We start from the raw sequence: 140,255 nt of genomic DNA on the forward strand, positions 1-140,255 counted from the left end.
TGTCTCCCAACAGATCGCCACAGTGTCCAAACCCGCGGGAGGAGCCCTGGCCACCGGGCGAGCTCCCGGAGCTTCAGAAACGAGATGACAGTTCCCTGCCGCCAAGTCGTTCTCACCGCACGAAGCCTCCAACGTGACCGTCGCTGGAGCGGACGGGCCCGAGGAGCTTCCCACTGGCCCCTGCAGGGAGGATGAGCGGCGTTTCTGTGAGAGAGAGCGAGCTGCTGCTGCGGGCGGCACCCGACACGTGCCCCGGAATCTTCTGGAAAAGGTCTGAAAGCATTGTTCCGCTGCTTGACCCATTGCAGAGTCGCTCCCCACCTTGCTGATGCCCTTGCACGTGCTCAGCCCCGAAAACCACCACCATCTGCGGGTCTGGAGCGGACTCGCCCAGGAGGCCCTAGGATCACGCCGACCGCCGCCTTCGCTCTGCGGACTCCGAGCCCGAGCACCGTCCAAGGGGCCGCTGTGCTCGTAGAACAGGTCCCCTGCAGGCCTAGGCCTGTTAGCAAGGGGGAGACCTGCACCTCCAAATGGCTGGAGTCTACTTTTACGAATCCGGAGTAATCTGGGGGGTTTGAGTGCCTACTCACTTCACATGGCGACCCTGGCTGGGGGGTGACCCCGGGGTGTGTTGTCATCGGGCACGGCGAGGCCCACACTCCAGCAGCCACTGCCACCGAGGGGACATTCGGTAACGTCTCGCCCCCGAGCCGGAGGCGTGTGCCCCAGCCCAGCGGGCCACCCGGGGAGTACCAGGGTCTGTCGGGAGCCAGAAGGGGCAGGAGGAAAACAAGAACAAAGCCTTTATTGTGGTTGTTGGGAGACGTCGGGCAAGCAGGGTGTGCAGCTGAACAGGCCGAGGTTGCAGCGGCAGCCTCTCGTGGTCCCGTACCCGGCGCTGCGCTGACGTGGGGCAGGGTCCTCGCACTGCGGGACCTTGTGATAAACAGCAGGCGGGGAGGGCTGAGGGCTCCGGGTTTGCTGGCTGGAATTCAAGGACACCACGCAGGGAGTCGCTCGCCATCTGTAGGAACCGGTTGTCACTCAGGGTCGTCCCTCCGGGTCACAGGCTCCAGGACCTCAGAGACTGTAAAGTACAGAGAAGAAACATGACCAGGACGACCCGCGCGATGGCTTGCCGCCGGGTCACACGCGCGTTCGCATGGAGCGTTTTGTGAGTAGCAGCCTGTGCCCGTGGGCTCTCGGGGCTCACTGCTGACGATGCTGCATTGGGTCAACAGGAAACCTGACGCTGTTCCTGCACGGACCTCACAAGGTGGCCCCGCATCTTTCCATCCCCGGTTCCCATGTTGCAGGCAGAGGGACAAGCACGCAGCTCTGCGGGGGAGGCAGCCCTGCCCTCGGGGAGCTCTCGGTTCTGCAGAGAAAACTGCCTCCATAGCACCCGAGGCTGCTGGTAAGAAGCACCTTTTCAACAAACCCATAGCACGTAGCGCATTTGGGAAAAAAGAGGGAGAAACGCGGCTTTGGGTCCAACGGACCAGGAAAAAAAAATTAAGAAAAAAGAAAAAAAAAAAAGGATTCTTTGGGGCCTTTATTCTCTTTGCTCCAGAGAGTTGGAGGCGGGGGACAGGGGGTCCCTCAGCGTCTGAATCCCAGGAACCGGCTGAGCAGGAGCAGGTCTGCAGCCACACCCCAAAGCACCGTGTTTGACCCCAGAGCTGGCCCTTCACCTCACAAAGCACAACGTGCTTATTAAATCTGTCTTATTTCACCAAATAACGCTCAGCTTTGTGTTTGTGTGCGTTTCGGTTTTATTTTGTATTTTTATTATTTTTTTTCTATTTTTTTATTATTATTTTTATTTATTGGAGTCCAGTTTGCCAACATATAGCATAACACCCAGTGCTCATCCTGTGAAGTGCCCCCCTCAGTGCCCGTCACCCCCACCCCCCGCCCACCTCCCCTTCCCCCACCCCTAGTTCGTTTCCCAGAGTCAGGAGTCTCTCATGATCTCTCACCCTCTCTGATATTTCCCACTCATTTTTCCTCCTTTCCCCTTTATTCCCTTTCACTATTTTTTATATTCCCCAAATGAATGAAACCATATAATGTTTGTCGTTTCATTTTTAAATGCTGTCTGTGACCTACACACCGAGTTTAGAACAAGTAATGGATTTTGACCTGAGACTTGAAAAATCTTTTCTAAAGGGAACACAACGCCCTCCAGAAGTCTCAACCAGAAGCCAGGATCCCACTGACAGTTCTTTTTTTTTTTTTTTTTTTTATTTTATTTATGATAGTCACACACACACACAGAAAGAGAGAGGCAGAGACACAGGCAGAGGGAGAAGCAGGCTCCATGCACCGGGAGCCCGATGTGGGATTCGATCCCGGGTCTCCAGGATCGCGCCCTGGGCCAAAGGCAGGCGCCAAACCGCTGCGCCACCCAGGGATCCCGACAGTTCTTTAAATTAAGTATGTTTACTGTTTTAATCAAGAATTCAGACAATATGGGGAGCCCCTGCTCCCCCCGGCTCATCCCGGCAGCTGGCGGCCCACACCCGGTGCGTGTGCACACTCACACTCACACTCACACTCACGCAGCAAGCGTGTAGGTCCTCCCTGACAACTTCAACACATGTACCTCCTGTCGACTCCGCACCCTTTCTCCTTTGTCCCTATTTTGCAATCTCCAGGGATCCCAGATTTGTAAGGGCCACAGAAGCCGGTCTCAAGCCCACCCCTACTCCGCCCCCACCCCTTCATCTCCCAGAGGCCAGTGCGTTTGTTCCGACCTGCAGGCCATATCCATGCTTATTTGTCCTCCTGGGGCCAAGAAGATGGAACGGAGTCACGGGGGTTCTCCGCTGACGGCGTCGAGTAGGCCTCACGACCTGTTGTCGGGCCCTTCCCAATTCCAGGGCAGGCGCAGCCTGGCCAGAGGGGCCCCCCGCAGACGGGCTTCGAGCCTCCGGCCGAGTGGCCAACGGAGAGCAGAGGGCTCAGGCCGCTAGGGACCCCACCTGCCTGCCGGCCGCCACCCCCTAGCTGCACTCATGCCTGGTGCCCCTCCCCCCCCTGCCCTGCTGGCCTCCCCCCAAGCCTCGCCTTCCTCCTCTGCCCCAGCTCCGCCTGCAAACTCCGCCCCTGACCTGAGGCCTCGGCCCCTCCCTCTGGCTTGGGTCAGGTCTGGGGTGCTTAGGAGAGCTCTGCACACAGGGCAGCTGCTCCTCAGTCGGCGCCGACGTCAGTGCAGGCCAAGTGCATCACCAGCCTTCGTGAAGGGGGTGCAGGGGGGGCTCGTCTTCCCGAAGATGCAGTTGGAGCGTCTTCATCAGGAGATGGGAGGATGGAAGAGGCCTCCCGAGTCACAACAAGAGCAGTCCCTGAGGAGGGCGGCCGTGCGCACGGGCACCCACAGGCCGCCCCGGAGCTCGCTCCCCAGCAGAAGCCCAGCTCCCAGGACGGAGCCCCCGACGGGGCCTGAGCGGCAGGGAGTGCTCCTGGACCAAGATGTCTACACAGCACAATTAGGAAAGGGCTCGGAATGAAATTAAACGGCAGCCCGGTTACACTTTAATCACCGCAGGCAGATCAGGACGCTGCTGTGGTCACAACAAAGGAACCTCTATCCATTGTCCTGTGGGGATTCGCATTGGGGACGCAGTGATGCTCCTGCCAGGCGCGCAGCGTCTCCGGAAAGTCACTGTGTCCTCCTCGGCGTCCGGGCGGGAGCTGAGGCGCAGAGCCCTGTGCAGGTGGCTCCTGTCCGGCCGGGCTGGAGGACAGAGGGGAGCGCAGAGCCGGCCCAGCAGGGGGGCGGGGGCGGGGGGAGCAGCCGGAGCCGGTGGCCCTGAGCTCGGGCAGGGCCAGCAACACCGCAAAGCAGAAGAGGAACAGCAAGCCCCCACATGAGGCCCAGCGCCCGCAGGGAAGGCGAAGGCCCTGACCGGCTCTCAGGGCTGGGGCAAGGGGACGCTTCCAAGGTTCTCCCATTGTCCTCGCTGTGCCCACTGGTGACTCGTGGCTGAGCGCACTGTCATTGCACGGACACTCATGCCCGCCCACAGCCGCCTGGCCTTGGACCAGAGAGGGTGCAGGTGGGGAAGGCGCTGCCCAAGGTGGCCACTGCCAGCATTCAGGGGGCTCCCGGAGGGCCGGGCGCGGGTCACTGAGCCCCTGGGGCGCCGCGGGGTCCCGCCTGCAGCAGGTGCCCGGTAACCGTGGAGGCAGGTGTCCCCTCCTACGGCGCCACCAACAGACGGGGGCGGGGACAGGGGGACAGATGGGGGAGCTGAGGTGGGCCAGGGGATGGCATGTAGGGCAGGGTGGCATGGGGGGGGCCATGGCAGTGGGGGGGACGGCGTGGGGGGCAGAGGCGGGGTGGCAGGTGGGGTGGACGGGGATGAGACGGCGGGGGGTCAGCACGGGCACCAACCACTGAGCAGCCTAAACTCCACTTACTGGGTATCCACAGCTCCCAGCGGTGCCAGGCCCGTCCCCCGCCCACCCCAGCCCCCTGCAACGCCCCTCGACCCCCCGCCCGCCCGTGAGAGCCCCCCTCCCCCTCTCTTCTCCCCCTCTCCCCTCCCCCGGTCCGCGGACTCTAAGCCGATGCCCCCACCAGGAGGTCAGTGTTCATGGGGCAGGAGCTCGGACCCGGCCGCAGGCCACGGCACACACCCCCACCGTGTGGACCCGGCTCTTGAGTGGCCAGGTCAGGTCCTTCTGCAGCAGCGCGCCCGGTGGAGTCGGGGGTGACCCCAAAATATGCCCCCACCCCCCGGCCCCCAGGCCCAAGGGAAGGGCCCTCCCTGCCGCAGCTTTCTGCCCAGGTTGGGGGCACCGCGAATGAATGGGCGGGCACAGCAGTCAACCCCCCCCACACACAGTCCACATACCTACCGGGCACTTTACCTGATTACATCATTGCTCCTCTTTTAGGGTTTAAGCAAGGACTGTTTCCTGCGCTCTGTGTGTAGGGGAGGCCGCGCACCTCGGCGAGCGCACAGCCCGGGCAGGGGGGCCCAGCCTGGGAGCCCCGGGCACCATGGCGGCTGTGCCTCCAAACAAGAACACGGACCGCCTCTCTCGGGGGCACCGACACGAGCCATGAACGACGAGGCCGCTCCCAGAGTGGGGCCTCAGGGTCCCTGCCCCACGGACACACGGCCCTTGGTCTCGGCGCGGGACAGGCCACCCGTAAGGTGACAACAGGAGGAAGGTCCCGCTTCACTGGGTAGAGCCCAGTGTCAGGCAGCAGCTGTGGCCCATTAGGGCCAGAGCCCTGGGGGGCGGCCTGCGGGACTGTCGGTGCGGCCAGCAGGGGCTGCCCCCAGGTCGAGGCCCTTCAGCCATCGCAGACCCCCGACAGCAGCCTGCTCCCGGGCAGCCACTCCCCAGGCGCCCGGGGCAGGGGGAGGTGCAGCGGAGGCGCAGCGGGCTGGTCCCTCGCAAGCCTCCGAGGGAGGAAGGGCTGACCCCGCGGCCCCGGGGCCCCTCTGACTCACGTTTTGTGGCTCAGGCTCCTGCTGCTTCCGGCGGCCCATCATCAGGCCCGTCACAAGGCCTAGGGACAGGATCCTGGCTCCTCCTCTCTGCCGGGGCCCCCGCCCGGGGACAGGTGCAGCTCCCTCCCTCAGTGATCAAGCCACACCTGAAACCATTCGGCAGAGTATGGGCTGCAGAGTGTTAACAGGCCAGGAGAGCCAGCACTACGACATCCGGGTGACAGCAGACAACAGGCCGTCTGACGCGCTGTTTAGCAGTGGCTTGTAATTCTGCGCACGAGGGCCGTCCTTCCGCCGTGCGGACTCTAATGAACTGTCACAAACGCATTGTTGAGGGGCTGATGGATCATGCCGGGGAGACGGGTAATCCAGCTCCCGCGGCCCGCGTCAGCCTGCGCTCAGGGCCCAGAGCCACGCACCCTGGAGACTCGCGCTGCAGTGGGGCGGCCTCCCTGCACCCGCCGCGGGGAGCACATCAGCGCCCGCAGAGGTCCCCGCTCCCAGGCCTTTCGGGTCCTGCGGTCCCAGCAGACGCGAGGGGCGCCTCAGAGGACGGTCCGCTGAGCTCTAAAGGACCAGAGCCCGAGGCAAAGGGGCAGACCCAGCGAGGTGGAAAGTAGCTGGGGTGGACGGCAGGGTCTGTGCGTGGTGGGGAGAAGCCGTGGGGTCGACGCTGAGCGTCACCAACAACAGTCCACCTGCCCCCCATCAAGCTGGAGCAAAAGCAGGTGCATTAAGGAAGGTTCTCTCCCCGTGTGAGCCCAGAAGGCGCCCGTCCTCGGTTCCACGTTAGTCGTGCTGTTCGACTCTATCCAACACCTGCTCAAAGATGACAGTCTGGGCTCCAGAGCAAGAGAACCAATGGGGGAGAGAGAGCCTTCTCTTAAGGACTTGGCTCATGTGATTTGCGGGGCTGGCAGGTTCTAGACCAATGGGGCAGGCCAGCACGTTGGAAATCCAGGTAGGAGGTGACGCTACAGTCTGGGCGCAAAATTACTTTCTTCTCAGGAAAGCTCGTTTTTTGTTTTTCTGTTTCTTAAGATTTTATTTTTATTTGTTCATGAGAAACAGAGAGAGAGAGAGAGAGAGAGAGGCAGAGACCCAGGCAGAGGGAGACGCAGGCTCCCTGCAGGGAGCCCGACGTGGGACTCGATCCCGGGACTCCAGGATCACGCCCTGGGCCGAAGGCGGCCCTAAACTGCTGCGCCACCCGGGCTGCCTGGAAAGCTCGGTTTTGGAGACTTAAAAGCCTTCAACCGATTGGACCAGCCTCTCCCAGCTCCCACATTATGGAAAATAATCTATTTCTCTCTCTCACGGTCAACCGATGGTAAATGTTGAGTCTACAAAATACTTCCAGGGCAACACCTAGACTGACACTTACCTAGACGACTGGACACCACGGCCTAACCTCATGGACACCAAAAATCACCTCCCTACCAAGGGGCATTGCCAACCAAACGAGCTCGTGCAACTACACGACACGTCACGGGAGAACTATTTAGGGGAACCCCAGCCGTCTGTGGCTCACGTACTCCGTTTCACTAAATGTGACACAGCAACAACTGTATCGCCTTTTTTTTCGTTTTTTTTACATATTATTTCTTAGGAAAGGAGCAACTGCTGATTAAATCTGGACACAATGCGATCTCCTGACGTGGTTTTTGTTTTATATTTGTCCGGGGAGCTGGTTGGGTTTATCTCGGCTGCGTCTGCTGCTACATGTTACTCTTTTACATATGTAGAAAGAAAAACAGCAGATAAATTGAGTGAGACACTCTCAGGACTGCTTCCCAGCTTCCCATTCAGAACGTAACGCTCCTGATTCACTTTTGGTTCCGAACTGGTGGTGTTCAGGTTTCCCCCACGATGCCCATCTGTGCGGTCCCAAGCTTGGCGGCCGCGACGGTTTTAAAGGAAACTATATGAGAACTAAAAAGAGATGTGGGAGCTCTTAAACAGGTTTTGCAATTATGTAGACCAACCGGCCTTGAGTCCCGCTTCGGGAAGGCTGCTGGCACAGGCCTGGCCCACGGCTCCCTACAGCGCGTGGCCCCCGCAGCTCAGAAAGGTCCATCGACACTGTCCCCTGGGTGGTCTCTAGGCCCCTGACACCAGCCTGCACGACCCTGCAGTCGAGGGGCTGGAGCTTCGGAACGCCGAATTAAGAATTCAGACAATATGGGGCAGCCCGGGTGGCTCCACGCTTTAGTGCCACCTTCAGCACAGGGCGTGACCCTGGGAGTCCCGGGATCGAGTCCCACGTCGGGCTCCCTGCAGGGAGCCTGCTTCTCCCTCTGCCTGGGTCTCTGCCTCTCTGCGTCCCCCACCCCTGCCCTTTCCTGCATGATCCAGAGAAGAGATGCAAGACCTGGACTTGACTCCTGGAAGTGGGATCTTGGGCAGGTGACTAGTTTCTCAGAGCTTCAACTCCCACATCTACAAAATCAAGATAATTAGGAGTGACCACGGCCTTATCCCCGTGATGGTTTGGAGAAGAGAGAAACAGAGACAGAGAGCGAGAGAGAGCGAGCGCAGGAACAGGGGGGAGGGGCAGAGGGAGAAGGAGAGGGAGAGCGAAAATCGTAAGCAGGCTCCGGACTCGGTGCGGAGCTCAGAGCATGACCGGACCTCACGACCTAAAATCACGACCTGAGCCGAAATCAACCCATGCTTAAGCGCCGAGCAAGGCGCCCAAGCACATCACCTGTATTAGCGACCGTTGTAAAGACTTGACTTGCCCTCACCACGGTTCCTGTGGTGATACAGACGCGGTCACCGCCGCCGCCGCCACCGCCGCGGTCACTGAAAGCTGTGGACGACCGTCATCACTGTCATTGTTCTCCTTTGGAAGCCACATCTGATGGCCGAGATAAGGCTTTCCTCGACCTAAGGACCAAGGGCTGGGAAACGGTTAGCGTCAGCCTCCTTCACCAGCGTTTAGTAGGTTCCCAGGTGCCTGGGACAAGGCTAGGCAGAGGGCAAGCAGAGAGCCTCCACCGTCCGGGCGATTAGGGTTTCACCGCAAGGTTGCACAGGAGCTAAATTCTGATGGGATCGCGCATCATAGGGCTCAGATGCGCTGGAAAATCCTGAACCGCGGAATCACAGAGCTCCAGTCTCCACTTTCCATCAAGAGATCTAGAACAATCCAGCACAACAACCAGGCCGGTCCAACCACCGGCCTGGAAGTGATGGCGGGCTCAGCTACGCGCCCGGGGACAAGCCCTCCTCCTTGCCCGGCTCGCTTGCTCCCGCCTCTCGCCCTGGTCCCTGGGCATCATCATCCCAACAGACGGCCTGGTCTGCACCCAAGCCCTTTCCTCAGGCCCTGATTTCAGGGAAAACCTAGACAAGGCAATGACTACAGTGTTCTGAATTTAGACTTCAACTTCAGAGAAGAGAGGGCTCGTGTCATTGGAATAAGTGAGTTGTCAGAGAAAAAGGAGAAGACACAGGCTCTACACACACTTTTGGGAGAAATCCTCATTTATAGGGCAGAAGAGGAAGGGATTGTGCCGGTCCCGACGATGCAGAGAATAAACCTTCCATGAGACGTGCCAGGGCTTTGGGTGCCTGACAGGTTGCTGTGGCTTCTCCGTCTACGGGGCTGGGGGGACAGCCCAAGCCGTCTGGCCCCTCTGGAGATTTGCATTTCATCCAAATAACTGACGTGGAAAACAAGGTCTGGACCCTAACCTGCTCCCTACTATTAAAAAAAAAAAACACAAAGCACATTTGTGCTACTGAGGATGCTCCCTCCCTCTTAAGCCAAGAGATAAAAACCAAAGGGGAAAATCCAAAGACTCAAAGGTCACCACGTACAAGCCCTTGACTCTAAGTCCATATAAGACTTGGTTCCCTGGCTTTCCCGCTCAGGCCTCCATCCCCCTCTCCTACCGCTTTTCACCCTCCAGACAGGTTTCCCCAGTACCAGTAAGTGGGGGGTGGGAGGGAGCAGAATGCGGAGTCACGTGGAATAAAGGTGCTCATCACTGTCTGATGCCACAGAGGCTGAGGGACGGGAGGCTGAGGAAGCGCCACAGTCTTTGGTGACCTTTAAGAACACAGGCCCAGAGGGCGTGAAGCTGAAGACCGCGTGAGGTGGGAGGACCAGAGGGAGCAGAGGGGGTAAACCCGGCAGCAGCGAGAAGGAACAGTGGCCAGCTGCAAGGCTGAACAGCACAGATGTTGCGGGGAAAAGGTCGGGAGCGCGTCAGACGCGGCCAGGATGGGCGAGGGGCTGCCAGGAGCATCCGCCGAGCTCCTGCCCACCTCCCCCAGCCCACCTGTGCTTCTGCATCCACACTATGCACCTGCATCACCCAGCGGTGTACTCAGCAGACACTGGGCAATGAGCAAATACGTGCACGATGAAATCAGAGGCAAGAAAGAGGAGGGATGAGGAATGGAGAACTTGACATACAAAAGAAGGGAAATGGGAGTTTCCACTGGATCGTCTCAACTTCCTCAGTTGAGTAAGAGAAAACTGTCATCTCAAAATGAGACAGATGGAGGAGGCGCTAGAGGGAGGATGCAGAGCTGCCTCGGAAGCCATGCGCTCAGCTGGGCCCTGGCGCCCCGGTGGGTCCAGCCCCGGGAGCCTGCGAGGACCGAGGGCCAGATGGGTCCTGGCATTGCAAGCAGTGCAGGGGGGGAGGGGCTCCGAAGGGCGGCTCCAGCCCTCACGGCACGCAGGCCACGCTGCTCGCTGTGACACTCCGTGCATGTGTGCGGAGGTGCGGGGTCGCAGGCACACCTGCTCCAGCAGCCCCAGGCCCGGTTGGCCAGAGGGCCCGCGGCCCCACCTGCAGCCGAGGAGCCGCCCGCTGCGGCAGGGGCACGGCAGGCCCAGCGTGGGCTCCTGGCAGGTGCTCGTCGGCAAAGGTTTCCCGCTGAGCAGCCCTCCAGCCCTGGCTGCACACTCGTCATCTGGAAACACTGGGTATGAACAAGCCCCATAAGAAGTCTATTTAGATTATTGCAAGAGATTCCCACGTTACTTTAGTCAGTGAAGGAAAAGGAAGAACCGTTGGAGCCTTTAAGTCTAATTTCAAATGTTGTAAATTTCTAAGTGGTTGTAAGAAAATGGTTCTAAAACCTTTATCGCCTACTTGTGTGCACAAAGTCTCCAGTCAATGGTGCCTATCAAGACTTCCAACAAATCATCAGCGAGTCCGGGGCAGAAATCGGAGCTATTTTAAGCACCAACACTGATATATGAAAGAAAAAAAAGGTATGCTCATGGAAACCCGTTCAATTTTCTCATCTTAAAATTTTTATGGATTTCCAGAATTCTTACACAAATTCATCACCTAATATATCTCTCTAGGACTCTGTATGTTACGATTCCTCATCAGCTCTCACATAGAAGGTAATGAGCGCTGTCACCACGTGCCACCTAGATGCCACCAGACGCCCTCCTGGCTGCCCGGCGCCGCTCAGACGTCACCTCCTATGGAAGCCACGACACAGGAGGCTTGGGGAACAAAACCAAAGAGGATGAGTAACAGCTGGCATGGGCGCCGTGGGCCAGGCCGGCCACCACGCTACGGTCCTGCAAAGCTCCCGCGTGAGGAGCGCGCACCGAGGAACCAGCACGCAGCACCCAGGAGGTTCGAGGTGCGGTTGCAGGTGGCCTGAGCCCACCCGGTGGGGCAAGTGCAGGGAATGGGGCTGCTCACCTACTGGGGGTTCCAATCCACCCCAGGTAAACACCCGCAGGCCGCGGCCGCCTCGGGATGCCCCGGAAGCATCCCTCCCTGAGACGTCACCATGCGTCACACACACGAAGCCCCTCCGTTGTTAGGTGGTCCCCTCGCCCTGGGCTCCAGTCACCTGAAATGTCACAGTATCCCCTGTTCTGTGACTGCAACCCGCCACACCGGCCTCAGACGTCATCCACTCGGGGCACCACGTCCAGGCCTGGAAAATCACAGTGTGGGGTATCACTGCACCAGGCAGTGGACTCAGGTTCAGGTCTGCTTGGGCCACCGACCGTCTTAGGGACCTCTGGCCCCCTGGGTCCCTCTGGCCTCAGGTTCCTCATTTGGGAAAGGGTTTTACTAGATGATCTTTAAGGTCCCTTCCAGCCTTGACATTTTCCATTTCTGAGGCAACCGATATCCCAAAGATTGGATTATTTTTTTTAAAGATTTTATTTATTTATTCATGACAGAGAGAGAGAGAGAGAAAGGCAGAGACACAGGCAGAGGGAGAAGCAGGCTCCATGCAGGGAGCCTGATGTGGGACTCTATCCCCGGACTGCAGGATCATACCCTGGGCTGAGGGCGGCGCTAAACCGCTGTGCCACCCGGGCTGCCCATCAAAGATTGAATTAAATGTTGATTCACACCGCTGGGTCAGCATCACTGGGATGCAACCCCCTTGACAGCAGCTCTTTCCCTGGTGCTGAGAACAAATGTGGGCACATGTAAGGACTCAGCAAGTACTGGATGGACAGATGGACAGATGCATGGGTGGATGGATGGTAGATGGATGGATGGATGGACGGATAGATGGACAGATGGATGGATGGATGGACAGATGGATGGACAAATGCATGGACAGATGGATGGATGGATGGATAGATGGACAGATGGATGGATGGGTGGACAGATGGACGATGGATGGATGCATGGATGGATGCATGGATGGATGGATGATGGACGGTAGTTGGATGGACAGATGGATGGAAGACAGGTGGACAAATGGATGGATGGATGGTTGATGGATGATGGATGGATGGATGGACAGATGTATGGATGGGTGGATAGACGGACAAATGGATGGATGGACGGATGATGGATGGATGGACAGATGGACGGATGGATGGACAGATGGACGAATGGATGGGTGCATGGATGGATGGATGGACAGAAGGATGGACAGATGGATACACTTCCTAGGAATATTTTCATGTCACAGTCTCTGTTTAAGACACTGTAAAGTTCATCCATTTGAAGAAAGCTCCAGTAGGGCAGCGGGAGTCAGCCCACCACAGCCTACGTGGCACATTCAATGTCAAAACCACACTGGGAGAAAATGTACTGAAAGTGGAGTTGTGAGAACACGCCCCTCAGAATTCCCAGGCCAGGGAGCCAGGGAAGCTGGATCCTCACGTGCCCAGTTTTGGAAGGTTTCCGGAAGGAAGGAGGACTTAAGACGCTGTTTGGAGGATGAGAGTCTGCTGGGTCGTGGAAAAGAGCGCGAGGCCTGTATTGGAGAAGCCGTAAGCGGCTGAACCGAGGTCCCGTCCTCGTGGTGAGTGGGGAGGACCCGCTCTGCACGCTCAACACTCGCTCGGTCTGACCCTCGGCCCCGTGAGCCCTGGTAAGAAGGGTGACGCCCAGGAGGCCAGAGAGCCTGAGGAGCCGCCCTCCTCCTCCCAGCCTCGCTGGGGGAGCCCTCCAGCCCCCGGGGTCAGCCCAGAGTGACCTGGGATGTCTGTCCACCTGTCTCGCCCCCCGCAGCTACCGCCTGCCTCCCCCTGGGTCACCTGTACTGTCACCAGGGCAAAGCCTTCAGACAATGAGCCCGGGCGCAGCCTTAGGACGCATCTTCCCAGGGCAGGTCGCCTGCCGCGCCACAGGTGCATCCCTTCCTGGGGGTGGAGGCCGGCGACCCCCGGCGGGTCTGGTCTGTTCACCTGCCTGCTCCCGGCCCTTGGCCCCGGGTGCCTGCAGGCACCTGCAGCTCCTTCTCCGTCCTCACCCGGGGCCTCCCTCCTACAGGTGCCACGGACTCTGCCTCCTGCCCTGTTCCAGCCCCGAGAGCCCCCATCCTCCATCCTCAAATCTCTCTGTGACCTCTGACCCCGCTCCCTGCATCGTATCCTTGCTCTCTGATCACAACTGCACACATTCTAAGGGCCCAGGAATGAGACCGTGAGCATCACTGGGGCCAGTGCTGCCCACCACTGCGGAGGCTCAAAACTAGCCAGTGGCCCTCCAGTTATAAGGGAAAAAAAAAACAGCTAAGGCGCTGACAAGGCCTGTACAACCAGGTCCTCGGTGACCTCTGGGAGTGGACGTCTGCTACTCGCCTTTGCTCAGCTGCTTCGCGCCGCCAGAGCCCCCTCGCCATGCCTCCAGCAGCCAGGCCTCCGTCACCTCGGAGCCTCCCCCGGGAGCCCTTCTCTCACACACGCACAGGGCAACCCCCTGTCCTCCGGGTCTTTGCCTCTTTGTGGCCTTCGCAGCGAGGGCCTCCTCCCCACTCCCTCCACGTCGCCATGGCCTCCCTCCCCATCGCTGCCCTGGCACCTGCCACCCCTCATCTCTTCCTTCCTTGCCCTATCACCTTCCTGGAGGCTTCGTATCTTCCTTTCTCACTTGTTTACAGCCCACATCCCCTCACTGATGAGCTCCAAGGTCTAACCACAACCTCGGTGCATCTAATTGTCCCCAGAACTCACTGGACACTCCATAAGCACCTGCGGGATTCTGCTATCCATTCAGAACCATCCCCCAAGCTCCTACGGCCAGGGCCACGGGGCCACAGAGCTCGGGAGGGCATCGCCCACGTGTGGCCTTGGGACGGGCTCGCGTGGCGGGAGAGGCCCTGGGCTCTGTTCCAGCAGGAAGCAGATGGAGGAAGGTCTCTGCCCTCGGGGGAGGACACCTGGCGGGGAGCCACCAAACCAAACCAATGACAGAGGCAAGGGTAGAAGACGAGCTCGCTGGCCACCTGGAAGGATGGTAGCACCACAGGGGACTGTGCACGTCCTCGGCCCCGACGCCTCCCCCTGAGGCCCAGAGGGCGGCTCTGCCATGGTGTCCCCCCCTCCCGTTGCGGCCCCAAGTCAGCCCGTCGGGGGCCGTCAGTCCATGGCCAGCCCCCAGCAAGAAGCTGGGTCCCCACGCGTCCCGCCAGCGAACCAGGAGCCGTGAAGAAGCCGGAGTCCGGGTCTGGTGGGAAGGATACGCGCCCCTCCCGAGGGCACCCCCTCTGGGCCCCCTCTCTTCTCTCTCCTCGGGGACACAGCTCGGAGCTGCAACGGAAGCAACCGAGGCCTTTCTCGGAGACCGACTTGGTCACTTAGTGGCGCAGGCACCGCAGGGCTGCCCTCCGAGGCCCTCGGGGCTCCCTTGCTGCACCCCGGCCGCCGGCACCCAGAGTCCCAGCCTGGAGGGCACGTGCCCCGAGCTCCCCGCACACCCCTGTATTCCGTTCACACCTCGGGAAGGCCAGGGGCAGAGGGTCCTGCGTACGGACAGGGCAGGGCCAGCTGCTGCTTGCTGCCCCACTCGGGCCAGGCCTTCCTGATCCGCAGTCCCCGCGGACAGCAGGCACCGGGCGTCGGGAGGAAGGACCCAGGCCCGGAGAGGGTAAGTGACCGGCAAGTCACACGGCCAGTACGTGTGCGGCACGTCTGGCCCCCGAGCCCGGCGGGTGCTTTCACTCCCGGGTCCCGTACTCCCTCAGAAGTGCGTCCTCGCCACGACTGCAGGTGTCGCCATCCCAGCCTTAGCAGCAGGCGGCCGCCGGGGCTCAGCCCACCTGCCTGCCCAGCACCGCCCCCGGACCCCAGGCCTCCCCCCCAGAGCCTGGAACACAAGCCCCGGCGCCTGGTTAACGGCTGGTGCGTGTCGCCCTTTGCAGCCGAGTGCTGACAGTGCCCGGAGCCGGCGGCCTCTGGTCCCTCGGGTGCTCCGGGGGTGCCCAGGACGGGACAGGCCCAGATGTCACTCAGAGCCCGCGATGGCCTTGTGCGGTGCCACTGCGCGCCCTGTCCTGCGGGTGTCCCCCCGCCACCCCCCAGCCGCGGGAGCCATCAGGGACACTCAGTGTGGGACCTTCAGGCCGGCGACAGCTTGATGGGCGGCACTAAAAAGCTCTGTAAAGATGGTGAAGATGCCGCATGCCTGCCTGCCTGAGTGCATCTCTTTATGTGTCTATAAACGTGATACCATCAAAGCAGAGCCTTGGGACCATCAATCTGCCCCCCGCCCGCAGGGAGCCGCGCACAGGTGACGGCTGGGCCGAGGTGGCCACACGGCCTGGGCCAGGGCTGCGGTGGTGGAAAAGAGGCTGGCAGGGGGCAAGAGGGAAGAGCCGACAGGTAGAGGGCAGGACGCACGGGCAGGGGCAGGGGAGCCTGTGGGGTGCCAAGGGGCCCCGGGCAAGGGAGACGCGGGGACCCGGGGAAGGCCAGGACACGGCGGGTGAGACCAGGAGGCGTGGGGGGCAGAGGCGGCAGGGAGCCCGGGAGGAGGGTGAGGAGAGCTCCCCCACCTTCACGGCCTCGCAGCCCGACACGTGGGACCCCGGGCTCCTCCGGGCGTGTGCACACGGGGCACGAGGGGCTGCGGCGTCAGGGCCGTCCCCAGAGCTCCGGACCCAGCCTCAGGCCCCGAGGACCAACCAGCGCCTCTGCAGCCCCAAACACTGTAGTGGGGGGCCAGCACCCGCGACCCCGTGATGCCTCCTGCGGCGCCAGCGCCCCTGAGCCCACGGCCCCGAGAGGTGCCCAAACGCCGGGCCTCCCCCCACCGCCCCGACCCAAGGGGAAGAGGAGCCGGGCGGGGCCGGAGGCAGCTTCGGGCTCCAGCTTCAGGCCTTGGGGCTTCGGGCCTCGGGGCTTCGGGCCTCAGGCTTCGGGCTTGGGTCTTTGGGCCTCGGGCCTCGGCAAAGAGCAGCAAGGGCCTCGGGGAGTACGCAGAGGTTAGGGAGCGGATCTCACCTGGGGGTTCAGAGGCTGCTCTGCTCTCACGGGGTCATCCCAGGACCGTGGAGCCGGCAGCTCCCAGCCCAAGCACAGCCGGGAAGCCCCCGACCCCGCTGTGGTGAGGCCGTGGAGACGCGGCTCCTTCCCAGGCCCACAGCCCGCGGCCCAGCTGGTCCCCATCACCGAAGGCCCGGCTGTGTTCTGTCCTCCCAGAGCCACCGGGATGGGTCAGAGGGAAATGTCCCGCCGCCCAGGAGGGAGGACACCCAAGAGGGCGGGCACCCAGGAGGGCGGCACCTAGGAGGGCTGGCACCCAGCAAGGCGGCACCCAGGAGGGCGGCACCCAGGAGGGAGGGCACCCAGGAGGACAGCACCCAGGAGGGCAGCACCCAGGAGGGCGGGCACACAGGAGGGAGAGCACCCAGGAGGGCGGCACCCAGGAGGACAGCACCCAGGAGGGCGGCACCCAGAAGGGCAGCACCCAGGAGGGCGGCACCCAGAAGGGCAGCACCCAGGAGGGCGGGCACCCAGCAGGGCCGGCGAGGACGGGCATGGCCGCTCTCCCTGAGGGCCTCACCTCCCCTGCAGCTCGGGGACATGACGGTGGGGCACCAGGCCTCCCGAGAGCACAGGGACGAAGGAGCGGCTCCACCCAGGCAGCCAAGGCGAGGGCCAGAGATGCCAGCGGCCCAGCCCTGCGGAGCGGAGCTTGGGGTCTGTGTCCCTCGGCTTCTCCCTTTGCTGAGACACTTCCTGGCGCCACCGAGCACACCTCGGCTCCCCGGGGGGCTGGGCGGGCCGGGTGGGGCGCAGCGGCTGGGGGGCCGGTCAGGAAGGTGGCGGGGTCGCCGCGGCCCGGGCTCAGGCCGGTGACAACGGAGCGTCAGAGCACACAGAAGGCTCCGGGTGCCCCCACCGCGGCTCCGGGTGCGCTCAGGCACTGGTCTCTACCCGGCCTGTCCCCGGGCACCTGCTCCTGCCGCCGAGGCCCGCACAGGTGTGTTGAGGAAGCACCGACCAGGGCTTGGGTGGGCTGTCGGGGGCCTCCTCCATGCGCAGACAAGGGCTGCACCCCCGCCCGGCCGTCCCACTCACAGACCACGGGGGTCTCCGCCGTCCACACTCAGGAGCAGCCCCAGAGGGGAGCGGGCCCTGCCTCATTCTCGGGGTGTCTACCGGGTGGCAGCACCGGTGCTAACACGATGGTCCTCAATCCATCAATACATGATCAGTACGCGTTCCATATTCGTGGAGCACCTGCTGTGTGCACGGCACCTTCTGTGCAACATGCACGAGCAGAGCACAGGGCACAGCCGACCCAAGACCCTTCACGCACCAAGCGGTCCCCACGAAGCACCCCTCTGGGCTTTGGGGTTCTGACCCGCCCATGCCTGATTCGGGCCCCTTTTCCTGCAGGGGCTTCAGTATTTTCCTACCAACGTAGGCGGGGGTCTTCAGATCATCTCTTCTGTGTTTTTGGTGGCTTTGACTTTTCCCATTACATTTGCCTTTTCATTGCCAAACACTTTGGATGCATAGAGTTTTTCTTTTTTAAAAAATATTTTATTTATTTATTCATGAGAGACACAGAGAGGCAGAGACACAGGCAGAGGGAGAAGCAGGCTCCACGCAGGGAGCGCGATGCAGGACTCGACCCGGGTCTCCAGGATCACGCCCTGGGCAGAAGGCAGGTGCCAAACCGCTGAGCCACACACACCCCCCCGCCCCGGGCTGCCCGAGTTTTTCAAGTGTAATCTAACCCGTTGTTACTTAACCTCATGACTTAGATGCCTATGGTACCGGTTCTCATTTAGAGGCAAGCATGAACTCAAATTTTCTTCAAGTTTCAATATGGTTTGATGTTCCCCTATTAACCCACGTCTCCTTTGATACATATTATCAAGTGAGAGTCTTAGCTGCTTACTTTTCCCAAAGAACAAGCCATCCCCCCTCCCCCCTCCCCCCTCCCCCCTCCCCACCCATCCCCCATGCTTCCCCACCCCTCCCCCCACCCCTCCCTTCACTTCTCCCCCACGCTCCTCCCCCGCCCTCCCCATCCTCCCCCTTGCCCCCTTCCCTTCCCCCACCGCTCCCCAGCCCTCCCCACGCCCCTTCCCCACTGCTCCCTGGGCTCCTCGACCCCTGGAGCTCCCAGAACCTCCGCTTCCACCTCCCCTGTCCCTGCTCCCTCCCAGGACTCTACCCTCTCCGGGGCACCTGCAGCCCTACCTCTGCCTGTGTCCCCAGTGCCTGGCTCGCAACAGGCATTCGGCAAAAGGCAGCTTCACACAGACAGACCCCAATTCTCCCGAGGTCCACGCGCCCAGGACCCAAGGCCGCCCCACGGTCACCTTAAAGGTGGGCGGGGGCGGGGGAAGGTCACCAACACCGAGAAGGACAGGGCTGCCAGGTAACGCCACTCCGCAGCGGGCACAGAGCCCACTTTGCCAGGAGACCCCTAAATTGTAGGTTCTACCTGCAGCGACCATATTTTCTAAACCAAAACCTAGAAAATCCAGATCAAAATTAAATGGCATATGGTGACAGAGTCCTGAAGTGCTACGATCAGTACAAGTCAGCACCCACAAACCCCGGACCTAGAGCTGTGGGAAAGCCTCTTGGGGGAGGCGAGTTGGCCTCATTACGCTGGAGGGTGTGATGCGGCACCAACACCAAGCACTAGTCAAGTACCTCGCAGGTTAACGTGCTGGCAGCGGCTTCTGGCTCCCAGGAGATCACAAAGGGCGAAACACTCAGCGTCCTGCTGCCCAGGGAGAAGAAATGGCCCTTCAGAGACAAGACGCTCCCTCAGACCCCATCTCAGGTGGCCCCACACCGTAGTTTGACCCCCTGAAGGACCAAGGAACATCGGTGCTATCCAAAGCCTGCAGATACTCCGTGATTTTGGGCAAATCACCTGAAGCCCCAGTTTCCAAATCTGCAGAATGGGTGCATTGGGTCAGTCAGTGGTTTGCAGCGTCTCCTAGAGCTCCCCAGAGGTGCTCAGAGGCCATAGGGGGGTTCCCCAAGCCCTGCACACACCCCACCTCACTCCCCGGGTCACAAGGCTTCCCCTCCCTGAAGCCCAAGCAGCAGCCTTTCTCCCTGCTTTAATTACTGGATCGTTTCATGCGGTTCTGTTTGTGAAGATCTAGTCCGCATGCCGCCGCACGGGAGGGGCCGAGGACCCTTCGGCTCTGGTTCCAGGCCTCGTGTCCTCGGGGAGCCTGGAGAACGGAGCAGCACTCGGCTACAGCCAGGGGTCCCCCCCACCCCATGAGGTGCTATCCTGGTGGGGGGACCAGATGGGAGCTAAAGTCTCCCCCACGGAGCCAGACCGCTGGGACACAGAGCCTTGGGCCCTATCCCCTCCACCTGCAGCCGCTGCCCTAACCTGTGCTTTGGCTTCTCTGACCTTTGGTCTCCTTTTTGTGAATCCACAGGAAAATGCGTCCCTGACAGCTTGACCTGAGGCAGGGTCGCACTGGGGGCCGCCTTCCCAGGCCAGGAAACAACCTTGCAACAACCCTGGCGGCTCCTAAGACGCTCTTAAGACGTAGCATTCCTTTGTTCAGAATTCTGGTTTGGGTGAGTTTCTTTACAGAAGCTTAATTGGGAAGAAAAGATAGGTCATGTTCCTGCACCGTTATTAAAAGCATCCGTCCCCCCTGCTGTGAGGAGCTGCTGGAGAGCTGGAGGGCCCCGAGGGGCGGGGAGTAGTGAGAGAGCTCCGCACGCAGCCAACCCTGCTTCCTGGGCCCTGCGGCTCCCGCTCCAGCTCCCGCTCCGAGCTGGGCCCCAAAGCTGGGCCCCAGGACCCCGAGACGTGGCAGGTGCAGAGGGGGGCAGGGAGGGCTACGAGCCCAGCAGCTTCCCTTCAGCCCTCGCCTCCCGTGGGGTGTGTGGGGTCCCTGAGATAAAGCCTCTCCTGCCCAGTGAGCCGGCGGGGGCGGGGGTGCCGGACCCGGTGCACCGAGTGCCCAACGCAGGTCAAGCCCAGCCTCCGGGGGCCTCCCGGTGGGTTCCCGCGCAGCACTTGCTTTCCCCCAGGCCCGGCACCCTGGGGTCCACCTCGGTCCCTGCACAGTCCCCTCCTGCAGGCCTGTTAGCCTGACCTCCTGGGCTCCGCGGTGCCAAGATCCCATGCCTGCCGGGCTCTTCGCCCACCCACCTCCACTTTGCGCGACCTTCGTGACCATCGGGCTGGCTCCCCTGCTGCTGGAACCTGCTCTGTGGGCTGCCCTGCACTGCCCCTCCCCTGATGCCAGCATCCCCAGATGTTCTTGCGCCCCGTAAACCCTCAGGTCTAGGCGGCTGCGTTCCAGAGTCTGCCCGGTTCCTTTTGAATATGGTCAACCCATCAGGTGCCTCAGTTAGCACGTGAGGACCGACGTCCTCTATCACCGCGATGCTAAACTGACTCTGCAGACCAATTCGCCGCAGAATTGCTAACAAGTCACTGGTTTAGACACAGCCGTCCGTGCACCCAGAGGCACTTGGGATCACCAGGGCTCTCAGACCCAGCTCACCTAGCCCGACGGCCGCAGTTCAGGCTAGAGAGACCCCAGCTCCACAGAGGGACGTGACCGCCCGCGTCGCCCAGCAAGTCACTGATAAAGGGCATGACAACCGTCCGGACGCCGCGGAGATGGACATGGAGGCAGGAGCAGGACGGGACGCAGGGCCGGAGGCCAAGGCTCGCGAGCAGGAAAGTGGAAAAGAAACGCTGAGCTAACGGTGAGCTCCGGGGCCCCGTCGAGGTCAGCATTGATAGACCTCGGGTCCCAGCGATACCGGGAAGGTCATGACAGGCATTTAGTCCACGGTGTTGCCCCCGGGCACCTCTGGGTGCTCACGGGCCCTCTCGCAAGCCCCCGGGCCTGTGAACACAGGAGGAGACCTGGGTCCCTGCGTTCCCGGATGCTCATGGACCGGAACGTGGGCAGCACAGCGAGTGCAGGAGAGAGAAGCCCTCCCCAGGGCGACCCCGCTGCCCACCGGGGCCCTGAGCCAGAGCTGCCCCCCCAGGGGCAAGGCGAGCATGGAGCTTGGCCGGGATCGCTGTGAGCCTCCTCTGTGTGTGTGCACACGTATGCGAGGGGCCCCAGGGCCACGTGCCCGACGGCCAAGTGGGCCCAAGCGGGGTGCAGGGCGGCTAGGGAATCGGGAGCCCCGCATGCGGAGGCAGCCAGCTCCGTCTGCAGCTTGCTCTCAAGAGCTAAATGACACGTAATTCAGTTAAAGGAGAAGGAAGCAAACCTCATCACAACAGTTGAAAACATGAAAACAACAAATAAACAGCTGCTTTGAGTCTGCGACAAGGAGGCCAATTTGATCTTCGCAGAAAGAAAAGTGCCATCTTGCATGTGCGTGTGAGCGTGCGTGTGCGTGTGCGTGTGTGTGCGGGGGCGGGGGGCCACAGGCAGCTGCAGCTGGGAGCAGAGCGCGGCGCTAACCGGTGCCTGGAACAGTCTGCGGGCCGGGAACCGCGGCGCTCGAGGCCCACGGAGGAGGCCCCCGGGGAAGCGCCCACCCGCCGCACCCCCACCTGGCTCGGCCGTCACTGACCTTCCTGCGGGCGAGCTGCCTGTCACGGAGCCGGGCGGCCCCGGGCCCAGGAGCAAGTCAGAGTCTCCCAGGCACCCCCCACCCCCCAAGTCCACGTGCACGGGAGGGGACGGCGCCCGGAGGAACATGCCCCTGCGGGCACCAGTCAGCTCCCGTTGTCGTGGATCCACGTGGGGAAGAAGGACCCACCAGGCCCAGGGCCCTGACATGGCCATTGATCCTCACCGGTCGGCGGGCCCGCTGGCGGCTCAGCTCCACTGTGCAGGCCACAGGTGCCGGGGTTACCTGCTCCACGTGGGCTTCCGGGGGCCAGCGCTCAGCCGGAGCCACAGTCAAGGCCAAGCAAACAAGGCGAGGCTCCACAAGGCCTCTAAGGCCTCAAAATGGGTTGCCACCACATGCCCCCTTCCAGCGTCTGGATTGAGTTAGGGATCCTCAGGAGACGACACCCTGCCAACCACAGGACGACCCCCAGGGTGGGGGCTCGGGGACCAGAGGAATGGGGCCAGCCCACCTCGCAGGCTCCTGCTTTCTTCATCTACGAAGGATGCCCCGTTCTCGGCTGTCCTGCCTGTGAGACGGGTGCGTGGCAGTCCCTGCGTCCACAGGGCCTGACAACCACAGAGGGAGGTGATGGGCTGGGGCAGGGGCGCTGGGGCTGTGCCATGTGACAGGAGGCAGACACTGGTGAACAAGCCTGATGTGTCCATGCCGGAGCCCAGAAAGGGGAGGAAGGGGAGTGGAGCGGGGAGTAGAGGGGGGAGAGTGGGAGGGAGTAGGGGAGGAAAGTGGGGGGAGAGGGGGAGGGGAGGGGAGGAGAAGGAGGGGAGGGGAGTAGGGGAGGAAAGTGGGGGGAGAGGGGGAGGGGAGGGGAGGAGAAGGAGGGGAGGGGAGGAGGGGGAGGAGAGGAGGAGGAGGGGAGGGGAGGGGAGGAGGGGGAGGGGAGGAGAGTGGGGGGAGAAGGGAGAGGAAGGGAGGGGAGGAGAGGGAGGGGAGGAGGGGGAGGGGAGAAGAGTGGGGGAGGAGGAGAGGAAAGGAGGCGGAGGAGAGGGGGGAGGGGAGGAGAGGGAGGGGAGAGAGGGGAGGGGAGGGAGGGGAGGAGAGGGAGGGGAGGGAGGGGAGGGAGGAGAGGGGAGGGAGGGGAGGGAGGGGAGGGAGGGAAGGGGAGGGCCAACGGGAGGGCTGCCAACTGCTGTGCCCGCTCAGCCCCCAACCACCCGCTGCCGCCTTCTCGGCCTCCAGGCCTGGCCTTGAACCCAGACGTGGTTCCCGGCCCACGTCCTTCATCCTGCATCTGGGACTTGGATCCTTCTGCAGGTCTGTGGACTGGGGAGTGTCACGGCGGGAGCTCGGCCCTATCCACCCCCTGTCCCTTCGTCCCTGCGGGGATGAGGAGCGATGGGCCAGGTGAGTCCCTCCCGGGGCTCCTCTCCGAGTCCCAGCGACACTCATGCCCTACAACCGAGAGGCGTGGTGCGGACGTGAAAACACACTCGCAGGCACTGTCCCCAGGAGACAAGGGGTGGGGGGAGACTTTGTCAGTCTCGCCTGGAACTCCGGGAGCTTTTCCCGTCTCCAGACTCAAGTTATTTGACAAACCAAGACAATTTTTCTGTATTATTTTTTAACGTATTCCTTCTCCATCTGCTTGGTTGCGCTCCTTCTGGAACCCCTGTGATTTACATGTGAAGTCTCCAGAATCTGTCCTCCTCCTTCTGTCCTCCTCATGATTTCCAGCTCCTCATTTCTTTGCCTCCCGTGTCAGGCGTTTCTTCCCCGTCATCTTCTGAACCACGGATCTACCGCTCAGGACCTGCTGCCTTCTACCTGCAGCTAGCTCCGGAGCTGTTCCACTTGGGAAACGGGAGTCTTAGTTGCAGGAAGTTTCCATTATGCTGAGCTTACTCTCGGCCGTTACCCTGGTCTGCAGTCAGCGCATCAGGTTCCCTCCGCTTCTCCAGGAGAGCCAGGGCCGCGCCTTCTGAGTTCCCATGGTCCTCACCCGTGCGGAAGCCCCCCCTGCAGCCCTGCAGCTACCTTGGCCTTTGCCAAACCCCAACCAGGGTCCCCGCCAGAGCGGGCCAAGCTGTCTGTCGTCCACCAAGGCTGTCTCCTTCCACCTTGGGGCCCTGGGGGAGCCCTCCTGCAGCACCAGGGGTGCGGACGGACTCCGACCTCCCCTAGAACTTCTGGCAGAGTCTCTGGATCCAGGGAGACTGGCTGTATCTAACCAACCACTCAAAATCTTCCCTGAAGTACCTAATACCTCAAGCTACGGCCAAAACAGAACTGGTGTCTCCTAAGAACTCTGATTCCCCGCCCTGTACTCCCCTACTTCTCTGATCCACAAACCTTAATCCCTCGGGGTCCCCTCACCATGCATCAAGTCTTCTTGGTCATCCTGGGTCTGATTACCACATCGTCCCATCAGGATATTTTTCAGATGTCTGCCGTAATCAGATTTTTTTTTTAGGATGTACAGTCCTAGATTGTGGCTTCTTGCTTCTAGTTCTTTATCTCAGCTCTCATATATTTTAAAAGCATATATTTAGGGGCACCCGGGTGGCTCAGTCAGTTAAGTGTCTGCCTTCAGCTCAGGTCTTCATCCCAGAGTCCTGGGATCGAGCCCCATGTCGGGCTCCCTGCTCAGTGGGGAACCTGCTTCCCCCTCAGCCCCTTCCCCCAGCTCATGCTCCCTCCCTCTCTCTCTCTCAAATCAATACAATCTTTTAAAAATATATTATTTAGTGCTTACTGTGTGCTAGGCCCTGGGTCAGGTGCTTGGAAAGTAACAGTGAACCGATCACGGTCCTTACCTCCAAGGTGCTTGCTGCACACTGCGGGGAATGTCTACACGAACAGGAAACACTGCACGGAGGGCCACGTTCTGTACAGGGATAAAGGACTGCGCTGTGGGAATGAGAAGAATGGGTACCCACTCTCCAATAAGTGTCAAGGGATCCAATCCTTTATTTCTTCCCTTCACCTTTAACATTTCTTCCTCTTCAATAGGAGTCCCTAGGGCCCTGCATTCTCCGGGTCCCTCCTCTCCGCGGTGTCCTCCCCCTGTCTCGTGACTCTTGCCCCCTTCCCCTCATGGATCTCCCCTGTCACATCCTCTCTTCCCTAGCAGGAGCTACTCATTCCTACTATTCTTACCCCCATGGAGCACCACTGAGAAGACCACCTCCTCTGTGCCTCCCACAGTAGCTCAGGGAACACATTACATTTATCACCTTCTCTTATCTGCTACTCTTATCTCTACTATCTGAAGTCAGCTCAGCTTATCTTGGCTCAGACAAACTTAATTGTAGCTATTCTTGGCTCTGCCAGCATTATGATTTTAAGCAAGTCTCGGACTTCAGTTTCCTCCTTTGTAAAATGAAAACATTAGACAAGATCTCTTTCGGAGGAGGTCTCTTCTACACTTGACATTCTATGAGTTTAAAAACTTAGTAAACAAGCCAAAACGTGTTTACCATGAATTTAACGGAATGTAGGGACTTTTATCTCAGTGAAAAGAAATCAAAAATCAAAATATGAACTTTATCACCGACTTCAAACTTTTATACTGTCTTGCAGCCATGAGCAAGCCTTTGCGACTCAAGGTGAGCTTAGTGGACCCACGGCTTCAGTATCAGCATCTGGATCAGAATCTTTATTTTAATCAGATTCTAGTCAGAATCAGGAGATTCCTACGTACTTGAAAGTCTGAGAGGCCCTAAAGAACACGGACCAAAGAGTCTTTAAAAAGGCAGATTTAAGCATCAATAGGAGGAACTTTCTAATTTAGGAGGCAGACTGAAGACAGAATGGGATGTCTTAAAAGGCAACGGAGCCTCTAGCATTGGGTTAGCACAGAAACAGGAAAAACACCTCTCTGGGGTGTTGTACAGGGGAATGGAGTATCCTACACAGGTTTACACGCATGGTCTGTGATTTCTCCAAAGTCCGAGGTATAAGGCTTTTACATTCAACCTCCGCCCATTGCGTTGGTTCTGTGCAGGAGGCCGTAGAGCCAGAGTACGAGCTGGAGTTGAGACACTGTTACTACATACAGATGTGATGGTGGAAGAGAGGAGAATGGGGCAGAGGAGAGTGACGGGGGCCCATCCTGATTGTATGTTATTTCCTTCCTTCCCGGAGACCCCTTCTTGGGAGGCTGCTGGGCCTATTACAAGCCTAAAACCCTTTTTATTGCCTAAACTACATAAGGCCCTTTTCTCCCTCCCTGGTCAAGGGCTTGGATTCCCAATTTAGAAGCTAATTCTTGTTTAAATTAGTCCATCTCATAGATAGAATTAGAAGCTGGGTGATGATTTGGAAAATACAATCAATTTAGTCCAATTGTTCTTGTACGTCAGCTCCATCCAATAATGAAGAATTTGCTCCTCAGGCCCCAGGGCTGACAGGGAGCCATTACCCATGGGAGTGAGGTCAGTCAAATAGAATGCAGGAGCCAAATGGGTTAAGGGCTGCCTTCTTCCCCCAACCGAGGCTCCCAGCCAGGGCCAGAAAGGGGGAGGCTGAGATAGGGAGGTTAGTGATCAGATTCTACGAAAGGAAAAAAAAAAAAAAAAACTTGAGCACAACAGGACAATTACGTCTATGAGGTTAGATCCCAAGACAGAGCCAGATAAAGACAAGGTACGCATCCGTGCCTCAGTTTCCTTATACGTAACCGGAGGGTAATAGACCTACCCAGCCACCTCATGGGACTATACTTTGGAACAAACAACATAATTTATGTGAAACCTCATTTATTCATTCATTCATTTTTAATAAACATTTATAACATCTAATATTCATTAGACATCTAGTGTGTACCGAACACTGCTAGGTAAAATAGCTGATTTAATGAATAAGTCACAGTCTGAACTTCCATGGAACTCATGTGAAACCATACATTTACCTAATAAATAGGGACGGTGGTGATGATAGTGAGGATGATGACGATGATCAGGCATTCACCCCAGAAGATACGGCTAGCCAGTGTCTGATTGTAATGTACAGTGAAAGATTGTTCCTTCCCCTGCTCATCTTGGCTGTTGAGCTAAGAGAGATTAAAATGCTTTTATACAAAGCAAACAATATACATATTTTATGAAATACATTTCTCTGCCTGTTTAATTGTGGGATTTTTCAAGAGAGGCAGAGAGATTCACCATTCACCACTGAGATGACTGGGTTGAGTTTTAGCTTTCAGTCTCAGGAGGGACCTCTGACCATTGCAATGCCCTGGGTCCTGCAGCCTTCTCTCGGCATGCAGGAGGCCCAGGTGGCCTCAGGGTGCCCAGCCGTAAAGCTACGATGTCCACTTTCCCACTGCTTAACTCTTCTTAAGCCTGATTTATTGCAAACGAATTTGCTAAAACTCACAAAGACGACGGTAGTTTACCAGAGAACAAGGAAAACTTTCATCAGAAACGGCCTGTCCTAGCATCTCTGGTGGTCTTCCCAATTCCTTTCACGCCGCCAAGATACTCCCATCCCTCCCTTAATCCTTAGTAGAGACATTCCAGCACCCTCCTCCCTCCCAAAATTTAGGAACTTAAAAGGTGGTTTCAAACTTGGAGATATGCTGAGCCTTCTTGAATAGCAACTGTGGAGTTCTATGAGGGGGCCTGTGGGTGACCGCAGCTAGGCGAGGCCTAGGAGAGGACTCTGACTCCTTAGCTACCTCGATAGGCTAAGGCCACTTAACAAGAAGGGTTTACCAGCAAACTGATGACCCAGGGTCTGGGGCCTCTTTTCTCAACCTCAGAGTTACGTCATGCATGGGAAGCCCGCTTTCAAAATCTGCCAATTGGGTCACCAAGGTGTTGAAAGGAGTGTAATTTGAATCCAGGGACCCATTGTGCCAGGACTTCATCATACCCTCACTACATCAAAAACATGTCATTCATTCCATAGAATATCGTCTCTACCCACTACGCTGAGCACCTTATTTGTCCCTTTTCCCTATTGTTAGACGGCAAGCTCACTGAAGGTAAGTAAAATGTACTGCCTGGTAACAAGCACCTAGCAGGCCCTCAATAAATATTAGCTAAATAGGTGAACAAATAAGTGGATTAAAAAAAAACTGAAAGAAGAGAATGCATACAGATTTTTAAAGACCTTTAATCCTAGAAGTCAAAAGGGTTTTGGCTGTCACCACCTACTTAGCAGAAATGGCCACCCCTATCCTGCCACCCCGTCAAGGTGAGATCACTAATGGGTCATGGTGCTCTGTCCTGCTCGCCACAGATGCAGCTTCAGAGTACCTCACTCAACACTTCGCGCCTCCACAACCAGTTCACTGAAATCGGCGCGCAAGAGAGAATGGATTTGCTGTCCCTGATCTAGGTCGGCTTCCTCAGCTGGGACACGGGCTCTCTTAACCTTTCCCAATCAGTACGCGACTGTGTGGTTCCCACTCTATCCCTTACCTGGACATCATTTTAAAGATTCCGTCTTTTTCATATTTTTTTTATTTATTTATGATAGTCAGAGAAAGAGAGAGAGAGAGAGAGAGAGAGAGGCAGAGACACAGGCAGAGGGAGAAGCAGGCTCCATGCACCGGGAGCCCGACATGGGATTCGATCCCGGGTCCCCAGGATCGCGCCCTGGGCCAAAGGCAGGCGCCCAACCGCTGCGCCACCCAGGGATCCCGATTCCGTCTTTTTCAAAGAAACACAGCTACAGGGCCTGGAAACAGGGTTTTGTGTGGATGTTAGCCCGGCTGCCGTGCCGGGAGGCCCCCTGCCAAGCCCGGGCTGAGCTTCCAGGGCCCGGATTCCGCTCGGGCTCAGATGCGGGAGCATATGCCGCAACAGAGAGGCGCTGGCCGCGGTGCTGAAACGTAGATACAGACGTGTGACACAGTAAAACCTACATTATTGAGGATTTAGGGTGTTTGCTCTGCTGAACGAGGGATTAGAGACCACAAAGCCCAAAATGACCATCCATTTGTGGAAAACGGAGCTGGAGAATTAGAGCTATCGGATGCGTGCTCTAACCCAGGGGGCCCTATTAGAGCTCTCCCTAACTCCTTCACCCCGTGATCCATCCGTAGGCCATGTGAGGACACATCACCAGCTCCCTTACAGAGACCCTGAGTGCGGGCAGCCAGGGAGGAGAGATCAAATGAAAGGCCATCTTCCCAGTCACAGGCCTGGATGCGGGCATCTTGGGTGGGCTGCCCGGTGAGCAGCCACCGTAGCCTGGGGGCTGATTGTCCGAGCTGGAGGTTCCAGAATGTCATCCTGGGGATCTCACTGACTGGCCAGGCTCTGCCTCCATAAGTGGCCTTGCCTCCATCATTTCTTCCCAAAGTCTGAGGAAAAGCTGATCCTCAACATTCAGCACCCTTTCCATTCACACGTCCAAAACTTCTCCTTGCTGCCCAGAAATCCTGACAGGCTCTTGCTTGTTTTACAAAACCAGAGGGGATGTGTTCTTCAGTCCCCTCAGCCTCACGTGATCAATGAGGCTGTCGGAGAGAGTTTAGTGTGAGTTATTTATTTTCCTTCTGCTGTAACACATAGATCAGCCCACATGCTGGCTGGGCAAAGAGCATCAATGCCCACTGGTGCTGAGTTTCCCCTCCTCGACTCTGCTGTTCTCATGGGTCCAGGGGAAAGGAAGAAAGAAAGAAAGAAAGAAAGAAAGAAAGAAAGAAAGAAAGAAAGAAAGAAAGAAAGAAAGAAAGAAAGAAAGAAAGGAGGGAGGGAGGGAGGGAGGAAAAGAAGAGCAAGGCCTAAGGAATTGTGAGAGGTCTGCTTCTGATACACTGAGTAAAAAAAAAAAAAAAAAGATTTCTCAAACCTTTTAACACCAAACTTTTCTTTTTTTTTAAGACATTCTCTTTTTTTTAAGGTTTTATTTATTTATTCATAGAGATGCAGAGAGAGAGGCAGAGACACAGGCAGAGGGAGAAGCAGACTCCATGCAGGGAGCCTGATGTGGGACTCGATCCAGGGTCTCCAGATCACGCCCTGGACTGCAGGCGGCGCTAAACCGCTGCGCCACCAGGGCTGCCCACACCAAACTTTTCTTTGAGAATATGCTTGATCAGAAATCACTAATTAAGTCTAGATTTTACCTGTAACTGTCACGGCCCCATTCTTCATCTCCTCTCAAAAGCAGTTATGATACCAAGCACCTTGGGTGATGAGGAAAAATTTGGAGGTCATCGCCCCTCCTCCCCCCGCCCATTATGTCCTGGGCAGCAGGCTTGCCCGGGTCTCAGCTTGCTCCCCAGACAACCCATTCCTCTTCTTTCTTTCAGAAAAATCCAGTGGTGGGGCACATGGGGAAAAACGGATGGCCAACGGAAACAGAAACCCCAGGCGTGAGAGGAGCAGGAGCCATATCTTTCATTTCTCTATTTTTCTGCACCTAGTGGAAGTCCCAGCACAGAGCAGCCTCCCAGAAATTGGTTGAACGAATGAATGAATGAATGAAATCAAAGCACCTAAGAGGAAAGATTCTTAGTCCTTTTTTAAAAAGATTTTGATTTATTTATTCATGAGAGACATAAAGAGAGAGAGAGGCAGAGACACAGGCAGAGGGAGGAGCAGGCTCCGTGCAGGGAGCCCGAAGCGGGACTCCATCCCGGGTCTCTAGGATCACGCCCTGGGCTGAAGGCAGGCGCCCAACCGCTGAGCCCCGAGGTGTCCCCTTAGTCCTTCTTTATGTTCTCCAAGTTCCAAAAGAAGGTGACAGTGGCCCAGGAGGAAGGAGTCGCTTACGCAGAAGCTCTGTGAACATCGGAGGTCTAAAGTGCCTGCCCGTCACCCCGGCCGTGGAGGGGAGTCTGGGCAGGAAATTAAGCAACTACATCCATCATATTTATTGAGCGGCTCCTCTGGAGAAGACACGTGTGCAGGAGGTCGGTCGTGCACGTCAATCCCCACGCTCTGAAGCACAGCGCACTCCTCACTTTGCATTGCCATGTGCTTGCTCTCCACGCTCCAGCCGCGCTGCCCTGTGGTTTTCCTTTTCTCAAACACACCGAGCCTTCTCCTGCCTCCTGGCGTCGCCTACTACCGTTCTCTAGGACGGGGCCCCGGGCCTGCAACGCTGCGTGCCACTGGCCCTGCCTCCTGCAGGTTACAGCGTCACTGTGACCCCTTGGCAGAGGCTTTCCTTGATCCTCCCAGGATCCCCCCTAAGTTCTTTGTCCTGTGATTTCCTTCTTATATCTCATTCATTTTTTTTTAAGATTTTATTTATTTATCTATTCATGAGAGAGAGGCAGAGACCCAGGCAGAGGGAGAAGCAGGCTCCATGCAGGGAGCCCGACTCAGGATGGAGTCCTGAGGATGGAGTCCCAGGCCCCCGGGGTCACGCCCTGGGTCGAAGGCAGGAGCCCAACTGCTAAGCCCCCAGGGCGTCCAGCTATGTCTCATCCAACACCCGTGTTCACGCAGTGTGTCTGCTGGTGCGTTATGCCCCTCGCATATAAGCTCTAGAACTAGACCGCCTGCATCAAATGCCAACTCTGTCGCTCACTAAACATGTCACCTTGATTAAATTACCTAAATACTATGCCCTGGATTCCTGACCTATAAAATGGAATTTATAATAGAACCTTATTGTTAACCGTGCCTCATAAACCAATGTCATGAAACTTGTTGATGCACACGAAGAGCATGAGCACCACCCGGTACACGTCAAGGGCCCGGCGAAAGTCAGCTTCTCTCTCTGCTGTCACTGCTGCTCTACCTTGGTGCCCAGGAAGAGCGCGGCCTCCGAGGAGCTTATGACGGGCACATGGTGTGTGCCGAACAAACGAGAGCACGCAGGCCTGAATAGCAGGGCCCGGGAGTACCCAGGGAGTGGTCGGAGAGGTCAAGGGGTGACCTGGGGTGCCCGCACTGCCCAAAGAGGACAGAGACTGTTGCCACACCCCCAGACAGCGGCACCCCCGAGTCACGGGGCTCTGCTCCCAGAGCCTCTCATGGCTCCCTCAGCCACGGGGAAAGCAAAGCAAAACAAAAATGGGTTCACCTTATGTTTGGGAGGCTACGGAGGCTTTGGAGGAAAGGGAACCCTCGTGCACTGCTGGGGGGAATGCAAGTGACGCAGCCACCGCTGTGCAGAGCAGGATGAAAGTCCCCCGAGGCCTTAACAGTAGAGCTACCCTGTCATCCAGTAATTGCGCTGAAGATAAAGAGATAAAGCAAGACACAGACTCTCAACTGTGGAGAGCCAACAAGTGGTTGCCAGGGGGCAGGTGGGACAGGGATGGGTGAAGGGGAAGGGGACGAAGAGCACCCCGCAATGAAGGGAATTGTTGGATCACGTATTGTGCTCCTGAGACTAACAGAAGGCCGTGTGCTAATGGCACTGGGATTTGAGAAACTGAGATCACTCTGGGGTCCCCAAGCCGTGCATCTGCCCCCTCCTTGAGGATGCGGGGACCTGAGGAGGGCAGGGCCAGCCTCTGCCCACAGCTGAGGAAGAAGGCAGCCCTGCTGGAGAGGGAAGGGGAGGGAGGGAGTCCTGGAGACCAAAGCACCATCTCCAGTTTGTTATGGGGAAACGACAACGTTCAGAATCCAAAGCTCTGACCAGAGACCTCCCGACGAGAGAGAAGGGCTGAGGGGCTTCCTCTCCGTTGTCTCTCCGGGCCGTGAGCTCGGCCACCCACGATAGCGCGGGCACAGGCTCCGTGAGAGCCCACGGGAGAGCTCTCCCACTGGGAGAGCCCAGTGCCTGTCCCTGCCTGCCGGGTGCTTTGGGGCCTTGGGGAGTTCACCCTGAGGCCCTTCCTCTCAACTCCCAGCACCCACGGGGAAGGGGCTGGTGAGGGAGGATGAGCACCTGCAGCAGGGGCACTGCTGGGGAGTCTTCCTGGACCACTTGTCCATTCACCTGGGCACAATCCGCGCTACGGATCCCGGATCCCGGGGCAGGGAACGGCTCCCTAGGGAAGGGGCTTCCACAAGCCCCGCCCTGGACCCCAGAGAGGCAGAGGGCAGCTGGGCAGCTTTGTTACCTCTCGGGGGTGGAAAGGCGGCCAGAAAAGGAAGTGTCATGACCAATGGGAAGGCCACAGCGCCTGCTGGAAGAGGGGCCCAGCACAGGCAGAGGGAACCCGCAAGGGGAACAATTAACTGATAAGAACAAACTAATTGTCATTCATATTAAATTAGGGCACAGGTGATTTGGAGAAAACCTACAGACCCTCCCAGATGTTTCTTGGGTTTTGCATTGCAGATGATGGCTTTATGGAACCGTTCTGGGAGTGGGCTGCAGGAGCTGGGCCAGGACCAGAGCAGGGGCAGGGCTCCCATCCTGTTCAACCGCACAGTAAACACATAACAGCTTGTCCCAGAGGACAGACCCAGGCCGTGCATACTAAACATTTTGGTGGTAGGCTTCGGGGGGCCTCTGAGGAGAGGGGCTCACTGACCCCTGGCAGGGAAGAGGGGGAAGGGGAGCTGCAGGGGCTGCTCCAGATGTTTGAAGCAAGGGCTGACTCGTGGGATGCACGGAATCCAGATGTGGAAGGGAAGGATTTCCACAGGCCTGCAGAGGCCAAGCAGGAAAACCGAGAAAGGACGACCGTTACGGCCCCAACCACCTTGTGGGGTGCGGTGCGTGGTGGTGGGCTTGGGCATGCACTCACGCATGCCCGCGTGCACGCATTTGAAGCCTAGGAGAGCTGTGGGTGTCTGTGTGTGCATCGGCCGCTGTGTGCACATCTGGTGTCTATATGGCTGTTTGTGTATTTATACGTGTTCACGCACTTGGGGTGTTGCCAAAACTTCCCACCGAAACTAATGGCAGGCTGTTCCCTCTTCACTGAGGCTTATCATGCTAATTTTAATCCCACATTATTGTTTTAAGTTGGCTCTAAAAATTAATATTAAAAATTCTGTAAATAGAGCCTGGGGCTAAATTGCAAGACAGGTCCCTAGAAAGGAGTTTTATTACCGCTCTTGTTCTTATAGGAATAGCAAGGGTGAAGCCTGTCGCCCATCCTGTTCCATCCGATTAGCCTCCCATCAGCGGGAGGGAGAGCACTGGAGAGCGCCTGTGGTCACCCCCGCAGTGTCTTTGCAAGGGGCCTGAGGCTCTTCACGGCCTGGGCCTGGGCTGACCGCAGGCGCAGGCGGCTGGTCCTGGGGAACTGGGGGAAACACGCTCATGGCCCACACACTGCTGACAGTGACATCGTCCTGGGGTTCGGTTCCCTTGCTTGTAAAATGGGGGCCGAGAGTAGTTGGTCTACAAGGGCGCTTCTATCCCGCCACTTGGGGATTGTGTCTCCAAGGCCGCTGGTTTCGTGGGGGTGACAGGCAGTCCCGCGCCACAGGCAAACTCACGGCCGGGGCCCTCCTCTGTGCCCTGTGACCTGCCCCTTCCTGCTCCAGTTGGTGCGCAGGGGACGCAGAAGGTGGAGACAAGGACAACCCGGTCCCCGGAAAGACTGTCTTCACAGGGTCCAAGGAGCAAGGGTGACTCCAACAGGGGACGGAAAAGGAGTCCGGATGGCTGCAATCCAGGGTTCGCTGGGAGAACAGGGACAGGACCCGGTGCTGCAGCAGAAGGTACGCGGGTTAGATTTGGAAGAACTGAGAACCCTGGGTGGCTCAGTGGTTTGGCGCCTGCCTTTGGTCCAGGGTGTGATCCTAGGGTCCTGGAATCAAGTCCCATGTCGGGCTCCCTGCATGGAGCCTGCTTCTCCCTCTGCCTGTGTCTTTGCCTCTCTCTCTCTCTCTCTGTGTCTCTCATGAATGAATAAATAACTCTCTCTCTCTCTGTGTCTCTCATGAATGAATAAATAAATAAAATCGTTTTTAAAAAAAGATTTGGAAGAACCTTCTTGCTGGGAAGGATGCCTAGTGACCACGGGAAAGGAAGAGGGAGCGAGAGGAAGGGACACCTGTCCCCAGATGCAGAACTAAGCATATTTTCAAATATGTGTGAGATGGTGCAGATGATGAGGCCCCTTCCTCAACTCAAGATCCTGACCAGAGTGGCTGGTTTTGCGGCCCCGGCCCTGCCCCTGCAGCACCACATATGTTCAGGAGGGAGCAGGGCCGCGGCTGGGTGGTGACCAGGGCAGGGAAGGGTTAGGGGAGGCGACGGTGCCTCTCAGCATCTGCCCTGGGCGCGCAGAGCCACGGTGCCTGCTCCTAGTACTTTGATTCAGCAAAGGGAAGAGGGAAGAAGGCTGCACACCCTGTGGGACAGTTTGAGCTTCTAAAGAACAATGACATCCTCTGGCCCTGCTTCCCCTGAGATCCCCACTTCCTCAGGGACCCCCACTTCCTCCAGGCCCCTCTGCTGTCCCCAGGCGCCCCTCCTCCCCCAGGCCCCCTCCCCCGGCCCTGCTCCAGGAGCTGGCCTCCCTGGGCTGTGCCGAGCCCCGAGGGGCCCTGCCGGCAGGTGCCCGGGGCGAGGGCCAGCCGGGGGTGCGGGGCCTGCGGGCGCCGGGAGCCTCCGCACACGCTCCGCCGCCCGCACACGCGCACGTGCCTGCGCAGGACTCCGGCCCCCGCCCCGCTCCCCGCTCCCCGCGGCCGCGGCCCGCTCCGTCCCCGCCCCCCGCCCCCCGGCTTTGTCCTCGGAGCGTCCGGGGCGCCGAGGGGGGCCCTCGGGGCGCCGCCCCCGCCCCCGCCCCCGCCCCAGCTGGCCGCCCTGCCGCCGAGCCCCGCCCCCGCCCGCCCGCCGGGAGACAATCACCCTTTGAGCGCGGCCGCGGGGCCGGGAGCAGCCGGGCGGGGCGGGGCGGGGCGGGGCGGGGGGGGCCGCGCTTTAACCCTCGGGGCCCGGGGCCGGGGCGAGACCAACGCGGGCCCCCCCGCCGCCCTGCTTGGTAGCGCCCGGGGCCGTGCGGGTCCCGCCGGCTGCTCGCGCTCGGGGCGGGGGAGGGGAGGGGAGCGGAGCGGAGGGGAGCGGAGGGGAGGGGAGCGGAGCGGAGGGGGCGGGGCCCGCGCGGGGGGCGGGGGCGGGGGCGGGGCGGGGCCGCTGTCACCGCCGCCCGCACCCGCACCCGCACCCGCACCCGCGCCCGCGCCCGCGCCGCCGCCGCCGCCGCCGCCGCCCAGGGACCCGCGCCGCCGCCTGCTGGCTCCGGCCCCGCGCCCCGCGCCCCCCCCGCGCCCCGCGCCCCCCCCGGCCCCGCCGCCCCCCGCGCCCCCCGGAGCCGGGCCGGGGCGGCTATGACGGGGCCCCCGGGGGCCCGGAGCCCGAGAGCGCCCGGGGCGGGAGGAGCGCGCGGCCCGGGGCAGCAGCCGAGGGGCTCGGGGCCCGGCGCGTAGGGGCCGCCGCCATGGACCGCGCCGGGGCCGCTCCGGACTCGCCGCCGCAGGTCAGTGCCCGCCCCGCCCCCGCCCGCGCCCCTGCAGCCCTGCACCCCCGCCGCCGCCCCCGCCCCGCCCCCGCCCCCGCGGTGCCCAGGCCGTGTCCCCCGGGCGGGCGCGGGGCCGGGGGCGGCTGCGGAACACCCCCCGCGGCCCTGCCCTGCGCCCGCCTGGGGACAGCTGGCCCCGCACCTGCCGGCCGCCCCGAGCCTCAGCAGGTGGTTCCGGGCGCGCGGGGAGCCTGGGGCAGCGCCCGCCCCGCGCCCCGCGCCCCCCGCCCCGCGCCCCTGCACGCCCCGCCCCCCGCGCCACCGCCCCCCGCCCCCCGCCCCGCCGGGCGCAGGCGGCTGAACTCCCCGGGCTGCCCGCCGCGCGGCCGCACAGGGTCCCCGGGACCCCGAGCACCAGGACCAGGGCCCGGGCCCGAGCCCCGCGGCACCCGAGGCCTCAGGCCTCTGAGCCCAGCCGACAACTTGAGAAAGGGAAGCCAGGGGCGGGGTGCGGGGCTGGGGCAGGGTCAAAGGACGGGGGAGCTGCGGGACCCCGGCCGGAGAAGGGAGGTGACGGGGAGCCGGGCGCCCGCCCCCGACACCCCTGCCCGCCGCGGCCACAGACGGGCCCCACGGCCTCCACCCGGCCAGGCCTGCGCCCAGGACTCCCGGGACGAGTCCCCGCAGAAGCTGCGGCGGAGGCTCCCAGGACCTCCAGCCCCGGCCCGAAGGAGCCTCCGCGGGCACCTGCCGGCCCTGCACCGGGCGCTCCACCTGCGGGGCCGGTCCGGGAGGCGCCGCGGGAGCCAGGTGGGCGCCAGGGAGCAGCCTCGCTCGGAGGCTCGGAGCGCTGGGAGGTCGGTGCTGCTGGGGCGGGGGGAAGCTCGGGCTTCCTGAGGTCCTGGGGCCGCGGGGGAGCGCAGCTCCACGGGGTGATGCTCCGGGGTTTTCTAGGGTCTGCATGTCCCCCACCTCTGCCAACAGGGGCTGTCTCCCCTGAGCTTGCCTGACTGGCGACCAGGGTTGGCCTGCCTGGCCCGAACCACACAGCCCGCTTCCCTCGTGCAGAGCAAAGAGCCTCCCCCAGACCCTGTAAGAGAGGGTCCCGTCTGCCCAGGCACACCCAGCACCCCCAGAGGGTCTGGGGACCATGCCATCTGCCCTGCGCCTCTCGGTGGGAGCGGGAAGGCCTGCCAGGGCTCACGGCTCAACGAGGGGCACAGAACTTGGGGCCCACTCTGTACCTGACCCTGGGCGCCGGGCAGCGCTCTGTTCTCAGGCGCTTGGAAGCTCGCGTGGACCGGACTGTGTGCAGGGAGGTTGCACGTGGGCAGGCAGGGCAGGTGCACCTGAAGCCTGGGGCAGGCAAATCCCAGGATGGGACAGGACCAGGGTGTGCAGCAGCCACCCAGCTCCCCAGGAAGGCACCATGAGGGCAGAGGTACCCCCAGGTCTCTAGCCCAGAGCTCCCCACCGCAGCCCCCGAGCACTGGGGGCCAGGCCGGCCGTGCTGGCTCCGAGGTGCAGGGGGAGGCAGGCCGGAGCCCTGCAGGCATGAGAAGTGCAGGCAGCTGGCGAGTGGGAGTTGAGGGCTGGAGGACTGGGGTGCTGGCTGAGCCTGGCCCAGGGGGAGGAAGGGGAGAGCTGCCTGAGGCCGCCGCCTGCTGACCTTAGAGGAGAAGCGAGGCAGAGCCCGCGGCCGGCAGGGGAGCCAGCCCGAGACAGTAGACAAAGACAGAGGAGCTCACCCACAGCCCACAGGACGACGGGGCGGGGGCAGCGGCACAGCTCAGGCTGGCCCAGCAGTGCTGTGGGGCCAGCACAGGGCCCTCCCGTGCGCCCCGGGGTCGGCAGTCACCCACCAGGGCAGGGGCTCCTCAGGGAGGCTGCTTCCCTGGCTCTGAGCAATACGGGGGAGGGTTCAGAGGGAGGCCTGAAGGCCAAAGAGGGCTGGCTGGTGGGCCAGGGGTCTTGGGAGGACCTTCTTGCCCAACCCCAGTCCTGAGGGCCTCCCCATCTCCTGGCCCCTGCCCCAGGGCCCTTGCTGGTCCTGGGATGCCATGGGGTGGGGAAGGGTGTGGACTCTGGGGAGAAGGAACAGAGAACTCTCCTTGGAGACCCTGCCGAAGAGCCTCGGGGCCACGGGAGTGGTGCAGTGCACAGCGCCAGCGCTCAGCCAGGCCTGGGGGCCCAGCTCTGTTTCCTGCAGGACCAGCTGAGTGGACTTTGGGAAAAGCCGAGCCCTCTAGGCTCCGGTTTCCTAACGACCTAAACTCAAGAGGCCGCCCCTCACCTGGCTGTTCTAGGGGACGTGCTAAGCGAATGCTCATTTACGTCCTTATTTCCCCCATCATCTTCCAGGATCCGGATGGCTCTAGAATTTGGAGTAGCCATTCTGTGTCGTCCCTGGAAGCCATCACACTGGGGTGCTTACAGCCCCCCTGTCCCCCACGCCACCCCAGCTGGCCGTGCCCCTGCTGCAAGGACATGCTCAGGCCTCCTTGGAGCAGCAGCAACAGCGGTGTTTCCGCGTCTAATCAGTGGTCAGTGTAGGCGTTCCAGCTCCTCAGCCCGTGCCGGCCTGAAGCGACCAAAGCGACTCGCGCGAGCTCTAGCTCCGTGACCTCTTGTCATCCCCGCTGAAAGACGGCAAGGTACACGGACATCACTCAAAGTTCCTTTCACTTCCACAGACATTGACTGAGCACCTACTGTGTTCCAGGCTCTGGGCCAGTGCTGGGAACATAAGGCATCAAATAATCCCAAATCAGGAGTTTTTATTTAGCCTTTGGAAAGGGTTATGTGGGTTGCTTTTTTTTTTTTTTTTTTTTTTTTTTGCAGCTACAGCAAATTTACTTTTCTAATGAGGTTCAGCTCCAGCCAATATGAAAATGAGTCTGCGCTCGCTGTGCACACCAGCTGACAGCAGGGCGGGCAGCCTCCCAGCCAAGTGCCTGGCAGGGATTAGGGTTTCGCCACCAACAGGCCCAAAAGTGGAGGGTCTCTTCGGATCCCCAGGAGCTGGCTCGTGTTGGCGTAAAGCTTGCCACGAGGCTGTGTAGGTTCAGCAGGTACTAGGGCCACGGGCTGGGCTTCTGTCTCCTCGTTTGTGGGAACTATGAGCCGTTGCCATCCCTTTGTGGGGGAAGAAGGCTGGCGGGAGCAGAGACACGGCAGTGTGGCTCTGGGCACCTGAGGTGGAGGGTGGGACGCGGCCCCGCCTTGGGGCCACCCTCTGTGACCGGTGCATGTGGCTGAGCCCCGTCACTTCTCCCCATGCGGCTTCCTTCCCCACGAGGCAGCTGGGCGCTCTGGCCTCCGAGGCCGTGCGTCTCTGTAGCAAGACCCTGGGCTGCCCGTTTGACCATCGCCCAGAGCCCAGGAGATGTGGGGCGGGCTCTCTCCACCTTTCAGGAGCTCAGTCTGCACATGCAGTAGTGGCCACAGCGTCAGTGTCCCCGAACCACAGCAAGTCCTTCTAAAGCGCCGTTCTGGACTCGCTGCCGCTGGTTGAGCCTTGGGCTCGGAGCGCAGACCCTGGAGCCTGCCTGGCTACGCTCACACGCGGCTCTGCTTCTCGGTGGTTGTGTGGCCTTGGGACGGGACTTGACCTGTGCCTCGGGCTTCTCGTCTCTAGGATGGGGCTAATACCGGGAGGTTTAAGGGGAGAATGAGTCCGCACAGTTCATCGTGAGGACCAAGTGCTTTGCCTACCGATTCCTGTTCCTCGATGTAACCTGAACGCTGAGCAGCTGTGCGTGGCTCGCTGCAGGGGCCGGGCCGGCGGTCATCAGCTCGGGCCCTTGCTCCCGTGCCTGGCTCCTCACCTGTGGAGGAACGGTGGCCGGAGAATAACCCCTGCACCACTCGGCTGCCGAGGGGCAGTGAGGCGAGGACTGTGTCCTCCTTGGCCCGTGACACGTCCCGACAAAGAGGGGCTCACGTTTCTGGAAGTGGATATGACTTAAATTCTCTTTTTATCGCAACCGAAAAGCATCCCGAAGCCCCCACCCCCATAAGTTTAAAATAAAAGGGGCGAACACGGTCCCAGCTGCCTCCGGCATCTTGTTGGGCATGGATGGAGCAGGCTTGAGGGGCTCTTGCCTGGGCCCCCCCCACCCGGTCCCCAGGGCAGGAGCCAGGAGACGGCTGCTGGAGCTCAGCGGCCTGAGGAGCCAGGAGGGAGGGGGCTTGGTAGACGGGACAGAGACCCGGGACTAGGGTGACAGGGCCTCGCAGGACCTTGCCTTCCTCATCTAAGTAGGACCGTGAGCCACGTGACCCGTTGGGGAGCTGGGTCGGGGAGCAAGGGTTCGCCGCGTGTCGCCATGGCCTGTTGGGTGAACACCGAGGAGCCTGCCCACAGGGCTCTGCACGGCGCATGGATTCAGTGACGCCGGGCTGCTCCATCTTTTCAGAGATAAGGAAACCGATGCCCAGAGAGGTTCCAGGCTTACCTCGAGTCTCTCGGCACCGTCGGGCCTCGTCCTAGACCATGATGTACGCGTCGCCACTCCCTCTCCTCCTTCCCATCCACCCACCTGTCCCCGGGGAAGGACGACGAGCGCCCCAGGGCAGCGGAGCGGCCTCAGCCAGGCAGGGTAGAGGCTGACGCCAAGGCCCAAGGCCCCCTCCTCACGGCTGGGACAAGGCTCCTGTCCCCTCCCCTGACAATGGGCCCAAAGGACCAAGCTAAACTGTCTCTGGCCCAACCCCAGGGGGTGTCAGGGCCCCAGGCCACGGGCAGCACACTGAAAACACATAGGAAACTTCAGTTAAGTCAGTGGACCCCTAACTTGCTCCACTGGAGCCTCTTGTGCGGTTGTCCTTTTCCATCCGTTTCTGAACCTCGGCCGAAGTGTTCTTAGCCTGAGCCATCACCTGCTGGTCCTAACGTCCTCTGGCCCTCATGGCCGCCTCTCTGGGGCCCCGCATCCGGCGGTCCCCGGTCATGGCCAGGCGACACAGCGGGCTGCCCTGTGCGAGCGTGCCTCAGCGCACGGCTCCTCTCGCTCACCCCTGGCTCCACGCCGACCCTCCGGGCAGGTGCAGTGGCAGCCCTGCTGGGACTAAGGCAGGGCCGCGTCTAGCCCCGCAGATCGCCGCCTCGCTGTGGGGGGATGCTGTCGGGGGTGCGTCGCTGGCACGAGTGACCACAGCCCGGGACGACCAGCGCCGTGGGCGCCCTGGGGCACAGCTCGCGGCGTACAGCTTGCCAGCCCCACGGCTTCCAGGGCTCTGGGCACGATTCGCTCCTGCGCGCGGCCGTCGGGCTCCGCAGCGTCACCTGGCAAACTGGGCAGACCGGGAACTGCTCCAGGGCGGCCGCTCTGCACCCCGCCCCCCTCCACCCCACGCAGCCGCCCTTGTGCCCCTGCGTCCGAGTCTGGCTGCTGTGGACGCCCCACGTGATGTGAGGCACGGTGGCTGTCCTCTTGGCACAGTGGCCCTGGCTCCCCCGGGTCGTGGCAGGGCCCAGGACCCCTGCCTCCTGGCTGGATGACGTCCCGCTGCAGGCGGACGCTGCGCTCGGTGTGTCCAACCGCCGCGGGGAGGGCACCCCTGACGATGGCCAGCTCTCAGCCCTGGGGGCGCGGGGCGAGCGTTGCAGAGGGTCGGCGGGACCCGGGCTGATGGTGGGGGGCCACACAGGGCAGGCCCGGCCGTCCCCCCAGCCCACCCTCGCTCTGCTGGGGCTCCTGAATCTGTAGGAGGAGCAAGGAAGGCAGTGCCGTCCCGAGGGAGCTGCGTGGAGGGGACACCGGGCACCTGTGCCAAGGGCAAGAGCAAGGGGAACCCCGGAGCATCCAGGGCTCAGCCCTGCCCGAGGCCCAAGGCTCGGCCTCCCCATGTGGCCCGTCTGCCGCCTCCAGGCATCTGCTCCTCACCCTGCGGGGTGCCCGCTCTCCGGGGGCTCCGGCCTCGGCACAGCCTCAGCCTCGCGAGGAGGAACCTGCTGGAAGAGCTGCCCCAGGAGGAGGGCTGGGCTGCCTGTGCCCTTGTCCTGCAGGCACGTGGATTCAGCTGGACCTTGAGACCAGGTGGTGGCGGCAGTGCTGGCGGTCACAGTTCCTGCTTTGCTTTGCCTACGGTCGTAGAACAGACTGTGCGCAGGCCCCACGCTGCATGGCTTCCGCGGGCCCCCTCATGGGATCCCAAAAAGAGCCCCAGCAAGAGTTACGGATAAGGAAACTGAGTCACAGGGGTACGGGTGCAGCTGCTGCGCCGTGCCCGGGCCTGGACCCTGTGGGAGCATCCTGGGGTAAGTACGGCCCGCTGTGCCCAGAGGAAGCCGTGGCCCAGTTGCTGGAGACCAGTGTGAACACCAGCAAGTGTCCCGACAGTTACAGGGCGGGACCTGCACAGCGTGGACGCTGCACGCTCGGGCCTGGGGGGAGCTGGGCTGGGGAAGGCGCCAGGGCAGGAAGGGCAGGCCGCGGGCGCCGAGCTTAGGACGGATCCACCCGGTCGGTACCCTCACTCAGATCTGCAGAGACATCAGCACCAGGGGAAACTGAGGCAGAGCGGCCCGAACGACACACGGGCAGGAAGGACCGTAGTTCGGGGACAGATCAGCATTGGCCGCCCGCACACTCCCCAGCCTCACCCACAGTCTGAGGGGCTCCGCGTGGCCGCCCCGCCCATTGTCACCGTGACTCTCGGTCGTGGGGCCAGGCCCCGAGGTCAGCTGGCCTGCTTGGCTCCGGTCCCCAGGCCCTGGTCAGGTGCGCCGCCTGCCCCTCTGCAGGGGTCGAGTTTGTGCCCGGTCAGTCCCCGCGACCTGGTCCCAGCTCCGTGCTCTGGCGCCGCTGCGTGGCGCCCACCCAGCCCGTTCCCGGGCTTCCCCTGGAGCCGGGGGCCAGAGGCGACGGCTGTGCCCTCCCAGTGCCCAGATCCTTGGGTGCTAGGGGGTCAGCGCTCCGGGTTCGGGACTGAGCTGTGGCCTCAGGCTCAGCAGGAGCCGGCCGCCTGGCCAGGGAGGGTGGGACTCGGCTCCGCCAACCACCGCCGGTCTAGCCCCCGTGCGCCTGCTTGTCTTGCCCTGCTGCCCTCGTGTCAGGACCCGCGGAGCCCCCGCTCCTGCTCTGCTCACCTCCGGTCAGGTGGGGTCTGTGGGGCCTGACCCTGGGCCGTGCCCCCTGGAGGCGGCCCCTCCGCAGGGCCTGGGCTGCCCCACACGTCTCCAGCGGGCCCTGCGCCCGGCGGACCCGGAGAGGCTGAGGAGCATTTTGCTGGAACCACGGGAGGGGGAGGGGGAGGGGGAGGGGGAGGGGGAGGGGGAGGGGTCCGAGGCAGGCCTGGTGTGGCCCTGACCTGCGCGGGGGTGAGGCGCGCTGCGCGGCGGGGAGGGTGCGCGGGGCCGGGAGGTCCGCAGTCGGGTGGCGAAGACGGTGCAGACTGGGAGGGCGCGGGCGGCCCCAGCTCCAGGCCGATGCTCGGCCCCGGGCGGACCTGCGACGGACGGACGGACGGACGGACGGCAGGTGCAGCTGGAGCCCCCGGGACGTGCGGGCGGTGGAGGCGGGGGGCGGGGGCGTGGACGGGGTGGGGGGCGCGGACGGGGTCAGGGTCGGGGCGTCGTGGGATCAAGGGGTGTGGTTGGGAGTCAAAGAGGCATGGCAGGTGTCGAGGGGCGTGGCGGGGCTCAAGGGGTGTGGCAGGTGTCGAGGGAGCGTGGTCGGGTCAAGGAGGAGTGTGGGAGGCAAGGGGTGTGCCTGGCGGTCAAGGGGATGTGGAGGAAGGTCAAGGAGGGCGTGGCTGGGGCCAAGGAGGCGTGGCCTGTTTCGGGGGCGTGGCCAGGGCTGAGGGGGCGTGGCAGGCGGTCAAGGGGCGTGGCAGGTCCCAGGGAGGCGTGGTCAGGGTCAAGGCGTTGTGGCGGGGTCACGAGGCAAGTCCCAGTCGTGGGGCGTGATTGGCGGTCAAGGGGGTGTGGACGGAGGTCAAGGGGGCAGGCTGGGGCTGAGGGGGCGTGGCCGGGGCGAGGGGCGTGTCCAGGGTCAATGAGGAGTCGGGTTCGAGGAGGCGTGGTCTGTCTGGTGGGCGTGGCCGGGCCTGGGGGCGTGGCCGGGCTCTGGGCGAGGCGGAGAAGCGCCGCTGCAGGTGCAAGGAGTGGGAGGCGCTGCCGCGCGGCGCCTGCTTTGCTCCCAGGGCCGGGGCGGCCCCGCGGGCGGCCTGCGTGGTTACGGGCAGCTCCCTCCGGATGCAGCGGGCCGGCCTCCCGGCTCCGGAGCTCGCCCGAGCGCCGCAGGGGGAGGCGCGGGCTCTGGCGACACCGCGGTGGGCAGCAGGCACACGGGACCGGCGGGGGGGCGGGGGCCGTGGGCGGCCGCAGGGCACGGAGCCTGGAACGCCGCGCGCAGCCAGCTGCGGTCAGCAGGAGACACAAAGGTCTAAGTGTGCGCGGCCGGCGGGCGCAGGGGCCAGCAGTGGGCTGGAATCTGAGGAAGCACCGGCCCGGCCTGGCGGAGCCCAGACCCGAGCGGACCCGGTGGAGGCACGTGTCCCCCGCTGGGGACCCCGCCCGCCGGCCCGAGGACGAGGGCAAGGCAGGCGGGAGGGGCAGGGCACCGAACCCGCGTCGTCGGGGGCAAGGGCGCAATGGAAGATCCGGACAGTGAAGGAGACACAGTGGTGCCGCCGGGGAGGGGAAACTGAGGCTGCAGACGTCACAGGTTCGTGTCGGTGCCCCACTGGGTCAGGCCCTGCCGCCTCCTCCGCGAAGTCCAGGGCAGGGACCTGGAGGGCAGGAAGGACGGGCAGGCCCACCTCGGCCCTTCCAGGGCTGCAGGGTCGGCGCTCGCGGCAGCTGCTCCTGTCAGCACCTGCGCCACTTTTTATACTGATTTGGCCTAATCACCTGGACAACCCTGGGCGGGAAGTACTGTTTTTATTTCCATCTCATAGATGGGAAAGGCAAGGCCCAGAGAGGTTACGTCGCTCATCTACATCACACGGCACAGGACGAGGGGCCCTGGTTTGTGCCCAGGGCTTCGGGGTCCAGGGCACAGGCTCTCTGCTGCTTCACTGTCCGAATGCGGCTCTCTGGGCAGGGGAGGGCAGAGGAGGGTGTAGGGTGCAGGGGAGGGCAGGGGGGCAGCGGAGGAGGGCAGAGGAGGGCAGAGCAGGGCAGGGCGTGCAGGGGAGGGCAGGGGGAGGACGGAAGGGAGGTGACAGCTGTGACTACAGTCAGACCCTGCCGTCACCATCAGGAGCCGAGGGTCAGGTGTTTGGGGTGCGTCTCTAAGGTCCCGTGACCCCCAAGTCCTGCTGTTCCTCCCCGGTGGGCAAGGCCCTGCTTGTCAGCAGCACACGTGGCAGAGAGTGGGCCAGCCGAGGTGTCGGGTAGGACTCGGTGCTGTCGGCAGGTTGGCCCTGAGTGCTCCTGGCTGTCTGGGTGGACAGAGCGGCCACACTCAAGGACCCGGGTGGTGGGAGAGCTGGGGCAGGCCCTGGGGGCCGGCAGATGGCAGCCGCGGGGAGGGCACCCCCAGGCAGGGCAGCCCCCTGACAGCAGCCCCCCACAGCAGCCCCCAGAGACCAAGGGGCAGGGGATTGCGGGCTGCAGTCCCTTTGCAGGGATGACTCCCCATCCCATAAAGTCCAGGCGGGCGGTTCAGTGCTCCCCCCATGCAGACGACCTCCCCCCCGGATGTCTTGCATGCCCAGACCCCCGGTGGTCACCCTGGCACCCTCTGCCCCATGGGCCTGCAGGCCGCTGCCCAGCTCTGCACAACCCTCGGGAGCCCCTGTCCCTCACCTACCCGCCTCCCCGGCTGCCGCTGCCTCCCTGCTGTCCCCACTGTCTGTGTGCCCGGCCAGGCCGAGGTGGGGCCACCCGGGAGGAGCACTGGGCAGCCCCAGAAGCAGCGGCATTTGGCCGTTTCCCCCCTGCAGGCCCCGGGGCAAGTGGATGCCTCTGCCTGAAGCCACGGGGACAGGATTCCAGGGCCTTCGTGGGACCCGCGGGCCCGTCCCTGTCTGAACCCCGCGGTGAAGCAGCACGGACTCGGCCTCGCAGAAGGCCCTCGAGGCCCAGCCCAGTGCTCTCCTCTGTGGAGTCGTGAGCCCGCTGGAATCCAAAGGCTGTTGCAGAAAAACCCAAACCAAAGGGGCTACCTAAAACCCCGCATCCGTGAGTGTGTCTGCTGCGGCTGTTTGGAAGAACACCAAGCCTGGGCGCCCATGACACCAAGCCCGGGTACAGGTGACACCAAGGCCTGGTGGAGCGCAGCCTCCCAGGCTGCCCCCCTCTGTGTGCGGCGCCCGCGCGGAGCCAGGTGGTGCACGGTGTGCTCGGCCGCCGTCCCCGGCAGTACCCAGGAGCCAGGCAGCGGGGCTGGGCCCCCAGGTGGGGGCTGACCTCTTGGGCCGGGGCCCCCCGTCAGCGCGGCACGCCGGAATCCGGGCACCGGGGCCCTTCCTGCGGCCCAGCCTACCCACCGGAGGGCAGGCCAGGGGCAGGCACCTGGGCTGCGAGGCCAGGACGCAGGGACCCTTCCTATGGCACGGAAAGCGCGTGGGTGTAGGGAGCACCCCGGGTCCCTGGCCGCAACCTGGGCGGGGGGGCTATGCCTGTGGCCCCCCGAGACCTGGGGCCGATGTGCGATGCTTCTCACTCGGTTCCCGCGGGGGTGACATGGGCCGGGTTTCCCTGCCTGCCCTCGGGCTGCTGAGGCGGCGGGCACCTGGCTGTTGGTGGGGGGGGGGGGCTGGCCACTGCACCCAGCAGCCCACAGGACCCCCCTCATGTCTTCTGAGGTCGTGGGGGCAACAGGAGGACAAAGGGGAGCAGGGCCTGGGCAGTGCGGCTCCGATGACCCTCACCCCACACGTGTCCTGGGGGACAGCGGGGAGCAGGCGAGGCCTGTGTGCCCCCCCACGCCCCCCCATACCCGCCCCGGAGGTGGTGGCTGCATGCAGAGGCTGGTTGGGGTTGAGAGCGAGGGGGGCGAGGTGGGTGAGGTCAGGGTCCACTGGCCGGGGACTGGCCCTGAGCCGTGGCTACGCGGGCCGAGCTAACCCCGGATCCCACGAGGGGTCCTGCGGGGCCGGGACAAGGCCTATGCTCTCCTGCGGGATGAGCGCGGCCTGGGTACAGGGGCCAGCATCCCTCCCACCAGCTTCCCTTAAAGTGTCCCCTGTTCCTGCATCCTGCCGCCGCGCCCCTAGGTCGCATCCCGGGTCGCCAGCTGCCCCCTGGAGCTGGGCCCCCCTGCGCCCCTGGGCCCCCCCGTCCATGTGGCGGCTCAGACGGGGCCTATCCCTCCACGCACAGCGCAAGCCGGTCTGGCCCCGGTGGCCCCGGCCCGTCCTCGCCCACCCACTCGCTTGCCAACGGCCGCCTGCGCTAGCGCAACGCTGGGCCTCCGCCCTCCGGGCCTGCAGACCATGAGCCACAGGCTTGCTCGGCGTGGGCTGGCTCCCGCGTGTTCGCCCCGCGCTCGGCACCCATCAAGGGCTGCGCTGGGAGTCCCGTGGGGAACAATGCGGGGCTTCTGTGGAAACTAGGGTGCCGGCTCCCAACAAACCTCTACCCTGAGTCAACAGAGAAGGCTCTCAAAATTAGGTGAAAACGTGTGGGAAAAGTAAAGATTCTTCAAGGATGCGGCACCGAAGAGCTGGCCAGGTGTCCTCGGGGGCCTGGACCATATCAGAGATCCGCGCCGGAGGCCGCGGGGGCACGGGAGGCGCCGGGCTGTCCCCCCGAGGAGGGCCGGGACCGAGCGCGCGGGCTGTGCGTTGGGGGAGCCGCCGTGTGCGCCATGGTCGGGGGAGGCGTCCCTGTTGAGCTCTTTGTTTTTGTTTTTTTGAGATTTATTTATTTATTCATGAGACAGAGAGAGAGAGAGAGAGAGGCAGAGACCCAGGCAGAGGGAGCAGTGGGCACCCTGCAGGGAGCCCGACATGGGACTCGATCCCGGGCCCCCGGGGTCATGCCCTGGGCTGAGGACAGACGCTGGACCCCGGAGCCCCGGCGTGCCCCCACGTGGAGCTCTCGGCTCCTTAAAAGGCACTTGTCAGGCTGACGCGTGTTGCGCAGCGCCGCGTGCAGGACGCCGCCAGGTTCCCCGGGCGACCAGCCCCGCTGGGAACGTGGCTCCATCATCCTCCAGAGGCCCCTGGCCCACGGGCTCTGCGCTTGTGTGCGGGGACCTCCATCGGCCTCACGTGCGCGGCACCGAGTGGCTCCCAGACCCCGGGAGGCCCCCCCTGCCCTGGCCCCGGGGTGCCAGGAGGAAGCCTGCGGCCTCGGAGGGAGCGCCGCCCCGGAGCCCCCCAGGCACCCACCTGGCGCGCTGGCTCTGACCTGTTGCTGCAGGGGAATCAGCTGCGTGTCATGGACTCGGGCGCTGAGGAAGCCCCGAGCTCTGCAGCTTCGGAGAAGCCCCTGCGCCTTTGGACGACCCGTCCAGCTCGGCCCCGGCCCCGCGTCTCCTGGGCTGCCTGTCCCTGCCCCGGGCTCGGGCACCTACGTCTGGACCTGGGGGCCCCTGGCTCCCACACAGCGCCCAGGACTCCCCAGAACCCGGCGGGCCACGTGGCCAACCGGCCCCTAAGTCCTGACCGAGCTCTGCACAGACAGACGTGCAGCTGTGGCGTCCCGCCCCAGTGCCCACCTGACCCCCTGCACCATCACGGAGCCCTAAACGTCACCAGGTCAGGCGGCCAAGGCGGTGCCATTGCAGCAAGCCAGGGCCCCGACCCAGACTGCACGGTTCCAGGTGACGGTGGGGGCCGCGGAGGGTGGGCCCAGGCCCCAGTGAAGGCGACGCTATCCCCACCGGCAGGCTATCGAGGCCACGGCCACCTGTCTCCGCAGCACTCTGCGCCCTGGCTGGGTGACCGCCCGCTCATCCCCACGTCCCTGGCCACACTGCCGTCGTCTGTGTCCAGTGGACGGAGGCCTCCAAGCGTGCGGGAGGCTGGAGGGGCCTCTGGTGTGCACTGACCATGGAGGCCACCACAGATGCAAGTGACGAGGGCCAGGCGGGGAGGCCCGGGCCCCGCGACCCCGGCCGGCCTCCTCCCGGCCTTGCCTCCCCAACCCGGGCCGCCTCTGCGGTGTCCCCGTGCTCCAGCGGGGTGGCGGCCGGGTAGCGGGGGTGGGGGCCACACAGCACTGGGCGCGAGCCAAGGCTGCGCCCAGGTGGGCACCCCTGCGGATGCGAGGCCAGGCGAGGCTCTGGGCTCCCCTGCCCCGTCCCTCCCCACGCACCTGCCCCACCGGCCACAGGCTCCCTCAAGGCGGGGGGGCTCTCCGTGCACGCCCCGACTGCCTGCTGATTAGCTCCACGATTCTGCTCCGGTGCTTATAATAGGCTCCAATAAAGTTATGGGGGTTTCAAGCCGTAATGGCTTCCACAGTAATTAATGCACAACTGGGTTTATTGCTAAGTTTATTTTTAGAGCTTTTCTCCCTCATCCCCTCCTCCCTCCCCCTTCATAGCTGTTTTGGCCAAAAACACTAGGTGGGATCAGTCCGCACAGGGCCCCTGCACCCTGGCCTGCATCCTCCCCTCCCAGAGCCTGCCTCCTGCTCCTGCCGCCAAGACACTTCCGCGGCCCCACGGTGGAGGCAGCTTCTGTGCAGAAGGGGGGCTCCGGGGCAGCCCTGGGCCGGAGGCTGCGTGTAGACCTGTGCTCACCCTGCACCCGGGGAGGTTCCAGGCTCGGGGACCTGCTGACAGCGGAGCACAAGGGCCAGGACTCACGTCTGGCTCCTCTGTGACCTGACCTTGGACAATCACTGGTGCCCGCTGGCCTCCGTGACCCCCTCGTGAAGTGCGGTTACAGCGGCACCTGTGGCTGCAGGTGTCACGAGCATTGAGTGGGACGTGCTGTCACTTGTGGACGCCACCAGGTGCTGCATAACAGCTGGTTCTTGCCGAGGCAGCCCGAGCAGACACGCGGGGGGGGGGGGGGGGGGCGACAGGTGCCAGAGGCAGGAGGCTGGGGACCAGAGGCCACTCCACGTCCTCGAGCCTGGCACAGAGAACCACATGCGCCTCCTGGGCGGGGGCCTGGGCTCCGAGGCCTGCAGAGGCCATGATGGGGGCACAACTCGGACCCCTGAATCCTTGTCCCTGCTCTGTGCGTGTCGTGTGCCGCCACCTGTAACGGGCAAGCCTGGTGGGCCTTCCACGCCCCTGAGGAGGGCAGCCGGCCGGGGAGACGTACGGACTGCCCCGGAAACCCCACACGGTACTGGGAGGCAGACCTGTCCTTCCCTGAGGCGACAAAACTTGGAGAGACGAGGCCGTGGGGGCGGGACGGAGGTTCTCGGCTCCTGACCCCTTCCAGGGATGAGGAGCCCGCGCTCTGCTGGCCACGGGCCTCTCCGAGGCCACCTGTGCACACAGCTGGGCTGGGCTGGCATGTGCCCCCCCGGCTGGGCTCCCAGCGTACACGAGGCCCAGCACAGAAGGGAAGGAGGGCAGGCGACAGGGTGGCACGGATTCCGCGGTGGCCATGAAGGCAGTGTGCTGCTCACCTGGTCACGCAGGATAGCACGGCCGGCCGACGGTGGTGCCAGACCCTCCGCACAACCAACAAGACGTGCAGGCAGGCCCGCCCGCTGGCCGAGGGTCTCCCAGGCCCCCTGTCGTTGCCGCGTGGGCCGCAGCCTGGGGACGCGCAGCCCCGCAGGCACCTCTTCTCCGCCGATGCCGGAGCCAAGGGAAGAGCCGCGCTGCGTTTGGGCCCAGGGCTTGTCCCCAGTACCTCCCAGCAGCGGCACCGGGTACCGCGGCTGGGGGAAAGCGTCACTTGAGCATGCACGGGTACGCGTGCACACATCCCGTGGCCTCCGCGGGCCTTAGCGAGCTTCTCCTGGAAGCCGAGCGCAGCGAGTACCCCCACCCCCGACCGCAGAGCACGCGGAGGCAGAGTGGCCGGAGCTCGCAAAGGGCACAGGGCTCGGCGGCGGCGCTGGGGCTGAGCACGAGACGCGTGGGTCCGCAGGCCGTGCCCTCGGCTTCTGGGCCCCGCTGAGCCATGGAAGCGGGCCGCGCCACGTCCCCACGCCCGAGGGCACCGGGCCCGGGTCACTCCTTAGGGAGGCGGTGGCGCAGGCTTCAGGGGACGACGGCGCCGAGCCCGGCCAGGCCCTGCTGGGCACCAGCCCCGCCCCCAGGTCTCTGGCCATCCCGTCCTGCTCTCTCTTGCAGGTGTCCACTTCGCAGGGCTCCTGAGCGCGCCCTGGCACAGCCACCCCTTCCCGCTCTCCGGCCTGGCCAGACCCTGCAAACCTGCTTCCGCAATGGGTGGGTTGTGAGCGCTGGTAAGACCTGCTAGCCAACATTCGGCTTCTCTGCTCTCCTCGCGCCTGGCCCGCCCGGCCCATTCCTGTTCTTTTCTCCCCTGTGCTTGCCACTGTCTGCTGCTGTCGCCCCCGGGGCCACCCTTCTCCTGACCTTGCCGCCGCTCAGGTAAGGAGGAGCTGTGGGCCCAGCCAGCCTTGGAGATGCCGAAGAGACGGGACATCCTTGCGATTGTCCTCATCGTGCTGCCCTGGACGCTGCTGGTCACCGTGTGGCACCAGAGCACCATCGCGCCTCTGCTCACCACGCACAAGGGTGAGCCCCTGACCGCGGGCCCTGTCCCCAGCCAGGCTCCACAGTAAGAAGGACGGCAGCCAACACCGGTGGGGCCGCACTTCCGCTGACTAGGCAGCTGGGGGAGCCGGAGGATGGGCCGGGCCGCAGAGCTTACCTTCTGGGGGTCTCGGTCCCTCCGGATGTCTGATGAATGCCACCTACACACACGCATGCGCAGACACACGCACACAGACACGCATGCATACACACGTGCAAGACACATGAACACATACACGCATGTGCACAGAGATGCACATGCACACACGTGCACAGACACGCATGCACAGAGACTCATATGCACAGACGCATCCATAGACACACGCATGCACAGAGACACACATGCACAGATACATGCATCCATAAAGACACACGCATGAACAGACACATGCAAGACACGCATGCGCACATGCACACATGCACACACGTGCACAGATCCATGCAGAGACACACATGCACAGACATGTGCATTTACAGACACACACATGCAGAGATACACATGCACACACATGCACACATGCACAGACACACATGCAGAGAGACACATGCACATTCACATGCACAGACACACGCATGCATAGACACACACATGCGTAGATACACGCATGCAGAAACAGACATGCGCATCCACAGACACACACATGCAGAGACACACATGCACAGAATGTGCATCCACAAACGCATGCATGCACAGAGACACATGCACAGATACATGCATGTGCACATGCGTGCACACATGCACAGATACACCTATGCACATAGACACACATGCACACACGCATCCATAGACGCATGCACAGACACACCCACAGGTCTGCATGCAGTCTCAGGATGTGTAAGGACTGGTTGCTCTCAGCTGTGGGTGGCAAAGGATGGATGGGCGGAGTTTCGGGCCTGTGTTTTAAACCACTCCAGGAGACCATACCGTTTGCCCCTTTTTTCCTGCTCAGGCAGGAGACCCCGATCTAGTCCTACCTTGTGAAATAGGCCTGGATAGAGGAAAAGTCCCACGAAGTACTCATGGATGAACAGGCTGGAACCAGCCTCTCCTGGCCTTGAGTGCAGAGCTTTCCCCTCCACCAGGGGCCTTTCCTGCTCCACTGGGCTACCTGTTCCCTGGCCCCCTTCCACGTGCCCCACGTCTAGCCTGCCCCACATTCCTTGGTCTCTCCCTGACGCTCTTCTTCCCTCCCGTGTACTCTGTGCCCTACAGACTTAATACTAAGGCAGCAAGTCTCCTACTGAAACGTGCAGCATCTTACATGGGGAGCAGGATAAAATACGAAAGCAGCAGGCCCATCCCAGAGTCTGAGGCAGGGCCTGTAAATCCACGTGTAGCTCAGAACCCCGAGTGATCTGGATGCCGGCAGTAGCCGGAATCATAATCTGAAGCCAGGCTGCTCCACAGTCATGCGGTGGGCCCTGCTCTGCCCCAGCAGTTCCTGGAGCTTCCATGAGGAAGACTTTCCAGGCTGAGGATCACAGAATTCCCACTGCCCACTGCTGGGCACCTGGAGCCTCTCCCGACCTTGATCCTCCAGCATCTCTCTTTGGTGCTCTTCATTTTGGAATGGCGAACCTGCCACCATGTCTTCCCAGAGGGCTCGCTACCATCTACACAGCGGCTTAGTGTCGTGTGCATTCCAGTCTTGGCAGAGCTCTGGGGGCAGAGGTTCAGAATGCTTTGCTAAGCACAGACGCTGCTGCCTGAGGACAGGGTGTTGGCATCTGTCCCCTCAGACTGTGCCAAGGGGGCTGGATGAAAGCTGCAATGAAATAATTTCCGGGTGGCCGGGAGTCCTTTGTGACCCAGAGGTTACAGAAGCCCTACAGCCAGCACAAGGGCTGAGTTCACATTGTGGCCAGGTCACAGTGCATGGAGAACCAGGCCAGGGCCCAGCCCCACCTGTTTGGGAGGATTTGAATGTTAGAAAGGTGTGGAGGATGGCTCTGAATCCTCCTTCCCAGGCCTCAGTTTCACTGACTGCAAGATAAATAAACCCTAAAAATACCTTGGTCAGAATCCCCGTCACCATCTCTCTTTCTTCAACTTCGTGCTGCTTTCCCAGTTTGACCCCAAACCCCTCCAAAACGTCACCTTTGCCCAAGAGGGGCTGAGCCGGTCTTCCTACGTGCGTGCACTCACACCCCAGGGGACATGGTGTCCCCGGCCCGGGTGCTCCTTAGCCATCACTGTAGGTCTTCTTGTGCCATTGGCCTGTGTGACTCTCTAAGAGCCCAGAGCCCAGAGCTGGTCTTCTGGGTTCACCGTACCTCCTCCCAGAGCCCGGGGACACGCCTCCGACGAGCACCTCCTACAAGCACCACATAACACCCCATCCGCTAGGGACAGTGATGGGAAGGAGGGGAAGGGACACAAGGGCCAATCCTGAGCATCCCCCCTGGGACCAGGCTTCGATGCAATCGCAAGAATGCTTATTTCGCCCCTGCTCAGCTGCACAAAGCTGGGCACACGTAGGGCTGGCACCCGTCCTCCCTGTACGCGCGGAAGTGACAGCAGCCTGCCTAGCAGACCTAGCGGCGTTCAGAGGCCTTTCATACACTGACTCGTTGATCCCTGAGGTGCTATAGGGGTAGCAGGTGCTGGTCTCCGCTGCTTATTGCGGCTGCTGACATCGAGGCACCGGGAGCTAAGTAACATGCTCAAGGGCAATAGTCAGGGACCGAGTGGACAGGGTCTGCGCCCAGGCATTGGGATCTCTCCAGGTATGAGGTATGTCCTGACTGTTCCCACCTCCTCCTGAGAGGCTGTAAGAGCAGGGGGGCCACACAGTGGTTCAGACAGAAAGCCCCGACCCCGAGAGGAGGGGCTCATTAAAAACAACAGTACCAGTGGCCCTGACTTCTCCTCTTGACAGAACTTGCTTCACTAATGAGGAAAATGTCCAGGATCTAAGAAAAAGCTAGGTCAATAGAGCTGCCCCAGCTGCACAGACTGCCTTCCGGAAGGAATAGGCCCCCCAGCCTGTGAGTGTTGCAGCAGAGGCTGGGCTCTGCGAGGTTTCACCCACTGCCCCTCGTGGTGTCCTTGGGGGCGATGCGGAGACGCTAGCTGGACCCTGCACCCTAGGTCAGCGGTTCGCCAGCCCTCGGGGGGGGGGGGGGGGGGGGCTGAGCGAGTGCCCCACAAGTACAGGGCGGGAGCGGACATCAAAGCTGCAGAACTGCTAAAACACCGCTCCTTTAGTGTGGGCTAGGATTTAAGAACGGCTAAAAGCACAAACGATCATGGATTCAGGATTCCAAATTGTCCTGCCAGCCCCTGGCAGGGTCCTGGAAGCGGATGTGGTGGTGGAGTATGAAGTGCTGCACCGGGACTCCTAAGACCAGGAGGCGGGGACCGTCTTGAGTAGGAACTTGCGGGGAATGGGGTTGAGCCGGCCTCGGCCTCAGTGGGGCCCAGCGCGCCGAGGCCAGGGAAGCGTCTACACCACCGCGGGCAGTGCCACCGGGCCATGCAGGCCCCTCGGGCGGCCGGCTCTGGCCAGGAGGGCCCCGGGGTGGGGAGCGGCAGGGCACTCGGCCATGTGGAGCCCAGCACTCGAGGAGGGGAAGCCCGCCCTGGCACGTGGCCCGCCGCGCCCCAAGCGCTCGGAGCCGGCGGAGGAGACGGTGGGAGGCGACTCCTGTGTCATTCGGGACTCGGACCCGGAAATGCGGGCAGCATTCCAGGGCCGCGGCCTTCTCCGTTAGCTCTAGATAGTTCCAGATAGTTCTAGAAGCCCGAGCCCGCGGGGTTCCGAGGACGGTCCTGGGGGAGGGAGGAGCGCAGGCCAGGATCCTGTTGAGGGGGGTGGGGGCGTGGCCAGGGTGTGAACGGGGCGGGGCCGGGGCGGGGCTTGGGGCCGGGGTGGGGGTGGGGGGCCGGTTTGAATGGGGCAGGGCCAGGGGTGTGGATGTGGGCGGGGGCGCGGCCCGGGGCAGGGCGGGTTGCAGATGGGGCGGGGCGTGGACGGTGTCAGGCCCGGGGTGTGGACGGGGGCGGGGCCGGGGCCGGGGCCGGGGCCGGGCGGGGCGGGGCGGGGCGGGGCGGCCTCCCGCGCGGCCCGGCCCCACTCGGCGTGTCCCCCCCCCCCCCCCCCCCCCCGGCAGATGACGGCAGGGACCCCCGGCGCGAGGCGGCCCCGGGCGCCGACCCCAGGGAGTACTGCATGTCGGACCGCGACATCGTGGAGGTGGTGCGCACGGAGTACGTGTACACGCGGCCGCCGCCGTGGTCGGACACGCTGCCCACCATCCACGTGGTGACGCCCACCTACAGCCGCCCGGTGCAGAAGGCCGAGCTCACGCGCATGGCCAACACGCTGCTGCACGTGCCCAACCTGCACTGGCTGGTGGTGGAGGACGCGCCGCGCCGGACCCCGCTCACCGCGCGCCTGCTGCGCGACACGGGCCTCAACTACACGCACCTGCACGTGGAGACGCCCCGCAACTACAAGCTGCGCGGCGACGCCCGCGACCCCCGCATCCCGCGGGGCACCATGCAGCGCAACCTGGCCCTGCGCTGGCTGCGCGAGACCTTCCCGCGCAACTCGAGCCAGCCCGGCGTCGTGTACTTCGCCGACGACGACAACACCTACAGCCTGGAGCTCTTCGAGGAGGTGGGCGCGGGCGTGCCCGGGGGGCCCTGGGGCGGGCGCCGCGTGGAGACCGCAGGCCGCGGGGAAGGGACGGGAAAAGCCCGCGGGCTTCAGGGGTCGCCCCGCGCGGTGCAGCCCTCAGACCGCAGCGGTGGCCTCGCAGCTCCTGCCCCAGCGCCGCCGCCAGTGGGTCACACGACGTGGACCGGGCTGCCCTTGGGGTTTGGGGGTCATGGGAGCCCGGGGAGGGAGGGGTCCCCCCAGACTCCACATTGGGAGGCTAGGCCTTGCAGCAGGGCGGGAAGCTGAGGTCAGGTGGAGGAGCCTTTCCCTGGGTGAGGCAGGCTGCGGCTGTCCCCGCGGGGAGCGCGTCTGCAGCCCCTGCCGTGGCTCCGGGTCAGCTCAGGCCCCTCCTCCCGGGCCGGGCACCTCTCCCCATCGGCAGCCCCACATGTCCTCACTCCGCATCCCCTCCCGTAGATGCGCAGCACCAGGAGGGTGTCTGTGTGGCCTGTCGCCTTCGTTGGTGGCCTTCGCTACGAGGCGCCGCGGGTCAACGGCGCCGGGAAGGTGGTCGGCTGGAAGACGGTGTTCGACCCGCACCGGCCCTTCGCCATCGACATGGCTGGATTTGCCGTCAACCTGCGGCTCATCCTGCAGCGCAGCCAGGCCTACTTCAAGCTGCGCGGAGTCAAAGGCGGCTACCAGGAAAGCAGCCTCCTCCGAGAACTCGTCACCCTCAATGACCTGGAGCCCAAGGCAGCCAACTGCACCAAGGTAAACCCTCCGCGGCACCAGGCATGCTCCCCCCAGCCCCCCGCCGCCCTGCAGAGCAGAGCAGAGGGCGCAGAGCCCGCGGCCAGCCTGGAGCCGAGCCCACGCAGGCAGGTTGTCCCCTCGGCCATCACCCGGGCATCAAGTGGGGAAACGAGGGTGGTGGTCACTGGGGGGCCTAAGGGTGCATTTCCTCCCAGACCTGGAAACACCTGGGCTCTGGGACCACCCTGCAGACACGCGTGTGCATATACATCCATGCACATGCCTGCCTGGTGCATGCACACACGCATCGCACACCCACGCCGATGTGCACACCGCGTCCAGCTTGGACTTCTTCAGCAACAGCCTGGACTGTCGCTTTACTGAGCCTCCTGTAGAAGTTTCTCTCTCTCTAGAGGAACCTATCAAGAAACGGGGGGGAAACGAGAAGTGAGAGGAGATTGTGGGGCTGACCCGTGTATTTTCTGTAGCTACACACTTGTTTCCAGCAGATATTTGGAATGCATCATGTGTACAAACGGCAGGTAGGGGTGGCAGTCGGTAGAAATAAAAAACAGTGGAGAAAATCTCGATGATCGAGGGCAGAACAGGAGGAGAAGTGCTTGCAGAGGAGGAGGAGGGATCGGGGTGGCAGGCCGGAGTCAGGGCCTGCCCCAGGTTGTTCCGTGTCTCTGCACACACAGATCCTGGTCTGGCACACGCGGACAGAGAAGCCGGTGCTGGTGAATGAGGGGAAGAAAGGCTTCACCGACCCCACTGTGGAGATCTGAGCCCCAGGAAACAGGTATGGCAGGGACGCGGGCAAACCACCCTCTCGTGTTAACTGAGTGGGGGGGACAGGGACAGGGAAAGGGGGCAAGCATGAACGGGGCATAGCCCAAGTCCCCTTCCCACTGCCCGTGGAACACACTTTCCCGCACACAGCTGCGGCCCTCTGCCACCAGCGCCTCTGGCGGCCTCTGGACGGGGCCTCGTGACGACCCTGTTGCTACGGTCACCTGGGTGGTGACTGTGGTCCCAGGCGAGGCACAGCTCTGGAGACTTTCTCCCAAGCTCCGCCCTCCCTGCGGGTCCTCGCTGCTGTGACAGGGGCCCCGCACTCGCAGGGGAAGGGGGCTCGTGGTGGGGACGGCCCCAGAGCCCAGCGCGGCGGCCAGCAGGGGACGGCTCGCCTCCGACCTCGCGCTCTGGGCCTCCGCTGCTTGATCCGCCAGGTGCGTTGCCTGGGTGCGGCCACAATCTTGGGCACCTGTCCAGTCTTCCCTACAGAAGTGTTGCTCTTTGTATTTGATTCCTCAAGACGTCCAACGCGGGCCGCGGTTCGTCTCTCTCCATTCGAGCGCTAGAGGAACGGCGCCCAGAGAAGCCGGTGGCAGGGCCGGAGCCCGATGGTCCCCGTCCCGAGTTGTCCGCGGGCTTCGCTAGGATCTCCCCACGAGGGGGGGGGGCTCAGATGGCGGGGCTCACGCCATCCCCGAGTCAGGCTCTGGTTTCGGGATCACACCTGCTCTGTCCACCTGCAGGGCCCACAGGGTGTCCGTGGCTTGTTCCGTGGCCTGTTCGGGCCCCGAGCCAAGGTCCAGCTTGAGCGGTGCTGCTGCAGCCGTCCCCGCCCTCACCTGGTCACTGGAAGGCCCCGCCCGCCTCCCAAGCAGGGGCCCCGGGACCCCGGGGCGCACTCTGCACGGGGCCCACCGTGGGCCGGGTGGCCGCCGCCGCTGCCCCCACCACGTCCCTCCTCTCCCTGCACAGGAGCCTCCTCCTCGCACCGTTCCTGGCCGTCCATCGTCTCCCGTGGCTGATGGTCCCTCCGAGACAACCTCCTGAGGAAGCACCATCACCCTCCTCCTCCGGGGGCTGCAGAGCGCGCCCAGCCTGCTCCAGGACACGGGACGGAGGAGCTAAAGCACAGACCCCAGACCTGTTGTTCTCGTCCCTGCAGTTGACCGGCTCCGCCGCCAGCCCAGCGGGCCAGCCCCAGCCCAAGCTCCCTGCGCAACGTGGCCTGCAGGCAGGCGCGGGGGCCCCGGCCCTGGGGTGAGGCCAGGCTGGACAGGTGAGAAGCCCCCAGCTGTCTGGGGCAGTGTGGCCTTCCCCGCCCGCTCCTGGGGCCCAGCATGATGCCCAGGCCACCGGCCGGGGAGCACCGGGAACACCTGGGCAGAGCCACCCCCAAGGAACCAGGCCCCTCTGGCTTCCCCCGGGCTCCTGCCTCCAGAGGAGAAGGCTGTCTTGACCCCCACAGGCGACCGTCCTGCTGCAGGGCCCCCACGCCTCCCGCCGCGCTGGGGGTGACGTCCCTGCGGCGGCCCCACCCCTCGCACCTGCTCCCAGGCGCACAGGGTGGGGGGCCCTGGAGCCAGTGCGGGGCCTGACCTGGACCGAGACCGTGAGGCCCATGGACACTCGGCCTCCCCTCGCCCGGGCCCGGCAGGCAGGAGCCCTCTGTGTGGAGGCCTAGAGGCCTGGGGGGGCTGAGTGAGCCCGGGGGCTATCCGTGCTTCCTCCTGCCCGTGCTGCGGTGCTGGGGGGCAGGCTGTGGCTTCAGGGAATCCGTGCAAACAGGCGAGGGCACTCGGACCCCGAGGGGACGCTGCTGTGCAAATCATGCCATCTTACGGCTCCCTTGTCCCCGAGGCGGGGCTGGAGGACCGCGGCCTGCGCCCCCCGCCCCCCAGAAACAGTGCGCGCTGCTCCCCGGACGCGCGGCCCTCTGCTGAAAGCTGGAAGCACAATTTTCATCCCAAGTCGAGAAAAAGGAACAGCCTGAGCCAACCCAAGAGGTGTTTATTTTTTAACGCTAACAGCCCCCCCTCTGTGCACACCCCGAGACCGGTGCCCCTGCCCGCAGCCCCTCCTGGGGGGCGTCCCCAGCCCACCAGTCAGAAGGGGCACCGGCTACCGAGTGGGAAGTGGATTCAGGGCCCCGCAGTGTCCGCGATCGCCCCACCAGGCCCCGCCGGGCAGGACATTGCCAGCAGGTCCCCGGGGCCGCTCGGAGCCGGGGTGGCGGGCGGGAGGACGGGGGTGCACGACCCGCAATGAATCTGCCCAGGCACAGCACTGCCTCACTCATCGACACCGCCCTGAGCGCTCAGGGCAGCCTGGCTGGTCGTAGGCCACCTTCTTAGCCAAAATCCCAGGGCTCGTTTTTCAGGAAATTGATAATGAACAACAAAAGGGGATATTCTCTCTCTCTGTTTTTTGTTTTTTGGGGTTTTTTTTTGGCGGATCCTATTTCCGTTCTTTTCACCTAATAGCCTCTCGTAGCTGCATGTGTATTTATTTATAATTATAACCCTGGTGGACTGCAGCTTTCATCTTTGTCGGGAACGAGTTTGTTCCAAATCAGAGCTGGGTCGCGACCACAGTGTTTGGCAAACCCGGTCTGTCCCTGCTCTGCACCACAGAGGAGCGGGGCCGGGGCTCGGAGCCCCGAGAACAGAGCCTGGGGAGACGGCGGGGCCCATGCAGCTGCACCATCTGGTCTGTTTTAATTTAACTGTATTTAATTTGTTTCCAAAATTAAAAGTCAAACATGGTTTTTAACAGCCCTAACCCTCCGCAGCCCGGCCTTTATTCTCGCAGCTCACCTTCACCTCCCCTGGCGCCTGTCCGGCAGGCGCTACCCTCGGAATCCGCACCGAGCGGTCAGGGCACACAGCACCGACTTCCTGGAGCTTCCCTCCCTGGGAAACGAGACGAACCCCCATATTCCAGGTGTGGTCCGGGCTGGGAGAAGCAGGCGGCCAGGTGGGGGGTGAGCGCAGCTCGGGGGCGACCCCTCCCGCACACGGGGTCAGAGCCCTCGACAGCATCAGGACCAGCGGGAAGGCCGGTGCACCTGCCACCACCGACAGGGGGACGCCGCGGGGGGGCCAGGCCAGAGCTTTGGCTTCTCCCCAGGGGAGAGGGAACTGAAGCCGCGGGAGGGCCTGCAGCCGAGGGCCACCAGGATGTACGCGGCCGTGGAGGCGCCGGTGCCCCCCTGCGCCGACCGCCAACAGAGGCCAGGCCAGGCAGGCTCCGGCCACCATCCAGGCAGCAGGTGACGGGGAGTCGGAAGAGCAGACCCCGGGGCCGAGACAAGCACTCGGGCGAGGCCCAGCCAGGAGACCCCCCCACCACCTGGGGAGACGAACTACGCGGCGGGACAGCCAGTGGCCCAAACGACCCTGAGAGCCAGCAGCGCGCCGGGGCGGGGGCCACGGGCTTTGGTGCCAAGAAGAGGAGGTGCGCGGGCGGCGAGGGGCTCGGACGCCGGACGCAGACAAGCACTAAGCGCAGGGACCGTCCTTGTCCGGGGCTGCCCAGCGAGTGTGGACAGAGGAAGAACAGGCTGGAGGAGCAGGGCCTGGAGCGGGGCGGCGAGGCCACCCGCTGGGAACCCCATAAACAGGACGCAGGGAAGGCAAGCTCCACCCAGGGCCTGGCCCAGAAGCCGCGGGCCCGACGGCGCAGGACGGTGAAGAGCAGTCGGCGTGACGCGTCCCTGCACAGCCCCGGACAGGCGCCCTGGGGCTTCTCCGCGCTGCACAAGATCAGGGGGTCCACAAGAGCATCTCCCCTGCCACCCCGGCCAGCGGAGGCCAGTGGAGGCCAGCGGCGGCCAGCGTCCGCATCCACACAAGCTCGCTCGGTGGGAGGAGGCACAGCGATGCCGGCTCCCCATGCTGGCCATGTCTGGGAAGCCCCGGTCCCATCCCCGTGTCAGCCCGCGTGCTCCCTTCCAGGCCAACTCAGGGTGGCAGAGGAGCTTGGGGGGCTCGCACCTGGCTCCGCAGCCCCCCTGCGAAGCCCCGTGGGCCCCGTGCTCCCCGCAGGCTCAGCTCCCGGCCGTGGCCGCACCACTAGGGCTGCAGGGAGCCTCGCGGCTACTGTCCCCCACGCAGCCTGGGAGCTCCTAGTGAAGACACGGTCCTGAGGTGCCCCCACCTAACCCTGTGCACAGAGGACGACATGGGCCAACCCGATCTGGGCGTCCCCCGTGGAGCCCTGGGCCGTCCAGCGGTCTCCCAGCCGCCCGCAGCACCAGGACGACCTGCACATGACTCCTTCCCCGCAAGGGCGCTTCCGAGGACCTTCCAGGCGGAACGAAGGTCGGGAAGGGGGTGGGAAAGAGCCAGGGGCTGGACCATCCGCTAACTGGTGGAGTCCGAGTCGAGACCCCGAGGCCAGATGGCCCCCCTGGTGCCCGAGCCCACGGTGCCTTCCCCTGGGATCAACGGGCACAGACGGGATCTGAAAAACATCACCTAAAGGGTCTGATTCAACTCTGCTGCTTTACTGTAAGTCAGGACGGTGAGCCCGAGCTGCTGGGGGCTCGGTCCCTAGAAGGAGCACCTGGAATTGGGACAGACGACCGCGAAGGCCTCTCCGCCCGCCGCGTAGCCCCAGGAGCCTAAGGGGGGGACCCCGAGCCGGAGGCAAGGCGTGGGCTAGGCCTGGGGGCCCCGTGGCTACAGCGACACCCGAGGCTGCCTGCCGTCCACGGGGCGGCCTCCCAGCCGGCGGAGCTTCCTACGGGGTCTGCGCTCCGTCCTCCGCAGCCGCTTCTGCTCGGAGTAAAACCGGAAATCCTCGCTAACCCGGGGTATTTCGGTTTCTGCTGAGCCTGCTTGTCCTCTCATCAGATGCAGTTGGAGCGGAAATGAGGAGAGAAAACGTGTGTGTGTCTCTGCACAGTTTCCTCCAGGATTCCAGAGGTGGCCTGGGGCGGGCTGAGCACCCGCGCCCTTCCCCAGCCCCTCTGCCTTCAGATGGAAACGGGCCAAGAGAGCGTGGGGGGGCACAGGTGGGAGCACAGGAGCCACTGGGTCTGGAGGTCCCGCCCAACAGAGGGCCCCAGGCGTCATCCCGGGGACATCGGAGACGTTCTTGCCCCCAGGGCCGCACCCCTCCGTCCTCCCCCAAAGAGGAGAAGTAGGAAAAGGCCAGCCGCAGACCCTTAGGTAACAAGGGGTCCCTCCGTCCTGCCCACCCCTCCAGGCCCAGGGTCTTGACGGGAACCAGTGGGCCCGGCCGCGGCCCCTGGCCCCTGCAGGTACTGCTGGAGGAAGCTCTGCTGCATGGGGTGTGCGGGGGGCGTGCGGGGGGCGCGCAGGAGCAGAGCGGCAGGCCGCGGCTGGGGGCAGCGTGCCCTCTGGGTGGGTCCCCAGCGCAGCTCAGTCCAGGTACTGGCTCCTGCCCAAGTGGGGCGTCTCGGTGAACTGTATGGCAGGGCCTGCCATCCTCTCCTCGAAAACAATGACCTGGGGGGACAGGGCTGGTGTGTCACAGCAGCAGGGCTCGGTCCTGGAGCCAGAGGAGGCTGCCGCGGGGGAAGGGACGGGACCCCGGGTCATCAGCACAGAGGGGGCACCCGGAGAGGTTTCCAGCCCTAACCAGCCTACACGGACCATGACCGGGGATTTCCCCGGGAAGCTGCGATAGGGGGGAGGCCCAGGGCAGGGAAGGAGCTGCAGGTGCGCCCACCTGGTTGATGCCTTGGTCCAACCAGGCACCTGGGAGGTACAGGGTCTCCTGGGGTCCAATGTTCCAGTAGCGTCCAAGGTTCTGGCCGTTGATGAAGACGACCCCCTTCTCCCAGCCCTTTAAGCAGAGTGGGAAAGGGGTTAGTTGGGGTTAGAAAACAACCGGACACATAGTCCCGGGCAGACAGACACATGCCACGTGCTCTTCTCCCGGTTTCCGTGTGAACAGAGATTTCAGCAGCCGTGAGGCGAACACGCTGGGCGCCCAAGCTCAGACCTGGGCCCTGGCGAGCACCAGCAGGTGGCTCCTCTGCCTTGAGTCCGCCCCCCACCCCGGGGCCCCTCAGAGAGGGCAACACAGGGCCTCCGGGGCCACCAGCAGGGGCGGGTGCAGGCCGGGCTCAGAGCGCTCCGAAGCAGGACGAGAACCCAGCGGGGAGGGGTCCACAAACCTCCAGCTTCATGAAGGTGTCGAAGGGGGAAAGGGAGATGGACAGGGCACCCAGGAAGAAAGCCGGGAACGTGGGTGCTTCTGGGATAGGGCTCCACTTGTCGACGCTGAACCTATGAGCAGAATGAGAGGCCAGAAGGAAAGGTCGGCACGTTCTCAGGGTGGGGCCCCGTCCCGAATGTCGTTACAAGGGTGTTGCCCGTTCCCACCGGTTCCGAGGAGGGGTGGGAGTCCTTGGGCAGGTCGCCCGGAGCCCGGGGTCCGCCCACCGCGCCTGGGAGGCCTTGGGGCCTTGCTGGCGCTCGCTGCTCGTCACCCATGGGTTCACACACTTGGTGGGGTGGGAACCCACCTCTGAAAGAAGCTCTTTCTCATATCCAAGCTGTAGATCCTGAATTTTTTCAGGGGAGCATCATTGAGATAGATGTTTCCAATCAAACCTGTGGGAAGGGAGCACGGAAACTGGAATGAGGCTGCAGCTGGGGGCGCAGCTGACCCAGAGGAGGGCCTGCACATCCATGCGGTTTCTGCAAAGTTCCGGTGAGGATTCCTCCAAGGTCCATATGGCACGAAACCCCCGGAGATCCGCAAGGAGAAACAGATGGGTGAGAGCAGGATTTGCCAGGACCTCCCTAGGACCTGCAGGAAGAATGCGGGAGGGCAGCGGGTCACACTGTCCCAGCTGACCAGGGCCCCTCGCCGCTCTCTGCGGGAAGCTCCCTTTGGCAAGAAGACCTCCCAACACAAAACAAGGCCCGAGGGCAGATAATCGAGGGTGCGGCAGTGCTCACTTAGCTCAAGGGCCCGACTGCACAGGCCTAATACCGCACCCACGTGACCTAGGATCACAGCTACAGCGTTTATGTATTTCCACCGTGAAGATGTGGCAATGGGACGTGGGCACCCACGGGCCCGTGTGCGAGGATGCACACACACGTGCACACAGATGGACGAACGCCCTGGGAAGGGGCCAGCGGCGCTGGTCCTGGAGCAACAACCGTGCAGCTCGTGACCATGGGGCTGCTGACCTGCCAGAGACGGAGTCTCAACAGGCCGAGGGCTGCAAACAGCTTTCATGGAACTTGCAGACCCGGAAATTACAGTACAGGTGTGTGCGTGTGTGTGTGTTGGGGGGGGGTGTCTCAGACATAAACATGGAACGTTCCACAGGGTAAGTACTCCACACTGAGAGCCCGCGCATGTCTGGAGCCTGGGACGCGGACTGGGAACAGGGCTGGCCAGGCGATCCCTTCCTGCCCGCAGGAGGGCGAAGAAGGGAAGATGGGCCCAAGGCCGGGCTCCTTAGGGGAGCAGGCCAGGTCCAGAGAGGAACACTGGCGGTTCTGTGAGGGAAAAGGAGGCCCGGACGGTGCTAGGAGCTACCATGAGGCCTACGTGGAGGGAGAGGCCCAAACCCCAGGAACTCAGAAGCCCCCAGTGGGGCCACGGCGCTTCCCAGGCCAGAAAGGAAGGGAGGCACGGGTCCTCTATGACAACGGCAGGCATCCAGGAGAGAAGGGAGGTCGCCCGCATCCCCTACCACAGCAGGATTTGTCTGGATTCTTAAAACCTACATGGAACTGCCTACATTTCGATAGATAAAAAGGGAGAGTTCAATTCAAGCAGAGAAGGTTCAGGAGGCCAGGAAAACAGCGGAATACTCCTAGGAGAGCACGCCATCAAGGGCATGTCGTTCACTGTGTGTACGCCCCCCGGCCCCCGAGATCACCGCTGGGCTTCCATGTGCATCCAGGAAACAAAGTCTGGGGCACCTGGCTGGCTCCTGGTTTCAGCTCATGTCACGGTCTCAGGGTTGTGAGATCCAGCCTGGCGTGGGGCCTGTGCCCAGTGCTGTGTGCTTGAGATTCTCTCCCTCTTTCTCCATCCCTCCCCTACTTGCAACCGTACATGCGCTCTCTCTCCCTCAAATAAATAGTAACTATAAAAGAGAAAAAAGGAAAGAAAAATCCAGTGTGGAGACCCAAGAAGGCAGGGGTCCCATGCCATGCTTGGCTTTCTGGGAGCCCCTTCCTCCAGCCTCACCGCCCCAGCCCAGCTCCCGCAGACAGTCCCCTGCTGAAGCAGAGTGCAACCCAGGAAGATCTGGAGAGACTGGCTCAATGTTCTCTGTGCTCACCGTGGACGTGTGGACAGCATGTCCGAGAAAGAGGTCAGACCCCAAGTGGGCCTTTCAGAAAGGCCCCCTTCCACCTCCCTCCAAGGGGCCTCCACAACCCACTGCCCTACAGTGAGCCTCTGGAACCCACCTCCCTCCACCAGGCCTCCATGACCCGCCTCCCTTCACGGGTGTCTACAACCCAGTTCCCTCCAATGGGCCACCATGACCCACCGCACTCAGGCTCCACGGCCAGGTCGTACTGGTATGGAGGAGACACAGCCTGGCACAGACGAGCACCAGAAGCTGACGACTCCTGGCACACGCCATGACCCACCTTTGCGCTGGTCATCAATGTTGTCCCCATAGTTGACTCGCCCGCGATTCTCCACCAAGATCCTCAGCCTGGTGTAACCCTGCCAGGAACACAGTGGCCCGGGATCACCACCTGATTACCCAGCCACAAGGTCCCAGCTGCACCTCAAGAGTTTCTTGTGGAATCCCAGTTCTTTCCTGGTCATCATTAGCAATAGTCTGCCCCTCTTTCCATCAGCAGCTCCGTGGTGAAGGAGCCTCGTGTCTTCCAGGTCTTTCTCCTTTCCTCCCACCAAACCTGCTCAGGAAGCAGCTGGTGCAGCTCCCCAGGGTAACACACCTGGACCAAGGGAATAACGATCTTCTTCCTTTCATAGTCCAAGAATCCTACAGACACTGTGTTCACAAACACCTGCCAAATTAGCAGACAGAGAGCATCCATGGATGAGTGGGAGGGAGGCACAAGGGGGCTCTCTGCCAAGCAAAGGAAGGGGTAACGTTCTGTGTGTACAGTGGATACGGGGTTAGCCGAGAAGAGACAGAAAATGAATGTCCTTGACTATAGTGAGAAGGACAACAGAGCTGAGGTGATGGGCCCTTTCTACTCACTGGCAACAGCCAGATATGTGAGCACTGAGGAAAGAGAGTCAGACGTGTATGGAAGAGCTTCCAGACTACAAGGTCACAGGAAATAAGACGCCCCAAGATCAGGGCAGAGGTCCCTGACATAGAAATTTTTAAAAATACTAGAACAGATCAACAAAACTAGGAGCTTGTTCTCTGAAAGATTCACAAGATCAATAAATCCCTGGCCAGACCTACGAAAAAGAAAAGAGAAAGGGTGCAAATAAAATCAAGAATGAAAGAGGAGGGATCACAACCAACACCAAAGACACAGAAACAATTGTCAGAGAATATCACGAGCAACTATATGCCAACAAATTAGGGAATGTGGAAGAAATGGCTGCATCCCTGGAAACATATAAGCTACCTAAACTGAAACAGGAAGAAATAGAAAACCTGAACAGACCCATAACCAGCAAGGAAAGGTAAGCCGTCGTCAAAAGTCTCCCAACAAACAAGAGAAGTCCAAGGTCGGACAGCTTTCCCGCTAAATTCTACCAAATATTTATTTATTTATTTATTTATTTATTTATTTATTTATTTATGATCGTCACAGAGAGAGAGAGAGAGAGAGAGGCAGAGACACAGGCAGAGGGAGAAGCGGCTCCATGCAGGCAGCCCGACGTGGGACTCGATCCCAGCTCTCCAGGATCGCGCTGCCCTGGGCCAAAGGCAAGCACCAAACCACTGCGCCACCCAGGGATCCCAATTCTACCAAGCATTTAAAGAAGAATTAACATCTATTCTTCTTAAACTTTTCAAAAATAGAAATGGAGGGAAAGCCTCTAAACTCATTCTATGAGGCCAATATGACCTTTATCCCAAAACCAGACAGAGACCCCACCAAAAAGGAGAATTACAGGCCAGCCAATATCCCTGCTGAACACAGATGCAAAACCTTTCAACAAGATACTAGCCGACAGGATCCATCCAGTCCATTAAGAGGATTATTCACCACGGCCAAGTGGGATTTATACCTAGGCTTCAGGGATAGTTCAACATCCACAAATCGATCAGCAGGATACATCACATTAATAAAAGAAAGGATGAGAACTATATAATCTTCTCAATTGATGCAGAAAAAACATTTGACAAAGTGCAGCATCGTTTCTTGAATAAAACTCTCCGAGTGTAGGGAGAGAGGGAACATTCCTCAATATCATAAAAGCCGTCTACAAAAAAGCCCACAGTGAATACCTTTCTCAATAGGGAACAACTGAGAGCCCTTACGCTAAGGTCAGGAACACAACAGGGATGTCCACTCCCACCCCTGTTGCTCAACATAGTACTGGAAGTCCTAGCCTCCGCAGTCAGACGACAAAAAGGAATAAAAAACATTCAGATTGGCAAAGTCGTACTTTCACTCTTCACAGGTGACATGCTGTATGTGGAAAACCCGAAAGACTCCACCCCAAGATTACTAGGACTCCTACAGCAATTCAGCAAAGTGACAGGATACAAAACCATGCCCAGAAATCAGTTGCGTTTCTATACACTAACAATGGGACTGAAGAAAGAAATCAAGGAAATGATCCCATTTACAACTGCACCCAAAACCATAAGACACCTAGGAATAAGCCCAACCAAGAGGTAAGAGATCTGCACTCTGAAGACTACAGAACAGTTCTGAAAGAAACAGAGGAAGACACAAAGAACTGGAAAAAACATTCCATGCCCATGGGTTGGTTGGAAGATCAGACATTGTTCAAATATCTATGCTACCCAGAGCAGTATGATCCCGATCAAAACACCATCAACATTTTTCACAACCTGCAAAAAATAATCCTAAAATTTGTGTGGAACCAGAAAACACACCAAATAGCCAGAGAAATGTCAAAAAACAAAAACAAAAACAGAGCCGGGGGCATCACATGCCAGATTTCAGGTTGTACTACAAAGCTGTGGTCATCAAGACAGTGTGGTACTGGCACAAAAACAGACACATAGATCAGTGGAACAGAATAGAGAACCCAGAAGTGGACCCTCAACTCTGTGGTCAACTAATATTCAACAAAGCAGGAAAGACTATCCACTGGACAAAGGACGGTCTCTTCAATAACTGGTGCTGGGGAAATTGGACATCCACATGCAGAAGAATGAAACTAGACCACTCTCTTGCACCATACACAAAGACAAACTCAAAATGGGTGAAAGATCTAAATATGAGACGAATCCCTCAGAATCCTAGAGGAGAACACAGGCAACACCCTTTTTGAACTTGGCCACAGCAACTTCTTGCAAGATCCATCCATGAAGGCAAGGGAAACAAAAGCAAAAATGAACTCTTGGGACCTTATCAGGATAAAAAGCTTCTGCACAGCAAAGGAAACAGTCAACAAAACTCAAAGACAACCTACAGATGGGAGAAGATATTTGCAAATGACCTATCAGATAAAGAGCTAGTAGCCAAGTTCTATAAGGAACTTATTCAACTCACCAGCAAAGAAACAAACAATCCAATCATGAAATGGGCAAAAGACATGAAGAGAAATCTCACAGAGGAAGACGTAGACACGGCCAACACGCACATGAGAAAATGCTCCGCATCACTGGCCATCAGGGAAATACAAATCAAAACCACAATGAGATACCACCTCACACCAGTGAGAATGGGGCAAATTAACAAGGCAGGAAACCACAAATGTTGGAGAGGATGTGGAAAAATGGGAACCCTCCTGCACTGTTGGTGGGAATGTGAACTGGTGCAGCCACTCTGGAAAACTGTGTGGAGGTTCCTCAAACAGTTAAAAATAGACCTGCCCTACGACCCAGCAATTGCACTGCTGGGGATTTACCCCAAAGATACAGATGCAGTGAAACGCCAGGACACCTGCTCCCCGATGTTTATAGCAGCAATGGCCACAATAGCCACACTGTGGAAGGAGCCTCAGTGTCCATCGACAGATGATAGATAGAGCAGCTGTGGTCTCTGTATACGTGGAATATTACTCAAGTCATAAAAAAATGACATCTTGCCATTTGCAGTGACACGGATGGAACTGGAGGGTCTGATGCTGAGTGAAATACGTCCGCCGGAATAAGACAAATACCGTATGATCTCACTCATATGTGGAATTTAAGAAACAAAACATGAACAGAAGGGGAAGGAAGGAAAAATAAAGTAAGACGCAGGGAGGGAGACGAACCATCAGAGACGAGCGCAGGAAACAGAGTGGGGAGGCGGGGGGGGGGCGCATGAGGTGACCGGTGGCGGGCACTCTGGGGGGCCCGTGACGTCAGGAGCACTGGGTGTGGTATGCAAGCCCTGAGTAACCCAACTCTACCTCTGAAATTGTGTTAATTAAATCAATTTCAGATAAAACACTTACGAGAGAGAGAAACTGCCCCTACCTGGCCCCGGTCACGCACAAGACCACTGAGGACGCCCGACGAGGCGATGGTGGTCTCGTACAGCGTGTACCCAAAGGACTGCCCGTTCCCGTCGTTCACTGGCAGGTTCTCCATGTTGACCGGCTTCTCGGAACTGACGGGCTGTGCGGGGGGCAGTGGAGGGAGGCGAGGCTGGGGGCGGGGGTGCCGGGCCCTGAAGCAGGCCCTCTGACCTCCTCTAGCTCCCCTCCTTTACGCAAACGCGGGTGGCGGGCGGCCAGCGTGCTCGGAGATCGGATGGGAACTTCTCGGCGGCTCAGCCCTGTGGCCGTCGGGGCTCAGGGAGGGCGACGGAAGGAGGCCCAGCGATGGACCGGCGTGCAGCCCGCCGCCCCCACCCTGCCTGCACCGCCTGGGGGGCCCCTGGCCTCAGGGCTGCGGCCCACGCACAGGCCTCCCACCCTGTGCCCGTCCACCAGGCCCGAGAGACCCCCCTGCGCTCCGGTTCCCTTCCAGTCCCACTGGTCCCTCGCACCTCGCGCTCTGGCACAGGCCTGCTCCTGGCTCCAAGGCCGCAGACGGGACCTCGAGGCTGCCTCGCCGGCTTCTCCTCCCCCCACAGCCCCGCCCCACGGCACCCACCTCCTCCATGTGCTGCAGGGCGTCCCACAGGGACAGGTACAGATTCGGTCTCACAGGCTCATAGGCGATCTTGGGGAGGAGGCTGGGTTGGGGAGGAAGAGGGACACCTGCAACACACACAGAGCCACCCCTCGGGGACCCGGTCGCGCCCCAGCTCCCGTCCACCCCGCGGGCTCCTTTACCCCCGAGGCCGGAGAGAAGCCTCCCTGAGGGTGCCTGGCGCCTGGAGGAAGGCCGGCGGGAGGCGGGGTGCCGGGGGTGACCTCGGGGGTCGGGACGTAAACCGTGATGAGGACAGCGTCCCAGACTCGCCTGCCAGCGTCTAGGGATGGCCCTGCTCGCAGGTGGCCAGACTGGGACGGCCTTGCTCACAGGGGGCCGGGCTGGGACGGGGCAGGGCGAGGAACCCCGCGGGGCGGGCCAAGGCAAGGGCCCCGCTGGCAGTGAGGCAGCGGCGATCGGGCACCTGAGAGGGAGCCAAAGAAGTCCCGGAGCTTGAAGTACTTGGCGGTGTAGTCCCCGGCCTCGGTCAGCACCGCGTCGTAGTCTGCGGGACCGGGCGCCGTCAAGCCGTGGAATGGCAGCCAGACCCTGGGGCGCGCTGTGGGGTCCCCTCCCAGCACCGGGGAGGTGGCCGGTGGGGGCACAGCAGCCCTGGCACCTTGGGACACCACCATCTGGCACCACCCTGACTCCCCATGGCTCGCCTACCTTCGGGGACACCCGACCTACAGGGCCCAGGGGCTGCATCCTGAGGACGGGCTGACCCGGCCTGCTGTGCTCCCCTCTTCCCGCGCCCCCCATGGGCTCACAGCACGCCCGCGAGCTGCACCCCCTCCTGCCCTGGGGTCTACAAGCGACGGTCCAGGCAAAACCACCCCTTCCCCAGGCACTCCAGGGCCCCACGCATGAAGGGGGCCAGACGCGGGTCCCACAGACTCTGCACACAAACGTGGGGTGTCCGGGCCGGGTCGTGCTGGGGACACTTGCCGTAGCTGGTGACGTCAGATTTATACTCGTGGAAGTGCATGGCTCCGTTGATGAAGCCGAAGTTGGTTCCCCCGTGGAACATGTAGAGGTTGATGGAGGAGCCGGCGTCCAGGATGGCGGACACGGTCTTCAGAACCTCTGCAGGCGAGGGGACGAGCCGATCGCGACCTGGGGCGCCACCATCAGCTCCAGCTCTGCCTGCACACCCACTGGAGGCGCGATGGCGCAGGGGAGGGGCTCGGAGACCAGGCCCCGCCCCGCCTCCGGCAGAGCCCCGGCAAAGACAGCAGGGCGGTGGCGCGGGAGAAACACCAGCATCGGCACCAACGCACGTGCACCCCGCACCCAGCTCGCGGCTGGCGACCGCCGACTCAGTGCCGCTGGGCCCGCGACGCTCCCCCCCGGAGCGGTAGGCGCCGCTGCTGTCTTCCCGGGCCACGGAGCGTGACCTACATGCCAGGTGAACCGACGTGGCCTCCCCTGGGAAGCAGCCGGGCCTGCAAAACCCGGCATCCGAGCAGGTTCCCCGCCAACGTGCTCCACGAATGGAGACCACGGGAAGCAACCTGCACGTCGGTCACCGGGAGGACGCCTGATCAACCGTGGGTTCATCGTCAGCGCACAGGGCCCTGCTCCTCCGTCCGCAGCCTGCGCCCCGGCGACGGCCAGGCCACCAGCAGGTAATGGAGAGTGGCTACCACCACGAGGGTCCCTGCGAGCGCATGCAGGGCTGGGCCACGTGGGCCTGGCTGCACCTCTGCGGGAGCACCTGCTCTTCCTTATGACCTTGCGCAGCCCCTCCATCCAGACATGGCACAGGCCACCGTGCCAGCTGTCCAGGCCACCTGCGGGTCTCCCACTGGCAGGAGGCTACTGGTTGTTCGGTCTAGGGGCCATCAAAGCACACAGCAGACCTCCAGCGGGTGGGCACTCAGCACGCCTCTCCCCCGGCCGCCCACAAGTGGCCCGCGTGTGCTCCCTTGGGGCTTTGGGACGTTCACCTCCTCTTCCCACCTTCTTGGCACTTGCTGGATGTTTGCGGCCACCGTGCGTCACTTACGTGATCACAGAAACACAGTAAAGCGCCGCACAGGGTCCTGCCACCCACTGGAGACGTGGAGACATGAAGACGGGGGCTCTGCAGCAGCACCACCCAAGCACGACACAGGTCCCCCCAGAGCCCGGCCCCCACCACGCGGCGACAGCGGCTACTGGGTCGCCAGGAACTGACTCCCGCCACACATCAGCATGCGCGCTGGGCGTGGGGACCGCAGAGCACTCACCAGAGGAATCCAGGATGTTGTGTGGGCCTCCCCATGAGTCAAACCACCCCGTCCAGTACTCCATCACCATCCTGGGCTGAACCCTCTGGGCACCACAAAATGAGAGGTTAGCTGGCCGAGAGAGGCAGAGGGGGGTCCTTCCTCCGGGAAACCCAGCCTGTCTCTCCTCCTGTCTCTCCTCCCTGGCCTCAAGCTCTGGGCCGCGCAGACCCGAGAGTGAGCGCGGGTGTCGGCTGCAAGCACCTGCACCAGCTTCCCCTCCACCTGCAGCCTCCGCACGGAGCTGGGGACTGAGGTTGACGCAAGGGCCCGACGCCCTAACCTGGCTCTAGAGTCGCCTCTAGAGACGGAACCCAGATGTGCGTCAGGGCTCCCATGCGCTCCGCGACTGCTGTCCCCAGGCTCAGCCTCCCAGGTCAGGCCAAGCTTTGCTCATCCTCTCCCCAGGAAGGAGAATTCTCCGTCAGGATCACTCCGTTCCTGACGGGCTCCCCGTGGACGCAGGCGGCTCCGCAGCCGCTTCCCCACAGTGGGAGGGTCGCAGGGTCACAGGGCTGGGGGGCCGGCCCCTCCTGGACGGCTAGCTTAAGACCGACAGCCCTGCTTGGGGAGACCAGGGAGCTGCCAGCACAGCTGCTCACGGCCCACCCGCACCTGCAAGCCCGGCTGCGCCTCAGCTGGGGTGTCTTGGAGCCAAAGCAGAGCACCGACCTGGGCCAGTAGCCCCAGGGGCGCAGGGGTCCCCCCACCCCAACGGGGGGGCCACACCACACGTGCAGTAGCCAGGGACCAGGGCCAGGGGGCGCACTCGTGACCCACTGGGCAGCAGACACCAGCCACACCGGGAGCAAGGCTGTTGGGGATTGTCCTTTTTCTAGCAGGACCGGCAGCTGGGATCCTCAGAGCCGTGGGCCCCCAGGAAGGGGAGGGGGAGGCGGCCGCGGGCCAGCACCACACCATTAGGCCACCAGGGGACACGCAGTCTAAGCGCCACGTGCCAGCGGCCTCCAGGGCCACGGGGCTCCCCGTGCCAGGGGAGCCAGGGCCAAGGCACTGGGGCCAGCCACGGCCCGGGCCCTGCCCTGCATGCCTCTGCCAGCTGCGGACCTGCTGGGCGTCCACTGCTCCAGCAAACTGGCCCCGCACCTGGACAACGGCACCCACCATAGCCAGCTCGCCCGGTCACCAGGGAACTCGCACGGATGCTTCCAGCACATGGTGCCTCGCACTGGAAGTGCCCGAGGACACCACGCTGCTCACCCTCCCTCATGGGGCGAGCACCCAAGGGCGCAGGGGGTGCTGCTGGACAGAAGGGCGCCCGTCAGCGGCAGGACCCTGGGCACACGTGGGTGGGGGCCCCAGCCAAGGAGTCCACAGCAAGCCTGGCTTTCCTGGGGGCTTTCCAAGCTGACGTCACCTGGCCCTCACCAACCTCCGAGGGGGTCCTGTCACCGTCCCCACTCCGCGAGAGGAGGAAGGGAAGCGCGGCAGCCGCACGGCCCCCAGGGGCAGATAGCCTGCAGCACCGGCACCTGCCTCGACGGCGCTCAGGGAACCCCACCTGGCTGCGGGGTGCTCGCAGGGACCCCTACCCCTATCTCTCCCCGGTCGGCCTAACACTGGTCCCTCCCACACATGCAGGTGCCCCCGTGCTTGGGGTGTCACACTCCTGCGGGGACTTCCTGTCCACGCGCCTGCAGATGCGACATCTGCTCTGGGGCACCAACAGCTGACCAGCCGGGATGGGGGCCACGGACGCTGCCAGAGTCGCTCGGGAGGCCCGGGCGGCGACACCTGCACCCGACAGGCACTGACGGTCGGGCATCCACCGCCCCCCAGTGAGACACGGGGAGACCTGGGTCAGCTCCTCGGGCCTCGGGCGCTGCCCCTGCCGTGATCCCATCTGCCCCGGGGGACGGGCCCCGAGCCCGAGAGCTCGACAGGACCAGGCTCTGGCTGCAGGTTCCCGTCCACCTGGAGGATGGAACTTAGACTCGGAGAGCCCCCTCCTCCGAGAAGCCGGCCGGGGCTTCTCATCTCGCTGATGATGATCCTTCTAGGCCCGGGGGCGGGGGGTGGCTTAGGGTCAGACACAGTGCAGGACAGGACAGCATTTCTCCTCTCAATCCCAAAACGAGCACAGCTGGGCTCACGGGGACCAACAGTTCTGGTCCAGAGCCTCAGGAACACAAGCCCGGGCCTCGGGGGGCGGAGACCACACCCAGGCCTCCGTCTACACGGCAACACCTGAGCCGCGGCCTGCCTGAGGCGGGGCGGCCGCAGGAGCACAGGGCTGAGCGCCGCAGGGCCCCCTCCCTGGCTCAGCGCCCCGGGCTCCCCGCACCCGCGCACCCCCGCCACGGCCCCTCAGGGCTCCAGCGCCTCCCACGCCCTCACGGGGCAGCCGCCGCCGGACTCACCTGGACACTTACGAGAAAGTTGGTCAGTAGCTGCAGCTCGTGCTGGGACTGCAGGTTGATGGTGGCCAGCGCTGCGGACGAAGCGGGCACCGGATCAGAGCCCCGGGGGCGCTCGGGCAACCAGAGGCACAGAAGCCCGAGGCGTTGCCCACCTCCCACGAGGGTTTAGATCCTCGGGTGTCAGGAGACTCCCCGCGATCCTCTCCCCCCGCGGAGCTCACAGACAGCCGCTCGCTGGGCGCGCCCTTGACCGACATCGTTCTTGTACCCAGAGCGCAGCTTCTGCTCCTTCTAGAAGCCCGGCCCGAGCCCCGCCTCTCACTGCAGGCGTCTGTGCCAGGCAACCCTCTAAGTGAAGACTCCCCTTTCGTTTCTTAAATGAGGGCTAACTTTCTATCCCGTTCCATAATGCGTCCATCTTTTCATCTAAAATTGTATTTTAGGGATCCCTGGGTGGCTCAGCGGTGGAGCATCTGCCTTGGGCCCAGGGCGTGACCCTGGGGTCCTGGGATCGAGTCCCGCATCGGGCTCCCCGCAGGGAGCCTGCTTCTCCCTCTGCCTGTGTCTCTACCTCTCTCTCCGTCTCTTTCATGAATAAACAAAATCTTTTAAAAAAAATAAAATTATATTTTAAACAGCATCAGTGAGAGTGACACCCAAAAAGGACATGCTACATTTGGCCTACAGTCGTGGACCCTTCGGGCCACCACGGCTGCAGAGCTGGTCTGAGGCTCCTTGCCCGCCTGTCGTCTGCTTGGACAGCGAGCCTCCTGAGCACCAGGCTTGGCGTGAACTCCAGCAGGCCTGGGACGCCTGAGCCACACTGAGCCACCCTGATACCCCGAAACGCTCCCGTTGTACATGAGCTGCTGGTCACCAGTGATGACAAGCCATAGCTCACACTCCGGGAGGTGAGGTGACCTGCCTCAAGGTCATACGAGTGGTGAGCGACAGACGAGGGCTGCAACCCCCGCACCGAGTGACACGGACCCTCTGTCCTGCGAGGTCACCATCGAGCTGCTGGAGAAGACCCTGCACCCAGACGCCCTCCCCCAAGGGAGGAACCTTGCAGACAGGAGGCCCGTCTGAAACTCAGCAGGAGAAACCCAGAAGTGAACAGATCAGCAAGGCCAGCGACATGCCGCCTGGCCCTAGCCTTCCTGGCCCCTTGCTCACAGGAACAGAAGGGTGCAAGGGTGGAAGGCCACAAGAGCAAGACTGAGGGGACACAAGGCGGAGAGGAAGCTTCAAGAAAACCTCGGGGGGCTGGAAACAGCAGGGGGTCAGTGAACAGCCCAGGAGGCTGCAGGAAGTCCACCGGCCTCCCACCCCTGCCTCAGTCCTCGTCGCCCGTCCCAGGATACGTCCGTCCCTGCCTCACACACTCAGGCCCTTTCCCACCGGTGCCCTACTCCAGGGGACCACATGCTCTGAGAAGCTGAGCCTGGGGGTCTCCAGGCCCAGAGGGATTGCAGCGCAGCGGCGTGTGGAGGGAGGGGCCTGACACGGGTCAGGAGGGTCAGGAGGGTCGGGAGGCTGTCTCAGCCCGAGCACTGCCCGAGCCCCTGCCCGCTCCCGACCTCATGCGGCCGTTCAGAGCCTCCTCTTTACTCTGCTCAGTCGGGAGGCCAGAGGTGGAGAAGATCCTCTCACGTGGAAGACTGAGCAGGACTGCTAGGTATTACAGAGAAGAAAAAGAAGGTAAAATATCCTCAGAGGAAAGACAGAGCCCATCTAAAAAGTGTGCCATGAGGAAAGAAACACGTTCCGGGAAACAAGAGGAGGACTATGAGAGAGACGTCGAGGAAGTCGGCCAGAACGTGGAACTAAGGGCAAAGATAAGTGAAAAAAAGATGTTAGACAATCAACATGAGAATCCAATCGACAAAAAACAGGAGCGACCAAAGGTCAGAAAGAAGAGGGAAAAGCACATCAAACACTGCACTGACCCATGTCCTACTGACAACGACCACGACTATCTCAATTCAGATGGCCCACGGAAGTGCCCCAAAAGGGAAAACATCTCACACCAAAGAACGTCATTGTGAAACACCTGAATACCAAGGATAAAGGGAAAACCCTTTAATATTCTAGAGGTGGGAAGAGAAAGAAAAACACAGCGAAAACACGTAAGAGGATCAGGAAGCCAGATGTCCTGGTCCCTCAGCAGCAACGGCAGGTATGGGACTCGGGGTGCAGTCAGGGGAGGGGAGAGGCCTCCCCAGGGTGAGGCCCTGGGGTCTTGGGGCCCTGGACGGGGGTGCAGCCTCAGCAGAGGGTGGGTCAGGGTCGGGCCCTGAGGTCTTGGGCCCGGATCACACGGACTCTGCCAGGTACAGGACTGGAACGCAGGTAGGGCAGGAGCCTGGGGATCTTGGATACTGGGTTAGGAAGGGGAGGGGACGCCAACAGCCACCGCCACCTTGTGCGTCCACTAGGTGGTGTCCACCCAAATGTCAGGAAATAATAAAACAGAAAAGGGAGAGAAAGGAGACTCAAAAGGAAAGTGAAATAGTACAATTACACTGAAAGCGAGTCACTGTAAATCATGCCGGAAAAATCGCTCCCCTCGCCCCTGCTCCTCGCAGCCCCCGCCCCCGGCCCCGCCCCCACCAGCCGGAATCACGCAGGGGCTCCGCGGCCGCGGGAGAGCCCGCCCGGTCCTGGCTGGGGAGGCGGCGGCGCGGTGTCGGGCATCTCGTCTACACCTGCGAGCGCCTTAATCACATTAATGGAAAGAGCCCTTCCAACAGCAGGCGGCGCTCCGGGGGGCGGGGAGCGGAGAGGGCGGGGGGAGCGGAGCGGGCGCTGGGCTGTGCCGCTGCGGCCACCTGGGCACCAGCCTGCGGACGGCCCGGCCCCGGCGCCCAGGGATGCGCCCGGAGGCCCCGGAACAGCCGCAAGGAGACGCCGCCACCGCGTGGAAGCGGCGGGAACGGCGGCTGCTCCCTGAACTCCGTCTGGGTAAGGGCCTCCTCCTGCCCCAGCCCAGGTCTCCCCCAGTGGCCCGCAGGCGCCGGGCGGCCGGAGGACAGGCCCGCTGGTGCAGCCTGATGGAGGCGAGGCGCGGGGGGGGGGGGCCGCGGGCAGCAGGAGGCCCCCAGCACCGCCGTCCCCGCGGAGCTCGGCTAAGAGCACCCACCCCCCGGGATGTTAGAAGGGCTGGGTGAGCGCCCCGCGGAGCTGCCTTGCGGGTGGGTGCCCAGAGGCGGCCTCCCGGGGGTCGTGGAGCAGCAGGGAAGCTGGGGGTGCCCAGCAGGTGTCAGGAACAGGAGAAGGAGGGAGGGGAGCGGACTCCCAGCAGGGTCACAGGTCAGAGGGGGCCCTTGGGGGCCTTTCTCACAACCTGCGCTCCACTCTGAAGGCAGCAGCCGGGCCTGGAGTTGCGGGAAGCCCGGAATCCATCCAGGGGACGTGGCACCTGCTGCCACGTTAAGAAAAAGCGGTCTGGGAGTCACGAGTGGGAAAAGGTGGGGTCCGGACAGCGCAGAGAATGATGCTAACAGCTGACGGGGTCAAAATTACTTGATGGGGATAAATGTGAAGATAAAGCTAAAGAACGATTTTCTGCGTGTCAGGCATCTAGAAGGAGAGGCCTGAGAGCGCCCACAGCGCTTAGTGTCTGGGCAACTGGGGGAAATGCAGTTGCAATTTACTGAGGAAAAAAAAGACCCAAAGTGGGCTCAGGCTCTGGGAGGGAGAGAGGCTCAGTTGCCCTCGGGTTCGGCGGAGGCCGGCAGCCTTCGGGCACGTGCCAGCAGGCAGATGCCCAGGTGAGGCTGCAGCCCCGCACGGCCGCTCACGGAGACGAGCACCGCACACTCATGGACACACATGTCGGAGCTAAAGGCACCAGCAGGACACCCCCAGGAGAGGAGGAAAATTCACTCCGAGGAGGAAGAAGGAAAGAACTTAAACATCAAAACTCAGGAGCAGGGAAATAAGTGACCAGCAGGAGAGACCAGGTGGGAGCAGCCTGTCAGAGAAAATCCAGGAACCTCGAGAGGAAAACCTTTCAAGGGCAAGACATGGGTGGTCGCTGACAATCAGAGGCGACAGGGACAAGCATTTACACTTGTGACAGGGCGGTCACTGGGCACCTGGAGAAGAGCAGAGGGAGTGGGAGGGTGGTGAGAGCCCTCGGAGGAGAGATGGAGAGAAGAGCCCGGGAGCCAGCGAGCAGGGAGGGGGAAGCACAGCAGCCTCTGCGTAGGCCACAGGGTGGAGCGATCTGCCTTGGAGGAGGAGGCCTGGTTCACGGCAGATGCATGATCCCCTGGAGCGAGAGTCCGTGACCCAGCACGGGGCTGCAGTGGCTGCGGGGCCTGCGGGAGAAGGGGCCTGGGGCACAGGGTGGAGCGGGGCCAGCGCCTGTAGGCAGCCAGGTGTGAGGCCGAGTCCGGGAAACAGACACTGCTGGAGGGAGCGCCCCCCGCCCCCCAGGTCTGCTGCTGGAGGGAGCACCCGCTGCCTGGCCAGCTGCCACCACGACACGGCCCCCGGGCAGTGGCCAGAACCTCCACGAATTGGGCCAGGTTTGGGCACGCCACCCTCACGGGCCCCCTAATGCTGCATCTGCTCGTCCCTCTCTGCAGACATCCAGAGGCCTTCTAGGGTGACCAACTCGCCAGTCCTGAGCAGTGGTTGGTCCTGAATGAGCGTTTGCCAGAGGTGGGGGCCTCAGATCCCCCGAGCCTCAGGCCCAGAGCTGCAGGCCCGATGCCATGAGGGCAGCTCAGACCTGAGGGAAACCCCCCGCAGCCCGGCCACACGGGGAAGCGTGCAGAGTGAGACCAGGCTGTCCCCCACCACCTCCAACCCAACGCCCCCCCCCCCCCCCACAGCCCAGGCAAGCACCTCCATCCAGGACGCCCTTTTGCAGGCCGTCCTTGTTGTCTGAAGTCAAGAGCAATTCCACTATACCTCGGTCCTCCAAGGCCTGTTGGGGAAAAGAACACAAGTCGATCTGTCAGTCCCCAAGTCCCCAGCGCTGGGAAGGTGGCAGCTAGGAGACCCAGAGGGAACAGTTTGAATTAAAGCATTTACTTCTCTGCAGAAAGTGGACAGAAACGTAGCCTCTGTGCCCACCATGTCCAACAAAGCTGTCGGCTGAGGTGCAGCGGGGTGGGGGCGGGGCTGTCAGACTCGGGCCTCCCCTGGCTGCCTTAGAGCTGGGGCGCTGCTCCCCTGGCCTACTCGGAGGCTGGCTTGCAGGGGGCTCCACAGGCGGGTCAGCCCTCCCGCCCCTGCCTGGAGAGGAGAACCTACAGGCTGGAGCGCGGGAGCTCGGTCTGCCTGTGTGCAGGGACTGCAGTAACTTCCAGATGGAAAATGAATCTGCCGGGATCCCTGGGTGGCGCAGCGGTTTGGCGCCTGCCTTTGGCCCAGGGTGCGACCCTGGAGACCCGGGATCGAATCCCACATCAGGCTCCCGGTGCATGGAGCCTGCTTCTCCCTCTGCCTATGTCTCTGCCTATCTCTCTCTCTCTCTCTCTGTGACTATCATAAATAAATAAAAATTAAAAAAAAAAAAAAGGAAAATGAATCTGCCTGGGACAGCAGGATGCTGACCTCACGGGCCAAAGCTCCCGCCACTTTAATTAGGTGGATTCCCTGAGGCCACTTAACATTTCCTCAACCCCCACCGCAGTCCTGCTTTCCGAGTCCTCTAAAACCACTGCCAATGATCTATCCAAGTCTTATTTATGGACTACTTACTACATGTCTACAACAGTCCTGAGCCAAGTGACCTCACACACATGCACAATCCGGAGAAGCAAACTCTCCCATTAGTCCCACTTCAAAGAAGAATAAATGGAGGTTTAGAAAAATTAAGGCATTCGCTCAAGGCCTGGGCTACAAAGGGACAGAAACCAGGTCTAAGCTTAGGCCTGTTCTTTGACACTTCAAAGAACAGGCCTAGCCCTGCCCTTCCCTGACCTGCCACACATTAAATTAGAGGTGCTCAAACTCACCCACACGTTGGAATCAGATGTCTGAGGACCACCCCAGAGATTCTTATTTAGTTGGTATGGTCTATGGCCTGGGCATAGGGATTTTTAAAGTGAGTGTTCAGGGCAGCCCGGGTGGCTCAGCGGTTTAGCGCCGCCTTCAGCCCAGGGCCTGATCCTAGAGACCCGAGATCGAGTCCCACATCGGGCTCCCTGCATGGGGCCTGCTTCTCCCTCTGCCTGTGTCTCTGCCTCTCTTTCTCTCTCTCTCTCTCTCTCTCTGTGTCTCTTATGAATAAATAAATAAAATATTAAAAAAATAAAGTGAGTGTTCAGATGAAGCTGGGAATCCTTGCTTTAGATGCCAAAATGAGAGCAGCTTCTATAGACACTTTACTAATCATCACACTCAGTGAAGCCCGTCCCTTTATTCTCAGCCACTGCGACACCATGTGTGTACTGCAACCCCCAATTAGACTCAATCGGTAAAAGGTAAATAACTGACAACCCTACTGAAATAAAAGTACAGTAGACCATCACAGCACATCATGGTTCACACTGTATCCAGAGGAGGGAATGTAAGGAAATAAACCAAGCTGACTCTTACCTTCTTGATGTAAGGCATATAGGCGGGGTCTTTGTTATAGGAACCATATTCATTCTCCACCTGCACAGCAATGATGGGGCCTCCATGCTTGTACTGGAATGAGATAAGCAAAAGCAGAGTTTGTAGTGGAAACTGTACTAATTTCACCACACTTACCACAAATTACCAGCAAAATAATCCACTTGAAAGCATAAATGTCTCAGAAGATGTGATTACATAATTGAGAATGCTGTCAGTAAGACACAGAGTACGTAGGGAGCTCCGGGTCCTTGTTCCTCTAAGGAAACATCAAATGAACAATTACAGACGGACTCAGATGACTTTATTGGCGCTCTGGAAACCAGTTAAATGTTTAAGTAAGTCAACAAAAACACATGTTTAAAATGATGAGAAATTCCATAGTGTTTTTGGCTCACCCTTGCCCCACTCCCTCCCTGGCTTAGCATGCCGTAGTCACAAAAAAGTAACCCAATTCCCAGTTCCCTCCCTCAAGACAGAAGGAGCAAAATGGAACTTGTTTCCAACCTTCTGGCTGTCTGTGGACTGCCCAATAAACCAGTTTCTGTCTCATCCAACTTGGAGCTCAGACAGGAAATGCATAGCTTGGACCTCAGGTTGGAGGCTACATATGGCAATAAAGGTCACAACATGTGAAAATTTCAGAGGGTCTAGAGGCCCATGTATGCCGAGGTGCACGGGGTCATAGGCAGAAAAATATGATAGACATTGAAGGCCAAAAAGAAGCTGGAGACTCTTCAGGAAATTAAGACATGTAAAAGCAGCCAGGAAAAATCAGGAGGAAAAAAAAAGGCAACACCCACACAGGACAGACTAGACATATGCCCAGAAAACATCTGAGAAGATCTAAAGCCATCACCCCACGCTGATCTTCATGCTTAGGAGCCCACCAAATAGTGAAGGTGTTCCCCACCAGTTTGCAAAGACTGCAGGGGCTGACTGTTGTTTCCAATGTCCAATTTTCAACAACAAAAGCAAACACACGGCAAAAAAACAGAGTAACACAGTTCATTCAAAAGGATAAAGTAAATCTCTAGAAACTCTCTCTAAAGAAACACACACTGGATTTACTAGACAAAGATTTTAAAACAACTGCCATAAATATGCTCAAAGAGCTAAAGAAAACATGAATAAATCGGGAAGAGGCCATATCAGTAAAGTGAAAATATCAATAAAGAGAAAGTATAAAAAATTATACAAGATTTCTGGAACTGAAAAATATAATATCTGAATAGAAAAAATCACCACAGAAGTTCAACAACGGACTTCACAGGAAGAAGAAATAATGGGCTAACTTAAAGACAAATCATTTTAAATTATTCAGTCTACAGAAAAGTGGACAGAATTTAAGGGACTTACACAACATCAGCAAGCAGACAAATGTACTTATTGCAGAAATTCCAAAAGAAGAAAGAAAGGGGTAGAGAGATTATTTGGAAGAATTAATGGCTGGAAACCTTTCAAATCTGAGGAGACATGGATATACAAATCCAAGAATCTTCGGTGAACTCCAAGTAGCATTAACCAAGAGACCAAACCAAGCCACATTACAATCAATCTGTCAGAGCCAAAGACATAAAGAGAGTCTTGACAGCAACAAGGGAAAAACAATTTGACATGTAGGAACAATCCTCAAAAGACTATCCATGGATATCTCACCAGAAATCTTGCAGGGTAGTGAGTGACAGAAGGATGATACATGCAAAGTGATGAAGGGGAAAAAAAAACTATCAAGCAAGAATTCTATATCTAGCATCACTATCCTTCAAAAAACAAGGGAAAATTAAGATATTCTCAGACAAATGAAAGTGGAGGGAGTTTGATACCACTAGACTTGACTTATGAGAAATGCTACACAGAGTCCCTCAAGTTGAAATGAAAAGATGCTTGACAGGGACTTGAAGCCATAGGAAACTACTAAGTTCTCCAGTAAAGGCAAATGTCAAAAAGAATGAAATCTTGGCCATTTGCAATGACGTGGAGGGAACTAGAGGATATTATGGGAGGCACAGGAAGTTAGTCAGAGAAAGACAAATACCATATGTTTCAGCCATATGTGGAATCTAAGAAACAAATGAGTATAGAGGAAGGGAAAGAAAAATTAAAAAGGTGAAAATTAAGAGGAAGGCAAACCATAAGATATACTGAACTCTAGGAAACAAACAGGCTTGCTGGAGGGGAGGTGGGTGGAGGGAGAGATAATTGGGTAATGGGATTGAGGAGGGCTCTTGATGTAATGAGTGTTATATGCAACTTCTGAATCACTGAATTCTACCTCTGAAACTAACAAAAAAAAAAAAAGAAAAACATAAAAACCAGTATTGTTCTAATTCTAGTTTATAAATCTTTTTTATAAGATTTAAAAGACAAATGCATAAAGATAATTACTAATGTATATTAATGAGTATACAATAAAGATGTATATATACTATATACGTATATACTATATACATATATACTATATATATAATTATGTATACAATATATAAAGATGTAAAGATTGTATATATAGATTGTATATATACAATATATAAAGATGTCACTTCTGACATCAATAATGTACAGGGAGGTGGAGCTGTAAAGGAGTAGTTTTTGTGTGTGGCACCAATATAAAAATAGAACGTCATCACTTTAGGACAGTATTTGTAATCTCCATGGTTACCACAATGAAAATACCTATAGAATATACACAAAAAGAAATGAAAAAAAAAGGAATTAAAACTTGTCACTATGGAGCCTGCTTCTCCCTTTCTCCCTCTGCCTGTGTCTCTGCCTCTCTCTCTCTCTCTCTATCATAAATAATAAAAAAATAAAAAATAAAAAAAATCTTGTCACTATAAAAAAAAAATAACTGAATACAAAGGAAAGTAGTAATGGAGGAGATAGGGAGAAAAAAAGCTACAAAACATACCAAAAACTAGTAAGAAAATGACCAAAGTAAATGCTTCCCTATCAGTAATTCCTTTAAATGTAAATGGATTAAACTTTCTAATGAAAAAACCTAGATTTGGAGTTGAACAAGACTATAGACCCAATGAACATAACAAATGCACATAGAACACCCCATCCAACAACATAATACACATTTTCCTCAAATATATACACATGGAACATTCTCCAGGACAGATCATGTTAGGCCATGACACAAGTATTATAAGATTGAAATCATACAAAGTATCTCTTCCAATCATCCAATCACAAAAGAATGAAACTAGAAGCCAAAAACTGAAAGAACACTGAAAACTTCACATTTCAAATTCCAGAAACACTTGGAAATTAAACAACACACTCTTAAAAACCACCAACGATCCAAAGAAGAAATAACAGGGAAATCAGGAAATATCTTGAGACAAAGGAAAATAAAAATTCAACATAAACTTATGGGATGCAACAAAAGCAGTGCTAAGAGGAAAATTTATAGCCGTAAACACATTAAAAAGGAATAAAGGTGGTATGTCAACACCTAACTTTTCACCTTAGAGAACTAGGAAAAAGAAACAAACTCAAAGGTAGCAGAAGGAAGGAAATAATAAAGATTAGAACAGAGGCAAAAAAAATAGATAATGAAAAAAATAAAGAAAAATCAACAAAACTAAGAGTTAGGTCTTTGATTAACAAAAGATTAACAAAAAATATTAACAAATCTTTTTGTTAAAAGATTAACAAAACTAACAAACCTTTCCTGAGACTAACTAGCCCGGCCGCATTATCCACAGGCAGAAGCAACACAGACGTCCGCTGACGAAGGAGTGGATGGACAACATGCGGTACAACCATACAGGGACTATTGAGTCTTAAAAAGGAAAAAAGTTCTGACACCTGCTACAACACGGATGAACCCTGAAGACATGCTAAGGGAAAGAAGCCTGTCATAACGGACAGATACGGTACAATTCTACTTCTGTGGGTTCCCCAGAATGGACAGTTGCACGGCGACAGAAAGCAGAACGGTAGCTGCCAGGGGTTATGGAGAAGGGCGACAGGAGGGTATACAATCCTCCTAGAGTTTCAGTTTGGGAAAACGAAAAAGTCCAGGAAATGGAAGGTGGTAATCTTCGCAAAACAATGGGAATGTATGTAATGCAAGTCAACTGTACACTCAGAACTGGTAAGGATAGTATATTTTATTTTACATGTATTTTGTCACCATAAAAAAAAAAACAAAATAATCATGTTATACCTAGAATTTATTTCGGGTACACCACTTCCATATTTAAGGATGCTTCTGAGCCCTGTTCCTGGCATGACCTTCCCTACAACCCCCACGTCCACCTCCACCGCCCAGTCTACGACAACCTGCTGAGTCATCTCAGTAATCCCATCTTCCTTGCAAAACTCCAGGCTAATCATTTCCTGGCTTCTTACTTCTTTCATAATTAGGGCTCCCAAGGTTTAAGGAATAAAAATACAAGATAGCCAGTTGTACTTGAATTCACAATGAATAGACGTTTACCTAAATTATGGGTATTTTCAACGTAGGCATGTCTCACGCAACATTTAGGACATATTTATACTAAAAAAAAATTCCTTGTTTATCTGAAATTCAAATTTAACCGAGTACCCCGTGTTTTATTTGCACACCCTACTACATCAAGTAGTTCCTTTGATCTACAGGTGCTGTGAACATTCCAAACCACTGGCTCAAGAACAGTGTTTACTGATGTACTAGCGTTTTTTATTAAGGTACTAACGTCTCAGCACGACTCTTCTTTTTACATAAGACATTGGGTTAATCCCATTCCTGCCTTTGTATTGCTTTCAAATGTGACGTGCAATGGTATTTTCTCCCCAAAACTGATTTTCACCACCCATGTTTTGAACACGGGGTGCCCCGCACAGCACCTTTGTGGTAGGCAACAGAAAGCTGTACCTTGGAAAGTCCTCAGCTGTAATTGTAGGACCACGGATCGCCCGCCATCCTACGGGTAAGGGCACACCTGTGTACACTCCTCTCCACGCAGGACCCAACCAGTGTGTACACACTTAGGACACCGGCTGCTGGGCTTCTCTGTCGCTCAACTCCATGTCCATGTCCGGGCGCCAACTGCCCGGAGCGCCTCGGCCCACAGATCGCGGCCCTGGGGAGCGGGTTCCCCTGGGACCATCGCCTCCCAGTACGGCAGAAGACGAGAGAGGGCGCTCCCTGCTTTTACCTGGAGTGGCACCACCCGGGCCATCAGGTGATCAAAATAAAGGTCCACTGCTTCGGTGAAGCCCTTGTAAGTCGTTCTCAGCCTCATGCCAGAGTCTTGGAGTAACCAGCTTGAATAAAAGGGGGGGGAATTAGTGGCGGGGTGTGTGGGTGGGCCCTGGGCAGGATGATGGGGGGAGAAAGGAAGCAGCTGCAGGGCTGGAGCGGGCCCTCCCCACCTGCCCCGCCGCGGGCCCGGTTCTGGCTCTGGGCCAGCGCTGAAGCATTTACTTCCCGATCTCGCTACAAAGGGCTGAAGCCAGCGGGGTAAGGAAAATCCCAGAAACGCAGCCTGACAAGGAGGGGAGGCCGGGAGGCTAATCCCTCTTCTCAGCGCTCCCACCCGCTCTCCAGGGTCACCCTGGGGCTCGGGAGCCTCAGCCGCTCTGGTGGAGCTGGGGGCCGGAGGGGGGGGAACGGCCTGCCACGGCTTGGCCTTTGCCTTTGCAGCCACTCCCGCCACAGCCGGGCTCAGGAAGCTTCCTTCTCACTGGAGACCCTGAGAAAACCCTTCTGTTTCCTTACAGAGGGTGTGACGCCCCTCGTCCTCCGCGGGCAGCCCTGAACACGCCCGGAGATTACCAGTTTGTTAGGTAAAAAGGTAGGAGGAGACCGCAGCTTCTGGACTCAGCCCCCTCCCTCCCCGTGGCCTGCAGGGCTCCAGCCTCCGAGCCCCCCATGTGGGGCTCCTGGGGGTGCGCCCAGGAGGAGGGCTGAGCGCTGCAGTTCTCGCTGCTTCTGAGCTAACCCTTCAATCCCGTCCTCCTCCTGGCAGCTGCCGCTGAGCCTGAGGACATCGCTGACACACAGGTTTCTAATCCCCAGGTGCAGGGGAGGGCACTCGGCTGGGTGGGCACTGCTTTGTCAAGGGCACAGACACAGAGGAGTGATCCCAGGGAGCAAGGAGACGGAGACAGAGCTTCGTGAGATCCCCAGGGAAGCGCTGGGCCACACTGGATACCAGAGGGAAAGGGGGGGGGGGCATTCCCCAGGAGACCACAGGGCAAACAGGCCCAGCCTTCTTCCTGGTCAGGGGCCAGCGGCCATCTGGGGCACCGGGAGGATGGCAAGGACCAACCTACTAACCACAAAGTTTTTCCGTGGAAAATTAGGGCCAGTAAGGATGAGGACAAGCAGCGACATGCTAGGAGGGGATTACTATCCAGATTTCCTACTCTAGCCCCGCAGCATCCCACAGATCTTAGTGGAGACCACACACCCTAACGTGACTCATTACAGCCTGAGATCTGAAGATAAAGCAGCAAGCAAAAGCACTAATTTGTGTCTCCTATAGTTTATCAAAATAAAGCGACATCATTTGAAAAGGCCTCCCCTGGGCACCACTTATTCTGAAAAGGAGTCTCAGCACACAGCGAAAAATAGAGCTCGGGAGCAAAAGCCAACCTACGTTTGTGGCTGCCGTTTTGCACAAGCACCCAGGGCAGCTCAAGCTCACCTTGGCAAGCCCCCGAGGTCGATCTCGCTGCAGATGTAGGGGCCTGGACGCAGGATCACCCACAGCCCCATCTCCGCAGCCAGCAGCACGAAGGCCCTGGGGAGGTCAGTGTCAGCAGCTCTCAGGACGTCAGGGGGGTGCAGCACAAGGTGGTGAGGCCGCCCAGCCCCTCTCCCCCCTCTCTCCCTCCCTCCACAGGCCCTGGGAGCTGGGTTCCCACCCTCTCCTAGCCCACGACCTTCTGCAAGCCCCACCGGGGGGCATGAGGCCCAAGGCCATCAGACAGGGGGCAGGGGGCCCTACAGTGAACCTCACTCCCACGGCCCGGCTACCCTAGAGGGCCAAGCCCTGTGCCAGCCCAGGTGGCTGGACCGCACTGCAGAGTGGAGCCGACCCTGGGGATTGGGCCCCTCTGGGCTGTGGTGAAGAGGCCTGGGCTCAGGATGCAGACCCCGACCCCGCAAGCAACAGGTTCACAGCTGCCTACACCTGGTCCTGAGAACGAGGATGCTGAGCCCAGCCTCTCTCTGCTCCTCCAAGCAGAACCACGACGATGGCCCCGTGGTCGTCATCAACCCCAAGGAGCCACTGCTCTGCCTCTCCACCCCGGGCAAGGCCGAGAAGCAGCAAGAGCACTTACTCCATGTCCAGGTTCCCGGAGAAGTCGAATTTGCCTCTTTCTGGCTCGTGCAGGTTCCATGGCACGTAACTGTAATGATGGCAAGACAGGAGTGAGCTTTCCGTGGACTCCCCTCCTGTCCTAGGTGAGCTTCTGTATTCCTACAACCCATCGTGACGGGTGCAGATGCACCTCTGAGGTCTGCTGTCCCAGTGGCGTCAGGCCTGGAACCGAGACCTAAGTGCAGAGATCTAGGGACCTTAGAGAGGCCGGGGCCAGTCCCGGGGGGCTAATCCCTCGCCTCCTCCGGAGAAGGGAGAGCAGGCCAGGGAGATTCGGCTGGAGCCTATGACGTGACCACGGCCACCTTGAGCGTGCACCCCCCATCTCTCCCACTCTTCCTTCATCACAGAAAAGAAAAAGGAACTTCCTAGGAGGAAAAGTTAAAAGATAAGAGGAAGCTTCAGTCGTCAGTCAGTCCCATAGGTTCCAAAGAATTCTCTCTTTATCTCATCTTTGGAAAATAAAGAAGTTCTGCAGGGGGCCCAAGTCCAGGGAGAGGTTTGGGGTGACTGTGACAGTAACAGGCGCCCCCTGGCCGGCCCTGGCCCCACCTGCCACGTGCACAGGTAAAGGGAAAGAGGCGCCCACCCTTGAGAGGAGACGGACGACCTCGCTTCTACAAGGCAACGCTCAGTGGGCAACGCTCCCGCGGCCTCAGGGGTCCTGCCCTGGGAATGAGGGCACCCCCAGGGCCGCAACGACCTGCGCAGACCCGCACGTCCTCTTCGGTCCCCCTTCTGGAACATCACACACGGGTCTCAACTGCGCTGCGGCGGCCCCACCCGATCCCGTGACTCTCTTCAGAGACCATCTGCAGAGCTACATCATGAACCACTCAAGAAAATCTACACCCTTGATCTGTGATCACCACATTTTGCCTGGAAATAGCTTTCCCAAGGAAGCTTTTTGAAAAAGGATCACATTCGTTTGCTGGATACATTGGGGGGTGGAATGTCGGTTTAAAAGAAATTGAAAATCAGGGCGTCTGAGTGGCTCAGTGGTTGAGCATCTGCCTTCAGCCCAGGGCATGACCCCGGGGTCCCGGGATCGAGTCCCACGTCGGGCTCCCTGTGTGGAGCCTGCTTCTCCCTCTGCCTGTGCCTCTGCCTCCCTCTCTCTGTGTCTCTCATGAATAAATAAATAAAATCTTTAAAAAATAATAAAAATCAGCCACATCTTCCTGTCGTACACCCTGCTCACCTTCACTGGGCTCCCCCGTGGGCTCTTTCTGTTCCTCTGGAGCCTCCCAGCCAGCCCAACCCCTCACCCGTAAGAACGGGGGCACCAGGCCGGGCAGGAGGCTGTGGAGCCCCGCAGACCCGGGCAGGGGGCCCGGCTCCTCCTCACGGAGCTCGGCCCAAAGATTCCCTTTGGGGCCGCTCGGGTTCGGAACCAGGCCACGCTCCCCCGCCCCGACCCGAGGTCTGGGCTGCCCGGGGGAAGCCGGGGACATGCCGCACACGCCAGAGGCAGCTGGGGGTGGGCCCGACTCACGTGGTGAGGGTGTTCAGGCCACAGGCCTTCAGCTTCAGCAAGCGGTCCCTCCAGTATTCCCGGGGCACCCGGAAGTAGTGCATGGAGCCCCCCAAGATCCAGAAGGTGGAGTCCTCCAGCGTGAAGCGCGGGCCGTTGGCCTGCAGCCCCGACTGCCGGTTTCTCAGCCACACGGGGACCAGACGATACCAGTCCAACCTGCAGGGGGACAGGGAGGGAGAAGCTGTCTCTGTCCTGGCGGGGGGGGGGGGGGGGGGGGGGGGCTTCCTCCGTAGGCAAGGCTCCCTCCCTGGGAGGAGCGAGCCAAGACCACAGGTGGATAGGAGAGGAGCACATGGGGAGGGGGTTCAGGGTAGCCAGGGAGTCTGGGGGATCCAGGGAGTTTGTGGGGGCTGGGGGATCCAGGGGGGCTGGGGGATCCAGGAGGGCATGGAGATCCAGGGGGCCTAGGGGTGCTGGGGGATCCAGGGGGGCCGCCTGCCTGCTCAGGGCACCAGCACCCGGCCATGCGGAGCCGCCTGGAGGGGCAGCGGCCGTGGAGCTGCGGAGCCCCGCAGGGAGGCCTGTGGCCGGCGGCGTCCAGGCACAGCCCGTGTCCCTCGTGTCAGCGTCTGAAGCCCCAGCAGAGCCACAGTCGGCACCCGAGCCCCAGCCGGAGGGTGCTGGCAAGCGGCAGGCGCCCCTCCAACTGCCCCCAGACTAGCATGCCCTCCCTGCCTTGTCCCATCTCCCGGCCGTGGAAGGAGCCCGGCAGGAGTGGGGGGACAAAGGGGGGCTGGACACGGGGACCCGACCCAGGGGCCAGCCTGGCCACGACGGCGGGGCGAGGCGGGTCCACGGCGCATGTCCCACCAAGAACCACCGCGTCACCCGGGGGGGTCGGGGCCATGGCCAGAGGATGGTCCTCCTGCAGCTCTCGGGGCGGGGAAGGAAGGAAGCAGGTAGAGGGAACGGGGGCTCGGGCTCGGGGCGCCCGCCGGTGGACGCGCAGCCTGACACGCGGGCGTCTACCCGGGCATCTCCTCTTTCGCCTCCTCTCTCTGGTCACATGTTTTCAGTGGAGTCCATAAGGTAACATTAGGAAAGAAACTTCGAGAAGGGGAGGAGGAGGATCCCTGGCTCAGAGAGAGCGGGGCGCCCTGCTGGAGGCCAGAACCGAGGGCCACCACGCGAGGACGGGCCCCCCCCGGGCAGTCCGGGCACCAGGCTGCGCACCAGGCTGGGCGCCGCACAGGAGCCCCCGACGGGGTCAGCGCTTCCCCGCTCAGCTCGGCTGCACCGCCCGAGGGGCCGCGGGGTGGGCATCCTGCTCTGCACGGCCCGCCAGGGTGTGGGTCCCCCGGGAGCGCGCAGGTGCCGCGCAGGGCCGGGGGCCACAAGCTCGGGTGAGGCTGCGGCCTGGGCTTCCCCGCGGGAGGGGCGCCCGAGACCACACAGGCGCCACGTACGCCGCGGCCCGGGAGGCTGTGCCCACGGCCACGGCGGGCAAGGAGAACCGCCTCCTCCGGCCTCTCAGCCGCCAGGACCCGAGCTCCCGCGGGGCCGCCTGGGCACACGTGGAGACCCCACCACCGCTCCCCTTCCCTGAAGGCAAAGCTGCACGTTCCAGGTTCCGAGAGGTCCCGGAGGGCAGTTCCTCTGGGGGCGCCCGACTGGCTCGGTGGGGTCGGCCCGGCTCAGGTCCCGAGTTCAAGCCCCATGTTGGGCTCCACACTGAGCTTGGCACCAGGGCTTAAGCCGACTCCTTCCAGAGCCCCCCGCATGGGGAGGACGTGGAGACGAGCCCCGGCCCTGCTCCTGGGTAGCCCTGCACCTCAGGCCGGCGACACGAGCTCTGGGGGCATGAGCGTCGTCCTCCGTAAAACGGGGTGTGTGCCATACAAGGCTCTGCCTCCCTCTGCATCAGCTTGCTTCTGCAGGCTCTGCGTTGGGGACGATCACCTCGCAGGGCTCTCCTAGGGTCCTTCACATGGAAGTTCCCCGCCCTTCTATTTTTTTTGAAAGTTTTATTTATTTATTCATGAGAGGCACAGACAGAGAGGCCGAGCCACAGGCCAAGGTAGAAGCAGGCTCCGTGCAGGGAACCCAACGCGGGACTCGATCCCAGGACCCCGGGGTCACGACCTGAGCTGAAGGCAGGTGCTCACCCGCTGAGCCCCGGGAGCCCCTCGTTACCTTTAAGGACGGTGAACACAGGACTCGGCCCTCAGCCCAGCAGGCCGCACTCCGCTCACTGGCCAGACCCCCACCTCAGAACCATCTTCGAGTCGCCAAGCTCTAGTCCCTGCCTTTCGTTCAGGGGTCTCCCAGATGCCGTGGGGGCCCCTGCTCAGGGCACGGGTGGAGGTGGGCTGGAAGCTCCACCCTATGGCCTGCGCTCGCACTCGCCCGACCTGCCCGCGCCCCACCAGCCACCTCCAGGTGCGGTGCACCTGCCGAGCATGGTCACCTGGGTTTGCTACAGACACTCATGCTCAGGCCTCAAGTGAGACCCGAATTAGAATCCACATCCCAACCAGACCCCAAGGTAAAGTCTGAGAAGCACTCATCCGCATCTCGTCCTCGGACATCTGTATGTCACCTCTTCCCGGGGACGCCCAGGGGGCTCAGCAGTTGGACGCCTGCCTCCAGCTCATGGCATGATCCTGGGACCCGGGATCGAGTCCCGCACCCGGCTCTTGCGGAGAGCCTGCTTCTCCCTCTGCCTGTGTCTCTGCCTCTGAGTGTCTCTCATGAATAAATAAATGAAAAATAAATAAATCTTCATAGTCTCATCCCAGATAAAGCGTCTATCTGCTTCTGTCTTCACGTGCTGTCATTTTCTAGATTTTTTTAAAACAAAATATCTCATCTCGGTGCTTACGAAGAGGCATGAAACTAACCCTGCAAACCACAAAAGCTAGCTCGTATCAAATTCCAAGTTTGGGAGAAATCAGCGGTTTCCTCTCTGAAAATGTGCTGGTACGTTACTAAATGAGTTTTTTTTTTTTTTTTTCTAAATGAGTTTTTAATCCATTAATGAAAAGGATGAATTCACTGAGAAAATGAGGATAAATGTGGGATTTCTCCAAGGAATTCACTGCAAGAAAATGAAAGGCGGTACACGGTGCAGCTTCATAAACAAGAAAGCACCATACAAATGGTTATTAATACTGATAACAGTCATTAGCACTAGAGATCACATATTAATAACCACCCCCATGCTTCCTGAGTAATTAACTCAGTAATAACAAAATAAATAAAGTGGAAACTATGTGGTTCTATCAGGTCAGAGACACTTTCCTTCCAAATTAGGCCTGTTTCCAAGGAGCTAACCAAGGCCTCAGGAAACCCTGGTTTCTGCTGCTCCTCCCAGGGAGCAAGTAATTCATGCTGAAACCTCGTAGAAAGCATTTATTAGAAAGCTAGATTTATTCATTCATTGTTTAGATTGTAGAAAGCTTCTTCTTAGGTAATCTCTGTGCCCAACGTGAGGCTCAACCTCAAAACCTCGAGACCAAGAGTCACACGCTCCACCGAACGAGCCAGCCAGGTGCCCCTTGTCGAAAGCAATTTTTTTTTTTTTTTTTTTTTTTTTTTTTGACGAGACCAGGGCATCTGCCTTCCTCTAGCTGGAGCACGTACTACTTTTTCCTGGAAATTCTGTTGCCTTTGTATCTTTGCTTCATTGTAGGATAAGTAAGTTCTCAGTCTAAGAACCAACTGAGGAGCAGGCCTCGGCCACCAGGCTGACCCATGCTCAGGTTTGCTCTGCTCAGAGCCATCTCCGTGCACGGTCTACAGCGAGGTTTCCAGATGGAGGCACATGGGTCAGGATGTGTGACAGGCCCTTGCACCATATAACAAGACCTCTACATCCCGGTGCCACCGTCCCTTTTGGCAGGTGACAGCAGGTTGTGCAAGCTACAGACCCAACAGGTTAGAGGGGAAGTAACAGGCGGTGGACGTGGGGCCCCAGTTCCCTGCTGGGGAACTTCCACAGGGAAGATGGAGGAGGATGGAGGAGGATGGAGGAGGATGAGAGGAAAGCGTCCTCCTTATATGTCATCACTGTAGTGGACTGTGAGGACAAAGGACACAGGGCAGGCTCCACACAGGCTGGTGGCACCGGACATGGTCAACAGTGCTGGGTCAATGTGTTTGAGTGGGAAAGCCAGATGGGCTGGTGACAAGCCTACACCTCCCTCATGTGGGCCCCTGAATCGCGTCCCAGCCCCCGGAGAGGGCCTTCCAGGCGGGCAGGACAAGAGCCACATCCAGTCACCAACTTGAACAATCTCCTTAGATCCAGGGCGCTCGTCAAGGCAGGGCTGAAATGGCTCTGGCCGTGCCAGAAGGATCCCAGGGTCACCTGTACGTCCTGCAAATGGTGATCACTAATGGGGCCGTGGCAGGACTGGGAGGCTTCCCGTAGGGTCACAGTCACCAGCTGGAGGCATGCTGGCCCCCATCAGTGACCAGGCAATTTTAGGCTGGCCAAGGGTGTGCACAGGCTCAGTACACGGAGGAGGAGTGTGCAGAAATCGTCCTTTGGTTCACAGCCTCAGTCCTCGCTGACCCCGAGGACTGGCCGCTCTGGCCCTACACATAATGGAAACTTAAGATATGTCAACTGACAAATCCAACCTCCAAGTGCACTGGGATCCACGGGGCCGCCCCCAGCACAGGTTCACTGCATCGGAGTCCAGTGCATCGTATTAAAGGTACCGACCAAGATGACAGTCGCCTCCTTGTTCATGCACGTGGTCACGCCAGAGACCATCATGTAGACGGCAGTTCTGTTCAACTGCCCTGAGGACGTCATCACACGTACAAATCTCCTCGCTGGGATCTACAGTACACATCTCTGGTCATCACCCCAGAGCCTGATGCGATTACAGGCTCCCACGAGGCCCACTTCCTTGGGCATCCCATTCCCTTCAACTGCCCGCTTGCGGAAATTTCGGCCTCTGCAGTCTCCGGGCTGTATGCTCCCCCTCAGCAGCGGAGCTTGAGAGTGTAAGAAAGGAGCTGCCCACCCTCCGGCCCAGGCCAGTGCCCTTAATGCCTCTAATCCAGAATAATGGCTCCTGGATCAATCCTGGAACCCCAAGAACTTCAGCCCCAGTGAAACAAACTGTCCTTGTAGCTGATGTAGCTTCCTGGATGCGATCCCTGGACCCGGCCCAACACTTTAGGCTCCTGCTTTGCTGGAACAGCAGTTAGTATTTCCAAAGGGCTCAAGCCTTCCATTCCGAAGGCCAGTACACTCATTTTGCAGGGATGTGAGGTCATTTTGCAGCACTTTGCAGGTCAGTGGCACTACTGCAACCTTAGTGCCTCCGTCCTTGCCTCTGAAAAGGCTTCTTGGTAAGCCAGGAACTTGCCCGGCACCCAGGCTCCAGCAAGTCAGGCCAAGTGGCTGCTTATAGGGTCCAGGGACTTGCTGCTGGTTCGGAGGGCGACATCTTCTAAATACTGCCGAAGTTTATATGTGAATAAATGCGGATTAGACCAAAACCTTGAGACCCATTGGTGAAGCAACAAAACTGCTCCGTAGTAATCAACCACATATTAACAATAAAATGTATTTTGATGTTATGGGACAGAAATTCTCCATTTGGGGGAAAATTTCCATTGTGACATCATAAATAGAAAAAGTCTTTTCTCAAAATAGAGGTGAAAATTCCATTAGAAAAATGCAAGACCTCTACTGACATACGTGCTTAGAGATGCTCTAAGATCTAAGATCTCTAAGATGCGTGTGGAATCAGAATAAAATGATTTCATGAAACAAGGGGAAATGTAAATATGAATGATCAATATTTTTTGAAATCCACCACATAAGGGACGCCTGGGTGGCTCAGCGGTTGAGCATCTGCCTTCAGCTCAGGGCATGACCCCTGGGTCCCGGGATCGAGTCCTGCATCAGGTTCCCCGCATGGAGCCTGCTTCTCCCCCTGCCTGTGTCTCTATCTCTCTGTGTCTCTCATGAATAAATAAAATCTTTTTTAAAAATCCAGCACGAGACTTATCTACATAGATATAGGAGATGGACTAGCTCTTAAAGATACAACCTATACACACGCAGATTAAACAACTTCCCCCTCCATCTATGGAGCTCAGAACCTCCCTCACATCGATCCAACAGACATAGAATGTGCTATTTACTTATTTTAACTTATTTTTTACTTATTTTAATTGTCCATCAGGATTTAAAACGAGTATCTCATATGGTGAGCAATTCTAGGTACAGAAATACACCCAGCAGATCTTCACTGCAACCTGGGGTGGGGGGGGGTTAGTCTTGGGCTTTATGTTAACTCCAGTGTAGTTGACATACACTGCAAGTCTGCAGGAGCTAAAAGACTGCAAACAATTGATGTCTGTCAACAGGGACCCGTTTGAATAAATCCTATCCCTAATGGCACCTGGGGTAACGCACAGAGCGGTCTTCCTGTCCATGCCCAGAGTAGCCTTGCAAGAAACATCATCATTATCACCTCTACTAGGGTGCAGAGGGGCTCCTAGGGGTTCTTTATTTTCCTCTCTGTATTATTTGAATACTTCATCCTTTACGTAGATTACCGACCCACAAGGCAAGCTTTGCAGGAAGACACAGCACGTTCTTGAAAGGAACAATGCCACCATCCGTCTGTCCTGCTGGAGTATGAAAGCCGTGAGCATCATCAACTAGGAGTCTCCGCCCGCAGACCCCAGTCAAGAGTTACCTGCTTCATTACCATTAGCGTCCAAAAATAGTCCTGCCCTTTTATCCCAGAAGTCTCACACAATGGGAACTCTTTCTCAACACGGCCTTTGATATCCAGAGCAATAGGTTTACGCAAGAAATAAAATTGAGTGGTGAGGAAGCAGCAATTACCCCTAAACCAGAAGAACTGAGCTGGATCATGGGGGAGGAACAGGGGAGAAGGGGGCCAGCCTTCAGAGTCTTTTTCAGGTGCTAAATGTTCTGAAAAGACCGCTCTAAATTCCAGCATTTCCTGAAACTTCATTAGAAGACCGTTCAAGGCGATATAATGGAACTCTGAGTCATTTCATCAAAGATGAAGTGTTTTTATTTCACGTGCTACTTCCTTGACCCAAGGTACAGAGAACTCTTTGGCCAACCGTCCCATACAACTGCTGCCAAGGCTGCGTAGCTTTTCCCTGAATCTCCTAGTACCCCACTTTAATCACAGATACACCACTGGTGACCATGCTCTTACTTTAAGATACTCTGGTCCCCTTTCAGTTGGCTGGTTAAGGCCCACCATCTTCCCTGCACAGGGCGACTCAGACATCCTACCCACGCTCTCTGACTCAGCCATGTCCAGGGAGCCACATTTCCCCACTTGTGTCTGAGAAATGACTACCTGCTGAAAGAGACACTTCCTAGGTGCTGAAGACTCGCTACTAGAAGATCAAAGGAACAGTGTTCAAAGATTTAAAGATTCCAGGAAATATGACTCAGGCCTCAAGCAGGGTAGAGTCCTGCAACAGGCAAAGCTCATAAAAATCATTAAAAAGTCATTAAAAAATGACCTCACAGAGGCCCAGGAAGAAAGGCACCATTTGCCCACACATCCTTGAAAGACAGGACTGGCCATGATCTGGATTAAAGAAGGTGACCAGGTCATGTTGCTAAGTGATTCACCTTCTCTAAAGAGAAGAAAATAATAAATAAATAAATAAATAAATAAATAAATAAATAAATAAATAAATAAAAGATTTAATAGGCTCTCCTCTCCTCTCCTCCAGGAAGAGTATAGGGCCTGGAATCCAGATAATGCCAGGGCAGGAGCCCTGAGTGAGGCAGAGCTGGGCAAACAGGTGAACTTACCTTTCCGGAGGCATGATGCAGAGCGCCTACCTGGTCACTTTCTGCTCTCCTGACTTTTGCCAGCTAAAATACCAGGTTTGAACGATGCCAGGTTAATTAATTATTGCTCAGTGATGCATTGATGGTAAGGAAAAGAGTCATGAGTGGGAACCATGTCCTGATCGTATCAAGCAGGCACTCCGGCGTCTACGGAGTGCGAGGAGGAAAGACCAGGAAGGGCAACTAACTCTTCACACTGATATGCTTCAAAGATCTCCACCTAACACGGAGTGAAAGAGGCCAAATCAAAGCAGAGTATTTACCTTAGGATTACGTTTCTGTAGAGCTCTAAAAAATGCAGACACACCGCAGCAGAGCCGGGTGTACAGGAGTGGGGGAGCAGGGAAGGGCACGGGAGGCACGCACAGGGCACAGGCGAGTTCCAGGCGCCTGCGGGCATCTCCACCCCCGACCGTAGGGGGATTTCCACAGGTGGATACACACGCACCAAAACCAAAGCCTATCCAGCCGTACCAGCTACACAAGTACAACTTGGGCATGACAGTTATCCGACAACAGAGATTAACTTCAGAGCAGTGTCCAAGCTCCAAAATACAGAAGGTTGAAATCATCCTCAAAAAGTCATCCTGGTCCTATTTCTTGGATGTGACATAAGCAGCTACGACTGAGCATGAACCAGCCCAAGGTAAACCTCATGGGAAAAAACAAAAGCTGGGGCCCAGCGCCACCTGCCCATCACCAGATCCCTGCCTTCTGAGGGACAGGGAAAGGACTGATCCCCACGGCTCCGCTCCACAGAGCTGCCACTGAGCAGCCAGGTCCCGTGGGGCCTACATGCCACGGCCACAGCCCGGCAGCCCTGGGAGGGCCCCACCTCTGCTCGGTTAGTGACCTAGGCCAAGCTCGAGCAAGGCCAGCAGAGGAAGCCGCAAAGTGCTCTCGTCTGCCATCCGGAGAGCATCCTCGGTGTCCAGGCCAAGCAGGAGGAGGACCTGGGCAACACCACGAGGCTGCTACAACTAACGACGCCCAAGACACAGATTTTTGAAGGACCCTAAGAGATGGCCCTGAATTGGGCTCAGAGCTTCTGCAGCCTCTGTCTTCCCGGCTGAGAAGTGGGGGTCAGCAGGGAGAACTTTCCAGTCGTTTCCTCAGGCTTGAGCCACAGCGACTCCCAGGCACGCACGCCACAAGCCCCACTGACTCCTGCCGCGGCCACTTGCCCCAGGCAGGGCCACCGGCAACTGCCCCTGGCAGCTCAGGCTCCTTCTCAGCCAGTCAGCTACTTGACACTTCATCCTCCTTCCTGCTCGACACCAACACACACCCAGCCTCCTGCCCACCCCTCTCCCTGTGGACGATTAGGGTGCACAGCCGCCCGGCTCCAGGCCTCAGAGCGGCCCCCTGTGCCTCCGCGTGGACTGCCATTTCCTCGACCTCCAACAATGAGCAAACCACAAGCCACCTGCACACCTGTGGCCTTTCTCTCTGGGGCGTGGGCTCCTTGGTTCCTGCTGCATGACGGAGACTCCTGTTCCCTCTGCTTTGAGTAATCCTCTGGGCTTTGCATCAGCCTTGCGTCAAGAGGAAGCCTGAGCAACCTACAAGAGCCAGGACCAGTCTTCACGGAAAAATGGGTTAGAGATCACTGACAAGGTGGAAAAAGGGCGTAGAAACCACTGGAAACAAACTGCCCCTTCAGTTTTCTAGACCCCTGAGTGAGAAGAGCACCATCTCTTTCTCTCAAATGATTATAACATCTCACCCACTCCAAAGCCAGAACAGGTAAAGCAAAGACACGTAAGTCTTACAAAGGTGGAAACAGAGAAATTCCTGAATTTGTCCCGTGGCAGCAAAAAACACTTAGGTATTCATTCCTCCCAATCCCCTAGAGAAAATTCAGAGAAACTAATGAAGGAAGCTGGAAAAAGCAAAAAATAAGGCTGAAAAGGGGGGTTACCTTCAGCTTCCTCAACACTAACTTTCAGGGCCAAAGCATTTGATACCCCTGGTCGGCTTCCCCAGCAACACGGGAGGTTTTGAATATGGAAAGTGCCAGCCATCAACCGGAAAGACCTGGTCAGAACCGTAGAACCCTATAAATAGACACAGTCCCCCAAGTCCTGGGCTGGGGCACCGCGGCTGCGGGTCAAGCCCTTCTACCGCCAGACACAGCCACTTTGTAAAGGGGGGAGGGCAGGGCTGAGCCGATGGCCCACCGACCTGGGAAGGTGGAGACCAGACGCATCAGTCCTACAGTGGGGCTAGAAGTCCCCGTTGGAGAGGCTGAGGTTCTCCGAGGGCCCGCGGGGCAGCGTCCTCAGGACTGCGCCGCAGGTGGGAGCGTCCAGGAGCCGCCGTGGGGGGGGGGGGGCCGGCACGGACCGACCGCAGGTGCGCGTCCAGGAGCCGCGGGGGTTGGTGGCACCGACCACCCGCAGGTGCGCGTCCAGGAGCGCTGGCTTCTGGCGAACGGAGCAGCCCCCGGCAGACGTGCTAGGAGATGCGGGGGCCCGGGGGCAGCAGAAGCAGGCTCCCGAGGAGGACGAGGGGTGCAGCAGGGACCGGGCGCAGCGAGGCGACCTGAAGCCGTGCTGGCCGCCCAGGGAGCTGGGAGCGCCCGCGGAGGAAGCAGAGCGGGGACCACGAGCACCGAGAAGGGGCCCGACGCCCGGGGACTGAGCGCAAGCGCCCGGTGTCGCCCGGGGGGGGGCCCGGGGTGCCGGGGCTGCCTCCGCCGGGGGGACCTCCGGGCGCGCGGGGCGGGGGCGGGGGCGGGGGCGGCTCACCTGCGGAGCACCAGCAAGCCCAGGAGCAGCAGCAGCAGGACCCCGAGCGTGCGGCCGGGCTTCCGCGCCAGGGTCCACTTGCCCATCGCTGGCGGCGCGCACACCCCGCGGCCGCCTCTGGAGCCTGCGCTCGGCCGCGCGGGAGGCTCGGGCGGGGGCGGGGCCGCGCCCTGGTCGCCAGGGAGACCGCCCGCGTCCCGCCGGCCCGCAGGCGCTCATTGGCCGAGGCGCCTGGCCCCGCCCCCGCGTGGGCCCTGAGGGGCGGGGCCTGTCGGGGCGGGGCCTGTCGGGGGCGGGGCCTGCCCCAGGGGCGGGGCTGTACAGGTGGCCTCCCCGGGCAGGTGTGGGCTCGCCCAGGGGTCCCGGCCTCCCCGCCCGTCCACCTCCGCGGCCCCGGCCCTGCACGGTGTGCACAGGTGCGAACACACCGGGCACGCGAGGCCCCGTCCTTACACACCGGAGAGCACACCCCGCACCGCGCTACACCAGCAAGCCCCGCTAAGGGCGCCGGCGAAGTCAGCACTGTCGTTTTACAACAATTCAGATTCTGAAGAGGGATGTATGGTGAAAAGTCCGCACATTGTGGAATCTCCTCTAGACGCATTTTCCGCCTTGCGTGGTGCACGTGGGGATAGCCCGCGGGGTGGTGAGTGCAGAGGAAGGCGCCCCAAAATATCTGTTGTCTTTCGTTTCCAGGAGTCCTAGTCCAGTCCTGACTCCCAGTGATGTAGGAAGGAGTTAGGGGCAGAGGGCGCTAGGCAGGGAAAGGCCCAGAGTCAGGCTTCCAGGAATCTGGCCTCCCATTAACCCCAAGGGCACCGAAAGGCCCGAGTCAGGCTCCCACCCCTCCCAAGGAAACAGAGATAAAACAGTAAAAATAAAAAATAAACCCGGCTCCGCAGCTCCATAGTGTTAGGGAGTCTCCCCCTTAAATGGCTACTAAGTGATCACAGAAACCCAGGTGCAGAGAGTGTTATGGAGGAGCCCTTACCCAGAGAGGAACACCTTGTTTGTGCTCAGGATATTCACAAAGAAATATCTTGTTTGTTACAAATCCTCCATGTTTGTTCTAAATATTGACATGATATTCACAAATCCACCCTGATATTGATACAAAATTTACCAAGTTCCCTGGTCAGTTTCCCATAAAAGACAGCCCCCCCCAGTGGCCACCCTGTGGGGACCCCTCTCACTCTTGAGAGCTTTCTCCGAATCTCTGCTTGATAAATTTCTATCCGTTTGCTCACCGTCCTCCCTGAGATTCATTCTTTGACTCCATGAGACAGGAACCAAGCTCTCCTGTTCACTGGCACTTCCAGTTTTTCATCTTAAAAAAAAGTCCAGATAAAACCCTCACATTTGGGGATCCCTGGGTGGCGCAGTGGTTTGGCGCCTGCCTTTGGCCCAGGGCGCGATCCTGGAGACTCGGGATCGAATCCCACATCAGGCTCCCGGTGCATGGAGCCTGCTTCTCCCTCTGCCTGTATCTCTGCCTCTCTCTCTCTCTCTGTGATTATCATAAATAAATGAAAATTAAAAAAAAACCCTCAAATTTATGAAAGGACGAATAAAATCCTTATCCTGGGACATAATTATGTCATAAAGGATATTGCATAATATTTGAGCAAACTTCTGCTTTCTAACAATCACACACCCAAATATGTGATTCATCCCAAGAACAAAATTCAGATTTTCCTGAAAGAAAATCTGAAACAGGGATCCCTGGGTGGCGCAGCAGTTTGGCGCCTGCCTTTGGCCCAGGGCTGGATCCTGGAGACCCGGGATCGAATCCCACGTCGGGCTCCAGGTGCATGGAGCCTGCTTCTCCCTCTGCCTGTGTCTCTGCCTCTCTCTCTCTCTCTCTCTGTGAGACTATCATAAATAAATAATAAAATAAAAATTAAAAAAAGAAAATCTGAAACATTTTCTAGGAAAGTTAACGTTTTTTCAGAGCATCTGAGTTTCTAGAAAATATTCCCTGTTGCATGTTCAAAACCACTTCCCTTCACTTGTACATGGTTTTGAACTTGTAAAGCTGATAGGAACAAAAGGAGATTTTACTTCTCAGAACAAAGACCTGCAGAGTTTGATGTGAAGGATCCTTTTACTACCATGAGGCAAATAATTAGGTAGCAAAAGTTAAACCAAAGAGAGAAAGAACAAACAAGGGGAAGGCTAGCAGGGCAGGCTGGAAACATTCCTGGAGATGTTTAGAGAGAAGTAGCTCCCTCTTAGCACACTCCGCAAAAATCAGTACCTTTTTTCCTTTTTTTTTTTTTAAGATTTATTTATTTATTTATTTATTTATTTATGATAGACATAGAAAGAGACAGAGGCAGAGACAAAAGAGGAGGGGAAGCAGGCTCCATGCCGGAGCCCGACCTGGGACTCGATCCCGCAACTCCAGGATCATGCCCTGGGGCAAAGGCAGGCGCCAAACCTCTGAGCCACCCAGGGATCCCCTTTTTTCCATTTTTTTAGACATAAATTGCTTGATACTTTACTAGAACTATGGTGAACATATTTTGACATAATTGGAATAAAAGCTAGCCCATGAGACATGGAGAAAGTGTCAAATGTGGCTAACCTTTTACCTTTGGAGACCCCCCTGGCCACACCCAACACTCACCCCTCACTCCTCATGGTATTGCTGGGCATTAGCACAATTTATCACATCACGGTATCCTGAGTTAATATGAAGCATCTCCATATTTTTTCAGATACTAGTCAAAACTTGTAAATATGAGCTACTAAACCTCTGAAGTTCTTAGCCCTTCCCTGTATCCCTTGTTTTTTATTTATGAAAGAAAACATAACTCAGCACTTAAAAAAAAATCATTAACCCTTAACCTTCTGGGAAGTGCAGAACTATAGACACAGCTACTCACAATTTAAGAACAATCTTACTCTATTTGACTTTAATGATAGCACAGAGGATGTACAAAGATAGCACTAATCTGGGAGGTGTCTTCCTGAGGAGTCGAGACCCCTTTAGGGCCGCCTGGGTGGCTCAGTGGTTGAGTGTCTTCCTTTGGCTCAGGGGGTGACCCCGGAGTCCTGGGATCAAGACCCACATAGGGCTCCCCGCAGGGAGCCTGCTTCTCCCTCTGCCTGTGTCTCTGCCTCTCTCTGTGTCTCTCATGAATAATAAATAAAACTTTAAAATATATATATGTATATATATATATATGTATACACACACACACAAACACTTTTAAAATAATCCTTTTCAAAATATTTAATGAATTTTTTTTTTTTTTTTTTATTTAATGAATTTAACCCAAAGCAGACAATGAGATACTCAAATATCGGGAACAGAAACTACAGTTAAATAAACTGGCCCAGTGGAAATGTAAAGAAGTTCTGGCAAGGCGCATGGGATGGAAACTAATCCCTGATGCCCAGGAATCAACCTTCACAGGCTCCCTTTCTGGTGTCAGGGTTTTGGTTTAGAAAACATAAAACATGTTTTGTTTTGTTTTTAGTGAAGTCCTGTTGATATCCTCAGCCCGCAACTCTAGGTTAGAGTTCCAACAGACCAAGAGAGCACAGTTCTTTCCTCTAGAGTTCACCTATGCCACATAGTCCGTGAGAAAGAAATGTAGTCCAAGAAGCACTGGGGACAGGGAGTAAAAGCTGCAGTCCTTCAGAATCAGTAGAGTGGAGGCTCTCATGAAAGTTGCCAGAGTCTTGAGCAAAGAAATTAAGAACATTGGGGAACTTCTGGGAATAAATGAGGGCAATTTCAACTGTAGACTATTTTCAAAAAGAAAATAAAAAGTCCCAGGAAGGGATCCCTGGGTGGCGCCTCGGTTTGGAGCCTGTCTTTGGCCCAGGGCGCGATCCTGGAGACCCGGGATCGAATCCCACGTCGGGCTCCCAGTGCATGGAGCCTGCTTCTCCCTCTGCCTGTGTCTCTGCCTCTCTCTCTCTCTCTGTGTGTGTATGACTATCATAAAATAAAATAAAATAAAATAAAATAAAGTCCCAGGAAGGTGATTTTGGCCTTGGAAAAAGACAAAGCAGATTCAAGTTAAGATAAGTAGTCGAGGGGATCCCTCTGTGTGTGTGTGTGTGTGTGTGTGTGTGTGTGTGTGTGTGTGTGACTTTCATTAAAAGAAAAAAAAAAAAGTAGTCGAGGCTTCTCACCCCAAGACATGTGTCAGTGGGACTGGAAGGGACCTGTATGCACTGGGGGGGGGGGGGGGGGAATGCACTGAACCTCATCGTTGGCCTTTGTTGTCCAAAATATCACTCTTGGGGGGATCCCTGGGTGGCTCAGCGGTTTGGCACCTGCCTTTGGCCCAGGGCGCAATCCTGGGGTCCCGGGATCGAGTCCCGCGTCGGGCTCCCAGTGTGGAGCCTGCTTCTCCCTCCTCCTGTGTCTCTGCCTCTCTCTCTCTCTCTGTGTCTATCATAAATAAGTAAATAAATAAATAAATAAATAAATAAATAAATAAATAAATCTTAAAAAAAATATCACTCTTCAGCGTCAGCCTTTGGAAAGCAGAAAAGCCAAAGACTCAATTCAACGTTTCATGCATTAAGTAAGCAACAAATGTGTAATGACTACGTGCTGAACACTGTTTCAGGTCCTCACAGTACATTGGTGCACCAAACAGATAAGGCTCCTGACCTTTGAATTTACCTTCTAGCTGAAGAAGAAAGACAACAAAAATCAACAAATGAATAAGTAAATCGCAGAGTAGGTCCAAAGGTAATACATTGACAGCAAAAAAGAAAGTAGCTAAAGGAAGGAGAGTGTGAGCGCGGGGGCGGGGGCACGCGCCCAGGAGGCTGTATGAGCCGATGTTAACCAAGCGAAGATCTGAAGGAGGGGGGTTAGCCATGCATGCAGGTACCTGGAGGAAGGGCTGTGCAAGCGGAGAGAACCCACAGTGACAGGCCCTCAGGCAGGAGGGTGACAGGGTGTTCTGGGAACTGCAAGGTCTGCGTGGGAATGAAGGGGGGGATGTGGAGGTCGGGAGGTCACAGAAGTTCAAGGGCCTAATGACGAAGGCCTTTCGGAGGACGGCTCTGACTGACTGAGATGGGAGCCACTGCAGGCTTTGGACATCAATTACGCTTTCGAAGACTTCTCTGACTGCCGTGTTGAGACTCATCAGGAGTGGGAAGAGCAGAAGAAAGGAGCCCGGCTTCGAGGCAACAGTCCCAGTGAGAGATGATGCTGGCTCACACAGGAGTGGCAGGAATGGAGGTGGTGAGAAGTGTCGGATTTCTGGAAATAGCTTGAAAGCAGACACTGGAGGATTGTTGTGATCCCAGGATCTTTGTGGGGTAAGAGAAATAAAGAGGATTCAAGAATGACTCCAACACTGTGGGCCTAAGAAACTAGAAGAATTGGAGTTGCCCTTACCAGGATGGAGAGGTATCAGAAGCACAGCCTAGGCCGGTTGAGTTTGAGGTAGAGACCTGCTGGGGAGATACCCTGTAAGCTACTGAATGCACAGCCTGAAGTTCAGGAGAGAGGTCCCGCGTGGAGATGTAACACTAGGCGTTGACCTAGACTTGGCCTTTAAAGGCATGAGCCTGGGGGCGCCTAGGTGGCTCAGCGGTTGAGTGGCTGCTTTTGACTCAGGTTGTGATCCCGGGGTCCTGAGATCAAGTCCCTCATTGGGCTCCCTCCGGGGAGCCTGCTTCTCCCTCTGCCTGTGTGTTTCATGAATAAATAAATAAAATCTTTAAAAATAAATAAATAAAGGCATGAGCCTGGGTGAGAAAGAGGACCAAGGACGAGCCCCGGGGCAGCTGACGCTGAGAAAAGAGGAGAAACCAGCAAAGTTGAACCAGAGGAGCAGCCAGTGAGGCGGGAAGAAAATTCAGAAAAGAGGGCATCGTGAACCCAGGAGAGAGCAGTTAGCAAGGAGGAAGCCGTGATGACCTGCGTTATGTGGGGCGGACAGGTCAAGGCAAGGAAAGGCAGAGAATGAATCAATGGATTCAGTACAGGGAGGGTTCGGCGACTAGGACGGGGCAGCGCGGGTGGAGGGGTTAGGGCTGCAAGAGCTGCCTGGATGAAGAGGAATCCAAGAGGGAAGGGGATCAGCAAGGGGGACAGGAGCTGGGGGTCTTCGCTCTGAGTCGGGGCAGTGCGCTCTTTTCATGTCTATTTTAGATAGAAACTGCCGCCCCCTTGAATGCTGGTAGTGACCACCTACCCTTGAGGAGGTGTGAGGCCAATAGGCGCTGGTTCCCAAACCGAGGGCAGGCTCTCGGCGCCCGCACACCCAGGGCCACTCAAGGCGTCGCCGGCCCCTCTGGGGTGGAATGATCACGTCGGTTGATGGCGACTGCACACAGTGCCACACTGTCGGAAATGAGAACTGGACTCCTCATCTGAATTTGTTATTAATACCTGCATATTCACTTTCAAATGTAGGTACACATTTGAGGTGTGACGTGAAGTGAAACATCAAAATTTCATTGACAGAGCAAAACAATGATTAATGGTTATTATGAAAACTCTTACCATAACGTACAGAAGGAATTATGAAGAACTTTCAAATACTGAAGCACACAGAGAAATACACTGATAGCCAGTTAGAATATTAGGAGAGTACGTCAGCTTTATAAGTTCTAAGGAAGACTGTGATATCTTCTCTGAGCCAATAAATGTAAATAGATGATCTTTAGAAAATAAAGAAGGTAGGGGCTCCTGGGTGGCTCACTCAGTTAAGCACCCAATTCTTGGTTTCAGCTCAGGTTATGATCTCAGGGTCATGAGACTGAACCCTGCACCGTACTCTGCATTCAGCGGGGAGTCTGCTTAGGATCCCGGCACTGAGCGGGGCACTTGATGGGATGAGCACTGGGAGTTATACTGTATGTTGGCAAATTGAATTTAAATAAGAAATTTAAAAAGAATAAAAAAGATTCCCTCCTCTTCCTCTCCCTCTGCCCCTCCCCCACTCATGTACATGCACGTGCACACACTCTCTCTCAAATAAACAAGTAAATCTTCAAGAAAATAAAGAAGGTAGACATTATATATTTACATAGCATAGATTTTGAAATAGAAATAAGATATATTAATATTGTTATATAATAACTTTATCATTTTAGGACTATTTAATGTCTACCATCCGTAACATTAAACGACATAAGCTGAACATTTTTATAAGCTGAATTTAACTGTACTTCTTAATTTCATTGCAGCCATGAGTCTTGGGAAAAAGTCTTCTTTGGGAATTCTTGCCACCCCAAAATTTCATGAGGAGGATAAGCCACAGCATGATATGCAGCCACATCTATCATAAATCATGTTCAATTCAGATAGAACAAAGAATGAACAACGTGTGAAGAAGAGATGAGAGCATTAAACAAAAATGAGGCACATTTGGTTATCACTACCAAACTCCAAAAGGACAGACTTACAATATTTTAAGAAGACAATTTCTTATAGATTTGAATCTATGGAGGCTAAAAAAAAAAAAAGTTTCATCATAATTGCTCTAACTTGCTATTTTCAGACATTTCCAACTGCCTAAGGATTTTTAAAAAGGTGCCCAACTTATGATTCCCAGGTGGGAAGTTCCTTCTACAAGACATGTCACTGAAAACCTTTTCCCCAAATTACATTTTGTTATGCACCAGATAGTGATAGGAAATATCCATATTTTGTATATCAGGTATCTGGACACATAGGAACAAATAGAAATTTTCTTAAAGCTTGACAGCATAATAAATTAATGATGAATTTAGCTGTGCTTCTCTTTTATTGTGTTACCACGATTTCTGAGTCTAACATAACGAACTAAGAAATATTTATAAAATGAAAAATTAGGAAATAAAGGTGCTGTGTATTTGTCATTGGCAAAGGACAAACATAGCTAAAGCCATAAATGACTTAGGAATTAAAAACGTATAGTTTCACTTAGGACCTTCAGCCCCGTACTTAGAAAGTAATTTCAGCATAGTATAAAGTAAGCATTTTTTGACCAAAAACAAATTCCATGACATACAAGATATTTTGAAACTTTCATCCCTTTACTTTAGACAAGATGTTCAGAAAGATTGAATAGCAGCTAAAGTATGTTTTTTTTTTAATTAAGCTTTAGCAAAAGAAAGCCTTAACACCATACTCTACAGAAAGTAATAGCAATACAGGACGCCATACAAACAGTAAATGATTTATTTTCTTCAACCTGCTGAAGAAGGAACACGTTGGTATGCTCAAGAGGTAAAGTTATCCTAACATGACACTTGCTGAGGAATACTAGCACCCTGTGAAAATGAAAGCTGAAATGCTGATGAAATTGCAGAGATTATTTTTGTTATATTAAAGTAGAATTACATTACTCTGCTGCTACATTTTTACACTCAGTATTTAAAAGGATCCCTGTTTAGGGGAATGCAAATCAAAGTCAGAATGAGATAGCATTTAACACCCACTAGGATGACTGTGGTAGTAAAAAAAAAAAAAAAAAGAATAAAGAATAAAAGAAAAGAGGATGCGGACAAATTAGAACCCTCATTCATTGTTGGTGGGATGTGAAGCGGTATAGCCACTTAGGAAAACAACTTGGTGTTGCCTCAAAAAAATTAAACACTGAGTTACCATGTGTTCCAGCAATTCCACTCCTAGGTATATACCCAAGAAGACTGAAAATATACATTCACACATAAACTTGAGTGTGAATGTCCATAGCAGCATTATTCACAATAATCAAAAAGTGGAAAGAATTCAAATATCCACTTATTGATGAGCGGATAAACAAAATGTGGTATCCATATAAAGAATTTAATTCATCCCTAAAAAGGAAAGAAGTACTGATATAGGCCATACATGAGTGAATCTTACAAACATCATGCCAAGTGAGAGGAGCCAGTCACAAAGGGCCACACATTGTATGATTCCATGTGTGTGATTCCATGTGTGTGAAATGTTTAGAATCGGTGAATACGTAGAGATGGAAAGTAGATTAATGTTGAGGGGCACAGGGGAGTGACGGTCTATAGGTACAGGATTTCTTTTCAGAGTGACAAAAATGTTCTGGATGTTGGGGATGGTTACACAATCTGATGAATATACTACACAAAAAAACTACTGAATTGTAAATTTTAAAAGTGTGGATTTTCTCATATATGAACCGTATCTCAATTTCAAAAACTTTTCTCAAATGTAAAGTACTTCTATTTGTCTTTTTCTATATAAAGAACTAGAAATATTTGCTTTACATATTGAGGCTAAATGTTTAGGAACATACAACTCTAGAATGACATCTTTCTCATGAGTTGAATCTTTTATCATTATCAGTAATTCTATCTAGTAAAGCCTATTATCATTCAGTCTACTTGCCTAATATTAATATGGTTACTCCAACTTTTTTATTTTTTTTATTTTTTATTTATTTTTATTTTTTATTTTTTTAGATTTTATTTATTTATTCATGGGAGACAGAGAGAGAGAGAGAGGCAGAGACACAGGCAGAGGGAGAAGCAGGCTCCATGCAGGGAGCCTGATGAGGGACTTGATCCCGGTCTCCAGGATCATGCCCCGGGCAGAAGGCAGGCGCTAAACCACTGAGCCACCCAGGGATCCCTCCAACTTTTTTAATAAGAATTTGCATGGTATGTTCATATTTTTAATTGAGGCATAGTTGACCCATTTTATGTTAGTTTCAGGTGGACAAACACAGTGATTCAAAACTATATACATTATAAAATGCTTACCACAGCAAATGCAGTTATCACCTTACAAAGTTATTACAATATTATTGACTATATTTCCTATGCTGTACTTTTTGTCGCTATGATTTATCTATTGTGTAACTGGAAGTTTGTACCTCTTAATCCCCTTTACCTATCTCACCCCATATTCTTCCCCTCTTCCCCTCTGGCAAACACCACTTTGTTCTCTGTATTTATGAGTCTGTTTCTGTTTGTGCATTTGTTTTTCAGATTCCACATATAGGTGAAATCATATGGTATTCGTCTTTCTTTCTCTGACTTAATTCACTTAGTAAAATAGCCTCTAGATCTATCCACATTGTCATAAATGACAAGATTTCAATCTCTTTATGTCTGAGTCACACTCCATTGTATATACACCACAACTTCTTTACCCATTCCACTGTCCATGGACAGACACTTGGACTGCTTCCATATCTTGGCTATTGTAAGTAATGCTGCAACAAACACAAAGGTTCAGGTTTTTTTTTAATTAGTGTTTTTGTTTTCTTCCGGTAAATACCAAGTAGTGGGATTACTGAATCATATGATATTTCTAGTTTAAATTTTTTTTAAGGAAACCCCATACTGTTTTCCATAGTGGCTGCAAGAAATTTGCCTTCCCACCAACAATGCTTAAAGGGTTCCTTTTCTCCACATCCTCACTGATGCTCTTTATTTCCACTTTTTTTGATACTAGCCATTCTGACTGGTGTAAAGTGATTATCTCATTGTGGTTTTGATTTGCATTTCCCTTGTGAGCAGTGACATTGAGCATCTTTTCATGTGTCTGTTGGCCATCTGTACATCTTTGAAAAAATATCTATTCACAGTCCTCTGCCCATTTTTAAATCAGATCATTTGTTTTTTGATGTTAATTTGCGTGAGTTCTTTATATATTTTGGAAATTAACTCCTTATCAGCTATATCATTTGCAAATAATTTCTCCCACTCAGTAGGCTGCCTTTCCATTTTTTAGTGGTTTCCTCTGTTGTGCAAATGCTATTTTAATTTTTATTTATTTATGATAGTCACAGAGAGAGAGGCAGAGACATAGGCAGAGGGAGAGGCAGGCTCCATGCACTGGGATCCCGACGTGGGACCCGATCCCGGATCTCCAGGATCGCGCCCTGGGCCAAAGGCAGGCGCCAAACCGCTGAGCCACCCAGGGATCCCCTGCAAATGCTATTTTAGTCCCAGTTGTTTATGTTTGCTTTTGTTTCCCTTGCCTCAGGAGGCATATCTAGAAAAATAGCTCTAAGGCTAATTTCCAAGAGTTTACGATCTTTATTTTCTCTTAGGAGTTTTATGATTTCAGGTCTGACATTTAGGTCTTTAATCCATTTTAAGTTTACTTTTGTATGTGGTATAAGAAAGTGGTCCAGTTTCAATTTTTAGCATGTAGTTGTCCAATTTTTCCAACACCGTCATTTATTGAAGAGACTGTCATTTCCTCATTGTATATTCTTGTTACTTTGTTGTAAATTAATTGGCCACATAGGTGTGAGTTTATGTCTGGGCTCTCTAGCTTGTACTATTGATCCATGTGTCTATTTTTGTGTCAGTTCCATACTGGATTACTGTTAGCTTTGTAACGTAGTTGAAATTTTGGATTGTGATATTTCTATCTTTGTTCTTTCCCAAGATTGATTCGGCTAGTTGGTATCTTTTGTGGTTCCATACAAATTTAGGATTCCTTTTTCTACTTCTATGAAAAATGTCATTGGTATTTTGATAGGGATTACACTGGATTTGTAGATTGCTTTGGGTAGTATGGACTTTCCAATTCATGAGCATGGTATATTTTTCCATTTATTTGTGTTGTCTTCAATTCCTTTCATCAATGTCTTAGAGCTTTCAAAGTATAGGTTTTTCACTTCCTTGGTTAAATTTATTCTTGGTATTTTATTCTTTTTGATGTTTATAAATGAGATCATTTTAATTTTTCCTTCTGCTAATTCATGCATGGTATATTTCTTAACTTTCTATCATTTTGTGTACTATATTAAAGGTGTATTTCTTGTAAAACTTATATATTTCATTTTTTATTGTGTCTGACAACTTTTACATTTTAATTCGAGGGTTTAGTGCATTTACAAAATTTACTGTGGTTGCTAATATATTTGTATTTTTCTACCATCTTAATATGTGCTTTCTACTTGTACTTATTTTTTATTTTATTATCTACTCGCTTTTACTTTTTATTTGTTACATTTTTTAGTTGCTTTTTTTCTCATTCTATTTGTCCCCTTTAGGGTTTTGTTTTGTTTTGAAAGTTAGAAGCATTATGTACATTAAGCAGTTAGGCTAAATTTATGAACATGCATATTCAACAAAGTCTAAAGTTTATATCTGAGAAACCTTAGATGCTCCACCCTTTGTTTGCTATCAAGCCCTTTCACCATAGATATTTTCTCCTAGTCTTAGAATATTATACATATTTTATCCTCAAATTAGGCTATAGCACATTTTTTATTGAATTAATGTTTGTTCACATGTATTTGCATATTTGTCGGCATCCTTCGTTTCACATTTTTTCTTGAATCTCAGACCTTCACACAGGTCATTTCTTTCTGCTGACAGTTTGTTCTTTAGCATATATTTTCTCCTCTGAGGTTCCCTGAGAGACTTAAACTGTAATGCCCTAAGGCATCCATGGTCTGAATGAATTAATTTCCTTAATATGCATCTGTAATATTCAGTAAGAAGCTAATCTCTAAAAACATTTTCAGTAAGGTGTTGTCTTATGGAACCCCAGTTAAGAAAGACTGCCTCAGAATTCCCTTTAGCACATGGATCTTCTGATAATATAAAATCTTTTTTGCCCATGTTTGTCTGCAAGCTATTTTGTTTTCTTTTGCTTTGGTTTTTTTCTTGAAGGACAATGTTGCTGGGTAAAGAGTTCTAAGCTGTAAGCACTTCTCTCTAAGCTCCCAGAAAACATTACATCTGGATAGTATTGTTGCATTCATATTTGTATTCACAAAAAATGACATAGGTATGGAGCTAAGTTATAATAACAGAAGAAGAGGTATAAATCAGGAGGCATGTATTCAAACACCTCTTTGAGCCTTGGTTTCTCCATCAACAAGGTGGAAAAGCCACATGGTTGCTAAGATTAAAAATACCCTATACATTACCTGAAATATAATACATATATATGATCTTCAGGATTATTATTTCTGTTTCTCTCCTTTGGTCTATAGTTTATCCATAGATTTTATGGGTTTGAGTCTATAACCCCAGAGAATAGTTTTACATAGAAATTGTGTGGATGCATGATAAAATTCGCTTTCAATGAGCCAACCATTCAGATTATTGGGAGAGAAGATCATCTGACTCCTCAGCCCTCATCCCAAGCAGGAAGGTTCCTTCTTTTCTTTTAACACCAGATCATTTGCTAAATTTGTTGAAGCTCCTAGGCACCGTATCTAACTGGGTGATAAGATTTTGTTATAGTGCAATGGTTTGAATTTAGGTCAAGTCCTATAACTTGATTATAAAAATGTAATTCATTTCCAATGGTGTCATTTGAGGAAATTTGTTTGACTAATATTTGTCCACTATCAGTAGGAGCCTTGACTATATCCAGATAGCTGAGAAGTAGTAAGACATAGAGTGCTCTATGACAGGCTGTGCTGTCATACTTGTCAGAACCAAGCAACCAAATTGCTACACCTTCTCTGATTGGATATGACCCACAAGGTCACCTTGGAGATACACAGGCTGTAGGGAAGGGCCTGAAGACATTGTTCATGGCACCTTGTTTTTTTTTTGTTTTTTGTTTTTGTTTTTTTTTTTTGTTCATGGCACCTTGTATTCCTCCCTCCTACACACACACACACAAACACACACCCCAGAAATTTGCCAATCAGCATCTACAGTATTTTCTCTGGCATACAGAGAGCAGTAATTCTTATTCTCTCTTAAGCCAGAGACTCTTTTCTTCCTTCCAACTGAGTATGAAGAGTCAGAAATAAAATTTGTTATTATTTTATTCATATCTCCCTAAAGGCACATTTGATTAGAGAATACAGATATGCTAAAGATTAGGCACTTAACTAGGTAAATCAGCCATTAAAGCTTTTGAAGACTTTTTAAAGCCTAAAAATAGGCATCATATAGATATACTATAATATTCATAAGAATTTCTTCGTTTTTTTTAGGTTATTTTTACATTTATGCTATTGTAGGCAACACTGATATTCTCAACATAAATCTGCCTACTAAAAAAAAAATGCTTGTAGATGAACTCTTACGATCCAAGGAATGTGTTATGACACCATCTCACAGTACGGGTTCATCTGTAGTTTGGATGTATGAACCACACTTCCTTTTCTCAAACAGGATGATCTAGGGAGAAAAGAAAAGTTGACAGTAAGGAGGGTAAGCCTATTCAGGACAGGACGAGAAGGACACTAGGTTGCATTCTGGGGATGAAGGCAGATCTCAATGTTTATGAAACATGAAAGCAGGGGTAGGGGTAACTCACCTCATTGTCTTCTGGATGAAGCCAAGCACCAGGAAGGTAAAGTGTTCCCTGAGGTCCCATAATTGAATACCGCCCAAGGTTATGTCCATTGATAAACGCAAATCCAGAATTCCAGGTCTGGAAGGAATGAAGTCTTGAGATATAGTAAGACTCACACTGGCGATGTCTAATCTAAGGCACTTTGGGGAGTGAGTGTAAGACTCAATGCTTTGTGGCACTGAAAGCAGCAGAGTTTAGGACGGGATATGTTCTAGAAACTAGGCCAAGCTGGTCTAGGGATGACAGAGAAAAACATGAACCAAACCTTTACTGCTAATGCTACTGTTGTTCCTGCCCCATGATATGTAATGCTGTTGCTTTTTAAAAAGTAGTTGTTCTACTTCCAGAGAGAAGTACCATGTAATAAAGATGAATGCTAATGCTAAGAACAGTTATAAAAGTTACACATTTTTAAAACTCTGCTCACAATACAATGATGAGTGATAGATAGGACCAAGATCTAAGCAAAGCAAACTGAGAGGTAAGAAGACATTGAGACAGTTTTTCCCCTAGAGGCATCTGCTTATTCAGGAAGAGGTGGCTAAGAAGCTTAGCAGAACCTTTTATAGCCTCACAAGTTTAGGGAACACAAATTGGATACCAAGGAAACTTATTAAATAATTTACACCCTGGGCTGTGATCCTGAGGGCCTATACCCAAAGAGAAGAGTAAACTAGAAATAGCCCCGCCATTGGATGGAAGCCTGAATCAAATCATTTCCATCCTCATAATTATAGTAAGAGGATTACTAGTGTACCTAAGTCACTCCAGAGGTTGATGTACACTCTCTGATATCATCTTAGGCTTTAAGTTATCTCTAGCGGGGATCCCTGGGTGGCCCAGCCGTTTAGCGCCTGCTTCAGCCCCGGGCCTGGTCCTGGAGACCCGGGATCGAGTCCCGCATCAGGCTCCCTGCATGGAGCCTGTGTCTCTGCCTCTCTCTGTCTCTCTCTGTGTCTCTCATGAATAAATAAACAAAATATTTTTTTAAAAAAGGGGGATCCCTGGGTGGCTCAGCGGTTTAGCGCCTGCCTTCAGACCAGGGCATGATCCTGGGGTCCCGGGATCGAGTCCCTCATCGGGCTTCCTGGATGGAGCCTGCTTCTCCTCTGTGTCTCTGCCTCTCTCTCTGTCTCTCTCTCATGAATAAATAAATAAATAATTTTTTAAAAAATAAATTATCTCTAGCATTTTTTATATATAATTTCTGGAACTCAAAAAAATCAAGCAGATGGGGATGGGGAAGACAATATAATAAAAAAAAGTACAAGGAACAACAGACAATAAAAATAGATGCACAGGTGATGCAGATAATGAATTTATAAGTCCCAGGCTTTAACAGAATTATGCCTATTAAATTAATATTTAATAGGTATCAAAGGGGGATCCCTGGGTGGCGCAGCGGTTTGGCACCTGCCTTTGGCCCAGGGCGCGATCCTGGAGACCCGGGATCGAATCCCACATCGGGCTCCCGGTGCATGGAGCCTGCTTCTCCCTCTGTCTGTGTCTAACTATCATAAATAAATAAAAAAATTTTTTAAAAAATTAATAGGTATCAAAGACAAGAGCTAGAATTTTGACAGAGAAATGGAAATTATTAATAAGGTTAAAGTTATAGAATGAAAATTCTAAAATGAAAAAACGTAGTAATTTTTTTAAAGATTTTATTTATTTATTGAGAGAGACAGAGAGCAACAGAGGCAGAGACACAGGCAGAGGGAGCAGCTCCATGCAGGGAGCCCGATGTGGGACTTGATCCCGGGTCTCCAGGATCACGCCCTGGGCTGAAGGCAGCACTAAACTGCTGAGCCACCCAGGCTGCCCGAAAAAAATGTAATAATTAAAATTAAGAATTTAACAGATGTTTTGAGTAGCAGATTAGATATAGCTAACTAGAGAATATAGCTAAATATAAACTAATAGGAAATAATAGGATTAATTAAATAGGATTAAATAGGATTAATAAACTGAATAATAGGAAATAAAGTTTTCAAAATTAAGCTCCATGGAAAGAAGAATGAGAAACACACAAGACAGGAAGACACAAAAGGAGATATAACAAAATGATTCTAACATATAAAATTGGAACCTCTGAAATGCTCCAGTTAAAAAATAAAGATTGCTGGACTGCATATTAAATAGAGCATTGATATTTATAAGAAAACCATCTAAAATATAAAGGAATTGAAAAAATAAAAGAATAACAGAAAAAATAAAATAGATAAACCTTAAGCAAGAAGAATTTGCTATAGCTCTATTAATATCAGAAAAATTTGACATTAACGAAAGAAGCACTATGACAGATAGAAACATCTCCTGATGATAATATTCTTAATCTACTCTGAGTGATAATGACATATAGAGAAGCTAAAAGTATAGATTCCAAATGTATAAGGAAAATTGACGAAATAACAGGAGAAATAAAATTCACAACGATAATGGAAAATTTTTAAATGTTTCAACAGCTAATAGATAAAGCAAACAGGAATCAGTAAAGACAAAACATTTAAAATAAGGTGATTAACAAAGTGTAACTAAATGACATATATAGAACATTGATCTACTACATGCAGAACCTACCTATTCTTTCAAGTATACATAATAATCTTTATAACTTTGACCTTATGTTAGACTAAGCAAATGTTGTATTTTATTATTTTTTAATATTTTATTTATCCATTAATGAGAGAGAGAGAGAGAGAGAGAGGCAGAGACACAGGCAGAGGGAGAAGCAGGCCCCATGCAAGAAGCTCGACGTGGGACCCGATCCCGGGTCTCCAGGGTCACGCCCTGGGCCGAAGGCAGCACTAAACTGCTGAGCCACACAGGCTGCCCAATATTTTAAAGTTCTCAGACCACAGTGCAACTAAACAAGAAATTGATAACAAAAAGATTACTATAAAGTATCCCAAAATTTGAAAATTAAACATGTACACTTCTAAATAATGCAGAGGCCAAAGCAAAAATCACGCAGAAAGTTAGAACATATTTGAGTTGATCGGTGATGAAAATAAAACATATAAGGATTTATGGAATATATATCCAGAGTAGGAAATTCCATAAACACAGGGAGAAAATTGTTTGTCAGGAGCTGAGGGGAAGGGAAATTGGGGAAGTAAAGTGCTTAATGGGTACAGGGTTTCCTGTAAGAGTCCTAAAAGTGTTTTGGATCTACATAGAAGGAATAGTTGCATTCATTGTAAATGTACCTAATGCCTCTGGATTGTTCACTTTAAAATGATTAATTTTATGTTAATGTAAATTTCACCTCAATAAAGGTTTTAAACTTATGGGATACAACCAAATTCATACTTGAACAAAAAATTGTCTTAACTCATATGTTAAAGAAGAATAAAGACTATAAAAGTCAGCTACATAAGCACTCATCTCAAGAAATTATAAAAAGAAAGAACATAACTTCTAAGGTTAAAAGTAGAATAGACAAAACACGGTATACCTTCAGAATGGCTAGTATCAAAAGAATAAATAAATAAACAAGAAATAGCAAGTGTGGGCAAGGATGTGGATCAAAAGGTATCCGCACTGTTGGTGGGAATGCAAACTGGCACAGCCACTGTGGAAAACAGTATGGAGGTTCCTCAAAAAATTTAAAATAGGATTACCACATGATCCAGTAATTCCACTACTAGGTATTTACTCAAAAGAAAACAAAAACAATTCAAAAAGATATATGCACCTCTATATTTATTACAGTAATATTTTCATTAGCCAGTATGGAAGAAACCCAAGTGTCCATGGAGAAGTAAATGGATAAAGATTATATATAATAAATATATATAAATAGAATAATAAATAGAATATTACTCAGCCACAAAAAAAAAAAAAAGAATGAAATCTTGCCATTTGCAGCAATATGGATGGACCTAGAGAGTGTATTGCTAAGTGAAATAAGTCAGATAGAAAGACAAATACTATATGATTTCATTCTTTGTGGAATTTAAGAAACAAATCAACAAATAAAAAAAAGAGACAAGTGAAAAAACAGACTCTTACATACAGAGAACAAGCTAGTGGTTGCCAGAGGGGAGTTGGGTGGAGGGATGGATGAAATAGATAAAGGAGATTCGAGTACTCTTATCTTAATGAGCACTGAGAAATGGATACAATTGCTGAATCACTATATTGTATACCTAAAACTAATATAATACTGGATATTAATTATACTTGAATAAAAAATTTTAGAATGCAAAATAATAGGACTAGGTGATACAGGAAATTATTAGTATCTAAGAGTTGTGGGGCACCTGGGTGGCTCAGTCGGTTAAGTATCTGCCTTTGGCTCAGGTCATGATCTCGGGATCCTGGGACGGAGCCCCACATGGGGCTCCCTGATCCGCAGAGAGTCCGCTTGTCTCTCTCCTCTACCCCTCCACCTCACCTGTGTTTTATTTCTCTCTGTCTCTCAAATACATAAATAAAATCTTTTTTAAAAAGTTGAACAATTAAAATAATGTGTTAGAAAAATACTAAAATGTATAATATATTTCATATTTTAAAATAGTTCCAGATCTATTAACAATTTGCAAAGATAGTGCAGGATTTCACAAAACAACAAAATAAAAATGATAATAATAATAAAGAAAATGGGAGAAATGAAACAGATGATAACTATAAAATGTGCTAAAAATTACAGCCAACCATTGATTGTTTGAAAGATTCATACACTGGAAATGTACAAAATGTATCAAGAAAAAAAGAGACGTTATCACAGATGATCTAGACATTAAAAATAAACAATTTAAACATAAAACATTGAAAATTCAGAGGAAATGGGAAAATCTCCCAGAAAAGTAAATTTTATGAAAACTAACTTTTAAAGAAACAAAATCTGACAAGTACTTTAATCTTGAAGAAATTTAATCCACACCTACCAATTTTCCCACAGTGAAAATGTCAGCCCTACACGGCTCCAGAAATCTACCAAACACGTAAGAAGTAATACCAGGCTTACACAGGCTACTTCCCAAATCGTTTATGGGGGTCCTAAAACTTGGGACCAAAACAGGACCAAGATGTCTCAGTCACAAACATAAACACAAAAGAAGTCTTAATATCTATAATAGCCAAACACTGGAAATAATACAAATACCTATCAACAGTAGGCTGGTTAAATATAGTATGGTATTTTATAAAGTGGGACCCCATACAATAGTGAAAATGAATAAATCACAGCCTCACTTAATGGTTGAATCTTAGCAACAAAAGAAACCCCATGGAAAAAGAAGGCACGCTATGCAATTCAATTTACATGTAGTCAAAAGAGGAAGCAATGACTTGGAGCGTTAGAAGCCAAGATAATGGTTCCCTTTTAGGGACAAGGAGAGACAGTGATTGGGAGGGATACTGACAATATTTTATTTTTTTCATCTCAAAATAATTACATGGCGTTCACTTGGTGATAATTTATTGCACTGTGCATTTATGTCACTATGTGTGTTCATACGTACAAAGCTATACCAGGTATAGTATTTTTGAAAAAGCAAGTTGCAAAATATAATTTAGGGAGTGAACCCATTAGTGATAAAAGTAATTAGTGCGTATGTTTAGGCAAAGTTATATATGAAATCCCACAAACTCTTGGTGTCACCAGCCTGACCCCCTGACCTCAGGAAATTTCTAGTAGAAGCCTCTGTCTGTCAATGTTATCCAGTAGGAGCGAAACCAGAGGCTTTTGCCAACTGTCAATTTTACCTTTTAGAAAGAAACTAACGGATTGCTAGAATAGAAAAAAAAATAAACATTTGAGGGCCACACCTGTGCAGATGAACCAGAAAGTGCCAGAACTGACTGTAGCCTCACGACGATGTTAAAATCCCCTTCTGAATATTCACCCCAAGCCCTAGTAAAAGGGTCTGCTTTCCCATCTTCAGGGAGACAGGACTTTGGAAATTATTCCCCACAATCTCCTGGTTTGTACAAATAGAGGACTTGTGAGGGAACTCCATTTGGTGCAGTCTGTCTACAACGCACCAAGAAGCGGCCCACTTTGGTCCAATGACACGGGCGGTGTTTAGTTCTGAAAAGTAGAAAGGAATCGGAATGCAGAGTGGGTTGGAAGGAGAAATTCCATCATTTGCTCTCTGTACCTTATTATTTCCGGTTTTCCATTGTGTTTAGTATTTTTAAAATAACGATCAATTAGGAAGATTGAGAAATGTTGGAAGACTTGTTATAAAGAGGACGAGAAAAACAGAGAAAAACAGAAGCATCCCTGCCAGAAACACCATGGCTTTGCTTCCAAACTCTTCTGAAAAGAAGCGGTGATTGGGACACCAGAACTGAGGGGGGCAGCTCACCTACCCGTAGCCTCAGGAAGGTGTCCTTGGGAGAAGAGTCCACCTTTAAGGTACCGAGGTAGAAGGCGGGGCCCAAACAGGCCTTTGGGACAGGCCTCCAGGTGGCAGAGCGGAGCCTGGAGGAAGAGCAGAGCCTTGAAGAGGAGGAAGACCCTTCCCCACTCTGCTGCCAACACTGACCCTAGACTCCCCAACTCAGGGATTAAGATTCTGATCCAAGAAGACGTATTAGAGTAGAAGCATTAAAATCAAGAGTCGGGAGATTTGTTCTGGAGTTGTAGTCCTGACCCCAAAGCAGCCTATAATCCTGGGTAAATCACTTCAGTTCTCGGAGTATTAGCTCTTCATCTGCAAAGTGAAGAGCTTGACCATCTGCAAGCCCCCCTATCCCTCCGAGCGTCTCCCGGGTATAAGGAGGGACGTACCTTTCAAAGAAGCTCATTGTCATTTCCAGAGAATAGATCGCGAAACCCTGCAGGGGCATGTTATTGATGGTAACTGACCCAGTTAGTCCTGCAGGGAAGGGGTAGGAGAAAGTATGGACAAGGACTGGACACTCTCCAGGGTCCCCTAAGATCATGCAGACTGTAGACGCCTGTGACAAGGAATCAGCCAGGATGGGAGATGCTGGTCTGACCTGCTAGGACCCAAAGTTTCCTACCATGTGGCTCCATATTGCCAAGAAAGCATCCCACTTAGTATCAGAACTTTCTCTGAAATTCCCAGTGGGGGACTGGGCCCCGCTCCACAATAGGCCAGGGCCCAAACTAAATGTTCTGCTTTAACCTCGGTATCTCACTGCTCAAAGGGTTCATTTGTTCCTCCCAAATGCCACATTGCCCCAACCGTAGGATCCAAGTAACCACAAAGAGGGATTACAGCCTGTTTCTCACCTTTCCGTTGGTCTTGAATTTTCCATGAAAAATTGACTCGTCCTTGATTCTCTACCAGGATCCTCAGAAGTTGACATCTCTAAGAACAAACAAACAAGCAAAAGAATTCGGCGTTCCTCCTCGGGATAGACCAGCTCGCAGAGACCACATGGTCTCACAGAGCTTTCACTCTAGAACTCATTCTTTTCTCCACGTCCCAGATGGACAGACAAGCACATGGGAGACAAGGGGGCCCCAGGGGAGACAAGAGTCTAGCAGTCCTCCTCTCTCATGAGGACTCTGTGCTCCTGTTCTCAACTCACTCTTCTCTTCCACTTGCTGGTCTGCCTTAGGAAAGGCAGAGAGACTCCGCTGTGAGCCTCTGATCAGGGACCCAGCCAGGGGCTGATGACTGACTCAGGGCCTAACGGGGAGATCCCATTCACACCGAAGCATGTGTGCTACACTCCGCTACACTCCGCTACACTGGGGCCTGGGAGATGCAGTTCCGCTTACAGACCTAAGCCCTTGCTGCTGGGACCCCGAGTGGGAAGCAATTAAGGGCCGTGGCAGAGAAAGGAGGTGGTCTACCTCAGAACTGGTCCACGCGTACGTTAGAGTCAGAGGTCTAAGGTAGCGCCCAGACTCTTGGATCACATACCGTCATCGTAGGAACAGTCAGCGTCTTCGCATGATCGTGCAGATGTCCTATATTTATCTCATTCAAAAACACCTGCAAACGAAGAGCCAGCATCAGACTTATCGGCCCACCCATCCATATTGCCAAGAAAGCATCCCACTTAGTATCAGAACTTTCTCTGAAATTCCCAGTGGGGGACTGGGCCGATCAGTCTGAAAGGAGTCTGAAAGTCTGAAAGTCCGAAGAAAGGAGGCGAGAGGCTCTGGTTGAGGAGCAGGTCACCATGACGGAAGAGACCACCCTCGGCGGTCACAGATGCTGGAAGCGGAACAGAGGCCTTCACAGACTTAAGCTGCGGTGAAGCGGAAAGCAAGTCTCTCTGGTTTGACTTTATATTCCCAACGCCTCCCAAATAGCAGGTGCTTGAAAAATGCCACCTAATAGTACAGCTGACCGGTGACTCCCCGCCCCCCGCCCCATAACAGAGTCAGGCTAAATGTTCTCTTATCTCCAGTCAGCCTGCGGACACCTACCTGTGCTGTATCGTGAACGTCTGCACGCAGAGAACCTCCGGAGCAGATCGAAGTCTCATAAAGCACGAATCCATAGGACTGGCCGTTCCCACCGTTTATAGGGAGGTTCTCCATGTTGACTGGTGTATTAGACATAACTGGCTATGAGAGACACGGCAGAGACAGGAGCCAGGGTGACGAGAAGTTGGGATCCTTCTTCCTCAGGCCCTTGGCGTTTTTCGTTGACCCTCCTAAGGGTCCCCAACAGTTCTCTGGATAAGAAATACTAAAACCAGTGCTGTATGATGATGTGCATCATCCCCACATCTCCACTCTCCAGAAAGCTCCAGAGATGGTAGGAACATGGTAGAGAGAACAACTGCTGTCATCATGGGAATCAATGGAATGAACAAGTCTAATTTTAAAGTAACTGAAGCTGAACAGGAATTACGCACTAAAGCAAACGTTTAGTTAGCATCTACAACGTGCCAATCACTATATTTATCTAAAACAGTGATAGCAGGGGTGAGTGAACCTGATATGAATTCGAGTAAACCTTTTTCCGAACAATTTTATCTCTTCTTCAAAATAGGATAGTCTAATTTGAAAGGGACAGTATGGACCCATAAAAGTTTAGTGATTTGGCCTCTTTGATGGTGAAGAAGAGTCAGAAACTCAGTTTTACGGGTTCCGATTCTCCGCCTTTCCAGTATGGATCATGTAGTCCCATCCAAGAGCAATGGTTCATCTGAGCTGAGAAACCGGATCCTCTAGCATCCCCCTTTTCCCCCTACGCCGACTCATTCTTCAAGTTCAAACCCTTTTACAGTCTATCCAGAAAGAGTTTGTGGTTTTTGCCTCATCGTTCTAAATTTGGACAAAATCTAAAATATTTATTTTTACATTTCCCAATAAAAAGTCCTTGAAGGCATCTCTACTCTGTGGCCAGAAGCCCTCTCCCCCAGGCCCCCAGGAGCCAACCCCCCATTCCAGCGCCAGGGAGTACTCACTTCATTTAAGTACTGGAGGACATCCCACAGCGGCAAGTAGAGAGAGGGCTTCACAGAAGGATACTCAGCCTTGGGAGTGAGCTCGGGTAAAGGCGGCAGGGGTATTGCTGAAAGAAAACAGGCCATGGGGCGAGAAGCGTCTGAAAGAACTACTGCCCTCTCCCTACCTCCCCACCCCTCCCATGAACTCTCGTACACCAGAGCCAGCAACAGAAGTGGGTCCTATCTTCGCGTATGGGTTTACTTCCCCAAGAGTAAGGAGAAACTGGAAATAACGGAGTTGGAACCATTTTCTACGCCTGGAGAGCTGACAGGTGGAGACCTCTGCAGAGCAGGGCCGGCCATACAGACCCAGGGCTCCCGGGGGCAAGAACTCTGCCTTGGGCCCTCTGGCAACGCCAGCGCTCACCGTCTAGCACACAGTAGATGATTTACTTTATTTAAATAAATAAAACTAAATAAGGTGGCTTTTGCTCTTGGATGTGAGGGTACTACGCCTTCATACTAAGAGCTCTACAAATAGTAACTTATGCAGATCTTCCCAGTCATTACAGGACATGCAGATCACTGTCTTCATCTTTCAGTGAAGAAACGGGCCTCAAGGGCTTGAAATACTCGTGCAAAGCCACTCACCTTTTAAGTGGGAAAACCGAGATTTGAACTTAAGGTTACCCTTGCCATTAAGGCTCCAAGTTTCTGCCCAAAGGGGAACCTTCCCTTTCCTCATCCTTCCACTTTATGAGAAGAGCCATCCCTCAAATGGAAATGACTGCTGAGTACCTGAGACAGATCCAAAGAGTCTTCGAAGCTTGAAATATTTTTCTGTGTAATCCCCGGCCTCTGTGAGCACAGCATCATAGTCTGCAAGACACCGGGGTATTGTTGCCAGCCAGGCAGTCGTCCACAACAGACCTTGTTGCAGCACTGCTGACATGACACAGGCCAGGGCTACCAGAGGCAATGGGAAGACACATCTTCCTCACCCCTCTGACTAGGCCATCCAAGGCTGAGGGTGTGCATGTGTGCAGGGGGTCATGCCACCCTGGGAACACTCCCCACAACCCTTCCTAGGGGTCTGAGGCTGCCAAGATACTGGATTCGTCCTCTGTCTTACTTTCTAATGGACTCCTCTTGTCCCCTGGATTGCCCGGGTGTGTCGATCAAGCAATCACCATTGTGTATCTTAGAAGGTTCAAGTCAAGGGGTCAGTATATATGATGAATGAAGCAGGACTCTAGGTCTGAGGTGCCCCATCTGCTGCGATGGCAGCCTGTCTGGGGGCGTTATGAACATCACAGAAGAAAGCAAAAATAGGTAGGAATACCCTGAAAGCTCAGCACAGACTGTAGGTCAAGAATCCAGTGATGCTCAGAACATGCTTTTGGAGCCTCCTCTGTAAAGCTCCGTAGCACTTCTGCTGCGGGGTAACCGTACCAGCAAGTACTTGCCATAGCTAGTGACAACACCTCGGTGTATCCCAAAATCTGTGGCCCCATTCATGAAACCGAAGTTGGTTCCACCGTGGAACATATATACATTGAAGGAGATCTCAGATGCAATAAATTTGGTCACAGTCTCCTCAACATCTGTAGGTGAGGAAGACAAGAACACAGGGAAAAGTAAAAAGACAGAAGTCTCTGGTGAAAACTTATTCTCAACCCCACCCGTGATCAACTTAACTGTTCTTTCAACCCCCACTAAGATTCTAACCAGAAAATAGGTGAAATTGGCTACAACTCCTCCAGGAAACCAAGTCTTATCAATTCCTAGTGCCTGTTTAAAAATTGTTTTTCCCGGAGCACGGACGTAATTTGGTTCCATGTTATACCTATTAAATAATAGCCTAAGAACCCTTATGTCACTTAAATATCTAATGTTCATTGAATTTTTTTTGAAATTGTACAAATAATTAGTATAATCTCATTACTCCCTTCTAAGGTAAGATCTCTTTGGACGCTAGTTTAAAACCACTGCAATAGTCCACAGTAGCTGTTCCCAATCTTTAGCCACAGGAACTCTTATCTTGTCACCATGATTTTACCAGGTGTGAGCAACCTCCTACTGGCATCATAGGGAGTTAGTTAAAGGGTAGTTACGTGTGGGAGTCCACCCTGGCTGTGCTCTTTACTACTTGCATTGACTTGGAGAGCCCATTTTTCTCTTAGAGCCTCTGCTTCTTTATCTGCTAAATGAAAGTCCTAACTCCTACTACCTCATCGGGTTGATGAGAGAACATATGTAAGAAACATGCCATCATTGTGCCCGACGTGAAGGGGATCAGAAAACTTGTTAGTGGTGGGTTTTGTTTTGTTTTGTTTCAGCTCAAGCAGGCTTTCCTCAGTTACCTGGAATTTTTCATTGGTTTATTTCTGGTACAAGTGAGCTTGGTTTTGTTTTTTGTTTTTTTGTTTTTTTGTTTTTTAAGTGAGCTTGTTTTCATAATATCAATGGCAAAATATCTTTAGTAGCAAAATACTTCTATTAAGTCAACCTCTGCCAGGCACTGTTCTGAGTCGTTTATCACATTTAATCCTCACAACAACCCCTATGAGGCAGGTTACATGATAATTCCTGTTTTAGGTGAGGACACAGGCTTAGCAAACAAGGAAAGCTAGTCATGCAGATGGGCAGAGCTGAGATTGAAATCCTGATTTCTTTGGCACCAGGATCCACGCTGTCAACCATCATTGCATGTTGCCTCCTAATAACCACTACCACTTTGTTGACGTTGCCATAGCAATGGCCTGCACATTTAGCAGAGATTATTCAGACTTTTAGCAAATGCATTCCCTTCTTCAGAGATGTTGCCTTTCAAGACCCTTTCCATGACCACCTTGCCGTACCTCTGCAGGCCTGCCCCTGTCTCTTCTATCACTGCACCTGTTTCTTTGCTTCAAAGCACTTGTCAGATATGGAACCCTTGATTTACTTAATTATCTGTCAATTCTACTAAGTAACAAGCTCTAGGAACCAAGTCGTTTTTATTCATCAGTGCACTCTCAAGCTTAGCCAAGTCCTTGCACATACAGGTGTTGAATGAATAGTTATGGTTGAGTGAGCTAATTAATTAGCAAAGAAATGTGTGAATGATCCATGACTCAGGCCCACCTCTATTTGGGGTCAAACACTGCAAAACACTTACCCTTAGGATTTTTAACCTTATGTTCACTTCCCCATGTGTCAAACCAGCCGACCCAGAATTCCATGACCATAATGGGCTTATTGCTCTAGAAACAAATCAAATCAAATACCAAGTCTGAGAAAATGTAAAAAGAAAATAAGAAAAACTAAGCACAACTGATGAGAATTTAAGGAACTCATGCTGTTCACTTTTTCAAAATTCAGCATTTTATTCTCCCTCCTTTCCCATCACCCATTAGACCTTTGCCATCATCCATAGCTTTGGTTCTGCACCCACCCTCCAAACATTCACATTCTTTATGCTTTATGTGCCTTCCTGCTGTACTTGGATAGCATCACCAATGATTCCAACTTTGTCATAAGTGAGGCTGGTTTTGAAAGAACTGGCTTTGGACCAAGGACCTGACTGAAATTCCTGACACGGAAACTGAGGTTCACATATACCAAAGGCCCACGGCTAATATCATCAAGAGGGCTTTTCCTGTATGGTCAGGAACAAGACAGGAATGTCCATTCTCACCATTACTATTTAATAGAGTACTGGAAGTCTTAGCCTCAGCAATCACACAACAAAAAGAAATAAGTCAGTCAGATTGGCAAGGAAGAAGCCATACTTTCATTATTTGCAGACATGATACTCTATGTAGAAAATCCAAAAGACTCCACCAAAAAATTGCTAGAACTAATATATGAATTCAGCAAAGTCACAGGGTGTAAAATCAACATACAGAAAGCTGTTGCATTTCTATACACCAATAATGAAGCAGCTGGAAGAAATATTAAAGAATCAGTCTAATTTATAATTGCACCAAGATACCCAGGGATAAACCTAAACAAAGAAGTAAGAGATCTGTATGTCAAAACTATAGAATACCTATGAAAGAAATTGAAGAGGAAAAAGAAATGGAAAAACATTCCATGCTCATGGAGTAGAAGAACAAACATTGTTAAAATCTCCATACTACCCAAAGTAATCTACATATTCAATGCAATACCTATCAAAATACCACCAGCATTTTTCACAGACCTAGAACAAACAATCCTAAAACTTGTATAGAACCACAAAAGACCCCAAATAGCCAAAAACAATCCTAAAAAAGAAAATTAAGATGGGAGGCATCATAATTCCAGATTTCAAGCTCTATTACAAACCTGTAATCATCAAGACAGTATGATATGGCACAAAAACAGACACATAGATCAATGGAAGATAAGAAGAGACCCAGAATGGACCTACTGATAATCTTTGACAAAGCAAGAAAGAATATCCAACGGAAAAAGGACAGTCTCTTCATCAGGTGGTGTTGGGAAAACTGGACAGCCACAAGCAGAAGAATAAACTGGACCACTTTCTTACACCATACACAAAAATTAATTCAACATGGAGAAACACCTAGATGTGAGATAGGAAATCAAAATCCTAGAGGAGAACACAGGCAACAACCTCTTTGACCTCTGCTGCTGTAACTTCTTACTAGACACATTGCCAGAGGCAAGGGAAACAAAAGCAAAAATGAACTATTGGGACTTCATCAAGATAAACAGCTTCTATACAGCAAAGGAAACAATCAACAAAACTAAAATGCAGTCTACAGCCTGGAAGAGGATATTTGCAATTATCTGATAAAGGTTTAGTATCCAAAATACATAAAGAATTTACCAAACTCAACACCCAAAAAACAAATAATCCACTTAAGAGATGGGGAGAAGACACAAATAGGTATTTTTCCAAAGAAGACATCCAGATGGCCAACAGACACATGAAAAGATGTTCAGGGGATCCCTGGGTGGCTCAGTGGTTTAGCGCCTGCCTTCAGCCCAGGGCGTGATCCGAGAGTCCAGGGATCGAGTCCCACATCGGGCTGCTGGCATGGAACCTGCTTCTCCCTCTGCCTGTGTCTCTGTGTCTCTCGTGAATAAATAAATAAAATATTAAAAAAAAGATGTTCAGCATCACTCTTCATCAGGGAAATGCAAATCAAAACTACAATGAGATCCCACCTCACATCTATCATAATGGCTAAAATTAACAAGTCAGGAAACAACAGATGTTAGTGAGGATGTGGAGAAAGCTAAACCGTCTTATACTGTTGATGGGAATGCAAACTGGTGCAGCCACTCTGGAAAAGCATAGAAGTTCCTCAAAAAGATAAAAATAGAATTACCCTATGATCCAACAATTGCATTACTAGGTATTCATCCAAAGGATACAAAAGTAAATATTCCAAGGGATATGTGCACCATGATGTTTATAGCAGAATGATCAACAATAGCCAAATTATGGAAACCCAAATGTCCATCAACTGATGAATGGATAAAGATGTGGTGTGTAAATACACACACACACACACACACACACAGGAATATTACTCAGCCATCAAAAAGAATGAAATCTTACTATTTGCAACAATGTGGATGGAGCTAGAGTTTGTTATGCTAAGCGAAATAGTCAGAGAAAGACAAATACCATATGATTTCAGTCATACGTGGGATTTAAAAAACAAAACAGGTAACCATATGGGAGGGGAAAGAGACAGGGAAGCAAATCATCAGACTCTTAATGTTAAAGAACAAAATGTGGGTTGATGGAGGGAAGTGGGTGGGGGTAGGCTAAACAGGTGATGGGTTTCAAGGAGGGCACTTGTTATGATGAGCTCTGGGTATTTTTTTTTAATTTTTATTTATTTATGATAGTCACACAGAGAGAGAGAGAGAGAGAGAGGCAGAGACATAGGCAAAGGGAGAAGCAGGCTCCATGCACCGGGAGCCCGACATGGGATTCGATCCCGGGTCTCCAGGATCACGCCCTGGGCCAAAGGCAGGCGCTAAACCGCTGCGCCACCCAGGGATCCCAAGCTCTGGGTATTATATGTAAGTGATGAGTCACTAAATTCTACTCTTGAAACCAAGATAACATTATATCTTAACTAACTAGAATTTTTTTAAAAGATTTAATTTATTTATTCATGAGAGACAGAGAGAGAGAGAGAGAGAGAGAGGCAGAAACACAGGCAGAGGGAGAAACAGGCTCCATGCAGGAGCCTGATGTGGGACTTGATCCCGGGACCCCAGGATCATGCCCCAGGCTGAAGGTGGTGCTAAACCGCTGAGCCACCGGGGCTGCCCAACTAACTAGAATTTAAATAAAAATCTGAAAAAAACAAACAGAATTTCAGTGGTCACATTGCTGGTTAAGGGTAGAGCTATACCTCAAATCCAGGTCTAAGCCAAACTATCAGCTACTAAGTTATATTACCTAATAAATATTTCATTCCTTCTCTTCCTATCTTTATTTAAATTTTAGCCTACCTCATCTGGGTTGAAGGATCCATGTAATTCTGATGATCACACTCTATCTGCTGACTACTATTCAAAGTACTTGACTTACTTTGTTCTGCATAACAAACTATAAGGCAGATATTAAGAGTCTTTATTTTATAAATAAAGAAAATGAGGTTAGATAACCCATCCACGTTCACTCAGCTAGGAAGTGCTACAACCTGGACTTGAACTCAGCTAGACTAGCTCCAGACTCCACACTCTTAACCATTTACACCATACTGCATCTGGAATGTAAACGATTTATCACCTAGAACTGGAGGATATAACTAAAGCTATTCCATTTCTCAAAACTTCTGAATGACTCTTGCATAAAAGCACAGGCATCTCTTTGAACATTCGTATTACGGGCGACCTAAACTGTCCGATGCTATAGGCTTTTAGTCTGATACCTGCATTCCACTTCCAGCCTAAACTTTTCAATGCTGCTGAATAATGCAGGTTCTTTTTTAAAAAGCTGACATCTTCACCACAGCAGGACTGACAGTTGCTGTCCCTTATAAATTACCAAAGAAAATTACGGTGGGCCCCTCTTGGGAAATATGCCAGACATTCATAGTATGCATTCTCAGTTTTACTCCTGCTGGCCTCCAGCCTCTTGCCATGACCAAAAACGGTCACACTGTAAGCCCGAAGACCTGTCCTTCAAGGCCTTTTCTTCGCTGATCCCTGGAGTTGAAGATGATGTTTTCTGGATCCTATGTGTTCTTCTGTCTTGGTTTAATCCCTTATTTCTGCATCCTTCAAACATTTCCATAAAAAGAGTGAATAGAGATCAGGTAACCTGAGCCCTTAAATATCTGAAAATATCTTTTTTTTAAAAGATTTTATTTATTTATTCATGAGAGACATAGAGAGAGGCAGACACAGGCAGAGGGAGGAGAAGTAGGCTTCCATGAAGGAGCCTGATGTGGGACTCAATCCAGCAATTTCAGAGGCAAAGGCAGATGCTCAACCACTGAGCCACCCAGGCATCTCTGAAAATATCTTTATTTTGCAATACACTTCCTTCATAGTTACACTGAGTATAAAATTCGAGGTGAAATTCATTTATCCTTAGAATTTTAAAAGTATATTTCATTGCTTTGTATCATCCAATGTCAATACTTTAAAATCCTGATTCTTATCTTATTCTCATTGATCGGTATGTAGTAAGCCTATGGTTTTTCTCTCTGACGAATGTTAATTTTACAATGTGGGTCTTTCTTTAAATCATTTATTATGTTGAACACTTGAGGGGCATTTTTCAATCTAGAGATACATACTCTTCAGCTAAAGGAAGTTTTCTTACATTAGTTATTTGTAATTTCCTTTTCTCTGTGTTCTTTGTCCTCTTTTCATAACTTCTAGTAGTTAGGGGTTGGGCCTCCTAAATTGATCTTATGAAACATTTATGCTGTCTCATATTTTATATCCTGTTGACTGGTACTATTTCTAGGAAATTTCCTCAACTTTACCTCCAACTCATATTTAACTTCTAATTTAAATTTTAGATTTTAGGGACACTTGGGTGGCTCAGTTAGTTGAGTCTGCCTTTGGCTCAGGTCATGATCCCAGGGTCCTGGGATGGAGCAGAAATCTGCTTCTTCCACTCTCTCTGCCCCTCCCCACCCACTCATGCTCATTCTCTTTCAAATAAATAATATAATCTTTTAAAAATAAATAAATATTAAATTTTAATGCCCAAGAGTTCTTTTGGTTCTCTGAGTATCCATATACAAAACATTCCATCCAAGAGCAATAGAATATGCATCCTTCTCAAGTGTAAGTGGAACATTCTCAGGATAGATCAGGGCATAAAATAAGTCTTAATAAATTAAGAAGATTGAAATCACATCAAGCTCTTTTTCAACTAAAATAGTATAAAACTAGAAATAAACTACAGGAAGACAACTGGAAGATTCAAAGATTAAACATGCTACTGAATAATCAATGGGTCAAAAAAGAAATCTAAAGGGAAATTAAGGAATCTTGAAACAAATGAAAATAGTACAACATACCAAAACGTAAGGGATGCAGCAAAAGCTGTTCTAAAAAAGTAAGATCGTGTGATAAATGCCTACATTAAAAAACAAGAAAGATCTCAAATAACCTAACTTTACACCTCAAGGAACTAAAAAAAAGAACAAAGACCAAAGTTAATAGAAGAAAGGAAATAATAAAAGTCAGAGTAGAAATACATGAGAGACTAAAAATACAATAGAAAATATCAATGAAACTAAGAGCAGATTTTTTGAAAAGATGAACAAAATAAAGAAACCTTTGTCCAAACTTAACAGGAAAAAGAAGACTCAGAGAAATAAAATCAGAAATGAAAGAGGATATATTACAATTGATACCACATTAATATACAGAAAGTAAGAGACTGCAATGAACAATTATATGCTAAAATATTGGACAACCAAGATGAAATACATAAATTTCTAGAAACTTATAATCTGCCAAGACTGATTCATGAAAATATACAGAATCAAAAAATCCTAATAAATGAAAGTCCAGGTCCAGATGGATTAACTGGTGAATTCTGTCAAATATTTAAAGAATTAATGCCAATGCCTTTCAAACTCTTCCAAAAAATAGGAGGAACTGTTTCTGAACTCATTTTCCAATGCCAACATTACCCTGATACCAAAACCAGCCCAAGCACACTGCAAGCATAGAAAATATCAGACCAATATACTTGATGAACATACATGCAAAAATCTTCAACAAAATATTAGCAAACTGAGTTCAACAATACAATAAAAGAATCATTCACCATGAACAAGTGGGATTTATCCTGGTAATGCAAGAGTGGTTTAACATCCACAAATCAAACAATGTACAACAGAACCAAAAGCCCAGAAATAAACCCACATGTATATGGTCAATTAATTTACAAAAAGGAGCCAAGAATATAAAATGTGGAAAGGACAGACCCTTTAATAAATGGTGTTAGAAAAACAGGGACAGCCATGTGTGAAACAATGAAACTGAACCCCCATCTTTTACTTTACATAAAGATTAATTCATGGGGCACCCGGGTGGCTCAGCAGTTGAGTGTCTGCCTTTAGCCCAGGCTGTGACCCCAGGGTCCCGGGATCGAGTCCCACATCGGGCTCCCTGCATGGAGCCTGCTTCTCCCTCTGCCTATGTCTCTGCCTCTCTCTGTGTCTCTTGTGAATAAATAAACAAAATCTTTTTTTAAAAAAATTAACTCATAATAAATGAAATAAGACCTGTAAGATCTGAAACCATAGAATCCCTAAAGGAAACATAGGCAGTAAGCTCCTTGATATTGGTCTTGAGTCTACGGCCATACCACCCTGAACGTGCCCAATCTCGTCTGATATTGGTCTTGGCAATGATTTTTTAATCTGACATCCAAAGCAAAGGCAAAAAAAAAAAAAAAAAAGAAAAAAGAAAAACAACAAACAAAAACAAAAACAAAAAAAATTTCTTTAAAAGCAAAAAAAACAAAGAAAAAACAAAAAAAAGCAAAGGCAAAAAACACAAAAATAAACAGTTGGGACTACATCAAACTAAAAAGGTTCTGTTCAGCAAAAGAAATCATCAAAATGGAAAGGCTACCTACTGAATATGAGAAAATATTTGCATATTATCTGATAACCAGTTAATATCCAAAATACATAAAGAACTCATACAACTCAAAAAAAAATAAAAAATAAAAAAAATAAAAAGGGATCCCTGGGTGGCGCAGCGGTTTGGCACCTGCCTTTGGCCCCGGGCGCGATCCTGGATACCTGGGATCGAATCCCACGTCGGGCTCCCGGTGCATGGAGCCTGCTTCTCCCTCTGCCTGTGTCTCTGCCTCTCTCTCTCTCTCTCTCTGTGTGACTATCATAAATAAATAAAAATTAAAAAAAAAATAACTCATACAACTCAGTAGCAAAAAAAAAAAAAACAAAAACACCAAAATAACCTGATTAAAAAATGGGCAGAAGATCTGAATAGTTTTCTAAAGAAGAAATACCGATAGCCAACCCGTACATAAAAAGATGTTTAACATTACTAATAATTCAAGGAAATGTGAATTAAAACCACAATGGCATATAACCTCACACTTTTGTAAGAATGGCTCTTACCAAAAGGAGAAGAAACAACAAGTGTTGCTTGTTGTAGAGAATGTAGAGAGAAAGGAACCCATTGTTGGAAATGTAAATTTGTGGAACCACTATGCAGAACAGTAGAGACGCTCCTCAAACGGTAATAAGAGAAATACCATATGATTCGGCAATTCCACATCTGGGTATTTACCCGAAAAAAATTAAAACACTAACTCAAAAAGACATACACACCTCCGTGTTCACTGCAGCATTATACAATAGCCAATGTATGAAATCAAACCAAGTGTTCATAGATGGATGAATGGATGAAAAGATGTGATATATATAAGAGAAATGAAATATTTCAGCCATAAAGAAAAATGAAATATTGGCATTTGTGACAACATGAATGGACCTGTGGACATTACAAAAAGTGAAATAAATCAGAGATAGATACATACCACATAGTCTCACTTGTATGTGGAATCTTAAAAAAAAAAAAGGTTAATAATTAACAAAAGTTAGACCTTCGAGAATCAGAGAACAGACTGCTGGTTGCCAGACGGAGGAGAAAAGGGAAGAAGCAGGTATTGGGTGAAATGGGTGAAAGAGGTCAAAAGGCACAAACTTCTAGTTATAAAACAAGTAAGTCACAGGGATGTAATGCACAGCATGGGGACTATAGTTAATAACACTGTATTCAAATTTGACCACTGCTGAGAGTAGATCTTAAAAGTGCTCATCACAAGAAAAATAATTTTTATTACGTGTGGTGATGGTTGTTAACTAAATTTATTGTAGGGATTATTTCACAACATATACAAATGTCAAATCATTATGTTATATGCTTGGAACTAATATAATGCTTTATGTCAATTATACCTCAGTAAAAAAATAAAAATCATAAAGAAAAAAAGCCTTAGGAAAAAAAGAAGGGTAGAGGAATCTACTGAACACCCCTAAATGAGTGAATCCGAAACAGTTACAAATGATAGTCTTATCCTGAGTGTGGGTTATTCTCTTATCTTCCTTCATTTCTCTTCATTAAAGATGTGGGAAAGAGCACATAGGAAGACACGTGGGGCGAGTGGGGGATGCGGGAATGGGAATCCCCCTGCGGCCCAGGTGTGCTGGCTGTTACACCTGTGTGCAGACTTTACTTCCACAAATCCCACCACATGTCCTGTGGAAAGACTAGGGAGAGTCCTCAGTAACTTTCTGTTCCGAGGGAATTGGGTCCCCTTCCTCAAAAAAATCATATATTGAGGTCCTAACTCCCAGGACCTCAGAATGTGACTATATTTGGAGATAGAGCCACCAAAATGAGTGGTGCCCTTCTAAAAAGATGAAATTTGAATGTAGACAAGCACGAGGGAAGACCATGTGAAGACAGGAGGAGGAGATGGCCGTCTACAGGCCAAGGAGACAACCTCCGATAACAAGCGTCCTGTTGATACCTTGATCTTGGACTCTACGCCTCTAAAATCGTGAGAAGATAAATGTCTGCTGTAAGTACCCCATCCACGGTGTTCTGTTATGGCAGCCTAAGAAAACTAATACATTCATTTGGGGAATATAAATAATTATGAAAGGGAATAGAAGGGAAGGGAGAAGAAATGGGTAGGAAATATCAGAAAGGGAGACAGAACATAAAGACTCCTAACTCTGGGAAACGAACTAGGGGTGGTGGAAGGGGAGGAGGGCGGGGGGGGGGGGTGACTGGGTGATGGGCACTGAGGGGGGCACTTGATGGGATGAGCACTGGGTGTTATTCTGTATGTTGGCAAACTGAACACCAATAAAAAATAAATTTATTATTAAAAAATAAAAAAGAAAACTAATACAGATTTTGGTGCCAAGAAGTAGGGTCCTGGGGTGATTTATTATTTGTTAACAAATACCTAAACGTGGAAGTGGCTTTGGAACAGGGTAATGGGGGGAGGCTAGATGAACCTTGAAGTCCTTGCTAAAAATAAGCCCACATTTCCTTGAGGGCACTGTTAATAGAAATACAGGATTAAAGGCAATTCTAGTGAGAGCTCTGAAAAAGAAGAGAAGCTGGAGAGAGAGCTTGTATCATCTTAGAGAATTACAAACGTCATCATAAACATTGCTGTTAGAAATATCAATGTCAAAGGTGCTTCTGATGAGATGTCAGGTGGAAATTAGTAAATGTGGGTGCCTGGGTGGCTCAGTGGTGGAGCATCTGCCCTGGGCCCAGGATGTGATCCTGGGGTCCAGGGATTGAGTCCCACATCGGGCTCCCTGCATGGAGCCTGCTTCTCCCTCTGCCTGTGTCTCTGCCTCTCTCTCTGTCTATAATGAATGAATAAATAAAATCTCTTTTTTAAAAAAAAAAAAAGAAAAATAGTAAATGTTATTGGAAACTGAAAGGGGAACTTGATCCTTGTAAAATAGCAAATTTTTCCTTTTTGTGGAAAGCAGAACTTGGAACTGATGAACTTCAATATTTAGATGAGGGGATTCCTAAGAAAATGTTAAAGCATGGTCTGGTTCTCCTTGTTCCTTATAGTGAAATATAAGAGGAAAGAGATAAATTGAACAAAGAATTGTTAAGCAAAAAAGAACTTGAAGATTTGTAAAATTCTCAGCCTGTCTATATTGTAAAAAATAAGAAAAATGAGAAAGCATGTTTAGAGAGTATCCAAGATGTGGCAGGGCAATCATTTGCTACAGAGGTTGTTGGTGTTACTTATGGTTCCATTCAGCCATCTCAGCAGAGGCCAGGAATAGAGATTGGGCTATCTAGGAAAGATGTAAGGAGGACCCCCTTGTCTAATGGCGTGGGCTCCCACGAATTATATGGGAGGCCAATAGGTTTTTTAAAAATTTCATACTAGCAGAAATGCTACCGGCTCGTACTGAAGGAGACAGAGCTGAGACAAAATGAAGGAAAGCTATCTGAGCGCTGGGATTCTAGGGGATGGGCCAACAGAGCTCTCCGGCTGCAAACATGCATTATCCCTCAACAAAGAAGGATGACTCTGAAGGTGGTTGAGAGGTCAGCAGTGCCACTACTACTGTGGGCACAAAGGCTCAGTGGACGGGGCTGTCTTGTCTTTTTCTTGGTTCCAAGGGAGTCAGAGCCAATGCCCGGGGCTGAGGGCGGGGGCTATCACCCTGGTGAGTCTGGCAGGGAGGCCCACCCTGGTAGACACAGAGAATAGAGAATTATTATTAAGCCTTAAAATCTAAGTATTATTCTGAAGCCTGAAATCTAATGGAATTTGCCCTACGAGGTTCTGAACTTGCTTCCCACTGACGAACCCTTTCTTTCTTTTGAATTTCTCCCTTTTCGAATGAGATTGTCTATCCTGTGCCCAGCCTATGTTGTATTTTGGAAGCAGATAACTTATTGCCTGGTTTCACAGGTTCACAGCTAGAGAAGCATTTTGCCTAGGATGAATCATACCTGGGTCTCATGTCTACCTGTACTAGATGGGGTTTTGGATTCAAAGTTGATGCTGGAATTAAAAAAAAAAAAAAGTTGGACTTTGAGGCTGCAGGCATGGGGTTAATATAGTTTGCATGCAAGAAAGACCTAATTTGGGTGGAAAGCTATGGGCTGAAAATGTGCCCCCCCTCACATTTATACTGAAGTCCTAACCTCCGGTATCTCAAGAATATGACTATATTTTGGGAAAGGGTATTTAAGCAGTTAATTAAGGTTAAATGAGATTATTAGGGTGGACCCTAATCCAATAGCACTAGTATCCTTATAAGAAGAGGTTAGAAAAAAAAAAAAAAGAAGAAGAGGTTAGGACACACACACACACACACACACACACACACACACACACACAGAGGGAAAACCTTGTGAAGATGCCCAGAGAAGTCAGCCACCTACAGGCCGAGGAGAGGAGCCTCGGAAGGAACAACCCTTTTTGACTCCTCGATCTCAGATTCTAGCCTCCAGAACTGAGAAGAGAAGTACTGTTTAAGCCAACAAGCCTGCAGACACTCTGGCTTCCTTCCTAATACTGGCTGGGGAAGGAAAGCCGCAGCCATGGCCAAATCTCCCCTACCCTTCTTTTTTTTACTAAGTATTTTTTTAATATGAAATATTATTTATTCATTCATTCATTCATTTATTTATTTTTATTGGAGTTCAATTTGCCAACATATAGCATATCACCCAGTGCTCATCCGTCAAGTGCCCACCCTCAATGCCCATCACCCCAACCCCCCGCCCACCTCCCTTTCCACTACCCCTTGTCCCCTACCCTTCTCCTCTGGGGAACAAAAGACTTAACCTGCAGAGATAAGAGCAACAAACGCTGTCACTTTAAGGGCACAGGTGAAAACCTGAGAAAGGAGCAGGGAAAAAAACAACAAAACAAAACACTCCAGTTAGGAAAGGAGCAAGAACCTGTGCTAGGCCTGGAACTAGAGCGAGGGGAGAAGCAGGAGCACTTGGAAAGGCCATACCCCTCAGACCCAGGCACATAGTGCCTGCTGGAGACTGAGGCTTAACTGGAGCATAGGAGGTGTATTTCCTGCCTCACCA

The 140,255-nt window shown here is 54.7% G+C and overlaps 3 protein-coding genes and 4 long non-coding RNA genes across 13 annotated transcripts in view; 4 read left to right on the plus strand and 3 right to left on the minus strand.

Moving 5' to 3' along the window:
• The first annotated feature begins 661 nt into the window (after positions 1–661).
• On the plus strand, positions 662–1,746 carry LOC118354661 (uncharacterized). Its single transcript, XR_004815557.2, has 2 exons — positions 662–1,420; positions 1,577–1,746. It is a non-coding gene; the product is annotated as an uncharacterized LOC118354661 (long non-coding RNA).
• LOC112671023 (uncharacterized) lies at positions 789–3,079 on the minus strand. Its single transcript, XR_003143335.3, has 2 exons — positions 2,763–3,079; positions 789–1,090 (listed from the first exon to the last, which is right to left on the minus strand). It is a non-coding gene; the product is annotated as an uncharacterized LOC112671023 (long non-coding RNA).
• A 32,792-nt stretch (positions 3,080–35,871) lies between these two features.
• Positions 35,872–60,533, plus strand: B3GAT1 (beta-1,3-glucuronyltransferase 1). 4 transcript variants are annotated; one of them, XM_025464840.3, is made up of 7 exons: positions 35,872–36,022; positions 51,172–51,284; positions 51,433–51,579; positions 55,711–56,219; positions 56,679–56,975; positions 57,659–57,759; positions 58,728–60,533. In XM_025464840.3, exons 3-6 carry the CDS (start codon positions 51,468–51,470, stop codon positions 57,743–57,745), a joined length of 1,005 nt encoding a protein of 334 aa, XP_025320625.1. In that variant the 5' UTR covers positions 35,872–36,022; positions 51,172–51,284; positions 51,433–51,467; the 3' UTR covers positions 57,746–57,759; positions 58,728–60,533. The 4 variants fall into 4 exon arrangements, with proteins under 4 accessions (XP_025320625.1, XP_025320621.1, XP_025320626.1 ...); XM_025464836.3 differs by having other exon boundaries at positions 51,172–51,267; XM_025464841.3 differs by lacking the exon at positions 35,872–36,022 and adding an exon at positions 38,404–38,658.
• Positions 60,534–62,243: 1,710 nt separating this feature from the next.
• On the minus strand, positions 62,244–101,771 carry LOC112671024 (beta-galactosidase-1-like protein 2). Of its 3 annotated transcripts, none has more exons than XM_025464830.3 (19): positions 101,630–101,771; positions 91,019–91,216; positions 89,483–89,551; positions 88,843–88,938; positions 87,349–87,457; positions 82,178–82,270; positions 80,477–80,558; positions 75,620–75,690; positions 73,200–73,284; positions 71,917–72,054; positions 71,393–71,473; positions 70,927–71,033; positions 70,306–70,446; positions 66,671–66,742; positions 66,353–66,431; positions 64,252–64,339; positions 63,901–64,012; positions 63,450–63,566; positions 62,244–63,226 (listed from the first exon to the last, which is right to left on the minus strand). In XM_025464830.3, the coding sequence occupies exons 1-19, from the start codon at positions 101,713–101,715 to the stop codon at positions 63,140–63,142; spliced, it is 1,911 nt and encodes a 636-aa protein (XP_025320615.1). In that variant the 5' UTR covers positions 101,716–101,771; the 3' UTR covers positions 62,244–63,139. The 3 variants fall into 3 exon arrangements, with proteins under 3 accessions (XP_025320615.1, XP_035571638.1, XP_025320619.1); XM_035715745.2 differs by lacking the exon at positions 101,630–101,771 and adding an exon at positions 100,314–100,458; XM_025464834.3 differs by lacking the exon at positions 101,630–101,771 and adding an exon at positions 98,841–98,869.
• On the plus strand, positions 87,441–90,701 carry LOC118354662 (uncharacterized). Its single transcript, XR_004815558.2, has 3 exons — positions 87,441–87,653; positions 87,914–88,196; positions 88,499–90,701. It is a non-coding gene; the product is annotated as an uncharacterized LOC118354662 (long non-coding RNA).
• A 4,556-nt stretch (positions 101,772–106,327) lies between the features above and the next one.
• On the plus strand, positions 106,328–109,156 carry LOC112671026 (uncharacterized). The gene is made up of 2 exons (XR_003143337.3): positions 106,328–106,927; positions 108,806–109,156. It is a non-coding gene; the product is annotated as an uncharacterized LOC112671026 (long non-coding RNA).
• A 6,140-nt stretch (positions 109,157–115,296) lies between these two features.
• The window catches only part of LOC112671028 (beta-galactosidase-1-like protein 3), a 41,729-nt gene continuing 16,770 nt past the window's right edge, over positions 115,297–140,255 (minus strand). For both annotated transcript variants that reach the window (XM_025464843.3, XM_049109740.1), the window contains 11 exons: positions 128,344–128,428; positions 126,650–126,787; positions 125,982–126,062; positions 125,202–125,308; positions 124,213–124,353; positions 123,701–123,772; positions 123,061–123,139; positions 122,593–122,680; positions 122,172–122,283; positions 115,812–115,928; positions 115,297–115,672 (listed from right to left, as the gene is read on the minus strand). In XM_025464843.3, the coding sequence (XP_025320628.1) occupies positions 115,607–115,672; positions 115,812–115,928; positions 122,172–122,283; positions 122,593–122,680; positions 123,061–123,139; positions 123,701–123,772; positions 124,213–124,353; positions 125,202–125,308; positions 125,982–126,062; positions 126,650–126,787; positions 128,344–128,428 (1,086 nt within the window). In that variant the 3' untranslated portion in view covers positions 115,297–115,606. The remainder of the gene's footprint in view (positions 115,673–115,811; positions 115,929–122,171; positions 122,284–122,592; positions 122,681–123,060; positions 123,140–123,700; positions 123,773–124,212; positions 124,354–125,201; positions 125,309–125,981; positions 126,063–126,649; positions 126,788–128,343; positions 128,429–140,255) is intronic.

Source organism: Canis lupus, chromosome 5 (genome assembly GCF_003254725.2).
Source record: "Canis lupus dingo isolate Sandy chromosome 5, ASM325472v2, whole genome shotgun sequence".
NCBI lineage: Eukaryota > Metazoa > Chordata > Mammalia > Carnivora > Canidae > Canis > Canis lupus.

Excerpts from the sequence above, each read along its gene's own strand:
- B3GAT1 (XM_025464836.3), top strand. Across the intron at positions 51,580-55,710 it reads TCTGCTCACCACGCACAAGG|ATGACGGCAGGGACCCCCGG; the intron begins GTGAGCCCCTGA and ends CCCCCCCGGCAG. Across the intron at positions 56,220-56,678 it reads GCCTGGAGCTCTTCGAGGAG|ATGCGCAGCACCAGGAGGGT; the intron begins GTGGGCGCGGGC and ends CCCCTCCCGTAG.
- LOC112671024 (XM_025464830.3), bottom strand. The coding sequence starts at position 101,715 with ATGGGCAAGTGGACCCTGGCGCGGAAGCCCGGCCGCACGCTCGGGGTC. Across the intron at positions 87,458-88,842 it reads GACCTCGGGGGCTTGCCAAG|CTGGTTACTCCAAGACTCTG; the intron begins GTGAGCTTGAGC and ends CTTTTATTCAAG. Across the intron at positions 64,013-64,251 it reads AGAAAGAGCTTCTTTCAGAG|GTTCAGCGTCGACAAGTGGA; the intron begins GTGGGTTCCCAC and ends TTCTGCTCATAG.